The following is a 142,682-nucleotide window of genomic DNA, read 5'->3' on the forward strand; positions in this document are numbered from 1 at the left end:
CACACATTGCTCTGTTGTTTCATCAGACGCGCCGCTCTGGTGTGTATCATATGATATGGCAGCCATTCAGCCAGGCGGGGAGCAGCGCAGGCTATAATTTCCTGGTCATATGTAACTGGGTGGGGAAGCGCCTGAGCCTTGGGGTGAGTAATGCTGGAATCGCACCATGTGGCACCCTGCTCTCTGCAGTTCAAGGCATTGGAGGTGTTGCTCTTGCTCTTCAGGCAGACACTGCCCAAGGCACCCCAATGCTCTTACGCTCTCTTACACTCAAAACACCCTCCTGTAACCTGCTTCGCTGCGCACCCAGATCCCTCTCCCACATTCCCAGCGTTTTGCGGGGGTTCGCCGCCCCGAAGACTGCGGCTCTGAGCGAGGCACAGTCGCTTCCCTCTGGCAGGCGGCCACGGCCGCGCCATGACGCTGAGCTTGCAGCGCGGCAGCCCCCCGCCGCCGCCGCCGCCGGGCGGGATGGCTCCCCGCCTCCCTCGCCCCCGGCCTGAAGCGACGCGCGGGGCCGCGCGGCACGTCTTTTGGAAACGCTCCGCGCTATTTACCGGCAGGGGGGAGGACAGCCTCGGCCGGGCGGCTCGGCTCGCCACCGCGGGGGAACCGCCGCGCTCCTCCCCGCCGGGTCCCTCCTCCGGCCGGGCCCCCCGCGGCCGCCAGCCCCGCCCGGTCGGTGCGGGGGCGGCCGCCAGGCTCCCCGCCGGGCCGGCCCGCACCAGCCGGCTCCGGCCCTCCCGCAAACCACGCCGGGCGAGGGTTGGTTTGGGTTTGGTGGTTTGGGTTTTTTGTTGTTTTTTGTTTTTTTTTTTTTTCTCCTGCCCCGAGACATTTTCCTACGTGTATTTTTCCTCTACCGAGCTGATTTACGAGCTGGGTTTGGCGAGGGCTGGGGCTGCCGGCCCCAGCTCGGGGGCGGGCGCGCGGGGGAGAGGGGCTCCCGCTGGGCTCCCCAGCCGGGGAAACGCACGTCTCCCCCCGCCCGCCATGAGCTGTAATTTCCGGCAGACATTTGAGGTCCCCGACATCTGCATAAGGCGCGGCAGCCTCCCAGCAACCCCCGCCGCTGCACGGCGAGGAGAGGCGGCCATCGCCGGGGAGCGGGGCGGCCCCTCCTGCCTCCTCCCAAGCCATTTATGTTTTACTCATTTCCTGCTCCCGGTAACGAGGCCAGCGATGCCGGGGTGGCGGCGGTGCTGCTGAGAAGGCAGATTGTTACACGCGCACACATGGATGTTTTTGTGTCGGGGTGAATTTTTAGTGCTCGTGAAAGGGAGGGACTAAGCGGAGCTCGCTAGAGCCTGGCACAGGACCAGCAAGCTTCCCGGCAGCCCTTTGCCAAAAAAATCCAGACATACAGCCCCCCCCCCCCCCCCCGTCCCGTCCCGGTTCCTGCGGCCCCTCCTCGCCCGCTCTTTCCCCCCTCGGCTCTTCGGGGGCCTCACTCCGGCGGCAGCACTGCCCTTGTACCCTGCAGCCCCTCTGCCCACCCGTGCCACAGACCCTTCGCTGTCCCTGGTTCCTTGCCGCGCACAGACACGCCGCAGTCCTGACCCGTGACTCTTTAATCCCAATCTCTCTTCTCGCTTGTCTGTGGAATTACTGCAGCAGGGTGGGGAGACTTTGTGATATAAACATATTATCCTCGGAGGCGAAAACAACTCGAGGCCAAACAGACTCATTGCGCTAGTGACTTAAACTAGGTGAAATGTCGACAGAATTACTCAACATCACATTCCCAAACTCTTGTTACATAAAATAAACAAACCTTCTAGTGATGTTTTGTATAGTCTCCAGCCCAGCCCCAACCCCACCGATCTGCTTCATTCCCCAAGGGATGTCAGGGATGTGGGTCTCCTGGCTTGCAACCGTCAACTTGCACGTCCACCGCGGATGAACTCTGCCATTTGTCTCCTCTGTTACAAAGTACTAACAGGATTCTGCGGGTTTTGTTCAGTTTTGTTTTGTTTTTTAGAATTTCTCGTTAAAGGAAAAAGAGACCAAAAAGTTTTTTTGGCTGCAGCTATCAGCTCATTTTTGGTTGCTTTCTAATGCCAAGGCCAGCAGGATCCAGGAATTCGTCTACTGGTGCCAGCAAGAAAGCACTGACCCAAACAAGGGAGCCAGAACTTGGACTGCAGTCCTTGCCAGGGATCAGCAAGAGGCCAGAGAGACCATGCTGCTGAGTCATCACCGCTCCAGCTGCTACAAGCCTTTTCTGGGGACGCGGCTGTTGCTAAGATTCCTGGGAGCTGACTGATTGCTCCTTCTATAGTCATGTAACACACACACATACACGTCAAAGGAGCAAGGAACAGCAGCTGGGGCCAGCTCAGAGCGAGAACACAGCCTGCTGGCCATGAGCAGCCAGGCTTTGTGGCTGCGTGGATATGCAGGCGGGGCAGACTGTGCACTGGGCTCATTTTGCCGGCCTAAAGGTACCTCATGCCCAGGGAGCTTCTCCTGTCACCCACTCATGGAGGTGTTTCGAAAGGTGAACAGTCCAGGCAGTGGTTCTGTGCAAAGTTTTCTTTCTGTTTGTACTTGCACGTTCCGTCACGTTTGCTTTAGATCAGAGAGCCAGAGACATTAAGAGGTAGGAACATGCTTAAAATCCATGCAGTGCATACCCTGCAGGGCCAGTCTTGGGTCATTCCCTTCATACAGCAAAGTTTGAGAGTATTCTGCAGCCTCACACATTGCATTTTCCTTCACCCAATTTAATCTTTTTATTCACCTGCCTTTTATCTGTCTCAGGTACTCACCTCCCTCAGATGCTGCAGTTATCCTTGTTTCCTGCTCCACATTGACACTCAACAAACTAGATGTACTCGGGCTTTTAGATCTCTCCACTCACATCTAGGTTGTTAGAGCCTTAGGGCCTGTCTTCTCTCTCTGATGTTAGGCACATCGCTGATTCCAAAGGAATAACTAATCATACTAACATTTAATAATAAAACTAATAATTCCAGAGCCCAGTCTCTCTGCTCCTCTTTATCTAGTGTCTGTTGAGGTGCCAAGCTCAGAATTATAAATTGCCAAATGAGGTTTCAGAGCACTTGAGTTTTGCAGTCACTTTTTTCCAGTAGCACCTCAGAGTCCTAACTGTGGACCAAGACCACTGTATAACGTTATACTGAAAAAGGGTCTCTGCCCCAAAGTGTTCACAATCTCACTATAAGAGAAGAGACAAGCAATGGGCAGAGATAGACAGGGGAGGCCCAGCAGGCAGTGAACTGGTTTGGCCAGCGTGGCGGGAGGTGGTCTTTACAAACAAGCAGACCAGCTGAATTTTAGGGCAGATTCAGGTCAGGAAGGAGAATCCCTCTGAGATACTCAAGAAGACAGTTTTCAACTCAATAGCTCCTTTTTGCAGGAGAGAATAGGCACCTGTGGCCATTTCGCAGAAGGAGCTTTAAGTATTGCATAAGGTCAGTAGCACATTTAAATCCACTTCTGGCCAAATCAGCACAGAAATAGTCTCTCAGCGTATGAAATCTGTTTATATAGACTAATGTAGGTATAGCCACTGCAGATATGGGTAAACTTACCTGTTCAGTGTTTTGAGAAAACTGGTAAGAAATCCTGTACATACCAGTATAGAAATAAGTAAATTCTAAATTGCGCGAAGTGGATGTGGGTAATCTCCATCACACCAAATGTAAGAAAAGCCTGAGGGGCACAGCAAAAGCGCTAGTGAAAAAGTGCTCGGGGACTTCACTGGAAGAAGCCACTCTGCTGACCGTAAAGGGACAGATTAAATGAGATCAGATACAATTTTTCTAACTTTAATTTATACAATGTTTTAGGTATTGTAGAAAACAGAGGAGAAAAAAACACTACACACATGAAGTTTCTAATTACTTGCATACGCAGATTTGGAAGCTGCATTTGGCTTGTAGTAAGGCCTTATAGTGCTCTGACAGTGGGCCTGCATGGGTGGTGAAAGCCATGTGTGATGGGGCTCATCCCCTCCACTCCATGCAGCTACAGGCATGCTGTCCTTAAAGAATTCTGCAGTTACAGCATCTGAATCGTGCTTTTTTTGTTAACCAGGAGTGTTTTTATGCCTCTAGAGTGACTTGCTCTTCATAGTACAGGATCTTTGTTGGGTATTGCTTGCACAAGCTCACCATCAACAAAACTATAAAGAAAGTACACCCTGAACTAAAGGTGCTACACAACATCCCCCATTCTCCAATTTAGGGCATTTTGGTATCATGAGACCCCCAGATGAGTTGTAAAGCATCAGTCACCACTTGTATTTCAGACCCATGTCTGCTATAGCTGGGATGGCTGGTAAAAGATGCCTGGGAGCAGCTTAGGCTGCAGCTGACAGGAAATGTTAACACTGCCTTTGAAGAAGAGGTCAAGCTCTGCTGTGCTCTGAGCCATGCTGTTGTTCAGCCAGTCATACTGATAGCATCTCTGGAGCAATCAGATCTTCCAGGCTACTACTTGGTGTCAAACCTGCTATATTCAAACAAGAGAGTAGAGTGGCCCATGAAGACTTGCTGCCCCTGCACCTATCCATCACTGAAATCTTGGACAGTCTTCAGCAGAGGTTCAGGCTTGGTGGTGGTATGGAGGGTGCTGGCAGCACAGACAAACGACCTCCTTCAAACCCACAGATAGGGAGAGGTCTTCTGTATTCATTCTTCTGGGTCTGCCTGCAGTGCTTGCTACAGCTAGCCTCAGCAAAACTTTCTTAACCCAGACACTAGTGATATTTAGAGAGCCTGTGAAATGAATCCTTTCTGTTTCTAAGAATGTTTGTTCACATGAGATGGTCATAGATAGCTGCTTCCTCTGCCTTCAAAGAAGTCATGTGAAGAGCCCCAGAAGGCTTCAGCCCTCCCCCCAGTACTTTCTACATAAATTCTAGGTCTTGATATTTATTTTCAAGGCCTTCTGTGAAACTATCCAAGAGTATCTTAGAAAAGCCTATTTCTTTGCCTGTTGGTAGCACTGTTCCTCAGAACCCTGGGATAATGAAAGACAAGGTGTTCTCTACAGCAAGGTCATGGCTTTACAGATCACTCTGCTTGAAGATATAAATCTCCTTTCTCTGGCTTTACTAAAGACAGATCTGAAAACAGCAAAGAAAAAAGAAGAAGGTGAAAGAAAAAGAAAGAGATAAAAAGAAAGCATGAGTGAAAAGAGCTAAAGCAGTGAGAGAGAGGGAGTGAGGAAAGAAACAGCTTGAAAATTACAATTAAATCAGTTATAATGAAGAAAAAGATTTTACCTTTCCTGAGACATGGGAAGGAAAATCAGCCCAATGGGATGCCATGCATTGCTCTGCTCTCAGCTACTCTAGAGGGAGAGTTTAGGAGCACACGGAGAAAGGAATTCCGTGCACTACAGAGATGCTTATATAGGTGATGTCCCTGCTTATACAGCTTAGGCCAGTCTAGCTCTGTGCAGACTTTCAGTCCAATATATAAACAAAATAAAGTCCTGTGCCACAGGGTTCCCAGCTGTTTTCCATACGGCATCGTACCCCAAATCCAAGACTTTTATGTCATGTAATTTTTAGCCCATGTTTCCATCCTGCAGCTTTAAAATTGTGTTTTCTCCAGTGCACTGTAGCAATACACTCTTTCCAAGGACGTGCCACAGCTCTTAATGTACCGGTACTAAACAGCTCCAATATCTACAGATACTGAGCGGATCACAGGGCCACTGTGAGAATATACTAATGGCAGTGTAAGGGGTCTGGCATGGAGAGAGATACCTCCACTCCCATGCGCATCCTTTTGAAGGCCCACAAACCTTTAGTCCAAGAGACTTAATAAGATTGTAATGGGATTGTAATTCTTGGAAGTGTCATGGCACTGCTTTAGTGCCAGTGTCATAAAGGTTTTAAAAAGGGTAGTTAATCATTAATTGGTTCGTGATAGTAGAACACACTATCGATTAAAATTGAAATATAAAAATCTAAATAAAACACACATATCCACCAGCATTTTACAGTGCTGATCATTAAATTAACGTAGCTCAGTGGCTGCTACATTCCCTTGTCCAGCTTTCTTCTGACACTGTGCAAGTCTGACAGTGCTGTTTGTAGTACTTTAGCCTTACCAACGGACAAAATAATTTTCCAGATTTTCTTTGCATAAACGAATAGCAGTTTTTATTTCACCTATGGTAGGACCATCTGTTTTTATTTTTGCTGTACTATATCATAATACACCTAAAACTTCTTTCCCTCTTCCATATATAAAGTAGTCCACTTACTTACAAAATCATGGTGCATCCCCATTCCTCAGCAAGGATTCAATTGCAAAACGCTTTGGTGGATTTTAATGTTAGGAAGATCTAGTTTTACAGACCATATTGCCCTACATTTAGAGAGAAATTTGAAACTAAACCTTAACTGTTGTTCTGAAACAAATGAGCAAAAGATGTTTCTGAAGGCATAACAACTCACAGGGTTCAGTAATACACAACGGGGCTTTAAGTCAGGAATGTATTAACAAGTGATGCCTCACAGTGGAGTGTGAGATACTGGTTGATCGCAGCATCACTGTTGAGCAGAGTACTTAATCACTTGCTCAGCATTAATACATGTATGGAGAGGTTAAAGAGAATTAATAAAGGGCAGGGAAGCACCCAGCTTAAAAAGGGGCAAAAGCAGACTTTGACATTATAAGCAAGTCAGCTAGCTTCAATATCTGAAAGAACACCAGAATAAATTATCAAATAATCAATTCATAAGCACCTAGAGGATATCAAGGTAATCTAGGACAACCTGGGTTCATTTGTTAAGAACAAATAATGTCAAAGCAATCTAAATCCCTTTTTGACAGTGTAACTGCCTAACAGTGAATGGCAAAATAAGAGGTATTTATGTCTGGCTTTCAGTAAGGATTTCAACAATGTCTCATCTGACTTTCATCTAAGCATACGGCAGAAATGTGATGTAAATTAAATTATCATGAAATAGGAGCACAATTTGTGGAGATACATTTTTAAGGAAGAGTTCTCAGTAAGTAGTTTGCTCTCAAATGGGCAGCTAGCATTTAAAGAGGAGCCTCCATACAGGGCTATGCTGGTCCTAGACAAAGATCAGAATTTGTAAGGTTCTGGTTAATGGAGAAATGGCCAAAACCTGATTCAGTAAAGGCAAGTGGAATCCCTTTCTTTGTGTCAGCATAGATTACAAAGAGCTCTGTGAGCACTTAAGATACACTGCCTTAGAACAAGAGTGATCTTTCAGAGCCCTTCCAGTCCTACATGTCTTTACTTTCTATTTACTTACCTATTTGGCTGAAATGAGACTTTCCTGCTTGATGTTTTTATTAAACAGCAATTTTGTAAGGCTATTTTCAATAGCCCTATACAACTTTTCTTACGACCTCAGAGTAGGGGCACATGAACAGGTTAAGCTGAGGTTGTTGGTTTGTCTCTCAAAATGATGTAGCTCCTGTCCTGGTTTGACCAGAGGGTAACTCATGCTTTTGTATGCATGTGGGCCAGGATGGAGCCTGTTCAGGCTTCCAAACTCTTGAGCTGCCTGCTTCTGTGCAGCTACTATGGCGAGTTTTATGCCTCAAGCTTTGCCTTTCTGACTCTGTGTCTCTGGCCCAAGAAAATGTTTAATAAATTGTATATGTGAACTGATTTTGGTATGCAAATATCTCTGGAAGAGGGAATATATTTTTGTCTATGGCACTTGATTTTTAATCTTATCTTTGTGTATAGCACAAGCATAAGACAGGAGTTTGGGCAGCTGAAGGGAAGATGGGTCAAGAAAGTTTTCAGGGGTAAAGGGATTAAGTACACGTGAACCAGCAGCTATCAAGTTTTCTGCCACAGCCAGTCTTAGGGATGAAAGACTGATTCTTGCCTTGATGTGTGTCCCTGATTCTCATTGGCAAAACCTGTAGCCACACACTTGTCATTTTGAGTGTCATGTGTCACACAGAGAGTGGAGACTAAACTGAAGTGTGTGTGCTGGAGCTTGTGACAGCAACAGCAATAACAACTAAAAAACCCCAGCCCAGATCAAATCCAGAATCAGAATGATGCAAAGATTAATTTATTTCAAAGGGCTGTGCCGTGTCTGTCTTGGGGTCATTTCAAATCAGCAGTCACAGCTGTCATAGTCAGGTTCTATAAAACATAAAAGGAGCAGAAGAAATCCCTGCATGTACACACACTTCATGTCACACACTCATCAGGTATTCAGAGAGGAAACAGTTACATGAGTATATGCATAAAGAACTGCTAACACCCTTAACCACCCCCTCTTGCCCCCCCATACAGAGTTACTTTCAAATGTTTGATGCATTTCCATATAGGAATTTTATTATTTTCCCTCCTCAGTGGTCTCCCTGTGACTCCATGGCTGCAGCTCTCACTGTGTCATCCTTCCAGTGAATAAGGGCACAAGTCCTGGCTGTGGAAAAGCCACAAGTCAGAGGCATTACAGTTCTGCCACCTTCTTCCCCAGCCAAATCGTACAGTCGTGGGCATGCAGGGCCTGGTTCTAGCACAGATGCTTCAAGTAGATGGGAGCTGTACCTTCTGCTACTGAAATAGCTGTTGATTTATTAAAGAATGAAAAATCCATATCTTAGATAACTATGGTCAATATTTGTGATCTAACATGAGGTTCCTAAATTCACGTTTACACCTCTTGACAAAGATGTTGTCTTTGGCATGGGACAGGGAGGGCTAAAAGAGGTTAATGTACTGCCCAAAGATAAGGGTCATTATTCACTTACTCCAGAGACTCCTATTAAAAGGTTCAGAAAAAATTACTTTGTAAAAATTCTCTCTTGCTACTGAACACAGAGTTGTTCTGAGTGACTTTACTGATGGACATAATTGCCTACTCTGATAAGCCAGTGTAGGTAAGGGAGTGAACTGGGTGTTGCTCTGCTTTGCATCTCCATCACATCCATGGCAGCTGGGTTGTGACGGTGGTTCAGGACAGGCAGGGCTTAATCAGGCTAGACAGGGGCTGTGCAGTGAAGCCCAAGGAAGGAGAGGGCATCAGTCTGTTTTCTGACCACGTTGTGTTCTCCTGAATTCGGTACTACTCTATTCTGAATCCTTGTTCAACTTAAGTGAACTGGTGGTGTGAGGATACCTAGCTCCCACCACTCTCCCCATGTCTTTTAACACTAACTGTCCCACAAGTGACCAGCTGAACAACATAAAGATTGTAAAGGTCATTTTGTGCTGGGTGTAGCACAAACCATAGATGCTCACCAGGTGTTTCTGGATCAGTCTTGTAAGGGGTGATCCAGCGCTGAGTGGGAGCCTGTTTTTAAGCTCTCTCTTGAGTTAAAGAACTCAAACAGCAGAAATTCTCCTGCATTCTAGATGAGATAATTGACCTCGTTGTTAAACTTTTTTTGTGTTTATCTAAATCTGCATTGTGCCTGATTCAAACCACCAAATATTGATAGGCCTTTTTTCTTAAAAACAATACAGTCAAGTACTGTCAGAACTCTTTCCTATATATCCACTTAGAGACTGTAAACAAACTACCTTAAATAAGCAGATTAAGCATCCCAGTCTGTCATGGAGGGATGTGTTTTATGGTTCTCATATTATTCCTCTATCTTTCTTCAGAACCCTTTCTAACTGATCAGCATCCTTTCTTCAGATGTGTGTATTTGGTTTCCTCTCATCATCTCTAAATATTTTTCCAGGTCCCTGCAGTCCTGGAGACTCTCCCATTTTGGAAGCTCTTGTGCTAGATATATGACTTTGCACTTGACTGTGGTCAGACACGTGTTGTTCAGATAAGCCCACCTTACAAAGCTCTCCAGATGGATCTTTATAACTACCATGTCCCATCATTATTTATTTCTCTGCCAATTCTTCTGTCACACAAATGAATTCTCTATTTTTCTTTTACTTAACTGATAGAGATATTGAGTAATTCTGTGCCCAAAACAGATTTCGCAGGTGCTCAGTAGAATAACTCACGTATAATGATGATTGCTGACACGTGTCCAGAGAAGGACAACCAAGTTGGTGAGGGGCCTAGAGCACAAGTCTTATGAGGAGCGGCTGAGGGAGCTGGGGCTGTTTAGTCTGGAGAAAAGGAGGCCGAGGGGAGACCTTATTGCTCCCTACAACTACCTGAAAGGAGGTTGTAGTGAGGTGGGTGCTGGTCTCTTCTGTCAGGTGGCTGGTGATAGGACTAGAGAAAATGGCCTCAAGTTGCGGCAAGGGAGGTTTAGGTTGGATATTAGGAAAAATTTCTTTACTGAGAGGGTTGTCAGACATTGGAATAGGCTGCCCAGGGAAGTGGTTGAGTCACCATCCCTGGAGGTATTCAAAAAGCGCATAGACAAGGTACTCCAGAACATGGTTTAGTGGGCATGGATGATGGTTGGACTCGATGATCTTGAAGGTCTTTTCCAACCTAAATGATTCTATGATTGCCCATTTACAATTACTTTTTTATGATATATCAGTTGACTGGGAATTGAATTTGTTTAATAAGGGCAACATTGATTTGTGTAGTGCTGTTTTTTATCAAATGCCAGAAAAGACAAAGTCAGCTGCCTTACAGAAACCTAAATATATTATATCAGTACCAGTTACTTTATCAACGAAATTTATAAATGCATCAAAAACAACATTAAGGTTTTTGGTGGGACAAGATATTCCATATTGTCACATTGTTTGGTATCAATCACGTCACCTTCTTTTTATACTTCACTGACTGCTTCCCAGTTTCACAGAACTAATGCCAGGCTAAGCAGCCCAGACGCCACACAGCATGCTATTTAGCTTTGTAAATATTTGCACACATCAGGTTATTTTCTCTGGTGTGCTAGAATTGTCTTGGTATTCTGAAGTTTATTAAACAGAAATCAAAATTAAAGATTCAGGGTGGCATACACCTTGCCTAACATTAGCTTTCTAAGCCCTAGGACCTCATGTAAATTAGTCACGTAAGCATCTTCCATAGTGTGTGCTAAGAGGGCAGTTTACCTGTTTCTAAGGTATATTTCTGAGTAGGTGAGATGAAATGCCAGAGTATGAAATGTCCTTTGGGGTGCCGTTCTGTTTCTTTGACTATGAAATGCATGAGGTGAACAGTTTATTTCACCTTTTGGATAGCTGGTCAGTTGAGATGCTTGCCAGCCTCAGGAAGTTCCTCATTCCTTCTTTTGATAGTCTTGTTCCTAGACATGCATAATCATTTTTACTCATATGACCACACCATATGGGTTCTAAATAATTCCTTAGCTAGGCATCCAGCTTCTCATTTTTATCCCATAAACTAACACAGATACACTGATACATCTTTATTACATACCTTTGCTGAGATAATTTGGTGTCCAGACAAGGCAATTGATCACTTAGGGACAGAGCCTGCAGCCTTTGACTGAAGGAAGGAGAGTAAATGGCCCTTCATTTGGGACTATTCATACAAAGAATGGGTGCAGACCTGTGGTCTGTACACATCGCATGGCATAGGCCAATGTGCAGTTCCTACATTGTTACCAGTGGCATCATCAGGAAGTTAAAGGAGACATAGTGAAAATTAATCCAGTACAGTATAAAGCAAAAGGTAAAGGGATAAAGAATGGTGACAAAAAAGTTGAGGTTTCATGGATTGCTATTTCAAAAAAAGACATGTCCTTTTATCTGGACTTAAATTTCCCTGTGTTAACCAAATCCACTAGCAATGGATTTAGTAAATATAAAGGTATAAAGTTTTTTTTACAGTTTTCCAGACCTATATAAGAAATGTCCTACCGGGTCAGACTGATGGTCCACCTAACTTAGTTTTCTGCACCCAGCAGTGCCAACTGGAGACTATTTAGGGAAAGCACATGAGTAGTTGATAAAAAGAGGTATTATACATAATCAGCATTGCCCTTATTAACCGAATCTGGTTCCTTGTGGGCCACCTTGGGGAGGAAACTGCTAAGGCAGTTGCCCTCTTACTTGCTCTTGGGATATCTCCTTGTGGACATTTTGGAATGCACAGGACAGTCTCTTTTGGGGCTTCGTTCTTCAGGCTGTTGTTCCTGGAGTCATGAGACTGTGTTTTCAGGATTCCTTACATGAGGATGGACACATCCTCATGACAGCAGATTAAAGATGGAAGAATTGACCCCTTAACAATTTCAGAAATCAGACTTAGAAAATGAACAGCAGCGTTAGTATTTGAAAATGTTTCGTTATTTTCGTCCTTGACTTTTGGCGTATGAATACTTAGCACTGGCTAGTGGCTATGGGTAGTCCCTCTGTGCCTCTGCTTCCTAACTTTAAAACGCAGAGAGTAATATCTGCCTCCTTCATGGGATATTGTCATTATAAATATTTTAAAGATTATGAGATATTCAGATATTGAGGAATAGGCTCTATCCAACAATCTGACCTAGAGGTATATAAAATAAAGAGATTTCCAAGAAGTGGCTGGAATCTCTTCTTAAAGGAGAAGAAAAATCACCATCTGGAGGTGGTTGCTAGAGCACTGGGAAAATGAGCAAAATGTGAGCGTGACCATTACAAAATAAGAATGTGGAGACATCAGAAGAAAGCTTAAAAGGAAGCTTTAAGCAGGACGTTTTTACAGATGTGGTTATAAGGGAATCACATGGGAGTGGGAGAATTCTGCCCAGAGCTGGAAGACCCAGTGTGGACAGTCATACCTTTTCTACTTTCAAATTCCAATGTCACCATTGACTGGCTGTGGGCTCTGAGTAAGTCATACCATGCATGAGGCACCATCCTCTCTGTTGGTGACACAGGGGTACAAGGGCCCTGACAGGGAAATGTGAGATTAGAGATGGGGACATTACATTAATTGAAGTCTGAAACATTGTAAGCTCTTCACAGGGATATACTAGAGGAAGATCAAAAATACCACCATTTGTTAGTCATAACATTGACTAGAAAAAATTGGAAGAACATGGACTCTCTGTTGTTATTTTAAAAATAAAATGGATGTTGTCATTGATGGAAGACAAACTGACACAGGGACAGTTGTTCTGATGCAGGGGCATATCACCTGTCTGATCCCTCCACAGTTTAGTATCAGTGAGAGGTATCTGGTATCCTTTTCCATAAAGCAGGGACAGAAATGACTGTCATCTCCAGCTGTGCCTCAGACCAGTCCTGGAGCCACCTGAGGATGAACAGCTTATTCAGCCTTGGACCGCTCCTTTGAGAGGAAGAAGTGCCAGGTGTGATGTGGCTTTTGGAAGGTGGGAACCATGGGAACTACACTGAGAACAGATAGTGCATTTCCCTGGGTCAGCAGGGAGACATTGCCCCTGGTCTTTGCCCTCCTGGGCAGTGTTAGAACAGGCAACATGTGCTGCTGGAAAGCGTGGCGAGGACATTGCAGAGCACCTGCACAGTCCAGAGTTCAGCCAGCCTTTTTCCAGGTGCAGATCCATTCTCCCCTCCCTACTTTGAATAACCTAAACATGCCTTCAGCTGCTGTGTTTCAAGAGACAAACCATGGATATCTGGCACCTGTATGAACCACCTCATTGAATTAAAAGAACCAGAGTGCATTGTAAAGACCTTTAAGCAAACATGCTTGTTGCCAGATAATTCAGAGGCTGCCCTGGTGGTAGCCAGCAGTGGTTGGTCTGGATCCCTAGCAGCTTTCCTCTGCCTGTGACACTATTGCTTCCTTTGTCCCCTCCATTCCCATTGTAGCTGTCTCATGTTTAATATTTAAACTCTGCGTTCCTTGGGCAGGGCCCATTCTTTTCTTCTCTGTTTGCACACTGGCTAACACAGTGGGGTACTGGTCCATGACCAGGACTACTGGGTACTATCCTAATGATTCTAATGGCAGTAATTAATAATGCTTTGATCTCTGGGCTTGCTGAGGCAGTCAGCTGCTGCAATTGTTCTCTGCCCTAGGGCTGAGTGTGTAGTCACGTTGCTTTTTTGGCTATCTGGTGGTTTGATCTCAGTGCCCTCTTCTATATGCTGACCCTGCCTTCAGACTGGCAGACTGGAGTCTCCTAAAATGGTTTTGAGGGCAGTTGGCCAGGCTGCCTTTGGATCTGCTCCTTCCATTGGGAATAGCTCGCATTCCCTTGTATGCTCTACTGCTAGTGATACCTTTCTCAGTGCTCACACCAGCTCCCAAATAAGGTGTTCAAATTTCTTTGCTGTGCTGCTGCCTTGTCATGATACAGCAGTGTTTTTTACACTGATAAATATATGGATTTTTCATGGGTCACTTGTTACTTCCAAGTCCTTATATCCATATACAACTTCTGTTGGTTGACTGAGGATTTCAAGGGGAGAAATCAGAAGCAATAAATATCTCTGAATGACTAGCCTAAACATCTCAGGTGATCCGAGGAGAAAATCTGAGAGGATAAAATGTGTTTCTTGTCACAAATCATACATGCTTGTGCATTTTTGGGGGGAATGTACTACCAGGGAAAGTTGTATGTGCAGTCCTGGAAACATCAGTGAAGATTGCTGAGTTCCCTGTGCAGCCTTGAGGAACAGAGGGAGATTCCCCAGACCCTGAGCAAACGGCTTCTCCAGAGCAAATTGATCTCTCCACTGAGTGCTTAAATTCCCCTAATAACAGAAGTGAAAATACTAACCACAATGAGAATGGGCGGATTATTTGCCTTTCTCTCCCCCCTTTTTTACCTTTTTAAAAATCATTCTAAGGCCATTGCTGGTCCCTCAACAATTGAAGAGGCTTCCACCTAAGAATCCCTCTAGGTAGCTGAACTGTATCCTGCTGATAACAGCTGTGCTGCCAGGGTCTGAGTGGAGTCACCGGGACAAGCCAGATAAAAATATTAGCTAAAAATATTATGGATATCTGAGGTCCTAAAGAGAGGCTAGAGATAGGTGTGGCCTCTTCTCCCCAGCAAGACCTCTAACACTTTCTCCAGAAGTGGAGTGCTGCCATCAGCTTGGAAGGTTTCTGCAGCTATGATACCATTTAGATGCCCATATACCAGCGTGCCATCAGGAGGCAGAGTGTGAGGAGGAAAGAGTCTGGAAAAATGGGAACTGAAACCCTCTTGACTTTATTCCAGACTCTGTCAAAATCATTTCCAAGCCACCCGGAACAGCCTGAATACTGCATGGGTCTAATGTCTAAAGAGGAAACTAAACTAGCCCTCCAGGAGGGCTGGACTAAGGCAGCAAAGTTGGAAACTTCATGCCTTCATCAAAGCCACAGGAGACCAGGGAAAGGCCTGGGCTGGCAGGATTAGAAATACAAGGGTGTTAGAGAACATGGCAAGAGACCTAATCCAGCTTTTGGTGACCTGCCTGAACAAACAGCTATGACAGAGAGCTGAGAAATATGATATTTGTGCTTGTGTGAGAACCAGCCCAGTGGAATGGTTATTATCATCTGCTGAATTGGACAGAGCATGGTGGAAAGTCAGGATGGCTCTCTTCTAGCTGGAGAATGTGACCTATCTAAAAATGATTACCTGTTTCTCAGGACTTGCTAAGTTTTCCAGGTTATTCAACACCACTTCAGCTGCAGTAGTGGAGAGGACAAAAACACTCTTGCAACAAACCTGTCTGTTCACTTTGGAGTTCCAGAGCAGGTCATATCTGACACAATGCTCCAATTTTCTTGTGAGGTCTTTCGAGGCATTTACAAGCACGTTGTTACATCCAGGTCCCATTTCGCTTGGGGAAAATGGTTCCTGCAGTGAAGACAATCAAAGATTTCCTTCCTGAATTCTCATACTCCCATCCCCTCCTCTTGGCAAAGCAATCAATACCTCTAGCAATGGATTCAGCCTTACAGATGAACTGTGGGAAGAAAGTTGAGGCCCAAACATCTCACCCTGTCAGATCCTTGCTGGCTGGACTCCTTAAATGTACAAAAGAAGGAAGATCAACATAAAACATCTGAAAAGCAGAACTTGGAACAGTCAGCTTCTTCTGAATACTAAAGTCCCAAGAGTTTCTTTTCCAAACAAGATGGGGCAGTGCAGGGAAGAGCCAGAAACCTTCAGTTCCATTTTATTAGTGCATTAGCAAGAATCACCCATTAGCTCATTCTCATCTTGCTGCTTCACTTAATGGATTTCAGGTACACTCTGATGTCTACCCTGAGACTAACACAACCCCTTCTGATCCCTAGCCTGTCCTCCAGATCCTCTCCTTGCACCTAGGAAAAGAGATGTCTTCCTGCAATCTTGGAAGAATTGAAGGATCCAAGTGCATTTAAATGCTGGTAGGCAAATGTTGTTAAAGGACAGAATAAACCCTGATGCAGGGTTACACCACTGTGTGTAGAGCTGTTCATTCTTTTACTGTATTGATGTTTCATTCCCATTTTCTTTTGTTTAATGAAAGATTCACATTCCTTCCCTTTTCATAAAGGGACTGCGGTATTTATTATGAACATTCAGACTCCCTGCCTAGGGGACAGTTAATGAGCACGTAGTAAACAAGTAAGAGCCTGTGCAAACAAAAAATACAGATAATTCTTTATTCACCTCAAGCACAGAGTCCTGAGTCTCTGAAATCTTGGCAACCCTCAAACTCAAGAGTTCCTCCCTCCACTGGGATGAGACATTAGCTAGTGTATCAAGCAATTACATAGGGTATTTTTTTCTGCAGAGCTGTGACATCATGCCTGGCAGCTCCCCAAGGCACCAGATCCAATTACCTGAGTCACCAGCAAAGGGAAATTGCCAAGGGGCTGTCACTGAATTCAGCTCTGGTGAATGCAAGAGCAGAAAAAGCCAAGTGAAATGGCTGACAGCAGACAGGGGGAGGGAGAGGGGAGAAAAGGAGCAGCAGCAGCAGTTCCTCATCAGAGGGATGGAAGGAGAAATGGATAAGGAAAGGATGAAAGAAATGCAGGGAGAAGCAGCTAAGAAAGAGCCGTAGGGGAAACGCTGTATGGGGAATTTCCAAGTATTCCCTCTGTCCCACATGAGGGATGAATGGAGCCACTAGATTGACACAGGTCAAATGCTTTTGGAGGGTTTTTTTGGTATGTAATTTAAAAATTAATCTTCACTGTCAATGGAACCGATGCCCTTTTCTTTTGTGATCCCATCTGGAACCTCATTTTCTAATTTGCTGCGTTTTCCATCTTTCTGCTAAAGCTGTTTTCAAGGACTGAGAAACGGACCTCCTCGGTGCTCGCTGTTCCCTGCCCTGGGTTATGTTCCCTTTGCAGCTGCAATATCTTCCTTGCCTGGAGGAGTTTGCGAGGAGTACAAGGTTCCTCTGAAGCTGGCACGTGGAGCCTTGTTTTCATAACCAGGCCTCTGGAGGCTTCTGTTAATTACTTCACCAGAATTCTTATATATAGCAGCAAAATGAAATTCCCCCAACACAGGGAAGAAATACAGGCCTCTGTTGCCTAAGGAGCTGGCACTGAAGTGGTAGCTTTAACATGCGCAAAATTATACCAACTGATATCAAAACCCTGGCATAAATAGGTTCCCTGTACATACCACATTTGCAAAACGGGAGGTACTCGCAGGGAGAATTTCACCTGTGTGTGGCATAACCAGCTGCAGTCACAGAAGGAGGTTTTATGTGCTGGGCAGAGGCAGAGAATTAGATAGAAATGCAAGCACACGCAGATATACCAGGTAAGATGAAGAAAGAGAGTCCATAAACCACAAAAATATAAACTGCTCACAAGCGCAGATTGAAGTACTGTGCATACACAAAAGCTATTAAGATGTAGATGCAGCCTCATTAATCTGGGCTGTTTTACAAACCTTATTCCCTAGCTTTCATAGGGGATTTAGGTGATAAATGAGGCCATTTTGAAATCTGGCAAAATGCCGCCTTCCTCAGAGCATACTACAGAATAAAATTCTTATATAATGTGTAAAGCACAAGGGGGAGGGGGCGTCTCCAGGAAGGAACACATGTCTGGGCATGTGTTTGCATGTAAACTATTAGCTTTATCTCCACTGCAGTGCATTTGTGCAAGTATTCTGTGTGGCTGTGCTGCGTGTGTGGGTATGGATGTACTGCTGAGGCTATGTGAACTGATTTGTGCATCAGATAGAAAGAGAAGGGACCTTTGAACGTGGATCTCCTACCTGCCCCTGTCCCCAGGTTGGAAAATTTGCAATGGCTGACCTTCAGGGTCTACTACAAAGGTTATGGGTTAAGCAGGAATAAGTGCCTTAATTTATCATGGGTGGGTTGGGGACTTGTCTAGCAATAAGGATATCTTGTCAGCATTGTGACCTTTGCTTTGTGTTTGTGAACTACTGCTACCAGTACCCTAGGGGCTTAGGAGAAATGAAGGATATGAGCAGATATATGGGTACATGTATGATATGACTATCTTGTTCATTAATTGTGGAGCCACGTGCTAAAAATATTTACATACATCTTTTCCTTTCCTCTCCTGCATTAATTTCAGAGTTAGGGACACTCAGGAACTTAGCAATTAGTCTTTAACAAGATTGCCTCTGGCAGTGCAGACCCTCAAGCAGCTTTGAACAGGTGCCACTGAAAGAATCCTCTGTAAGCAAGTGGTGCTTCGTCTCCTGTAGACTCACGCTCTTGTTCCTAAATTGTACAGTAGCCCATGTCATCTCTACATCTTTACAACACCCCATTTGGGTAGGAAACTGCACATATGCAAGTTGCCTGTGTGCTGACTGGGCACCAGTAGAGGCAGGCTGACTGGTCAGCTGGCTGCTACCAGAGTGTGCCATAGTTAGATTCTGCCCCCTTCCCCTCTGTGGAGACAGTAATTTGGGTTGCAATGCTTTATCCAGCCATTCATTTTCATGAAACTTATTGCATGAGATTTTTCCTGGGATTTAATTGCCTGAGAATTCTGAGAATTGGACTGCAACTCATCACAGTGTTAAAAAGGTAACAAAGGAGAGAGGTGTGTAGGCAGCACACTCCCATAAGCTTGCTTTCCTTGGGAAGGTAGTCTAAGGAAGAATATTTACTTCTCTCACCAAGCAGAATTTACCTGGCCTAAGACTGAAGTTAGGCAAGATTCAGACCTGTAACACCAGCATTCTTCGAGTCTGATAGCTCCCTGCAGGGGAAAAAAAAAGACAGCTTTATCCTATTGGAAAGCTCTCGCCAAGGAATTATGGTGGGGGGAGGAGTTGATTTATTTCTTTAAGATTACCTCCCCCCACCCCAGTTTCAGATAATAATTTCCATGTCTGAAATAACTGACCTATATAATACCATAGTCTGTCTTTCACCAGTTTTTGCTGGGCATACTCTCCTAACTGGATTTGTGGAATGTATTTGCAGAACAGAGAGGCACACCCAAGCTAGCTTTCCCTGGGTTAATTCAGGTTAACCCACTGCTGCTGGAGAAATGTGATCCATAGGTAGCTGCCTCAACAATTACCCCATTCCCAGGAATTCCCGCTGCTTCTGCAGCAACCCGTCCTGCTGCGCTTCCCTTGTCCTCCTCCTGATGTGCGCTAGGTTAAAATCAGGCCTGTTGCGTTTCTCTCAGGCAGCAACATGTTTGCCTGCAACTGCAGTTCCAGTTCTGCAGCTGCCAGGGCAGAAGGCAGAGTGCTGCGGCGGGGCGAGCGTGTCAGCCATGTGGGGCACGCGGAGGCCGGCAGCCCGGCGGGGCACACGCCATCTTCCACGCACAGAGCGATTGCACGAGGCCTGCGCTCGCCGTCTGTGCGTGCACAGAGCGATGGCTCAGGACACATACTCTCCATCTGTGCGTGCCTGGAGTGAGCGCACGGGCACGTGCCTTCCACCTGCCTGCGGGTAAAGTGGCCGCTTGCTTGGGACCGCCTGGCATCAGGCACGTTGTCAGAGCTGCGGTGGGAAGGGGGCTGCCCCCAGACAAGTGGCCTCATTCCTCTCTTTGCACTTGTGCAACATTTCTGGGTGAAAAAGAGGAGGAACATGTTGAGGAGCAGCCCCAAAGGTAGTTCAAGTACACAGATCTGTGGTATGTTTATACATGCTGCTTTCAGGATGGACGTAGTCCCTGGGTATATCAACAGCCTGGTTCCAGGAGGGACCGCAATACAGTGCAGAGATCCTACAGCCCCTCTAACGGCCTGCCCTGGGTGCTGGGAGCTGGCTGGCTGCAGCGGCACCGAGCTCGACTCTCAAGGATTTGCTGTGCTTGCTTTGTCATGTATAGGTTTGGTTTTGTTTTGAATCAGACTGTTCATCACATGTCTCTTCATTTGAATTCAGTGTCCCCAGTGCAATGGCATCTGGATCCTGAATAGGTCCTTGAGGTGTCGCTACTGCGACAATAATGCCAATAATGATAATAACAGCAAGGGAAGGATTGTAAGTGCAGCACAAAGTACTTCCTTCTAGCCTTCAGATGGATCAATACTCTGACCTTCAAAGTCAAGACATATTTATCTACTGAAGATCTTTTTAATACTTATTTGGAATCTTAATGTGTTTTTTTTTTACTGCCCCTCTGCAAATTCAGCAGTTCGGTTTGTCGTACCAGGGTATCTGTGTGGCTCGGCAAGTAGAGGCATTCAAAATAGCCTCCGTAAAGGTTTGAGAAAGCTTCACACTCCTAAAATGGCTGCTCTGTAGCACACATATCTTAGAAAGAATAAATGGCGATAGGTGGTTAGAGATTTGTCTGCAGTGACCTGAATGATTCATTGACAACAGGGGTGTGTGTGAGCGGGTGCAGAGAAAGCCATGCAGCTCAGCCTGCCTGGGAGCCTGCTGTCGACCAGGGAGTGCTGTGCTGTCTCCCTGTGCCCAAACCCCGCTTGCAAAAGCCCCGGAGCGTGGCTGTTTGAGCCTGCTTTATCATCCCCGGCCCAGGTGTCAACCAGGCTGGCGGGTGTCACGTAAGCAGGACCTCATCTGGGATGCATCTTGGGCAGCGGGGCTGAGCTTCAGCTGGCCGTGACGGCGTATCGTGATCTGTGTCCCCCGGATGCCTGATCTGCAGAGGACGCTGGTCTCTGTCTGCTACTTCAGCTCAAGCAGCTTTACAGACTCGCACTTTACATTTTGGAGACAGGCACTGTAGTCCCGAGGGGGAGACAAAATGGCTGTCGTGCCTATTTGCATATATCCCTATTTATATGTGGCATTTTAGGCATGGGTAATGTACAGTGCAATGCAACCTGTACATGCATAAACGGAGCCTGCTTTCAGCTTCAGTGCACACAGCAGCACACACTCAGCGTTTTCTTTACAATAGTGCTGGTCCCTGGCTCTGGCCGGTGTGCAGCGCATTCCAGCGAGGAGTGAGATTTCACAGCTGAACCCCCTGAGGTGGCCTTATTCTCCTGCCTCCTGTTGTTGCACAATAAGGGATGGGGCGTCTAACTGAGACTTCGGCTCTCATGTTGCTGGCAGGGGAGTGGAAACAGCAGCAGCGTGATTTCTAATGAAATGTACCCCATGACCTGTTCTGTCCAAAGCAGAAAGCCATTCCCCAGGGGCCTCCTCCCACCCCCATGTCCCTGGGCTAGCAGGGGGGCTCTTTGTGGTAGGCTTGGGACCCCCAAAGTGGATGGGTTTTCCATGTTGCGTACACAGCCTGCTTCCTCCTTTTAGAGGATGCAAAACATGTGCCAGGGGCTGGGTCTGCAGCGTTCCCAGGAAGACGGCGTACATGGCTGCATGTGTGGTGGTGGGGTGGGGGGTGAGGGGATGGGGAGGGAGCAGAGGATAGAAAAGAATGGCCTTTCTGCCATGCAAAATCTGTCCTACCTCTTCCTCCCTCCCTGTCCTCCCCCCTTCCCTCATATTTTGGTATCTCCACATCTGTGCAGAATTTCAGGCACTTGTGGCTCCCAGGAGATAGCGTCATTTTTGTGTTAAAGATGCTTATTGAATTTGACAAACGATGATTTATGACAGGGCAACCCGCATGGGGCGCGGTGAGGAGTCTCAGCGCCTCGTCACGGACCGGGAATCTGTTTCATTCCCATCTCAGCTCCTCGCCTGCCTCTCATTGGAGCTCAGAGCAGATCAGACTCGACAGATGCTGGGAATGTATTGCCTAGCTGAGAGAGTGTGAGAGAGACCATGACAGAAACAAAGAGCAGAGCGAGGAGCTGATCTCCCAGTGTCTCTCCCTCTAACCCATGACCACACCTCCAAGACCTTGTAGGACACTCAATAAATAAACTAGCTTTAACTGCCCTAGTAGCCTGGGTTTGAATCCAACTTCAGTGAATTTTCTGCATGTCATGACAGTCTAAATTCAGTTTTCAGGCCCCATTTGCTGTCCTCTGGGCCAGCTGAGGGCTGGATCTTCCGGATGCAGCTTACCCAGATCTGCAGCAGTCCCTCCTTGCTACTGTATCCTCTGGCCATTCCACTTCCACTGTGCACCTTTGTCCTTCAGCATCCTCACTGTTCTGGTCCTGGGGCCCACACAGAGCTCTGCCTCTGCACTTCAGTCGTCGCTGCAGATGCAGAGAAAGTTGAGCCAGGCCAGGTCCGGCAGGACTCAGAAACCGAGGCTTTGTGCTGCACCGTGTGACTGTGGCCACGCTCCTTCCAGAACTGGTTCAGATCTCTGAGCGGCTTTGCCACTTCTGCAAAATGCAGAGCTCAACCTGATAAACCTGCCCCAGGCAGAACCAGTGGGGTTGTTTCAAGACCACACTGCTGGAGCTGCAAGAGCTGGGAACTATGGTGCAAAGACACCTGAGAGATTTCACACAAATCCTGCTGGATCCAGTAGGGCCTGTTAAGCCTGGCTTAGCACCAACCTGGCCAGCCCTGGGCTCCCTTAGAGTCAGGCAGGTGTCTTTCCACTGTGCTCTGAGCATGGTGAAGCTCTCTTAGTTCAAGGACTATAGATGCAGAAAGGCAGCTCATGTCTGGCATTGGGCCCAAGCTAATAAACCCTCCCGAACCCAGAGTGCTGGGAAGGGCAGTGTGGAGACACTTGAGTGGTCCTTTTGGGAAGCAGCCCAGGACCAGCAGGGTTGATGCTGAGCCAGAGCTAATAATCCCTGCTGCACTCAGGCTGAGCTTGTGCAGAACGACTGGGTGTCCCTGCATCGCATTTCCAGCACATCCTGTGGGCCCCACATTAACGGGGCTTTCCGCTGTCTGAGGTATATCCCAGCCCTCTTATCTTGGGTCACAGAAACTTGACAGTAATGTCTTGGGGAGAGACGGCGCATGCACCAATCCTGTCAGTGACAGCAGCGTGTGAGAGGCAGGAGGGTGGGAAGGTCTGGTGGGAGACACTCCTCTGCTGGCAGGGACCTCAGCGTGGTGAGGGGGAGGCTGGGCAGCAAATGGCTGCTCCAGATGGAAGCCATTAACCGGGAATGTCTGTGATGTGGTCTGGAGCAGTGTAAACAAGAGCCATGAATTATCCAGCACCTTGTAAGCAGGGCTGGAAAGGATCCCCTGCCATCCTCTCCTTCCCTCCCTCTTTTCCTATCTCCCTCCTTCCTTTCACCTCCTCTCCCTTGATTCCCCATATTGCTGTAGATGTTTCTTTATTTCCATGTGTGGTTAAATAAGGCTGTGCTTTCTTCAGTCCTTCTGCTTTTAACCCGTGCCACTATTCCTGAGAGAAGGGGGAAGGCTAGAGCTGGAGAGGAGCCAAGGTCTCACTTACCCCCACTGATCTAAACCAGCCCTTGGGTGAGTGAACACAGCTCACTGGCTTGCTGGGTACATTCACCTCCCCAGACACTCCTGCCAGCAGGAATGCCCTCCCAGTAGCCCTGGCAGCAACTATGACTGGTCCCTTTGCCTCCGTTATTGTCCAGTGGGCTGAATCCTGCGGAAGGGGAACATCATCAGCCTGGTGAATGTCTAAACCAACTCAATATTCTGTCACAGAGTCTAAAACACAGCTTACAACAGCACTAGTGAAGTATCCTGTCGTCTTCAGGCTCCAGAGTAGCATCTTTCAGGCTGTCTGAATACAAAGATCAGTGGAAAGGGTTGAGGAAAGAGTGGCTGGGCAGAAATGTCCATTACCTGGCAGGTTCTGGTGGAGTGGCTAAGCTGACCATACTGGATGCTCCTCCCTATTAACTGCTTCTTCTCCAGACAGCAAAATCAAACCATAGATTTATGTTATACATCTCAGTGATCCCAACTAGAAGTTCTAGAAACTATAAATAATAGGATCTCTTCACTCACTATTGAAATGTAGCCATTTCTGGCAAGGAAGAAGGAAGTTATTTAACAGAGCATAGCAACGCTATGCAACATTTTGAAGTAGCAGGATGCTGCATCCAACCACCTATGATACGGAAAATTTAGGAAGCAAAATGAAATTGGTCAAATTGGAATACCAATTAACACCACGGTTCTCCAGCAGAGCCATGCATTATTTCAGGGCCAGGAAAGGAATTTCAGTTTTGAAAATGGGATGAGTCTTCTAGCTATACCATGTGCCCAACACAGCACTGGTTTGTGGGATCCCTCCTCACCGCCTGCTGAACTTTCAGTGCCTCCTGTAGCACCTATTTACCTTGGACTCCTCTGAAAAGGTGTCATCCAGTCAGACACCTCTGCGTCTGAGCCCCCATGGGAATACTCTCCTGAATTAGCGTCAGAGCAAACATCACGATTGTCTGCATTTCTAATTCTGCAATAGCAAATGATGAATTTGTTCTATTTTAGCCAGCCAAATGCAGAGTATCTCCATGGGGTGAAGATCTCCAGTGCTTCTGAATAAAGGCATTGTAACCCCCCCCAGCCTCTGCTGTTGGGGTGGATGTCATCTCTCCAGGACAATGGATGGGGCATGGTGGGCCCCCTGCAGCGACACACGTCCCAGGAAGCTACTCAGCTTGGTGGCAAAATGGCTTTTGACGGAATCTAATATGGATGGCAGTACCTCAGAAAGCAGATGTCAGGAAGAATAAGCCCTGGCCAGCTGGACTGCTGCATGATTTAGACAGCAGCCTAATGTCTGTTCCTTACCACCTCCAGGAGGGTGTCTCTGCTAATAGGGCTTCTTCCTGTCAACAGCCGTTCTCAGTTTCTTGAACAGTAATGAAGCAAAACTGCTTTGGGGAGAAAAATGTAGACGAGAGTGGGCAATACTCCAGACCCTTCCCAGGCTTCTTGTGAGAACATCCAGAAGGTCACATGTACATCTACACTGTGGGGCAACCCACAACACGATTCTTCTAGCAATCCCATGGCCTAATCTTTATTAGTGGGGTTACTCTGTACACTTTGTGGATCGCTGTCCTACTGCCCAAGGGCAGAGCCAAAGAGTCAGAGTAATGTTGTTACAATTGAAGTGATTTCTGTAAGTTCAATTAGGATGCACCATTTTATGCCAGGAATGAAAGTGGCCCATTTATTAGATCTGGGCTGTAAAATGGTCTGGATAATTTCTGATCACTAGCAGTATCTGCCTGGGAAAAGAATAGCAGCCAGATATGGTAAATACAGTATACACTTAAAACAGAAGTTTCAGGTTTTACGGATCACTCCCCTGGTTCAAGGAAATTTCTTTCACTGTATACCGCAATATACTCATGGCCAGATGGATTACCTGCTATTCTCACTGCCCTCTGAGGCTTCATCAAGTGTTAAGACTGGCCTTCATAAACAGATATTCCTGGTCAATCTGGTAACCCTGTGCTCATGTTTTCAGAGATTTTAAGGACAGAACAGATCATCTACTCTGGCTTTTTACATAATGAAAGCCCTGATTTTAATTCAGCTGGGGCACACCCTATTCATTTTCACTTTCAAAGATAATAAGGATAAAGTATGTCTTTGCACAGTCCTCATATTTAGAGCTGGAGAAGCCCTAATTGGTCTCATTTCATGTGTCTCCTGGGGACCAACAGAGGATCATTTCCTTTACCAAGTGCAGATATAAGTTCTAAATGATTCAAAAGATGGAGTTTCCACTGCTTTCCTGGAAAAAAAAATCTCCTTCTGCAAAAAGATCTTGCTTAGTTTCTTCACTGTTCCTAGTATTATCTCTATAAATACAATAGTTCAAAGCTCTGAAAGTGTTTTCATCTCAAAAGAGGCTACTGGCTTTCTTTGTGCACTGCCTCTTGGGGGTTTATACAGCTTTTGCCTGCCTCCAAATTCACCTTAGTCTCACTTTGACATTCCTTTTGGGGTGTAAAATCCCCAGATCCTTGGATCTACCACTTTCTAATTTTCCTGGCCACCTCGAGAAAACCCTGCCTGTCATCCAATCTGAACCCTCTGTTTCAGAGCACGCCTAGCAGTGAGGAGCTCGCACAAGTACCAGGCCTTGGGCGTCTCCGCAGCCAGGAGGCTGCTGCCGCCCACTGGGTACATCAGTGCCAGAGATACTGTCTCCATAGCAACGCAGGACTTTTTGTTTTTCTGATGAACAGTTCCAAAGAATAGAAAAAGCACATCTGCAGTTGCCGTATCAGCTGCGCCCCCCCCCCCCTCCTCCCCACCCAGCCTGCCAGAGTCAACAAGAGACAATACCCTCGGTTTTAGCAGGCTTAGGGCTGAACATCCCAGGAGACAGAACGAGAGCGAGTGAGGTGTACAAGAGAGAGGAGAAGTGTAACGGGGTGTATTATTGATTTAAGGGTGGGTTTGGGTTGGTTACCTTATTACTGTCATAAGAGGGGCTTTACATGGGAATCGCTCAACCACACCAGCCTGCTCTGTATTCTCTACCTGCTACATGTGTTGCTGAACATTTGAGTAGGACTTCTTTTTGTATCCCTCATTTGTAATGCCAGAATTTCTAAGTGCCCCTAGTTCAACGGCACATGTCTTAGAGGGTAGGAAATGATCATAATTTTTTGGTCAATGCTCTAAAAAGGTTCTTTAGATGTGTCACTATTTTCATTTTCTTAGTCTAGTGCTAGCAGCAAGTGCATCGCTGCTGTTGTCCGCTGTGCAAGAAAGTCTCTTTTTGCAGCACTTAACGGCTTATGGGGTATCGGCAGGAAAGCTGTTGCTGCCATGGGAGCATACATAGCCCATTCCGGACTGTACGTGGTTTCTTTAACTTCTTTGACTCCTTATGGATTGTGCTTCAGGTAATTTTTTGCTCTGTTCTCAGAAGGGAGAGCAGATGATCCTGTTCCTTCCCTGCCCCACCCCAGCTTCTGTTGCATGCAGCAGTTTTAGCAGACAATTTAAAAAAGAGGTGATGCTGGCTGGCTGTGTCCAGCACAGGAAGAGGCAGAGGAATCAGGCTCCCTGCCATCAACCTCTAACTTCAGCAGGCGGGATGTGGGAAAAAGCAAAGCCCAGCCCCAGCCAAATAAAGCTGGCCTGCAAAAGACCTTCATTCCTGAGGAATTTTTGAATTAAATACTGGCTACAGCCAGCCAGATTCCACTGAAAATGACTATGTCAACTGGTTTTAAATAACAGTCTTTCATGTATATGTTTTTTATGTTGCTTCCCATTGTCTGTTGATTTCCCTGTAGACACTGGGAAATTAAATCTTTTGCTCAACACATTTTTGCTCCTTCTTACTTGGCAAACATGGATTTTTGAGTCTGACTGGAAACAAGATGGCTGGCTATGCATCGCTTGCTGTCTGCTCCCTGAATGGCCGGCGGGAGGAGGTGACAGCTGCCTTTGTGCAGCCGACAAAATCAGTCCCTCCTTTGGGTTTTCTGGACACCTACGACTCATTCCTGTAGCAGTCCCTGTTACTCTTCTTACTATTTTAGTAGTACGGTGGGACTCCTGCTGTACTCCTTATGGAACAAGCCAGTCCTGACTACACTAGGGTTCCTTTGGAAATAGGCAATTCATTTCTAAACCTTCTCCTAAGTGCCAGCTCCAGTGTGCAACAGTAGCCACAGATTGCAGAATTATTTTTGTAATTTACCTACCTCCAGCGTTGGGCCAGGAAATGAGAATTAGTCCCTCCTGGGGACACAGTGCCCTTATTACACCATATTAGAAGAAGTCTGATTTCTTTGGAAAAAAAAAAGGAACAAGTAAAACCACCTGAATCCCTCTGTCTGGAAGAAAGTCTGACAGAGACTTGGAAAAGGCAGCTACAGTATTCCTTGAAATTACTGAAAGCAAATGGTAATGAGGAGCAGCTGGAAAGAATGAAATCTTCCACATGGCTATATGTGCCATCCATAGTGGCCCAGATTGTATGGCTATGGCCTGAAAATAAAGACACATCCCTTACAAGCACCCTTGTGTTCCATACCATTGCTACGGTATGGATTTATTTTTAATGGCACCCAGAAGTGCCACGAGAAAGCACACAAGGCTGCCTCCCCACAGGACAAGACTGTTGCTGTTGATGTTACTGCAGCACTTAAGAGTTAGTGGCTCTTCTGCTGCCAGAGTAGACTTCTCCTTCTCAGGGTCAGTAGCACATGATGCGGTTATTCAAACATTTCTGTAATACTGTAGGTCTTGAATATGGTTGGTTGTCTTCCATCTGTGTCACTGCTTTGATATATAAGCATAATGTCCCTCTGGCTTTTGACTGGCAAAGATAAAGTAATCTTCTACAGCACAGCATTGTATGGAAAGACCTTCAGGGCAAATCTGAAGTCTCCCCTTAAACCTCATCAATACAGCTTCTGCCTTGGCCTGGGCCTCCTTTGCCTGGAGAAAGCGCCTCGGTCGTGATCTGCCATTTGATCTGCTGATTCATTTCAGCATCTTGGATTTAAGTGAGCAGGTAAGGGAGGGTTGACTGCATGACTGCATGATCTCTAGTGCCATAATCTGGCAGCAGTGGGCTTTTCTAATGGTTTCTAATCTCCGAACTTCTGGGTTTTTTTCCCAAAACTGCTTGATACCTGAACTGTCCCCTAGGGTGTGGAGTAAAGTCATTCATAGCTACCATGTCATACTTGGAGGGAGACACAAACCTAGGAATGTCATTTGTTTGAGTTTGTCTCACTTGCTATGCCAAGTATTTGTAAATACATAGGAAATAAACCAAAACATAGTGGGTTCACTATCTTTAAATCATTGGGGTTGGTACCTAATTCATGGAGACACCACAGCAAAAGGTGAGGTGAGAAACAGTTTGAAGGAAGATAGGTTCATGGTATCCTCTTCATAGCAAGAAAGCAGCATATTGATACTTCCCAGAAGGACACAAACAGGAGAGCCAGTCAGAGGAGTGAATGGACAATACAATAAAACCAAACTTGCTTATATTCAATTACACCTTTGAGTACATAGTCTGGGCTCTGAGGAGGAGGAGGGAGACCATAGTTGTGATCCTTACATTGTTTTTGCTTTACAGTGTAGTAGGGATGGCATTAGCTGGTCATCTCTGGAGTTTGTCCTTTCTTCTTAACATCCTGACCTGCAGGAACGAGCCAGGCAGCAGCTACTGAGCATAGAGGAGTTGGTGCCGGGGGACAGCAAGGACTGGTGGCTCCCTGGGGGTGGGCTGCAGGGAGCCCTGCGGGGCAGCAGGGCAGGGCCTGCCAGCCCAGGCTCATCCCACCACCCCAGCCAGGGGCACTGGGGCAGCCCCAGCCCTGGGCATCGGGCACCTCCCTGGGGATGGGAACAGGCCAAGGCTGGGCTGTGCTGTCAGCTCCCTGATGGGGGGTTGGAGACCAGCAGCCTGTGGTGTAGCTGATGCAGGGACTGGTGGCCCTGCAGGGACTGAAATGGGGTCCTGGGCCATGGGCAGCATGGGGGGAGACCCAGGTGAGGGTATCAGGGCCCTGGCAGTCAGGATTAAAACACCGTGAGCTGTTTAAAAACAGCATCGGAAACCTCATGCCGTTTTCCTGGTTTGGGGTCACCAAGTGGCTGGGGCCGGATCTGGGCTCCCTGAGCGTGCTCCCACTCTTCCTTTAGTCTGAGTGAGCTTGGTCTGAGTTAGTTAACTACATTTAAGTCTTTTATGCACCAGTTTTGTGCTACTTCATTGTCAATCTAGAAGGAATTTGGCCTCTTCTAAGTGATTCCCATCTGTAAATAAAATGTGCTCCTGGCACCCTTCCAGCAGAGAGAGCTACTGGTGATGCCTGTGTAGCACCAAGCAGTATCATACAGAGATGCTCAAAATTAGATTGGAGAGCTAATTTGGGTCAGGAAAGAAATGTAGCTGTGTTACGTGCACACATTTAAAAGAGAGGGTAAGGAGCCCAGTGAGAGCGCTATGTTAATGCGACTGCCTTGCTTTGGGTACTAGGGTTGAATTGGATATCTCTTAACTGCACTATATGGCAGACACCCCTTAGAGGCTTCAGTTTACATTTCTAGCTGCTTACACCCCTCAGGTGCTTTAAAGTGCTTCTGACGCAGAAGAAATATTTCCTACTGAGTCACCCCTTTCACTTCCACAGCACCACAGCTCTGGCCCTTTGTGGGGACACTGGGGACTGACACAGACTCTTTAGCAGCAGCACCCCAGTGAATCAGTCTTATGGAAACAGCCGGAAATTCTGTGTGTGACATTTGCAGAGCTTCCAAAGATGTAGCTCGAACTATATTCAGCCCAGGCCGCGCACATATCTGTGAGGTTTCCACTGTCTTCTGCCCAGGGTGCCATGTGTGTGAAATTGTTCAGACTCTTGTTTTGACTAGAAGAGGCCTAGCCAGTTGCAAACTAAGAATAGCCAAAATATAACTGTCAGCATTAAAATATATATATATACATAAAAAAATTAACTGCTAGGAAAAGAATGTAAAAAATGGAGCGTGTCAGTAAAATATTTTGGCATTTCATTGGTATAAATACCCAGACTCCCTAAGCACTTTCAATGCATAATCTAGATTTACTGCCTTTTCAAGATGGCTGAAGTGGTAGATTCTTTAAAGCTTGACATGACTGACCATAAGCATGAATTGTACAAATCCAGAGTTACAATTTTATGGCCTCTGTGAACACTTTTAACTGTGTGCTTTAGAGATTTATTGAGGTTCTCTATGTTTGAAGTGTTTTTGTGAAGAAAATTAGAATGTCAGTTAAAAATGCGAAAATGACCAATAAATACTCTTCGGTTTTGGGAGGTCGAAGGCAAAAATCTGTTGGTTTGCATCTCAAATAAAAGCCCCCCTCTAAGGAAAATAAATTTTTTCCCTCATCTTCTCTCCTATTTTTTAAAGTTGATTCAACTTGGTGAAGGTTACCAGGCCAAGAACTTTAGACCTGGAGGATGAAAAGTGTCTAAGCTTCACACAGCCAGGAAAATGCAAGTAGCGACAGGACAAGTTCCCCTTTGTGCTGTTCCCCAGCCAACATGTTGGTGCTTTCATTCATGCAGTTCTCAGGTTCCTAGACTACTGCACAAGGCTAGCTAGTAATTGGATGGAAACCCTGTACCTCATTTCAAGAAAGCGTGTAACAGCTGTCACCTTTCAGCATCAAGACGACCTGAACTGGTGACTTGAACACAAGCCACATCTACATCCTTCTAGTGCAAGGAACCATATTTCAGACTTGACTCAGCTCATCACCTCCCATCCTCATTGCCTCAGATTCCTGCTGAGACTGACTGCAGAATGATGAAAATAGCAAGACAAGGCATTTCGTGTTATATTTCTGATCTGTAAGGAAAAGCAAAGAATGAGAAATGTCAGGAGTAAAGCCAGCCTTAGGAGATATCCTCTTCCCAGACAAAAGAGACTTGGAAGCACAACCAGCTTTATTTTAATGCCTTTCTGAATAAAACCTCTGGATCTCTTGATGCATGGGCCACTGCTAATGTGATCAAATCATACTTAGACTGTCTGTGGATTTCTAAAGCACCTACCACTGCCGCAGTTGGTGACAGATTACAAGAATTAGAAGAGACATCACTGCAGTTCCATTTATACCATATTCTCTGTCCCCCTAAGGCATTTAAAGATGGATTCTCTGGTCTCTGCTAAATTTGCTTTACACTGGTTATGGAGCATAGAGAGAACTCAAACAGGCAGGAGATTCCCACAGGAAAATTCCCTCAATACAAGGGAGGACTGTGCCAGTTGTATAGCTGTCTCTTCTCTGCTCGCTGTCCCTCATCCCTCTACTCTCAGCAGGAACAGGATGAAACAAAGTGCTATATTACAACAGATCTTTCTCTGGTATAAGGTCCATTATCTTGTTTGTGCTGGTAGTGTAAACTGGAGTATGTGATTTATTGTTATATATTCCAGTTGGATAAGGCGGCTAAGATTTGGACATCTGCCTCTCCAGCATGCCTTAGTCAAAGGTCAAGGCCTCTCTTATTCTAACTGTTTTGCAGGATAGCCACAGGGAAAGACACCCACTGTCTGTTTGGCAAATGACTTCGTAGAGAAGGATTGCTGTGTGCAGGGGCACCATGTATTGGTCTTGGCCTGAGGTCAGACTGAGCTGTTACTCCGCTGGAGAACATGACATTTTCTGGATCATGAGATCTTTTTGCCTCTGAGGATGACAAAACAGAACTATGGGCTTCCCAACCTCAACCTGCTCACAGGAAAACCAGTCGTTGTTTCTTTTCTTTTCTCTTGCCTATGTTTTCACACAAACTAATCACAGACTCTTTTTACTGACTGTTGTTGATAATCTCCTCCTGGCCCCACAAATCTCTCTAAACCGAGCCAGCCAGCCTAGTCATTGGAAAGGGGTTAGTTTCAGGTGACAGTTTTACCTGGATTGATAATCTGCCCATTATGCAATGAAGGTGCAGTTTAAATTTCTCAGGTTTTATTAGTGTTCCGGTTCTTTCCCAATTTGCTCCTACTGGGCCCTGCAGCTGGTTAGCCAAAACTCATCCTGTACTTACTGCAGCCCAGAGAACCTCAGGACATTCCTTCTGGGCTTGTCAAGTCTAGCTCCTTGCTTGCACAGCCAGCCATTTCATGCAATCAGTTGAGTAAATGTATCTAACTGCCTCTTAAAACCAGCTTGGTTTTTGGCCTTACTAAACCCATTGGGAGGCCTTCACACAGCGTCAGTGCTCTCAGCATTAGAAACCTGACAATCCCTAGCCTAAATGTATGCATGGCTAGTTTATACCCATTTGTTCTTGTGCCAGCATTGTCCTTTATCTTTAAATAGCTCTTTCCTCCTCCCCATGTGTTCACCCCCTGAAGTATTTATTTATAGATTGCAATTATATCCCCCTTTGCTAGGCTAAACAAGCCAGGCTCCTTAGTTAATTAAGCTCTGGTGAATGATGCAAGGCCAAGCATCGCGGATGCCCAAAATCTGCCTCAGTCAGGGCTACATTAACAGATTGTCAGGAGCCAAAAAGGACACACCTAATTTTTACCGGAGCCGATTCTAACTGCCCTCCTACTTAATGGGAAGCTTCTTAGTTCAAGCTGTGATCAAGTCTTCACTAGCCAGTCCTCCATTTTATCTTTAAGGTAAGGCAGATGTGGGCTGCCTTTGATGCACCCTGTTCCATCCTGCTTGACATATCCAAGCGGCTGGGTAATCCATCCTACATTAATCATGTCGGGGTTTATTTTTAAAGTAGAATTAAGAAGTGAAAAATACGTGAACCTCAGTTGCTTGCTTGTTCAAAACATGTCCAGACAGAAACAGGAAATGTGTGAGAGGCAACAGTCCTGCATCAGCTCTGGGAGATGGGCCGGAGGAGTTAACAGGGCTTTTCCATCTCTAGCCTGTAGGACTGTTGTAATTCATCATTTCTATAGCACCATAAATTAGATGGCACTTTGCAAGCACAGACGCAGTTCTTGCTTCCCTGAAGTCTATAGCAGGACTCTCAGGATGGGGTGCCTGGCTGAGGCACTCTCTTCCCCAGAAAGGCTTCCACTGTGAATACCATGCCTACAGGACTATGTGACAATACTGCCCCATTGTCCCATTTGGAGTGGGAGTAAAAGAGCCGGGGAAGGCAGAGGGCTTTTTTCCCAACTCCCCAGTATCACAGCTGGACTTCTCATCTCTCCACGGCCTGTTTTAGCATTGCCCGGATGGAGAATAGGCTTCTTGGGGCTTTGATGCAGTCTGGCTGTCCTCCAGCAATATCCACAGTACTCCCTCCCCTCCCATATGCTCTCCATTAACATCCTCCTGTCTGCTGAATAAGGAAAGAATAACTCTCCCAGCCCCAGCCAGAGCCCCTGAGCCAGGGGAGTTCATCAGTCAGACTGGTTTCTCCTGAACCCAGAATAGGCCTCGTTAATGGGCCAGGAGGGGATTTTATTTTGCCTTCCAGCTAGTGGCTGCCCTGAGCCAGGAGTAGAGTCAAGTTACTGTGTCCGGGAATCTCAGCTATTCCAAGAGTAGGAGCAAGTGAGCTGCTGACTCAGGAGGTTTCCTAGTATTTTCAAGCAGGGCTCGGTCCTGTCAGAGCAAACTGAACCGTTGGTCTTGCTTTCTTCTACTTGCTTTCTTCTAGCCCCAGGACAGGGATTAACAAAAGTCACAGCCGACTGGAACAAGCTGGGGAATGGAACTGGAGCAGGACTGTGGATCACACCCTTTCCTGGCATGGACACAGGTCCTTGCAAAGACTCATATTAGTCCTTTACCCTTTTTAACTCCCCTCCTTGGAGGGCTGTTTGGTATAGTACAGACATCCACAAGCTATGAGGCAGCTCAGCTTTATTTGCACCATTTTCTAAAAGGGAAGATAAAACCAGAGGGAGAAACAGACTTATAAGGCAAAATGTTTCATTGCAAATCAGTGTCAAAAGGGAGACTGATGTTCAGGAATCCCTGCCTTCCTGCACCCTGTCACCCAGAGACCACCTTGCTTCTGTTTTGTGCAGGGATCTGGGAGGATCCCTCCTGTGTAGCTAAATCTTCCTTTGGGCTTCCCAGACCCTGGAATGGAGTCCCAGCCTGTGTCTGGGACAAGCGGTTAGAAGTCACGCTGAGGTCAGGATTCTTGTCCTCATTTCAAGTCTGCCTACATGCTTTTACCTCCTCAAAAGCGACCAATTTCTAGAGGTTAGCAGAGAAGATGAGGCTACTAAAGCAGTCCCCCGCACTCACCCCTCGCGAAGCAGCACATACTCCTTTGCACACAGACTGAAGTCATTGGAGAGCGTATGTTTGTACGTTTGCACCCCTCCATCTCCCAGCACCACTGTGACTCCAGCCGGCCCATTACGACATGTCTCCTCTAAGCCCCTGCAAGGTTCTGTCAGCAGAGAGAGCCTCAGCTCCCTTCTTCCAGGTCATGTTAGTCCTTTCGTCTTTGCTGCCTCTCTCCCTGGGCTGTTTTCTCTTGCTGTCTTATTCTCTTCCTCAAACTCACTTCAGCAATGAATAACCAGCCTAGTATGTAAAGGGCAGTTGGGTACAAGCTTGTATTTATAAAAGAGAAGGTTTCTATCTGCCTGCAGCTATTGGCATGTCTATCCCAGCCACATGCCCTAAGACTAGGATCTGATATAGGAGCAAAGACCAGTGAGAGCTTCTCTTAGTTTCCTTCAGTCTTGAAGATACAAAGGTCCCCAGTTTGAACAGCTAAGGAGCTCTTGGCTCAGGGCCCAAATGCCACCTGTCTCTGCAGTATGGCCAGATGGGTAGGATGCCTCTCTTAGCTAGCATCTGACAGAGATTTCCCTACGTAAGGACAGTTTTCAGCTACCTTTTTGAAGGACTCAATATCCCTTTAGAGGTGCCCAACATTACAACGGTGACAAGCTGCAGACTAAGGCTCTGGCCCACTTACCTTTGGCATGCTGCTTGCTTTAGATCATGAGCTCTGTAGAGGTCCACAGATGGTGCCCAGGAGTTGTGATAGGTACAGGGAAGCAGCCAGGGAAGAAGAGTGTGCTCTGGGACATTTTCTCTTCTGGAAAACTGACAAGTGCTGATTTTTCTCCATTACTTCTTAATGCACCATTTGAATTAGGATGGAAGTCCCATCTACAGAGTTTGTCCATTGAACAATGGCCCACAGAAATCTAGGTGTCTTCCTCCAAAATTCTTTGAATCAGAGGGGACTGAACTGTTTTGTTTCAGCTAGCCAGGACATGAATTAAGTATGTGGGACTGGAATAGAGTAAAAACAAACTGCAGAGAGCAGTGCCTGTAGGAATAGATTTCATTTGGCCTGCTTGCTACCCGTGGGACAGGAGTCCCTGTAAAAAAGGCAGGACAAACCTGCTCTGATAAATATGACTGGGTGAAATAAGTTATTACTCAGTCATCTAGTTCAGCAAGTCACATGTGGTATCTCTAGAAAGTTGGTAACACCCCAGAAGTCACTAACTTAATACATGTGTAACTGAGGTCTTGTCTCATATTTAATAGCAACTCCAACTGGGCTTGCATGACAATCTAGAGAAGGGTGGGGAATGCCAACATGGGCCTGAATAGAGCACTAATAACCCCTTAGTATCTAAGATGCCTAAGAAAAAGTCAGCAGAGCATTTGTATTTGTAGCCAAGGCTTATTTGCAAAAAGTGATAGAAATGTGATGAACAAGACACCATGCTACAGTTGTACTGGCTAAAAAGCAAGAGTAGGCTGAGGGCAAAGGATGGACACAGAGGGATGGTGGGGATGCCCTGAGCAGGATCGCTCCCATCTGAGGGCAATGTTCAGAAGATGCTGTGAGCATCAAATGTCCAGCTTCAGAGACAAAGACTGTCTCGAGGGTGTCTGGATAAACACAGCTAAGCTATCAGGATGCTTTATCTCCTCAGAGGGAGGGAGCCCAAATGCTACAGTGTTGCAAGGCAGCCAGAATAGCATGTGCTGTGTGACGTGAAATATTTAAGCGCACATGGGCTTTGTGGTGTTCCCTGCCAATCTGCGAAGTATCAGTGTGGTGACTTGTAGTGCCAGGAGCTGGGTTAAGGAGAGGAGTTCCCCGATGGGCATAACGTAGCTGCTGTCCTACATGGGGCACATGGCTGAAAGGCATATCTCGGCTACGGCGAAACCCTGAAATGTCACACTGTCCCTTCCAAAAAAAAAAAAAAAAAAGTATCCACCCCATCTCTGCCTTGCAGAGAGTCCTGCTCCTCCTCCTCCTCTAGCTATGTACCCGAGGAAACAGAAATACTCTTCAAGTTCCCCAGCTTGCCCCAGCTTTGCAGAGCAGTGGCTGTGACAGGGGAGGAGTACAGCATGTAAGGGCTATATCGTATGCCCAAGGACTGCCCTTCCCTCTGGATGACTTCTCCCCCATGTGCAGAGGTGACTCCTGGTGAGGCAGTCATCATCCAGCTGCTTCAGGTGATGCACATGTGCCCACTTGACTCTCTCCTGGGAAACCTCACGCCTTCTTTAAGGGTTGCTCCCACCCATCCATATTCATATACATGTAAACAGCATGATACCACATTAACACAGTTGAGACCTATGATAATGGCAACAAAACATGAAAGCTTCTCCCCTCATCCATGTTTTTCTGGTTTGAAAGAGCAGGGTGTGAGTCCTTGAGTGGATGGGAGAGGGGTAGGTTCTCTTTCTAACAACTTAACAGCCCTGCTCCAGCAATGTCTGGCGCAGCACTGGCAAGGCAGCTGCATTGCAACTGCTTATATGCAACTCAAGAGCTTTGGGTCACTTCTGACCCGAGGTGGTGTTTAGTGTCGCTGGTAATTGTTACTTCCTTACACAAAGCAAACAAAAATTGCTGCTGCACCAGCGTAGTCACCTGCTGTGGTTTACCCAGGGTGAAAGGAGCGGGCAGTGATGACCTGGCTGATGCAAAAGAGTGCTCCACGCTGCTCCGTGCCTTTTGGGGAGATCAGGGACATTCAAAGTCATTAGCCGGTTTTCCTCTCCCATATGTTTACACCCCACACTAAACATGGGAACTGTCTACCTGACAGTCTTGTGGAAGGAGGTAAATTGGAGTGCTTATAGGTGTGTGACTTGAAGTGCACAGGAGAGGGACATGCAGATGTCCCTTCCCTCCCAGGCCAACTGGGAGGGTGGGTGGAAGGGGCTGGGCATTGGGAGGGCGAATTACCCACTGAAGATGACCAGGATCTGTAAGGGCACAAACCAGCGCCCCAAGCTTTTTGCAAATGGCTTCCTCTGCTCTGAATGCCAAGGGCTTGCGAAGCGAAAGGAGGTAAATGCCATTTGCAGAAGAGACGGGATTTTTTCACCTTGTTGCAGGCAGGACCAGCTGCGTTCCAAACCCGTGACTGCAGCAGCCGTGACCCCTCTGAAGGGAAATCTGAGCCCGCAAGCAGTTGCGCTGGGGAAGGCTATGCTCTCACGTTTCTGTTTTGTTTTGGAGCCTCTGATAAGTAGTGGGCTTGCTTTTTTCCTTCCTTTCTTTTCTTTCGTTCTTTCTCTCTTTCTCTCTCTCTCCCCCTTCTTTCTGTCTTTCTCTCTCTCTTTCTCTCCCCTTTCTTTCTTTCTCTCTCTCTCCCCCTTCTTTCTTTTTTCCTTCTTTCTGTCTTTCTCTCTCTCTTTCTCTCCCCTTTCTTTCTTTCTTTCTTTCTTTCTTTCTTTTCTTTCTTTCTTTCTTTCTTTCTTTCTTTCTTCTTTCTTTCTTTTCTCCCCCCCCCCCCCCCCCCCCCCCCCCCCCCAACGTATTTCCACAGCCTCAAGGAAGGAATTAAAAAAAAAAAAAAGGTTCTGGAATGGGAACAAGTATGTTTCAAATTACAGAAAGGATGTGAAAGGTTCAAGAATTTGAGCCCTGACTCCGCCTGTGTCTGTCTCCACCCCCCCAGAGAGCAGCTCGCATTGTGGCTTTTCCACCGCGCTGCACAATAATGTGGCAGCGGGACCAGACCGCCCAGCGCTCCCGGGGAGGCCGGGGAGGGAGAGGGTGCTCTTTGCGAGGGAACAGCCTTGCCGAGTTCAAGCCTGCCAGTTTGTGCTGCTGTGCCTGGCCGGCCGGCCGGGGGCCTCCCGCACCCTCGCTGGCTCACAAGCCTGTTGCTGGCTGGATTTTCAAGGGTTTCAACAACCCTTTTCTCAGCGGGCAGTTTGTTTTGAGCTTGGGGTTTTTTTTTGTCTCTCTGTGTGTGTGTGTGTGTGTGTGTGTGTGTGTGTGTGCGCGGGACCCAGTGGTTAAGCTCCATCCCAGGAATGTGCTGAGGAGCCACTTCTGAGAGCGGAGCGCCCTCTGCTAGGTGGAAAGGGAGGAAAAGCAGGCAAGGGTGCAGCTCTAGGGTGGAGAAGCAAGTTTCTTGCTGCTGCTGAGGCATAGGTCCTCCTTAGACGCTTGCACACTGAGAGAAGGCAGCGCATGGTGCATGGACACATCGGTGCCCTCACGGTACCGGCAGGTAGCTATGGTGCGAGTTATACAACAGCGGTAAGCCTCTGATTCTAACTGCCCTGCTTGGATTTCTCAGCACGTGTACCTGATGTAACTGGCTCCCATACCAGCTCCACAAAGATGGGGTAGGGAGAAACCACTGGCAAAGAAAGAGAGCTGTTGAAATGGCTTGATCTTCCTTTACTGGGGAAGATCACGGGTGGATCTGGTCTCAGTCCCTCATGGAGGACCATATCCTGGAGACCTTCTCCATCATATGACCACTTTATCCTGTGCATCCCAAATGCAAACATAGACCATCAGGGAATGCACAGACTCAATTTCCTGGAAGGAGGATCCTGTGAGTAAGATTATATGGCAGGACATTATTTCCTTGTCCTCCTGTGACATGATTAGATACCCCCTTCCCATGAGGCTGTGGAAGCTAGCATATTTGTCCCTTGAAAGATGCATAGCTAACAGCATGTCAGTGGAGGAACTAAGTCCTCATGAAGTGTCTGGAACAGAGAAGGCTACCAGAGCAAGCTGTCCAGCCTGTGGCGTGTGTCTGGCTGCCATTTCAGCAGTCTGCAAGAAAGAGGGTAGCAAGGAATGACCTATGGATTGATTGCATTCTTCTGGTGGGCCAAATTCACAATACAATCCTTTGGCTGGGCTCTCTGGATTAAGAGACAATGAAATAGCTTCAGTATTGTTGATAGATCCCATAGCTAGATAGAAAAGAACAACTATAACATATGTTTTCAAGAACTGAGATGTCCATTATTTAGGATGAGAGGAAATGGCCTCAAGTTGTGCCAGGGACAGTTTAGATTGGATATTAGAAAAAATTTCTTTACTGAAAGGGTTGTCAGGCATTGGATCAGGCTGCCTGGGGAAGTGGTGGTGTCATCATCCCTGGAGGTGTTCAAAAAACGTGTAGATGAGGCTCTTCAGGACATAGTTTAGTGGGCATGGTGGTGTTGGGTTGATGGTTGGACTCAACGATCTTAAATGTCTTGTCCAACCTAAACAATTCTATGATTCTATGATTCCGATCTTAACCTTTTCCAGTGTCTTGTAAAAACCATTAGCATCAGTCAATTGACCCAAATCCACTGGCTCATGCTGAGAAAATTAAATTTTGTCCTTGCAAACTTCTACTTCGTCATCTGTTTAGATTCTATAACATTACTGTGACAGATCCAGGTGAGGTTTTACTTGGTGGATGAATGGACAGGGACTTAAGCATCTCAGTTGCACTGACCAGTACATTGTGCATGGCATGCTCCCAGTCCCATAAGGCTTGATTTTGTGCATGGCTGCAGGATGGCCTTTTGCTTAAGCCATATGTCCACTGACATACGCTGAACACCTTTTGATATACTCATTATATGGATGGGAGGCCACTGGAACAAAGAACCATTGATGCAAGTTTAAAAGATGAAGACTAGTATCAGTGTACCCACTTTTGCAGCCCATGAGATTTCTCCTTTGAAAGTAAAGCCAAAAACCTTTAGGCCAGTTCAGCTAGACAGATCAAAGATCTTCAACATGAACAAGCTGAGATAGTTTGGCATGTAATGTTAGTCTTTATACTTTGAGATTTCCAGAGATTCTGATTAGTGATGTCTTTTTTAATGCAATGATATGTTGTCCTAAGCATTGCGGTGGCACCTAGGAAATCAGTCTGAACTGGGTCTCATTCTGCTGGATAAGATCGACAACAAAAATATGATTTCCCCTGCAAGACATCTAAAGGTTCATCTAAACTAGCTAACACATTAAATACTCTGGTGCATGCTGTGTTTTCAAACCCTGTTACTTAAACAGTGTTCTTTTCTTTCTAATATTGAAGAGATCTGACAATGTCACTCATCTGTGTCACTCTCACAAGCCATGGAAGATACAGAGATTATGTTTAGCCAGCTTTCTGCACTGTCTAATTTTGTGCTGGCAGGCTGAACTCCTGAGGTATGTTAGATGAGTCTCAGAGCTGCCTTAATTTATGCTGGCCAAACCATTTCCTTCTGCGCCATTTCACAGGTGCAGGATCAGCAGAGCAATTCATGTTCCACTCCCTGATCGCCCCTGCTCAGTTATCTACCACAGTTTATCCCTGAATTCCCAGCAAGGGGACAAATGCTGCCACCAAGCTGAAAAAAGCTTTATTGATCTGAGAGTGCTCAGACAGACTCTGCAACAATACAAACTGCAACTACATCCCTCCACCATGCTGCTTGCATGTGAATTTGGAGAACTAAAATTTTCACTAGCACTCCCATTTTTTTGCTAGTATTTTAGTTGCATCAGGCCACATAGTAGGACAGAAGGTTGCATCCAGTTCCTTCCCAGAGATCCAATCTCTTTTGATTTTGTGTTTGGCAAAGTAGATAGTTTTTATTTATCAAGCCTTTCTGGAATGGAAATTTGGGCTCAAACTCTTCAGCTGAAAGAAACCATCCAATCACCCTGTAGGCTTTTCCTGGTGTAAAGGTACAATCTAGCTGCCACATCATTGTTGAGTCTGGAGTTTAAGTGGATGCTCAAATAAATAAAATCCACACCTGCTGCAGGCCAGTACCCATCTCTATTTGATTATGTTGTTTTCTTAGAGAAGATTTTTGATGGCTGTAGCTTATCTAGAATCTTAAGGGTGATAATTGGACAAATCAGTTTAGTTGGGCAGCCGATTCTGTGCAAACCTAAGTGGAATAGTAATGCGTGACTAATACACAACAGCAGTCTGCATGAGATAAAGACGCATGTGTATTATATGCCACACAAACCCAAGACACTGTGGGAAGAAAAGACAAAGATATTTAACACTATATATGTGCTACTCCTCCTCTCCAAAGTGCACCCTCTTCTGCAGAACAAACACAGTGCTGTAGGGACAGTGAAGCATGACCTTCACTCTCTGCCATCGGATACCCTGAGACCCCATTGTTCTCTCTTCCAGTCTGGAAACAAGGGAGAAACTTCTCACCCCTGATCCAGCTTAACTGACCATAGAGCATCTGCCTGCTGATAAGCCAAGAGGCTCATTTCTGAGGAAAATCTGGGGTGCTGTAAATCTCGTTCTCTGTCAGATAACAATAGTTGCTGGTCATGCCAAAACTCCCCCACTCTTTTTTTTGTGCAGATATAAAACCATTAGGTGTTCCCAGCTGCCCGGCCTTATTCTCAGCCTGCATGTGTTGGTATTTACATTGTATGCCTCTTAAGCTTAAAAAAAGACTCAAAAAAGGATTTCTTGGGGCTGAGGGAGAAAGAGGCATAGATAATTTACACTGGCATAGCCGGTGAACTCTTGGTCAACAGGCGTGGAGCCGCCGAAGAACATCCTAGAAGATGACCTGTTTTAAACAAGAGCCCCCTCCAGAAGTGAGGAATAACTACACTGATGTGCACTAACTTCAGTGGATCCAAGAGGTACTAAAACTGCTCTGCAGCAGTGAAACCTCTCAGTACACACGGCAAGCGTGGGCCAACAAGCGATGTCAGAGTTGCCACACGGGTCGGGACCAACTGTCAGGTATCTCCGGTCCCTCAACCACCGATGCAGCGAGTCCCGCGTGGCTGCTCGCCAAGCCACAGCCTCCGGAGCGGGGCGGTGGAGGAACGTCTTACAACAGTTGAAATGATGCTCCTGCCGGTAGTCCTTCTCAGGAAAGAAGCAACGAAGTCGTTTTCAGAAGAGGAGCTGAAAGCAGGCTCCGGGCAAAGCCGGTGGGTCCCGGGGGTTCGGTCCCCGCAGGGAGGGGAGGGGGCGGGCGGCAGCGCGTCCCCCGCCGCGGGCAGCCGGCGGCGCAGCCCCTCTGGCCGGGCACCGCCGGGGCCGCCCCGACACCTCGGGGCCCTCCCGGGCGCTGCCGCCCAGCCGCGGCCGCGGGAGCCACCAGGGCGTCGGCCGAGCCCTGTGCGGCAGGAGCCCCGTTCCGCTCCCGGGAGCAGCGCGCTACTAGGGCTGTCTTAGGAGTAAGCGAGCTCGAACTGCTCCATGAGGGGCACGGGCCGCTCCCCGCGCTCCCCTGGCGTTCAGGAGTAAGATCCTGCAGGTTTGGTGTACGCTTCCCTGGAAACATACCCCAGTGCTTAGGAACGGTCAAGAAAGGCTAATTACGTTCTAGGAATGATTGGAACAGAAAACCCCAGTGTTACGCCCCTGCGCGTGCAAACTACCCAACCTCTCGGATGCTCTCTGCTGCTCTGATTCTTCATCTCAAACCCCGCATATTGCCTGTGCGAAGAGGGCACTGACTGCAATCGCAAGGAGATTCTGGAAGAATCACAGGCATCGGAGGACACAGACCTGCTGGGGTAATGAGGTAAAGCCTACTGAAGATGACTACCGAGCAGTCATACCGATGCCATCCATGTCAACAGTCATGTGGACCTCTGATGAGGCACTGGAGCCACCTGAACTCTAATTCAAAGATTTTTTTTTTCCATGTGGGAATTCTGCTGGGAAAGAGAGACTTACCAGGTGGTAACCGGCTGCTTCTTTTCCTTTCCACTGAAGGCTGGTATTCCCAAAGTCGCCAACATTTCCCAGTTCTCCAAGGTTCTTGGTGAAGTCTACGTTGGCAGTTGCTCACATGGTAAAATGTACTTCCTGTAGATCTGCACATCTGTACGTGCTTACATTTTCTAAATTCTGTTTATTTATAAATATCGATATATGCAAGGCCTTCATTCCTTCTTAAGAGTTGTTGAATTTTTTTTTTTTTTTTTTTTAATCTTGGTTTTAAAAAAGCAGTTCAGTATCTAAGCCATTTAAAATCTGTTATGGCTTCCATCCTTCTAACATGTTTTTTCCCATGAAGAAAAGAAATAAAATTCCTGTTACCCATAACTTTTTAAGCAACATGAGTTGTAGTTTCTTGTGAAATTTATTTTTCTCCTCTTGCAAAGGTCCCTGTGTCAGAACTGCTAAGTCTGGTAGGGGGTGTCCACAGGGCACTTGCTTCAGTCTGTCCATGTGCTCTCCCTCAAAAGGGGATAACAACAATATATGAGTGCCTTAGTTTCCTAATTCCCACTTTTTGTCTCTGTCTTTGCAAATAAGTTCAGCATTGTCAGCATACAGAGTAAGACAGATTTGGTAACCAGGTCCAAAGGACCAATCTTTCCCTAACCAAAAGGACCAGACTATATAGACACCTACTGCGTAGTAGAATATCAACTTTATTTCAACATTCAACAACTTAAGACTATCAGAGCTCCCCAGTGTTGGGCCTTCCCAAGCCCAAGGCCACTCTGAGCTTTCTTCCAGTGTTTTTCATACAATCTTTCATTGTCTGACCTGCCTCCTTGCTTCATTTTTATGGCTCTTCCTTCTCTTCCTCCTTGATTTCCCCTTCCATAGCTTTCTGTGCTGGCTTCTGTTCTTTTAAGTCACTGATTCAAAAGAAGGAGGTGAACAACTATTATTCTACTAAAGTGAACCTTCCCTGTCAGGCATCTTAAAGCTGCTGAGAGGACCTTGAGGAAACAGCCCGAGGTGGGAATGATAAGGACAGAAAAGGTCACAACTCTTCTGACTCTTGTCTACTAGGAGAATATTACCACTACCACACATGCTACAGTGCATGCATTAGGAAGCTAGATAAGGAGTAGATATCTCCATTTATTTTTCCCCACATACCAACTCAGTCACATTAATGGCACCAAATGAAGTCTTTGCTGGCTGTTGTGTTTCAACAGTTCCTAATCTGCTTGCTACTTAACCACAGTTCCGTAATTTGTGCCTAAAGTACTTGGGAACCCCATGTAACCTCTGATTCAAGATTAACCAGGCTAAGGCCCAGCTAGCATCTGAGTGTGGATGCTTTTAGTACAGCACCGATGTATGCGAAGGAATAAAGACCAGACCTAACAAAGCAATTAGCTTCTCTTTGAAAACATTAGGAGGCTAAGAGGGGAAGAGATTTGCAAAACTGACCCATTGCTTCTAGCATTAAACCTGGACTACAGCATCTATTTAAACCCTTCAGTATGTGCTGAGGGATGGGACTATTTGGGCATGATTAGTAGGGCTTTCAGCTGATGAGTCACATGTCAGAACTGACTGAAAATCTAGGGGGAATTTTGGGTCCAATGACAAGCGGTTTAGCCTGCAGCGACTGGCAACCTCCGAGGAGTTTGCTGCTGACTGCTGAGGCTCTCAGAACTTGGACATGATTGCTACAGGCACTAAGGAAGAGGCATTTTCAAGAGAATGAAAAGTTCTGTAGTTTGAAGGCGGGTTTCCAGGGAAAACTAGGTCTCCTAAGAAGAAGGATCAGAGAGAAGGAAAAAAACTGAGAGTCCCTGAGGATGGAGGAAAAGGTCTGAAGGCACAGATACTGTGTCTTTGCAAATCTTACCCTGACTTCAGGGGGAGGACAGCATTGAGCTGATGCTTCTCACACAGGCTTACAAGAATGAATGAAAATGCCATTCAGATCTGAGATCCCTGCACTCTCACAGCAAGTTTATCAAACAGAAGAATAAGACTGAATTCTAGTTTGACTCAACAGAGCTTCTAAGAATATAAGGTGTTCTTTTGTCTACCTTTTACTTTGGTAACTAATAGACTGGCCAAAAACGTATGTCCCTTCATCTCTAAAGCTGAATAAGGTTATGTTTATTTGGTGTTGAGCCAAATTAAAAAACAGAAAGACGACCCAGGACAGTAAGTGGAGTCATTCACTCACCTATAGTCCACAATCCCTGTCCGATTCCAGTCTAGCTTGTGCACCAGTTCCCCAATTTGGACTTGATCCAGTGGGATGCTTGGTTGCTAAGAGGAGAAGAGAAATGCTAGAAAACCTGGGTATTTTTAAGCAGAAAAATCCTCCATATCAGACTGGGGCCTGGCCATCTTTTAATAGATGAACAGATGGCCTGGTGCACGGAGAAAGGGATGGAAAAAATCCAGACTGGTGGTGGGGAGCCAAGTCCACTCTTTTAGGATTAAAATAAGACTTTTTTTTTTTAAATTTTTTGTAAAAGAGCATCATGGCTGGCTGACCATTGCTACTGATCCCAAGCACCATGGTGGTTTTGGCAGGAAGAGAACTGTCTACTCAGTGTGTAGAGGCAAGGGTTTAAATGCTTCTTTTTCACTTTCCCATAGCAGTAAGACCAAAGTATCTATCAAGATCCTGTATGTCCTATACAACAGCGGACCTCTGTGATATTCTAAAGTTGATCCTTTATCACTGATGCCATCTGCAGTACTTACTGGATATCCTAGCATTTCTGTTGGTCTCATTCAGGGCTCAATTTTTGTGATGGGTGAATTTAGCCTTTTAGCCTGAATGACATCACCAGCAAGGCTGGCTGGTGGCTGTGCTGCAGCAGAGAGGTTTCCCTGGAGCAGTACCCTGCCAGAAGAGCACCCTGGCCATGCTTTCAGAGGCATACCTGCATCATGGCTCTCCGGAAGGCTGCCACAGGGATCTTCATATTTCCATCTTTGTCAATATTCCTAAAAAAGTCCCAGAGTCGTAGGTTGTGCTCTTTCAAATACTTCTAAAAGAAGCAGAGATAAAACATGGGCATAACCGTGAAACAGCCACTGATACCTGCCTCCAGCTCTCCCCTTATTCTTCCGTCACCCTGCCTTTACTAAGCTCATCACTGTGATATATGAGTCCTTAACTCCTTCTGCAGCCACCCTATTGTCAGAATAAAATCCTTTTGTTCAGGTTAATCCCATTCTTCTCAGTTATACCTCCTTCTCCCCCTACCTTGAAATGAGACTCAGTAGTAAACCTGTTTCTTCTGATAATTGCATGTGGTTATTTAGTCCTCATCCCAGCAGCCACTGCTTGGCTAGGCTGTCAGATCCAGAGACAGTCCTCTCCCCCAGATCTCTGATCACTTTAGTTGCTCTTCTCTGAATTCCCGTCTGTTTGAAGGAGGACACATCTGAGTACCATAGCTGTTAAAAACTGCAAAGCACGCTAGTGTGAGCGTCACTTGCTGTGAAGCACAGCAGCACTGTTTGATGTGAGCTAACAGCCCAAGCTTTTGCTTAAGTTCATCTGAATCCATATCTACAGCAAAGTGTCACCCAATTAGCTGAAAACCTACACAGCAGCTAAGAAACACAGTGAAGCTGCTAGTGCAAAAGTGTTACTTAACTCAGCAATGCTCAAGTGCTTGTGTTGCCTTCCAGCAAGGAGGACAGCACCATCTGCTGCTATCCATAGAAATTACAGACCTTGAAAAGCTAAGTAATTTATATTTAGGACAATATTTGCTTGTAATATCATATACTACTTTTATGAAGCACAATTGTCAGTGAAGCGTTCTATGAAAGTCAGCTATCGCAGTGGGCTTGTGATAAGGATGGACACTCATTTGGATCAGACCTGAAATCAATCAGTTTGTTTTACACAGCGAGCAACATCTATTCAGATTCTTTTTTTCCCCAGTACTCTCAGACCCTACGGCATTAGCTTCTTAAAATCAAAGGATTTGCTTAGTCAGTCTGCATGGACTGAGTATGTGAACATTGTGACAGTCTTTTGAATATACTTTTCTGAAGGAACTTGGCTGAATTTCCCACTTGGAAGAAAGCTTACCCCTTCTAACTGCCATCCTTCCAAGTGCTTGAGGCATGTGTACCATGTACAGTGGAGCTATGGACCCAGATTCAGTAGCTCACCTGGATCACTTTCATTGGATTTGGATGCTGCTTGGGGATCTTGGTGATATAGCCTTCGACCTCACCATAGATGACATCTAGTTCAGGACGCATTCGACACACCAAATCCAGCAACTTCATGAAAGTTTCATTCACCAACACATTCTGGTACATGGGAGGAAGGAAAGTGCAGCCAGTGTGGATACCCAAAGAACAAGAAAGACTTGTTTGTATTCACAAATCCATCTAAAGTCAACATTAACCATTCTCTCCTAAGGGTGGTGCTTTTTCCTATCCCTGCTCTTCTCTTTCAGGAATTCTGTGGAGGCCTGACCCTAAATAAGTGTTCTTCTTTCTCTTTTCCCATGTCTGAGACAGAAAAGGGTGTATGAATTTATGTAGAAATTAGCTTAATGCAAGGTAGATATTCATCAGGTAAATGTCTACACCAAAGACCTCTTATGTTAGGTGATTCAAGTGATTCATGTTCATCCCTGAGACAGTTCTAGATGGGTCTCCTCTCCATTCAGTGAAGGTGCAGACTGCAAGTTGAACAGTTAATGGCCAAAATGTGCCATAGAGTTCTGCAAAAATGAAAAAAAAAAAAAGAAAAAAAAAAAAAGAAAAAAAAATCATCCAAGGCCTAAAAGGATTAGTATCTCCAGCAATGTAGCTTTATAGCCCAGACAAGAAAGATGCACCTATCTGGGAAAGGTCTGGGTGTCTCCAGGTGAAGAGAACTTTTGGTAAAGCTCTGTTTCATTGTGTAATGCTAATAGGATGCTCCAGTCAGCAGTTCAAGACCTGACATTTGTGTTTTCCTAAGAATTTCAAACCAGGTAGTGACAGCTCAGGATTTCAGAGCTCACACTGTGAGTTTTCTGTTTTAGCACTTACAGAATGGGCAGCAGCACAGCATCCTGATTTAGGGTTTTGGGATATTAGAAAGTAAGCTATCAATGCAAATATTATTGATGTCACTGTAATTTATTCTTCTAAATTTAAGTTATGACAGATTTGCCTTTGCCTTGACTGATCTTTTAAAAACATGATTATGGTTTTGTTCATACCCATGATGACAGGGGAATTGTTCATGTATTATGTTAGTTTATAGTATACTTAATTGCTGGAAATTTCAAGGCACTTCAGGAAATTCATGAAAGCTTCTGTTTTCTGTCATTGCGGGAAGTTCCCAAGGCATCAAGCACCATATTTTTTCTCAAAGTTTATTTACAAAGTCTCCCAATGCATTCTTATAGCTTCTTTTATAGAAGCTTAAGATCCACCGTTCATTCTTTGAAAGTCAAGATAAGCATTTACCACTGGCAAAAGGGGCAGAAGAGGCTTTCGTTTATGTCTTCCCTTTAGTTTCCTGTAAAAGATTAAAACCTCTACTAATTTTTAAAGGTTTAAGACAGTGTAAGATCTTTGGAGCTATATATTTGCAAATACTCTGAATTGAAATGCAAGACTCCCTACATTACATGTGGAATGAAGTCTGTCAGACAGATTACATGTTTGCCTACAACCATTTGATTGGGATACCAAAATGTCATTGTAAATTTATGCCATTGACCATTTATCTTGTGAAATGCCAGGTAATTTAGGCTTTTTGAAGGGTGAGGTGAAGAGAGCATCTGTTAACCCTAAAAAGCAGAAATTCATAGTGAGATTTAGGTTGCATTGAAGATTCTTAAAGTTAGTTAACTCCTTGCCTCAGAATTTCTTGAGTGCCTCCTTTTAAATAAATGCATTTCAATAATTTCTTTAATTTCTCAGAATTTAGCTAAAATACATTACTCTTTCCAAGTTTATGAATTGTTTAGATTATTAGTAATAAAACTAGCAGAACCACATATACTGTAATGAAGTCCTTTACTCCCACATGGCCCATTTTAGTTTTCCTTTGCAGAATGAGGCCTGACTCCTTGCAGACTGGGCAAATAATTCTCTTTGATCTTAATTTATGCAGGAAAAATTGTCTGCCCTAGAGGAACGCCTGTTCTTTAGATGATCTCTGTTGAAAGCCCTCGATACTCTCAGGAAAGACTATAGATGAATATTATTTATTCTGCTTTGTTTTAGTTTCTTTCTTTAATACAGTAACCAAAGGACAAAGACACACATGCAGATGTAACTTAGATACAACCCATTACGCTGAGTCTCCAAAACTGCCCATGAACTTTTTTTTTAGCTTGTTTCAAGTGTGAACGTATTACTTATGTTCCAAGTCCCAAACCTAATCTTTGTGAAAATGCTCTTTACTTTAATCATGGTGCTCCCAAAGGTGGATGGAGGGCCCTGAGGCCACTGACACCTTCTGTAACTGCTCCCATGAAGCACCAGTGCATTGATTGGAGGGCCAGGAGTGGACCGATGCGTGCCCAGGTCTCTCCCCAGTGTTGGTCTGCAACGCAATCCCTGCCCTCATGCAGGAGCTCAGAAGCATTTCTGCGTCTCCCATTTTAGAAGCAGCACATGAGGTCACAACAATATGTGTTGTGCTCCTGGCATACTAAGATTTGGCCTCTTTGATTTTTTTTTCCTTCCACACCAGCCTTTTAATGTTGGGGTTTTGGGTTTTTTTGTTTGTTTGTTTGGTTGGTTTTTTTGTTTTTTTTTTTAAATAACATTGCTTTGCTTTCAATGTCTTGAAGCATCCATCTTTTTCTGCTCCTCATACATACTGACAGGGTATCAAAGCACTTCACAGTATCTAGCATCTTAGGCTACCCTGGAGGGAGACAGCTCTGGGGATGAAGAGAATTTATCCTCCAGTGGGAATTCACTCCTTGTTCTTGTTCTGCTGTTGCAAAATGGAAGGGAGTGACATGTGATGATACTACAGGCACCTCTCAAGAGCTAAACCAAAGCGCTATAATTTCCATGTGGCTCCTAGAAGGGCTGTCAAATAGTAGCCTCTTTTTATTAATGGCTGTGCATAAATGAAACAAACAGCAAGTCTCAAAACAGTTTTGGAAGGGGGCAGCTCTGTGATCCACCCAGTTCCTAAAAATGTATAGTATATGGTCCTGGAGGCTTTCCAGCACATAAGCTCTTACTGAAATGTTGATTTCTTCCATCATGGATTTGGGGTTCTTTCTGACAGATGTGAGTAGCGCAGTGGCACCTTCCATGGTCAGGGGGTTACTGGCCATCTGTGGAAGAAGAGACATAGATCCAGACTTGGTGAGAATGAGGATTTCATGCCTGGCAGAAGGCATGCTGTAACCTCAAGGATGACCGTTTCTTCCCATTCTTCAGCAGGGCTGTAGAGTAACTGTGGTCCCTTTCTATGGGTTTGTCTGTTATCTCACCATCTCTTGTCTCTGTCCCACTAAACTCTGCAATGCAACTTCCCAGTGGAGTTGCCTTCTCAGCTTCTGTGTGAAATTCTACATATCAGGTCCCTTACATCTGTCATGCAGGAGTATGTGGTGTGGATCATGTTCAGTCATGTGATGGGGAGAGGCTGAGGCAATGGGCTGCATTTGAATGTGTGCTGGCTCGTAGGATCCCTCTGGATGGGGGTATGCCCCTTGGGACATTTCCCATACCCTTGACTCTTCTTGGCAGCACAGCAGATCAGAGCTCAGGCTGATAGGCTGCCTCTGGCCTACAAGGTCCAGGTATCTGGCGTTATGGGTTTGGCATTGCCATGTGCATCTGTTAGTGTGTGAACATCACCTCTCCCCCACCTTGGACTTCATGTGCAGTCCCCACTCCCACTATTTGAAAGAAAACTTTCTTGGTTAACGCTGGCCAGCAGAAGACATGTCCTCCTTTAAGTCCTTTATGTTATCAACTCCTAATACAATCTGTGCAGCTACAGAGAGAGGAATGCCTTGGTGTTAGCTAGTGACCTTACCTCAAGCCAGGTTAAGAGCAAGGCAGACAGACACATTTATTTACATAATCTAAAGCAGCAGTCATAAAGACTTGTGTGGTTGCAGTGATTTACAAGGACAGAGATGTCCAAAGATAGGCCTACATGAACAGCTTTAAAGATGCCCCTCAACCACCGTGCTGCCATTTGCAGGCTCTCAGGATGGTTATGTTAGATCTAGCTGAGAATGCAGCTCGTAAGCAAGCTGACTTTTCTGAGCTGAATTCCTAGAGAATGATCGTGGATTGAGAAGACATGCTAGCTCTCAACCCTAACCTCTGAAGCCAGCTTGGCTGGTCATTCAGTTTTCCCCTTTCCAGGATTATTGATCCCTAGCTTACTAGAAGGCAGTTTTGGCTTTCTTTTTCTAGTGCTTGATTATACTCCTCTCCTTTAGGTAGTGCTGTGGCATTGCCCTGATGTGGCAATGACAGTTTATCCCATGTTTGAATAAATTTTTAGCAAATTATTAACACACTGAGAAAGGCACACTCTTGCCCACCTGCAACTTCAGTGTGAACCTCTGCCTTAGGTTGAAATGCATATTACATGTACCTGTGTACCTTCACAACTACATTTTACGTATATATGCAGACCTGTTGAATGCCTAGGCTCTCTGCTAGACATGTTGAATGCCTAGGTTCTCACTTGACTGAGACTAGACATGACAACAATCAACCACTTTGGGGTGATAATGGGTGTGAAGTTATGCCAAGCCAGCCCCCTGGGGGATTTTTGGGGGGAACAGTGCAATTTAGTTGCCCTGGAAGGAATTAATGGGATAGAATTTCCTTCTGCTCTGCTCACCTTCAACCCACAGCAATACTAATTTCCTCCAGTTCTAGCTCAGACAGTTCACCTCTGTCTTCTGCCCCTCCTGACTCAGATTTTTCTACTCCCTCCATTTATTCCTCCAGCCCTGCCTTGGCTTTATTTTACCTTTAGGATTTTGAGTTTTCCATTGACTTCAAGGCCCCTGCAGAGCTTCTTGGCTCCCTCGTCGTTGATCTGGTTGTTGCTGATGTCCAGGTGAACCAGCACGTTATTGACTTTGAGAGCTTCTCCTAGGGCCAGTGCTCCCTCGTTGCCAATGCCATTCCAAGAAAGGTTGAGTATTTTCAGTGCACCATTGCCCTCCAGGGAGAGAAGAGGGATCTTAGCTACTGCATGCCCATCTTCTGTACCACTCTGCCCTTTCTTGCGTGGCTGAGACAGGAGCATCTCTCAAGTCACACTCAGGAGCCCCAATGAATCCAATATCTCTGCAATGTCACCAGGGTCTCTCCATCCACGTAAGTCACCAGACCTACTCACTGCTTTAGTCTTTCTCCTGGCACTGACTGCCACTGTCAGTAGAATGAACCTTGCTAGAGCTACTGAATCCTGCTCAGACCTCAGGGATGTGAGTTCCCAATCAGTGTTTCAACGAGCGCCTGGTAATAATCACTGTGAAGGGTATCACAAAACAGGGGCGTTCCTACCCTGAGACCTGTGCCCAGTGCTACTGTCCCCTTCCTCCTCAGGTGGTTCCAGCTCAGGTCTAGAATCTCCAGTGCTGTGTTGCTGGCTAGGAGAGAGAAACTGAGATGTGAGCTCATGAAGAGTGGTCTGGACACAGCTGCTGACCCACTTAGGGACTAAGGGAAAGTTTGCTGGGGGTTCAGCAACAGCCTTCATTGATTGCAGTAGGAGGAACCTGTACCTACAGAGTCTTTGCTGTCCAGAGCACCCAAAGAACAGAGAATGGGCTGTTGATCACAAGCAGAAAGGGAGCACAGGTTTTTTTCTGGCTTAATCAAAGAATAAGTTGTGAAGGAGGAAGATAGAGAGAGGGAGGATTTCTTATATTAATAGACACTGTTTTTCTCACTGTGAAAAATGGCTGGCTTCTCCTTGCCACATCTAAAATATCAAGATTCACTCTGCCTATGTTTGATTAGCAGAAGAGAGGAATGTGCCCAGCTGTATATGTGCCAGTGCCAATTCACATGCATAGCACACCTCACGGTATAAGTTCTACTTAGAGCAGGGTATGTGCGAATTCATCTGTGTCTACTGTGACACTGGGAGGTGTAGGACTTGCTGCCAACACTTGCTTCTCATTCTCAGAAAGAATTTCTCATCCAGATTTGTCATGGATGGAGGTTGGATGGAGGCAGATGGTGAGTTTAGCTGACTTAAAAATATTCCTTTAAGAAACAAAACAGAAAAGTAACAGATTCTGCAGTAATCTCTGTTGCTCCTGCCTCAAGTGAGCTGGAAGGACAGAAGAGCTGTAAGACCTTTGATTTTGGAGAGGCTTTTTTCTGGGCTAGGAAAGTCACAAGTTTTAGTACTGAACTCTGTGTTGCCTGCAGGCTTGTCCAAGGCAGGGGCACAGTGCCTTGTCCTCACTGCAGTTTTAATTGATCCATCTTTTAAAGACATGGACTGTAATTAGAAAGAGAAACATATCAGTGGAAATAGTCAACCAGGAGAATGAAAGAGTTAATTAAACTGAAGGCATTGTGTTACTGAAAGTGCTCAAGGAACACTGGATGCTCATAGCACATGCTTGTGGCCATTATGGTAGCAGGCATGTTGGACATACTGAGGGAAGAAGAGCTGTCAGATATTCATGCAAGTCTTTCCCAGTGCACTAATAGCACCTGAGATTACTGAAAGACTGTAACTGTTTTGTTTGCTTTCTCTCTCCTAGCACACGCTGGATCTCACTTTGTCTGAACAGATAAATTAGGCAGCCGAATTTTATTTCTTCCTAATCTGTTTCCCTCACTGCTTGCTGTGCAATGGCTCAAACCATTAAGAAAAATTGAAATTACTCCTGAACTTTGTAATCAAAAGCTTAAAACAAACAACAGTTCTGATCCTATTAGATTTTAGTAAAATGCAATTTTCTGCTTTATACTCCCGGAGGGACTTCTCTTTCAGCTCCCTTCCCTCTGACATGGACTGCTCTGTTACTGTGGTTTCTCATCCTGCATTTGTGTTCTGATACATTAGTCATAGTTGCCAGAGCCACCTGTGGTGATGAGGGTTAGCCTGTGGACCATACAGGAAGCTCTAAATCTGGGTGCCCTGTCTTTTGTACTACCCACCAGGTCATAGGGCATATTTGCTGGAGAAGGAAATACGTGTTCAATGTGCTGACACCATCCTGGCTTTGCGGGAGTAATAAATTAAGTTACCAAGCATCTGTCCCAGGAGCTGTCCTCCCTTCTCAGAGAACTCATTGTGGCTGAGGTCCAGCTCCTTCACTTGGTAATTGCCCTGCAGAGAGACAAATGTGCAGAGACAATGAGATCTTCCAGCCAGCTGCAACCAGATGCCATGCCAAGGCCCCCACATGAGGATGAAACAGAGGGATATCAGACACACTGAAATCTTCAGTGCATGGGAGATCATCAGCACGGAGACTGCGGCACTGCGTGTCCCAAAACAAAGCTTTGTCAGGCATATAACTTCACAGTGATTATTCTAAACCAGCAAAAGCAATGGGACTTTGGGTTGTGCAAAATTCCCTCACACAGTTCATGTCTGGCCTGCAACACATCCTGCAATTCTGTTCCTGCCCCTGTTTCACTCCCACCATTGTACCCTGAGGAAGAGCACTTTCTGATATCAGGTCAAGGCCTTGTTTCAGGGCAGCTTCTGGTGGTGCCAGATGATGCAGAGGCTTTGAGACAGGAACTAATGAGAGAAGTCAAGTGTCTTATTTTTACTGGAGATTTGAAAAATGATATCAAGTTGGATTACTTATGCTTCCTGAAAATTTTTTGTCACCCAGATGTTGTTCTGTTGTTCTGTTACACACTCCTGAAGGTTTGTTTCTCAGCCAGACTCACATAGCTGTCCTGAGAAAATGTTAACGCAGTCCATCCTGCTCTGCGTCCTCCCAGCCTCTGTTGTTTCTGAAGTAAGCAAGAGGCAATTGGCAGAATTATGCCAGGAAATCATATGGGCATTGCCAAGTGAAATCATGCCAAGTGAGTAGCAGCTTCAAGATGAGGAGAGTCTGTTACACAGCCAGGGCTGCAAATGACCTTGGATTTCAGGTAACTCACCATTAATGCCTCAGCAAAGTATGCTGCAGTCTCCTCTCCAAAGTTGTTTCCTGGGGAAGAAAAGTGTATTAACAGCGTGCTGATCTCTCCCTTGGTGCTGTGCTGGGGTCTGCAGGAAGCTGTGCTTTTAGGTGGAACCTCCAGTTAATCATGGCCCATATCTGGCTGTAAAGAAGTTAGTCACTATTCCACTTTGCTCCATAGAGTAGAATTACTCCAAGATGTGGGAGACACTCCAGCAATTATCTAAGTTTCTCATAAAGGACTGTTTTTCAGAGGTGCTGGAGGTTGAGCAGGCCAAATATTTAATCACATCACTATAAATCTAGATTTCCACTGTTACTCTGGGTTCCTGTCAGAGACATAGCTGAGAGATTGATTTTGCCCACAGTCTGACTAATATTCTCAGGATGAGAGACCGGAATGAAACACATGTTATTTCACTTCCACTGCCATTGTTGTTTGGGTGCATACAGCCCACCTGAGAGCCGAAGAATGTGGAGGTAGGACATGTTATCCAAAAGCAAACTGGCAATGGCTTCAGCTCCTGCTGTGTCTAGGTGGTTATTGGACATGTTCTGGAAGGAGAGAAGGGAGGTTAAGAAGGATAAGTGCAAAGAATGAACCAGCTCTATTGTCGTCTTAATGCCCAAGATATCAAGGGAATAATGCAAGACGAGCAATATGAGAAATGTCAGCCAGACAGTAATTAACATGTGATTTATAGGTGTGTTTAACCCTGTATCCTTCCTAACAGGAATAAAGCCCTAGAGCCATCAGTTTCACATGGGTCTTTGTCTTCAGTGAACCAAGAGGCATTTGGCCAAGAATCTTTTATTCCAGTGTAACACAGATTCCATGGCCTATCAAAATGCATTTTGTATACCCCAGTTTCAGATGAAGGAACCAGTTCATATCTGAAGATTTTGCATTATTCCCTTATGCTCTTTAGAAAAGTTTCCCCATGTCGTATCGGAGAATGAAAGTTCCTGACCAAAACATTTTTTCCATTGGCTAAGCATGAACTGGAAAGACTTAGTTATGGTAATTATTGTCACATCTGCTAATGAAGAGAACAGTTCCAGACTCACCAGACTGCCATCACATGCACACTTCTGCTTTTCAGAAGCTTGTACTTTTTAAAAGTAGAGCAGCATAAAATATCATGACTTTCAGAATGTGAATGATTTTGCATGGGAACAATGATTATTTGGTTAAAATCATAACAGAATGAATTGTTTTTCTTTCAGATGATTGAACCTGGTGAGCAATAATTTTGGCTACAAACTACGCCAGATTGGGTACCAGTTCTTGAAGGGAGGAATTCTCTCGTAGCATCTCTGTTATGCATATGGCTCCTTCTGCCAGAATGCAGTTGTCTTCCAACTCTAGATGGGTGACGGTTGCGTTGGACTGGGAAGACACAAAGGTAAACAAAGACACACAAAAAAGTGCTGCAAAGTTAATGAAGGGGATAGTTTCCTCAGTTCAACAGACACTGGTCACAGACACTGGGAATCGGCATACAAAGGGATGGTTTTTTGGAGATGTTTTGAGCCGGTAGGACTTTCTGTTGCTTTCTGCCAGCCTGGAGACCCAGGTTCAGATCCAAGCTCCAATTCAGGCATCTTCAGCCTATCCATTGCTGAGTGTAGCACATCCCTATGCAGAACCCAGAGTAGGGGATACCAATCCCTCCAGCCCTACTTCTGGCCCTGTAGGGATTAGGAGCACTGAGGACTTGTGTCCCATGGAAGACCATCAGTTTGCTCTTGGGGATAACTCCAGCAAAGGCCAGCAGTTGCTACACAAGACTTTCCTGTGCAGGGGATTAGAAACATTAGGGATGCTCAGAGCTCCTGTGGGGAAGATACATGACTTTTTCTCCCACACTGTGTATTCAGTGATGGCTTCCAGACCTGAGAGAGGCCTAAAATGTCTATTGTTCTTGAGAACAGTGGCCCCACTCCTACTGGCTACTCACCACCAAAGCAATAGCAATGGCTTTGACACCTTTGGGTCCTAGACCATGGTGGTTCAGGTTTATGTAAGGCTTGGCCAAGTTCTGAATAAAGTGTGAGACAGGCACCACCTCCATCAGCCTGCATGCTTCCAAGTACAGCTCTGCGCCTGTGATGCCCACAAAGGCCTTCTCAGGATCTACAGAGAAAAAGAATATTGATGAGTGGTGCATTCAGTGTCCTCCCTCCTCTTTTAAATAAATTAAGTAACTTAATAAAATTAAGTAACACTATGCAATGACAGTAGGGTTTTACTATTAAAGGGTTATCGTCCCTTGGTTCTCCCCATCCCTTTATCCCAGACATCCAAGGGTTAATGTATCCTCCTTGCTTCTCCATCTGGCATCCAGTGACTTGCTGCAGCTCTCACCAGTCTGCAATGTGACTAAACCTTTCTTGGTGTAATTGAGAATTCTTGACATCAGGCAAAAACATTTTCATCCTTTTTTTTCTCTTTTAATTTTAATTGAAGCACACAGCTGATATTGCCAGCAGAGCTAGGGCAGCTCAGAACATTTTGGCTTACAACCAGCAGAAAGAATCCCAGCATTCTCATCTTGGCCATTGGGTGTTGTTGACACAGCTGCAGTGAGACATACCAGTGCAGCTGGCGGCTGTATTTCCACAAAAACCTGTCATTTGGAATTCCTTCATCAAACCCCATACTTAGAGCTCATATTTCTCCATGTTCTTATATGCATTCAATGGTCTGACCTCAAGACAAATTCCCCTCTCATCAAAGCCATTTTCCAGTTCAATCTGAGGCCTCTAACAAAACAGTCTTTTGTTATTGCATTCTTATGGCTTTTGATTTTCCTTCCATTTATAACAAGTTAAAAAGTTCTCATCCTAAATTATGGACGAATCCTACTCTTACAAAAATGAGTGCGAGACTTATTTAGCCAGAGGACTGACTTCATCAGGCAGAAGATGGTAGGAGAGCCACCAGAAAAGTCTAGGACAGTTGTGGCAAACCTATGGTACACAGACTGCAATTGCTATGCAGTGTTTCGTCAGGAGCACACAAACAGGGCCTCAGTCCCATCCCTGGTTTCTGCTAGCTGCTCCTGCTGCCTAAGCGGTGGGCTCCTCCAGTGGTGTTGGTTATTAAGGACTAGAGGAGAGAAGAAGGAACAAAGGAATAGCCATGGTGGTTAGAAAGCGGTTGAAGGAAATGCTTGACATCAAAGGGAGAGCTCTTAGAGGGAAATTCAGCCCCCCCCCCCCCCCCCGCCTTTATCAATCGCCAGATTACATGTGGTTGTCAGGACCCTGGCAGGGTTGTGTCCTTGGTCTCTATTTCGGATTCATACCAGTTGGTAGGTACAGTTCTGTAAGGGGAAAGGCTAGTGAGGGCATATGGTCAGAAAACACTCACCTTCAACCTCTAGGTCAGTGTCAGAGCCTTGTGTGGCCTTCTCTGCTGAGGTGTCAGCCAGCGACACTGACTCTGGAGACCCACTGATTTTGGACGTCTCTTCATTCTGGTCTGCCGTGAAACCAAACAGATTCATTTTGTCAATGCAAGCCCAGCAGAGATGTGACTCCTTGGATGTGATAGACCTCCCACTGTTCTCACTGAAGCCTGTGCCCCTCTTCAACATGCTGTGGATGTACTCCCTCCCCAGCCCCGCTTCGTGCCCACCGCTCCCTGTGCATTGTACGCATGCAGTGCTGGTGCTGGTGTGGAGATAAGCTCACTCTGGGGCTGCAGATCTACAGACCAGCCGTGGCTTGGCAGCTTTTGCAAAGAGTCCTCCCCAAATTCTGCAGCCCATGTGCGGGGGACTCACAGTTCTCCCGCATTAGGTCTTCGTTCCCTCATGAGCTGCCTTTCTCCCCTTTCTCAATTTCTGAGCCCACCAGGCAAAGTGAATTTCCCCCTCTTCATCCCATTTCCCCACAAACCTACAAGCCAAACACAGGCCGGTTCTTCCTAGCTCTCCTGAACTGACTCACACTTCCCCAGGCACAGGCAGGACACTGTTGACTGACTTTGCGATCAGACTGGGAATGCTTGGTAGTACTCTTCAAGCATGGCAGAAAAGAAAGCATTTGAATGCTATTGTATATTGGGACTGAGTGTAACTAGACCCACTGGAAGTGAAACAGCTTCTCTTGCCCACAATTTATAATTTATTTCATAGTTAGAGAGAAAGAGAGTTTGGAAAATTCCTTTTTAAGAGGAATAAATGCATAAAAAAAATAAAGAGTAATTTTGCCAAAATAATTTCTGGCTAATAATATAATACATATTTTTTTCCTACTCTGAATCTTCCTTTGCATTCCCTGTCACTGCTTTTACTACCTTCTTCCCTTACTCCTTATTTCCCTTTAAAGCTCCAGGCTATTGACCTGTAATTTTATACCTTTCTTGGGTGTCACTTAGCATCGATGTGTGACGTGGAGCTTGCAGTTTGCCTGTTCATTCAGACCTATGTGAGGGAAAGACTGGCCAGCTGGCACCCACATCACTGCATTTCAACCAGCCCTGCAGCTGCAGCTCCTTCATTAAGACCTTTTCCTTCTGCCAGACTTTATTTGTTCAAGTGATGGGTTTACTTGCATCACTTTAGTGCAAGAAAGACAAAGGAAAGGGTAAAAATAGGTCTAAATTCCACATAAAGAACTCACGAGACAAGTAGAACCAAAGATTTGGGACATTATGACAGTACCCACTGATCCTCTTTGCTTAATGGCCCTACAATGCTGGACATTCTGATAAAAATAAACTTCCCACTCTGTGGAACAGACTGCCTATGTTATACAAAACCCATCCAGACTGCATCATCCCCCGATAACATGGCTGTCATGTACCCATTACATCAGCCAGTCCTGCAGTGTGTGGACTGAGCCTTCTGAGGTAGATCCAGAAGTGGTCCCTGCATCCCTGTGGAGCTGTAGAAGTTAGCACTGATACAGATGATAATACTGTTATTCAAGCAGAAATTTGAAAACCATTGAATCCTGATTATTGGTGTTAAACCCAATGCAATGGAAAGTGATGGGTCTGGGCACTCCTTTATCACCTTTCCCCAGGTGTTGGGGCTGCAGACACAGCTTTCTGGTCAGCCTGCCTCATGCACGGCTGATACCAGTCACAAACCAGGAGCTAAGAGGGGAGTTGACTCCATGGTTTGCTGTATGACTTGTGAGGGAATGCATCCAGATAACCGCAAATCCCTTCTCTCATGCTAGGTTAACAATGCCTATTCTCTGGGGACGTTGCTTTATATTGTCCCCTTATTTTTGTTGTACAAATATTCGATAAATCACACTAGCAATTTATACTTAAATAGGTCTCTGGAGCAGAGAAAATGTTTATTTTTTCCCTAGCATTGCAACAAGGTCCTAGTTCATGCCGCTAAACTAATGAAGTGGTCTCTCTTAGAATCACTAGTGATGGATGTAAAGGTCAGATGAAGATTTTAATAAATTGTTCTCCTTCTCTGCCAGGATAAAATCTAATTGATATATACTAAGGAATTTCAGCTGTGAAAGGAAGCTACCAAGGTTGTCCTCACTTCTTTCATTCTGAATGTCTGACATAAGAAATACATCAGAATAACAGCTCAACTGGGGCAACTCATAAAATGGAACATAGAATTTTGCAGTATGGAGGCAAAATGATACTAATGTAAACATTCAGATATAAGCATTTTTTTTACATTCTGTAAGGAATTAGTTAATTTGGTGATGTGTCAAACTATATGATTATACTAACTTGGGAGTATTAAGTGTTGAAGGAATTTATGAGGAAACAGCTACGAGACACGTGATTCTGTACCTAAGCAAAGTCTAAGCAAAGTATTTAGGAATTAATATTCTAAATGTTGTCATTTATTGAAAAATTGAGAAATTAATTTTATTGTGGTTTGGAAAAAAAAGTGTGTGCCTTAGCTTGGTCATCTAGTCAATGGTATCAAATCTTTATCTCCTATTTTAAGTCATGCCACTGTGGATATCAAAAGACTTCTAGAGAAATGATAAAAAAATATAAATAAAAATATATAAATAAAATAGAGATTTTTTTTTCTCCATCCTAATATAAATAATTTAGACCAAGAAAAAAGCAAAACAACCAGACATTTTGACAACATTTTGCCTCTGAAATAGGGTAGGATTGACAATTATACCGTTCTCCTTGCTGCTACTGTCAGTCAAATTCAACCAGCATTTTACCCACAATTATTTAAGCCAATATGTAAAGAAAAATGGCAACCAACTATTAACTGACCAGGTATTTCCTAGTGATAATATTTTTTAAGTTAATACTGTCAAAAACTCATGAGAAATACTACTTTTAATATAATTGTTTGGGCTTGATAGCAGGTAATTAATTTTTTTCAGATCCCACTTAAGGAGTGAAAGTTTCAAGAGTTCATAGCTGAGAACAGCAACCTTGTTTACAGAGAAGCTAGCTAAAAGGGACTAATCCCAAATAGGCAATATATTATTACTGCTGGATCAGAAAATCCCCCAGAGCTACCTTTACAGAAAAATAAGAAAGGATATTTAGACAAATGTCATTTTGAAGCAATGGAAAATATTTGATAAAGGATCTCATCTATTAGAGCAACCATTAGGGGAAATTATTATGTAACACTTCATAAATTGCATTATACTCTACTTAAATACAGAAAAACAAGAACCAAGGAGAGAAGTTGTCCCACATATCTGACCCTTACAGTAATTGCAGTATGAAGGAAAATAAGAAATTAATTTCTAATGACTAAGTGACAGGCCAAAGTAGTCTTTGAACTTTGAGAGGAACCGTTACGCTAAGCTAGCAAGTCAGGCCAAAATGCTGTGAGCAGACCCGGTGCCTGACTCTGCTGTGTACAAGCACAGCGTGACAGCAGCAGGTTCAGAAAACTCTTCTGCCCTTCACGTCCTGCCTGTCCTTCTGGGCGATGGAGGGCTCAAACAGGATCTGGTCTCACAAGGTGCTGAGCTCCGACATCTCCTGCGGGCATTAGGGGCAGCCGGGTGGAGCTGCCTGGAAGCTGGTACTGGCAAGCCCTCTTCTGATGCATTTTGTTTTTTCCAAGCTGCTCCTGGGTGGCAGTTCCTGTCTCTGGGCACTGGCACCCTGGATCCCCATTCACCACCCTTCTCCTTATTGCTGCCTGGCCTTGGGAAGGGAAGCCTTCCCACCTGGTGATCAGCCTGCTGCGACAGTAGTCCCTCTTGGGTGCTGGCAATTTTCCTTTGGCCATTTCTGACTATTTTTGAAGCGAGTTTGCTATTAGCTAAACACTGCACCTGCATCCTTCTCAGACTCGTTCTCCATGTCACCACCAGCAAGCAGTGGGTTCATTTGCTTTTTCTCTTCTGTAAATGAGAAGTTCACGGCCACCTCCGAGACCCTGTAAGTTCCTCAAGCCTACACAGAAAAAGCGCAGCTGCTTGGCTACGATTGAAACATCTCCAGGAGGAATGGTGCCACTTGTAAGATCTGTGTTCTTGATTTATACTGCTTATGAACGGGAGAATCCCTTTTCCCGTTTGCAGGGGCTGGCCAGATGTCATGAAAAAGCCCTGTGGAGCCTGCGGCCACCCCGTCCCCCCAGCCTACCAGCACTACCCTTCTGTGACCTCACCTGCACCTTCCGACTCCAAGGGGTGACATTCAGTGCTGGAAACCCTGTTGCTGTGGGATCCCATTGGGTCCTGATAACTGAGAAGAGAACAGCTGCAGTTTTGGCTGTGAAACCCTCCCCCCCACGTATCAGAGAGCCGTGCCAGGCTGCTGGTAAGAGTTCTCCTCTCCTCTGAGTTTGTATTCCAGTTTGTAAAATTTCATGAGAAAGCCAGACTGTGGCAGTTGTAGTCTTAAAGGAGACAAGGATAGAAAGAGTGTATTCGCCTTACTAGTGCTGAACAGATTCAGACTTCCCTACTGCCAAATTCCCGATATGTTTGGTAATAAAGTGTGGCTTGTAAACATGTCAGCACTTAATGGGGCCTCAAATCAAGTACTTATTCATCCCACCAATTACTGATGGTGGTGCCAAAATTGGTTCAGTGCTTACTATTTTACATAATTTATACCAAGGACTTTGTGACCTTTCTGAAGGGGAGGGGGTTTTAACCAAAACTGTAACAGAAGAAGCTTTCTGATAAAGGTTGAGCAGAACTAATATATACACTTAGAAATCTTACCATTATGGGTGATGCTCAGTGAACATAATCACTTGTACAGATTTTGAAGTTTAGGTAGCCTACACAGTGTAATATGGGCTATACAGACAGGAAGAAAAAGTCCATTTCCCCAAGGATAGGGTACTTTTAGTGGTTTTGTTCCTCTAGGTTCTACAAAAATCTCTCAAGTAGTCCAGTCATTCGAGACCATGGTAGGGTTATATTTGGATACAGAACAAAATGCCGCAAAAGCCAGTGGAAGGTTTGACCCTGAAGCAGATGACCATTGTCAGCTTTGATTTTATTGCCAAAGTTTGTAAATATTTTTTCTAGTGTAGGCCAAACAACTGTGGCTGTCCGGATACTTGCTTGTTTGTGGCACCAGCTAACATTCTTCTCTGATTTCAGTCTGATTATCCTGATGTGGGTTGGGTCTGAAGATACTTTCTTAGATCTTTCCTTTTAAAGAACAGCCTTATTTTAAATGCCCCAGTCATCAGCCCTTAATGTTGCAGATCCTTACTCTGGAGAACACCCTCCATTTTCTGACTAGAAACCAAAGATGGTTTCCGGAGTTTGCTTACTGCAGCAGGATATGGGAGACCACAGTTCAGTTCTGTGCTTTGCCAGAGACATCTGTGGGATTTGAGACAAGTCACTGCATCTGTGGTCTGTGATGTTTTATAACTGGGGATTTGAAAACGAGACTGTTGGGATTATTATTTATATACATTATAACATCAGCTCAGATCCTAGCCATGGACACCCATTGTGATAATCACCATACACAAAAAGGGTAAGAGGCAGGTTGTCCCTCAAAAAGTGTTTTGTCTAAGTATAACCCATGAGACAGCAGCTGGTCACCATCAAGGGAGCAGTTTGGCAGCACTCGTCAGCGCAAAAGGCAGGCATGACCTGAGTCTTGACTTCATTGCAAGTGCCCATCTTAAAGAGAGTTTGGAAGAAGGCTACACACATTAGAAGTGTGCATTTGATAGCAGTGCTCAGTTCGATTGTTTGCATTTAAGAGGTTGTACACATTCGAATGTGGAATGAAGGAAAACGTTGAAAGCGTGGACTTCAACCAGGACTTCTCTTTTCCTATGAGACTGTCTGGTTTCAACATGTGATGGGTCTCAACTTGCAGAGGCCACAGTGTGCTCACAGCCAGGTGAGAGGGAGTGATTTTGCAGAGCTGTGGTGACCCGTGAGCAGCACACGGAGGGAGGGCACACTCCCGCACCGGTATTTCACCCACCCCCGATGGCATTTGTACACGTAAAGGTTGCGCTCTGCAAAACATTGACTATTGTCAACTGTGTTTGCAAAGCCTGTGTCATTATTAACTCCTCTGAGCAAATGGGACTTTATTTGCTTGGTGGCTTTCCAGGGGAAAAAAATTCCTGGGAATTTTCCTTTCTGTTTGGATTTCCAGAGCATGGGGGGCGAAAACTTCTGTCTGAAAACACAAATTTTGGGCTGGCGGGGCCAGAAAGCTGCCGTCAGCCAGCTTAAGGTCACAACTCCTGACCCCCCGGGCACAGCAGTGCTACCGGCCCCCGCCGCAGGGACCGGCCGGCTGCGGGCTCCCCGCGGGGCCGGGCCTGGGCCCTGGCCCCCGGCCCCGGCTGCGCTCCTGCCCCACAGCGGGGCCGGCGCGGCCCCACCCCGGCCGGGGCCGCGCAGCTGAGGCCGTCCCGCCCGCCGGCCGCGGCCTGCCGGGGGCGGGCGGCCCGGGAGCGGCGCGGGAGGAGGGCCAGGCCCGATCCGGCCTCCAGCCCAGCGCGGTGCCGGCCCGGCGCGGTGAGTGCCTGCGCGGCGCCGGGGCTCGGGCCGAGGCCGCGCCGTAAGGTCGTTGCTGAGGCGGGGCCGGCGCGGCGCGTCGCGTCGCCTCGCTGGGGCCGGGCCGGAGCCGGGGGCGGTGGAGGCCTGGCCGCGCCGGGCGGTATGATCGGCACCGTGCTCTGCTACGTGCTGCTGCCGGCGGCGCGGCTCCTCCGGGCGCTGCGAGGTAACCCGGCCCCGGGCGGGCGGCGGCGGGGGCCAGCAGGGGCGGGGTGCGGGAGCCCCTCGCTTCCCCCCGCCCCGGCCCGAGGCGGGTGCGGCCGGAGGGGCCTCGGCGGCGGGGAGCCAGGGTCGTGCCGGCTGCCCCGTAGCCCCCCGAGTCCCTCGCCCTGGGCGGCGGCGGAGGCGGGCTGGTGGGGGGCCTGGGGCTGCTGCCCGAGGTGGCGTGGGCGCTTGTGCCGGGCCGGGGCTGCTCACCCCCGGGGCAGCGCGGGGGGCTGGGTTTTTGGAGGGAACAGTCGCCGACTGTTGTGCGGCAGTGGCAGATTGCAACCTGCGTGGAGGCCCGAGCCTCCTGCCCCGGGGCTGCGCTGCAGGTCTAGGGAGGTCTTTGGAGATGGGCTGCTCTTAGGCCTGTTGCTCCCCGAGGACCTGCGGGTGACTCGTGGGTGGACGCTTGCTTTGGGTGCATCACTGTTTCACCTAGTTTCCTAGATGCTGCTGCTGCTGCTGCTTCGCGGTCCCTGGTGACTGCGCTGATGTAGAGCCACCCTCCTGCCTGAACCTGTCCCCAGGCCTGTAGCAGCTGCTGGCACGCTGTGGTCGTAGTGAGCAGCTAGCTGACTCCTCTCAAATTCAGCTCCTATCCTGTAGGAACAGGCTCTTGTAACAGCCGTGCCTGGCTAGTGGTGTGTGAAAATATTACCTTGGTGCATTGGTGTTTCTGATGTTTATGAACTTAATTACAAAACTACAGAGAGGAGTATGGTTCTTAAAGCTCCATTTCTGACATGTACAGAACGCTTTGATGTGAAAGGTACAGTAAAAGCATACACGGATGTTGCTGACTCCTGTATGTTACTGCTTTGGCTGACTGACTGTCACAGGGATACAGTGGAGAAAAAGTGATTTGTAGACAACAGAAATTGCTGGTCAACAGTAGGGACTAGCGTCTGTGCAGAATTCATAGCAAAACGTAAATGCTGTCATCTCTTATATAGATACAAGTGAAAAGAGTCCCCGTCTTTTTCTACTTTACCCCACCAATATTAGTATATTCAACTGTTACATTAACAGCAGGGTTTTTTTAATTTTTTACCGCAGATGTCAGTCATCAGGTGATCTGTAATTCTTACCAGGACTACTTCTGTGCATATATTCTCTCTGATAAGGCTGTTAACTGCACATGTTGGTCCCTCTGTGTCTTTATTTTTCATCTCTTAATAACAGAACAGTTTTTCTTCTACAACACATTCTTGTGATACGTTTGATCCTCTTAGCTGAGCACTACTTTCTTACTCAATCCCTGAAAAAAAACTTGCTCCAAGTGGTGATCTACAAGAGCTTGGCTTCTCAGCCCACGCATCCCATCAGCTAACTTCTACAGACTGTGCCTCTACATGTGTTGCTGAGAGCTTATAGTTTCCACAAGGCCTTTTGGCTTGGCTGACTGGCTGTGGCGCTGCATAAGTTAGAATTGCATTCCCTAGAGTTGGTGAAGCCATTGCCATCCCGTACAGTTTCAGTGACTTTGACTAACGTAACTAGAATTGGACTGTGGCCTAGCATTCAGGAGGAGGCAGGGTAGGTTATTCAGACTGTAACTGTTTTTCTTCAGAGAAGTAATTCGTTTGGGTTGCTATACTGAATGGTTGTATTGTACAGAGTTACAGCAAATGCATAGGAAAAAGAAAAGAGTGAGTGAGAAAGGATTTCTATCTGTCTTATGTTGGTTTTGTTTGTTTTTAAATGGCAGATGCTTTCTTTACCTGTCGAAAGAATGTGCTTCTGGCGAAGAGCACGTCCACCCAGATAGAAGGCATCTTTGCTGCGACCAGAGGAAAGTCGGTCCCAGAAGAGCAAGAAGCCCTTCTCCAACAGTGGCTGGAGGAAGGAGCAGGGAGTTTGTCAGCCAGTGAGAGTGCTCCAGCAGTGGGGAAAGCATCAGTTACACTCACTAGTGACTGGTTAGAAGGTTCAGAGCTATTGATGACTAGCCTCAGCGACCTGAATTCTGCTCCAGAAGTCACCTGGTGTGCTGGTCAGCAGCTCACAGAGCTACACACCTTGGCTTCTTCAGAACCGCAAGATCATGAAGTGACTGATCTGGCAAAATTACCAGCAGAAGAAACAGTGGCTGTAGCAGGCAGTGCCCCTTGGGCAGCTGTGGTGCCGCAGACGGATCATCAGATAGCTGGCTGTTCCACTATCGATGTAGAAGTGCAGAATGAAGACCCAGCTGTGCTGGCCTGGAGCTTAGCGCGTGGTGAAGAGACAGTGCCAATGGAGCCCCCAGCCTGGCCCATTCAGGATACGGTACAATTTTGTCCGCTCCCAGCAGAGGTACCCTACCATGGTCAGTAGTAACAGCTCTGAATCTAATATTTGGTTTGGGACTTGCATTTGTAGTGAATGTGGTCAGGTTTTTGTGTCTGGGCTTGCTGTCAGTAAGACATTGATTGCATGTGTCCATGCAGAATTGGCAGGATCTGCTAGTGAAGACTATAAAGTGAGTTTTTGCTGAGGGAGGGCTGGTCACAGCTAGTAGTCTCTGTGCTGTTAGACTGTCTGGTCTGAGCATCAGTACGTGTTCATTTCCCAGGAACTGTTCCCAGGTGCTGGCTTTATAATATAAAAAGCACCCAAAGGCTGGTTGAGTGTTTCAGTATGCTTGACATCCCCATTGACAACTATCCAAAGGCATCCAAAAAGACCACCTGAAAACCACAGTGGGTGAGGGTTTGCTCAGAGGCAAGAACATCCTAGCTTAGAGAATGAGAATGGCTATTTTCTGGGTCCTGGGGGAACAAAAGCATCAGCAGGATAGCCAGCATGGCTGTAACTTGGCTTTTTGTCTCTTGCATATAGAGATTTTATGGAGAGACTGGGAGGATCTTTCTGTCCAACCCTGTGTGCTAGAGCATGTCTCGAGAAACACTCCTCTCTTTGAATTTCGAGTCATGTCTTACAACATCCTTGCCCAGGACCTGGTGGAACAGGGCCTTGATCTGTATCTACACTGCCATCCAGACATCCTGAACTGGAACTACCGCCTTCCAAACCTTTTGCAGGAGATCCAGCACTGGGATCCTGATGTGAGTATGACTGAGCCACGTCAGTGTCAACAGAATTTGAATTCCTTGTTTGATCTAACAGCATTAAAACAAAACAAAACAAAAAAATAGAGGGGAAGTCCTAGGAAGATACTACCTGCTTCATAACTGAACACTGATTCCTCACTGAGGCCTTGTGCATACGTTTTTTTGGTGTCTGTCTTGCTTTGGTTGTGTTACTGTAGAAACTAGTCATACTTTGATAGCAGGACTTAACTTCTTTAAACAGCAGTAGAAGAGGAAGAAGAGATAATGTGTATTTGGGGAGGAAAGGACCAGGTTTGTAAGGCAGCACAAGAGGGGAAGCCTGCATAGAAGACTTTCGCTATTCCTTGAGTCCTCTTTGTGTGATAAAGGATCTTCTGTCTCGGCACTGGAAAACTGAATGATAAGCTAATGTGACCCAGAAGGTTATTGCTCTCTATCTGGAAAGTACAGGACAGAGTTGCAGTGATGACCTTTCTGGTTGTAGGGTTGGTATGTGAGTGCACTTTTCCGCTTTCTTTCTTCCCCCAAACAAGGTAACTAGCAAATACTGGTGGAGCAAGTGAGGTCTCTGCCTTCCTTCCAGGTTCTGTGTCTCCAGGAGGTGCAAGAGAACCATTACTGGGAGCAGCTGGAACCGACATTCAAGGAGATGGGTATGTCCTGCTTTTGTGCATCTATACCTCCAGCTCATGGGACTGGCCTAGCAGTGCTTCCTGCTTAATGTCCTCAAGGCACTCGGCCTTGAGAGAGCTGTTCCTGTTTGTCAGGTGGCTGCTGGCCCTGCTTCTGAACTGTCTGCCTAGACCTTTACCCTTTCTTCTGTAATTGATCTTTCAGAGAGTTGACAGATCAGAGTAACAAAACTGAGAGGGTCCTAGAAGGACAAGAAGAGAGAAAATGGCCTCAATGATAAATGATAAACTGATTATTGGAACAGAATTGGGTATAATGCTGTACCCAAGTGTAGTAGGAACCTCTTCTGCTACACAGACTTGCTGAACTCCCCAGCTGATGGGGGGAGACTGAAGTAGTGACTGGATAAACCTTTTAATAGGTGATGGTTTCTTTTCAGGCTTTGCATGCTTCTATAAACGGAGAACTGGGACGAAGACGGATGGCTGTGCAGTGTGCTATAAGCACAGCAGGTTCCAGCTGATCAGCCTCAGCCCCATAGAATACTTCCGGCCTGGCCTGGACATCCTCAATCGGGATAATGTGGGCTTGGTGCTGCTGCTACAGCCTCTGCTCCCAGAGGGCCTAGATCTGAAGGCAGTCAGTCCGTTGTGTGTGGCCAACACTCATGTATTGTTCAATCCCCGGCGGGGAGATATCAAACTGGCCCAGATGGCCTTGCTCTTAGCAGAGATTGACAAGATTGCAAAAACTACTGAAGGCAGCTACTATCCTGTCATCTTGTGTGGAGACCTGAACTCTGTACCTGATTCTCCACTCTACAAATTCATCCGGAACGGTGAACTTTCCTACCATGGGATGCCAGCCTGGAAGGTAGGTGCCAGCCAGAACTGGCATTGGGCAACTCTTTATTGCATGCTGCTAGAGAAATGCATGGCTGCATTCTTTCTCTCGTGAGGAAATAGTCCAAATATCGAATTCAGTTATTCAGGAGTCTTCCCCAATGCCTCCAGCGCTGCTGGGGAAAGAAGCAGATGAATGTGTGCGTGTTGTTTCCACCACTGCTCTTTTGGTTTCTCTTGAGGCAGACCAGTGATAATAGACCACTTAATTTCAGGTCCTGGTTCTCCCTTGCTATGGGATTTTTGTGCCTGGGTGACTGGAAGTGTAGGGGAGTACAATTCCATCAAGACTTACTGAAATTTTATGTGGATGTTTGATCTGAAAACAGGTTGAAACAGGTACCTGTACTAGAGTCTGTTGTGGTTACCTGTTACTGTGTATCCATGATCAAATATGTCATTGGCTTTCAAGCTAAATCATCAGTTCAATAATAGATGCCTGCAAAGTATCTTGTCAGGTGACTTTTAGCTAACTGTATCCGTCACCCACAGTTGAAGGTTTATTATATCTGCGCCATATTCTGAATAGCTTAGTTCATGTCTTTCTGTGAGGGCATTCTCCTGTCTTGCTCTTGGCAAGTGTGTATATGTACATTGTCTATAGCTTGCAAAAGTTCTGCTCTGTGTTGCTGATGTTTCCTCTCCTGTTTCTGGCCTCCTTGCAGGTGTCTGGTCAGGAAGAATTTTCCCAGCAGTTGTATTCACGGAAACTGCTGGCCCCACTGTGGCCAAGCTTGCTGGGTATAACGGACAACTGCCAATATGTCACTCTGTGCCAGCCAAAGAAATCAGGTGAGTTCCAGTGTCCGCTGAGAACATGAGTCTGCTGAGGATGGACAGTTTGTGGGCCTTGCTGTCTCTCTCAGTAGCTTGGGCATGTGTTGCATGAGGCACTCAGCAAAGATTCTCTTCTTCTATCCATTTCCTTGGTACATGAATTAAATTTAATTTTTCTAGAGTCCATTGCTGTAGCCCAATTTCTGCTGTTTTCTTTCTCTAGTCAGGAGCGGAATGGTCCCCTACCAGTAACCGTTGCTTTACATATCTAATATTCCCAGACTTACAGTTTTGTGCAGTTGTAAACCATGTTCAGCAGCCACAGCTTTCAGCTGCAGGTGTTTGTGGGAGTGGTTTTGGGCAGTTTTTGCACACCACTGTTAGGAAATCATTCCTAAGAGCCCAGTTACAATCATGACTGTACTCTACTGTCCTTAGAGAGAATTAAAAAAAAAGAAGGAGCCCACACTAAGTAGCTTTTGTTGGAATCTTGGATGTGGAACTTGTATTCAACCCGATCTCCAGAACTGTTTTTTCTTTTTCAGCAGATGTTTCCTTGAGTTGCACACTAACTGATGTGCTTAAAAGTCCCTTGAACTTATGGTGTCTCAGAGGGGACATTCCTTAATTTGTTTCATCAAGATGCTGACCACGGCTGTTGCATTAGTTAAAGGGATAGAAATAACTGTCCTCTGTTCTTCTACATTTACACGTTTGTTCTGTTCTACTTTTAGGTTATTAAGTGATCCCCATTCTCGTGGTATCAGAGTGCTTGGGCACAAAAACCTCTCTCAAACTAAAAAGGTCTAAGAGGTCTAAAGATCTAAAGAGTTTGCAGATGTTCCCTGTAGATGTGACTTTGCTGCAGTTATTTTCTTCTTTTAACTTGTATTTTTCTCTGCAGGCAGACGTAAGTACAGCCGGGACTTCCTGCTCCAGTTTCATTTTTGCGATGTTGCCTGTGAACGACCACCGCAGCTGGTCTTCTTGGAAGGTGTGACAGATGCTAAACCAGGTATTGATGGGCGATTTTTCAGCTTGTGACTCTCCTAGCTCGATTTTGATGAAAACATCATGTGGAGGTAATGCCTGGTGAGAAAAGGGGAAGGCAGAAGGGTGCCTTCTGTGGCTGTGTGATTACTAATGGGTTCCATGAGACGTCAGAGGAGTACAGTCTTACCACACTCATACACACTGTATTCCTTGAGATGCACTGAGATTCAGCCTCTTTTGGAGGCTGTTTCTTATAAAGTGAAATATATTTATATTTCTTTTTTTCTGCTTCAAGATTTTTGGTAGGGGGAGAACAAACCTGAAGACTGTGATGTCGCAATGGCCACAACATACATGTTTCTGGATGCTGGTACCCAGCAGACACTGCCTCACCTCTGTGCCTTGTGGCATGGCTGATTCTGCTCTCTCCATTTCTGTTCTGCCTTTCTAGACACCCTCTGAGTAAGCTGTAGGCTAAGGCAAATGAACTTTCTTTGAGAGCAAAGGTTGAAGTATGCTGAGCTTTGATAATAATGAATGCTTTAAGGACATGTCCTTAGCAGGACAGAATATGACTTCTTAGTTGTTTGCACTGATCTGCTCTCAGGATGTTCCTGTTAGTCTTAGAGCTGGGGTTTCCTCTGAATATTTTTCTTTAAGGTGCCTGTGACTGGACGCTATCTGCTCTTCTTGGGCAAAAAGTTTCGTTTGGTCTCAGGAGAAGCTTCTCAGACTTGGGATGAGCAGCCTGTGCCAGGATCTATGTAGGTCTGGCTGGAATCTCTTTGCTCCTTTGCAGACCGCCCTGCACACTGGCCCAAGCCTGCTGCCATGGTGAAAGACCCTGATCCCCAGCCATTTGTCCCAAGGTAATTTGGTGCATCTTCAATGGCCCCACTCTTCAAGCCTGGTCTCGTTTTCCTGAGCACTGTAAATCTGGCTGCAGTAAAGACAGAAATAGAGGTGAGGGTGGAAGAGAGTAAGGAGGGCTGTCTGGAAGAGCCAGATCCACACAGGGTTGTCCCAGCAGCTGGGTGCTGTTCTGTCAGCATTGTGTTGATGAGGTTGGGAGTGAAGGGTATAGACAGGACTGGGTATTGGAGACAAAGGAAGTTCGTAGTCCACTTTGTCTTTGGTGTAAGTGGAGTGAATAACTCTGAAAGACTGTCTTTTATGTGTTCCCAAAGTAGAAATAGTTTGGACAGTTACATCACCAAGGGAACATCCAACTTCAGCTCTGACCGCAGTATGGAACACTGCATCATTCTCTTTCCTTCCTTGGTAAATGGTGGCTGTTCATGTGCAGGTCTTCAGGCATTATCCAGCATGGCCTCAACCTGACCTCTGTCTACAGCCACTTCCTGCCACAGAGGGGACGCCCGGAGGTCACAACGATGCCCATGGGGCTTGGAGCCACTGTTGATTATATCTTCTACTCAGCAGAACCCGTGGAGAATGGGAGCAGGGGCGGTGAGTGTGGCAGTGTGGGGCTTACCCCTGTGATGTTGGGAGAGGGCTGTGAGGCATGCTAGAATGCAGCTCGGTGTTGGGCGGTGCATTTCGTTGAGCTGGGGTGGATCTACAGGGTGTGACTTTGACTGAAATGATGCACAAAGTGGAAGCAACATTTGCTCAGATATGAGAAGACGCTGTTTATCTTTGCTGTGGAAAAACTGAAGCTGCTTAGCTTAGGTTCATGTAGACTTTTGAGGAAGCTAGAACAAAATAGATTCTGTTCTTTTGTATAAGCATCTTATTTGTGCTCCTGATAACAGGCAGTGCTGGGTCCTAAGTTCAAGGCTTGGACTTCTGGTCTGACTGAGACCACACACTGGCCTTAGAAGGCGGTGACTCTGGTTACCTTACAATGGTACCATCTCTCTGCTACCTGAAACAGGAGTTATGTTGATGAAAGACAGCATGTAAACGCATCCAGGAACTGTCTCTGAGCTGGTTTGGATCATGTCAAAATCAACTCTGGGGAGTGTCCTAGAGATAGAGTTAACTGGGATAGAGTTAACTGTCTTTGTAGTAGCTGGTACAGTGCTATGTTTTGAGTTCAGTATGCGAAGAATGTTGATAACACTGATGTTTTCAGTTGTTGCTAAGTAGTGTTTAGACTAAAGTCAAGGATTTTTCAGCTTCTCAAGCCCAGCCAGCGAGAAAGTTGGAGGGGCACAAGAAGTTGGCACAGGACACAGCCAGGGCACCTGACCCAAACTGGCCAACAGGGTATTCCATACCATGTGATGTCCCATCTAGTATAGGAACTGGGAAGTGGGGGCGGGGAATCGCCGCTTAGGGACTAGCTGGGTGCCAGTCGGCGCGTGGTGAGCAATTGCACTGCGCATCATTTGTACATTCCAATCCTTTAATTATTGCTGTTGTCATTTTATTAGTGTTATCATTATCATTATTAGTTTCTTCTTTTCTGTTCTATTAAACTGTTCTTATCTCAACCCGTGGGTTTTGCTTCTTTGTCCCGATTTTCTCCCCCATCCCACTGGGTGGGGGGGAGTGAGTGAGCGGCTGCGTGGTGCTTAGTTGCTGGCTGGGGTTAAACCACGACAGGGAGGAAGTTAGGAATGAAGAGGTGAATTCCTCCTCAAGGGAGAATCTGAAGCTATTGCTAGGACTTAGTACCATGAAAGGAACTTCCCAAGAAAGCAGCTGCTTGGTGAATTTAGTATATACTTGATTACTGTGCCTGCAAGTATATGAAACCATTGAACAGTGGTATTCATTAAACAGGATGCTCACTGCTTTCACATCTAGTCTCAAAGGTGCATGCAGTGTTTGTGCAGGCTCTCTGTGTTCATCAGGGAAAGAATAGGAAAGCATTGACAAGCATCCCTTTGTGAGTGTATGGAGTTAATCTACAGCACCAGTCTCTGGCTGATGTTTCTTTCCATTTTCTTTGTCAGGTCGCAGGCTGTACCGGGATGGAGCTTTGAAGCTGCTTGGCCGCCTTTCCCTTCTCTCTGAAGATGTGCTGTTGCTGGCAAATGGCTTACCAAATCCTTTTTGTTCATCTGATCATCTCTGCCTGCTGGCTAGCTTTGGCTTGGAGATCTCCAGCCTCAAGGAGGGTTAGTGTTGGTTCCCTTTCCCTGAAGAAAAGCCGTTCTGAACACAGCAGTTGAGGCTCTGGGTTGCAAAACCTGCTTGCAAGAAAACTCTTTTCTTTGTCATGCCCTAAAAGTCCCTTTCTTCCCTCATATGCTCACAAAAAGCAGGGGTGGGAGAGTTGGAGCACTTTTTGCATTGGTATTTTGTGGGTCTCTGCAAACCTGAGCTGTGTTCCCAGTGGGCTTCCAGTTGTATTCAGGCATTACCATCTCTAAAAGGGGTCCTCGTTCCACTGCTTTGTTTAGCAGATGTTTTAGTGCTGCGGGAATCAATATAACTCACATATTTATTTGTCCCTGTGTGAGATCTTCAAGGAGGTGGGAAAGAGGGGCAACACTGCCTACTTCTGGTTAGTTAATTGCTACCAAGGAGCAGGGGATGTATACATCAATATTCTTTCACACCAAAACAATGGTTCTTTTAATTTCTCAGTGATAGTTTATGAAGTATGGTCCTTCCAGGACTAGTCGCCATGTTGCCTTTGAGAGTGTTGGCTCTGCTAACTGCTTGGAAATGGCTTTCACTTAATAATGTGTAAGGACTGTCTTCCTGGCAGAAGGTTTTGTGCAGTTGAACAGTTTCTACAAAAAGCTGCCTGCTGTGACTAATGGACCAGGGAATGGAATTGCTAGGAATGGAGCCAGGGGTTCTACAGAGCTACCCGCAGGAGCGCTAGAACTGCAGCAAAAGCCTAGAGGCCTTGGGGAAGGCTCCCTTCCTTTCTACCAGTCTCAGAATGGTACCTAGTTTGGCACTTGTAGGAAAAAGATTTATGATCCTCGCAGTGAATATCAGGTGGAAAAAATCGTCCTGCTAGGCATGACAACCCCAGGAGGCTATAGCTCTGGGAGGTCCCAAAAGAGTGATGAAAATGGAAGGCATGTAAGAGACAGCAGAGCCATCAGATGGAAGAGCTGGTATTTGTCACTTGCCGTACTCTTTGTCTGTGCCCTCCCTATTCCATTCAGCCTGCCAGGGGTCAGATAGCCAACCTGTAGCATCCTCCTGTGCCAGACTGAAGTTCGTGCTGCTGCCTTCTTCTGGAGCCAGCCATGTTTAGGTAGGTAGAACCTGTAGGACTGACTCCTGTCTCTTGACGGGTGTTGGGAGGGAGGGGAAGGCTCTGTAACTTGGAGCCAGATTGTCAATCGCTTGGATGCCAGTGTACCTTTGGTGTCCTATCAGTGTACTTTTGTCAGCAGTGGCTTGGCCAGTACAAAAACAGTAGAACTGTACCTGTTCCTAGAGCAGATTCCCCAGTTCAGCCTGACATTTGGTGCTCAGTTTTTCCATGAGAGATGAGAGCAATATTGGCAGAAACAGTATCAATCTTCTCTTCACAAATGAGGCAGGGAAATCTGGTCCCACCTCAGGTTTTTGTGGGAAGTTACGAGACTTGAAATACTGTTCTCTCTTCTTGGGTTATATTGGGGGGCTTTCATATTTTAAATGTTCCTTTCTTTATTGAAAAATAAAATTTTTTTAATCTAAGAAAAAAACACAAAGTAACTGCAGCACCTTGTGCTCCTGGCAGCTGAACCCTCTGAGGACTTGTTCAACAAGGCTTTGCTGGCTGGGATGTGAAAGAGGAGAGGACAAATTAGCTACACAGGGTACTAGTAGTGAGGGTTGAAGGGAGGGAAGAAGTGGGCCTAGCTGTTGTATCCCAGCACATCCCCAAATCCCAGAGGTGGTTTATTTGGCATCGGGCTTGTCTTAGAAAACGGTTTGCATTCAGGAACCCTTCCTCTCCTCCCAAAGAAAGCAAGTACTGGTGATCTTTTACAGCTCACTTGTGTAAACTGTACAGAAATGAGGGGTGTGTGTGGGGATTGTGTTCTGTGCCCATATGATCGTGTAAGGACTGCGTATTCCCTTCTTGTCCCTACCAGATGGTGTGGTATTTGCCTGGTGATGTGTGGATGGCTTTTGCTACCCCAGTTGGGATAACATGTAGGAGTCTGTATAAGTGAACAGGAATCTGCAGGTGAATAAGTTCGCAGCTTTGTTTGCCTGTAGTTTCACAGGTAATGGTTCTGGCATGGCACTGGCATTTGTATGTGGGGAGGGATGCAGAGCTGTGTATTTCTATGGCTCCGTTTATCTGACAGTTGCACTAATTTCTGCAAGTACTCTTATTCTGATTTTTTAGTTGGTTGTTTTTGTAAAGGGAGGGGAGGAAAGGGAAATCAGTGAACCGAGAGCTTTATTTTCTGCCAGGCTTGAAAAGAGGTTGCCAGAAAGCAGCCTGGTTGCAGATAACTCCCACCAGCTGGTAACATTGTAATAGGAAACTTGGAAGACACTGAAGATTTAAAAACAACCAACCAAAAGCAAACCATAGAACACTGTGACACATAGTGTTGGCACTTAGAACTTTGGCTATCTGCTTCAGTTGTAATTGCTGGCTAGGTCTGATGGTCAACTGATGAGGGGTGTGTGTGTGTTTGTGTGAAAGCAGCCCTCCTGCCCCACCTATTGAGACCCATAAGGTGTGCACAGTACACCATCAGATGAACTGGTTGCCCCTGCACTGGCCGAAGCACCCTGCTAGTCCTGTGATGTAACTGAGGCGTAGGAGCTGTGCTTCAACATCACAAGTGCTTCTTCCATTTTATTTAAACCAAAGACTTGACTTTTCTTTTGGGTAACTTGCATCTCTCAGAGAGGTTTTAAGGTTCCAGCTGCATTTTGTTGGAAAATCTCATGTTCTGCAGGTCAAGCTACTGCTTTCCCTTTTGATACATGAAATAGTACGGTATGAACTTGAAATGGTTAAGTTGGAGAACACTGGATATGGAGTCATGTGCTGAAAAACCCCAGGACAATGCCTGCAAGTCTTCTGATTCTTCTTTCTGAAGTTTAGAAAGCTCCTTCAGAGGGACCTGCAGCTCCCAAAGCTGTGGCTCACACACGCTTCCTTGGGCATTCATAGGTGAAACTATTGCAGAAATGCAGGACCATTGCTAGTGGCTGTGTACAGATTCACAGAGGCAGAGTTGAAGAGTTGATCGCTGTGGTTGTTTTGACCACTGTCCCTGAAGCTCTGGTATAGACCCCTACAGAGTTGGCCTGTTTCAGGAAAGAAAACCTGTGTTCTAGAGCAATTTGGAGTTAACATCAAATGGAACTGGAGATGTGTGAATGCCTCTGGCTGTGGGGGACTATAGCAGAAGTTTGGAGGCGGGGTGGATGGAAGGAGTCCCTACCTGTAAAATAGTAACTAGTATGTAGTTGTAGGGAGAAAATAATGTGTTCTGTGATGCTTTAAGAATAGCACACAGTAATATAATAAGAGGCAGTGGTAATAAGCAAGTCTTGGTAGGATGCAGAACTAAGATTGCAGATGTAGCTCTTAACACTGTTTCCTGACCTAAACGCATGACTAGTTGTCATTAGCACAGCTTTCTGATGAATTACAGAGGGGTCTGTAAATGGTTATGGCAGTGGAACACAGGAATATCTGCTATACTCAGAAAGGAGAGGTAGGATTATAGAGGTAGGATCATCTACATCATCTTAGTAGTGATATAGAGCTCAGGAAGACTGGTGCTTAGGGAAGGAGATGGCAGAGACCACTGGCAGTGTGTATACATACCCTGTTACCATTATCCTAAGCAGCAGGAGCATGTAGCTGTAGAGGCAAACACGTATTTGATGAAGTATTTTTGCTAGACAACAGCTTAGATTGCACCACAGCTGCTAGGCTGTATTTCGTTACACTATTTAGACAGCAGTTGGACTTCCTTCACTTTCTCAGAGTTTTAAGTTCATCACTTCAGGAAGATGCCCTTTATAATCAGTTTTCCCAATTACATGGGATGGGAGGAGTGGTAAACAATATAATTGCTCTAGTTTCTTTCCTTTTCTAAATAAATGAAACTTGGCTGCTGCTTGAGGTCTTCTTTCTCCATGCCTTTTCCTTACGAGGTATGTCTGCAGCAGCTGTTTTCCCACGACTGCAATATCCAGTTATCTTTCTGAGTTACTGATGTTTATTTTTTATTGCAGCTGTATTTCTTCAGTTAAAAGCTATGGGTGGAATTCTTTAGGACTAAGTCTTATTACAAACTTAACATTTAAATAGTGTCAAGCCATAAGATAGTGGGTTCCCTCACCCCTGAAGAGTTAAGTGGGAGGGGTGGGAGCTCTGAAACAAACACTTAGATGGGAATAACTCTTGTTATATAAAACAAAAAAAAAAGGTTAAGATTTATCATTAGTGCCATGTATACCACCTGCTTTGTGAAGCACAGAACTCTGAAATATACTTGACCTTAGTTCCTCTTCTCTGAGCAGTCTCTTAGAGGCTCTAAGAACAGTTCAGCATCTCAGAGGGAATCTCTTTTAAGAGCTGATCAAGGTTTGTGTCCTGCCTCTAATGGTATTTGAGAGTGGTGTTGGCAAACGGTCTGCAAAGCAGGGTGTTGCTACACTGCAGTTTCTCCTGCAGACATATCCATGGTTCATACAAATGCAGATGAAGCCTTTGGTGGCTCATCTAAAGGAGGAGCACACAAGCCTTAGTGGGATACCATCTCCTTTCAGTAGGTTTCCTGTTGTGCAAATTAATTGAATTGCTGGCTATGACCTGTTCCTTACCAGACTGTAGCTGCCTGGCCTGTAGTGCTTTCCTTAGTGCTGTCACACTGAAATGTGCAAGCTGCATGATCACTGCCATTGAATGTACTGCATCGTGTTTCAAAGTATGATACTGAGTTTCTGTAGAGAACTCACCTGCTATAATGATAATCAAGATGACTGATTTAAGAGCTGGCATGCCTCAAGCTCCTTCCTTTTGTCAGGTGTTCAAGTTTGGCTTCCCCTGTCAAGGCAAGTTATCCTCTAACTTCCACTGAAAATGTCATTCTAGTCTTGAAGCTCTTTTTCCTTTTATTTATTTTTAAATTTATTTTATTTCAGATCTAGACCGCACATTCTTGTGCTCTAAGGGAACAGGAATGCTGTATAGTAGAGCTGGAAAATTTTTCGTAACTTTGGTTAGACAAACACAGCAGCTTTCAAGGTGCTGAGGTGGCAAATGGGGAGAAGGACTAGGCTAGATGCTGGCATGTGCTACAACAAAAGATGCGTTTGTTCCATCCAATCTTTCCTTTTATACACCAAAAAGACTTGGCTTCAAGCCTTAGCAATGTTACTTAGTTTTTTAGCCTTTTCTTTCTGGATGGAAAGCCTTCTACAGCAGTCTTAAGTTTATTCAGTTATTGGCCACTTTTAGGAGCCATTTCTGAACTGGGGGCAGATGAATGCAGTAGTTATGCTAATGCTATTCCTCTCCTTTCCTCCCCCAGAATGAGGTTGGAGATAGGATGGCAGTCACTCTTTGCCAAAATAAAAATATAATCCAGGAAAGCCAACTCAGCTGAGTTAACTGAAGTCTGTAATGGCCTGCTCTCCACAGCATGTCATACGCCTTTGCCTTCCATAATCCTGCAGTCTCCATGAATGGTGCTCTTAAGGCTCAGTCTCGGTCTTATGAATGGATTTCTGTATGCTTTTAGGCATGTGAGAGCCTTAAGTTTTGCAGTCTTGGGCTTCTCAGCGTAGTAGCTGTCTGGGTTTCTTTTTTGTAATTTTTTTTTTCTTTTTTAATTACTGCTTCATTGAGTTGTGTATCCTTTCCACAATAAAGGTTTTTCACTAAGGTCCAAGTAGCATAATGTCTAACTGACTTAAAAACCTAAAACTGCACGAACTATCAGTAGCAGGAAAGCCTGATCTAAGAGGGAGCAGGAAGTCTTGTTTTTAATCTCAGCAGTGGCCAAGTCACTGATTTGCCCTTCTCGCTCCATTGTCTAGCAATCACCCTGACCTATATACATCTATAGGGTGTTTATGAGTTACCTGATTTTTAGCAAAATCTGTAAGACATGAGGCAGAGGGTATTTTCAAGCAAGCATCTGAAGTAGAGGTTTATAGATGTCACAGCATTTTAGTCTTTTTTTGCTAATATTATTAATCTTTTTAAGTATTTAATAGGGGAGCAAGAAGCCTTCGACTGCTGCTGAAGTCTGTTGTCAACTCCTGGGCTTGAGCACAGGCCATGCAGACTTACGAAATGGCTACTTTCTTCTTTTGTGTCTTCATACCATATAGCAGGTGCTGTGCAATTACTTCCCCTCAGGACAGAAGTTGTTCTTATGATTAACTTAGCTACGAGGGACTATTGCATGTGCCATTCTCTTTGGAGTAACAGGTTAGGGGATGCTTATTCCTCTCCTCTGCACACTGTAGGCTTGCCTACATCCTGGCCCTGGTCCCAGCTATTACTCATTTCCCTAGAGAGAAGGGGTCTGAATAAAGTTGGATCCCCCTTGCTGGGGAAATGCACTGAATCTTGCAGCTGACTGTCCTTTATTAACCCAGCATTTGTCTTGAGAAGTCAGAGTGAGGTCAGTAAGGCCACTAAACTACAGACCTTAAGGAGAATTGCTTTTCAGGCCGGGAAGGGAGACTGGATCATATGTTAAAGAGTAGAGCAGTGCAAGCAGAGGCTTGTGTTAACCCTTACAGTATTGTTTCAAGACTGAAATGTCTGTTGCTGCATCCACTGACTTTTTTTTTCCATCCAGCCTGACTGATGGCAGTTCAAGAGGAAAAGATGAGTTTTAGCCTTTGCTACACAACCACATACTTACTCTCTGGCAGCTGCCTTGGTCTGTACAGACATGCTCACCTGTTCAGATGATTGAAGGAGAATGAGGGTTCTTCCATGTCCATAGTGTTGCAAGTACAGGGCATCTATACATAATGTGTCTGATACCATCAGTCAAGGCTGTGCTTTTGACTTCTCAGCTGACTGACAACGGGAAAGTTGAAATTGGAAGGAAAGACAGTACAGACATCTTGTTTTCTCTGCACAAGCTGAGAGCAGTACAGAGGTAATTTTATTGTCTAAGTGTCAAAGGAAGCAGGAAGAAGTATCAACATGAGGGCTATGGGAAGTGCAGTAAGAACTAAATCTAAATACAAGTTCTGTGCTGGCTACATAAGAACGCAGAACCACACTGATTAATTACAAAAAGACACACATGATATTTTTCTTAAAGAAAGAAACCTTCCATTTCTTAGTTCTGAGCTGTACCAGTGATAAAGATGTAAATGGTTTTGGAGCACCCTATCAGTGCTAGAGTAGAATACTGATGTGCATGGAAGGGGACCATTCTGGTCCCACTAGCACCATCTCAGCCCTGACCTGGAGGGAAACTCTGCTCTGCAGAGATTACGGGGGATTCAGTAGCCTTCTGGGCCTAAGTTGAGTTGCTCTTGAGCAGACAGGGCCAGGGCACCACTGAAGGAGAGTGGTTGTGATATAAGTAAACACCTGCTCAGAAAACAGACAAAAATACTAAATTCCCCTAAGGAGTTCAGCTTGGCTGTAGAGGGACCACCTCCACCTTGCTCTGGGAGAGCAAACACCAAGCCAGAATAGCACTTGCTTTCTTAGGTTAAGTTATAAATCCATAATGCATGTCTTAATCTTGACAGGACAACAGTGCAAGACCACTGGAATATGCGGTGTTATTTCAGCCAGACTTGCACACACAGTACGCATGGGACACAGGGGCATCTCCTGCTTATATCTAGTGCCTGATCATCAGGACCACTTGAAATATTTCACTTACTTAGAAGGAGCAAGTGGCTAAAGCAACCACCTGAAATGATTAGCCAGAGCCCCTGGAGCAAGGTCAAGCCCATCTAATCCAGACTCTTGCCCTTTGGCAACAGGTGCATTCTTCTGTTCATTATGGTTTCTTAAACTCCGCAATTCTAAGGACAGTCATGTTTCAGTCTATACACCACCATATGTGAGCCTACCTTAAGGGGCAGGCACCTGATTAAGGCTTTCACCTGAAATACTAAAAAAAAATTTCTTCATGTTAAGCAGATCTGATAACAGCAATACAGCCACTGCATGAACAGAAACTATGTCTCAACCACAGTTCTGGAGTAATTTATTCTGCTAGATCCAAGCATACTATGTACTGACCCATACAGTGCCGCACAGGTAAAATAGTCAACTGAAAAAAGCACTCCACTCCCAGCTAAAACACTTGCTAACATACCTTAAGTTCTTAAAGGCTCATTTAGCTTATCATCTTAGAGTTAAAAAAAAGGCTAGTGTGTCACAGACTGATGGATACCCAACCCTGCTCTTCAGTATATGAAGTTTCTGTCAGAGTGACACTGTAGCAGAAAGTTTTGCTCACTAATCCATTCACCCATTAAAAAACCTGCAGTTTGCCAGGTATCAAGGGACTTGTCTACATAGAAGTATAAAGAGGAACTCTCATTTCATTACATCTAAAATAGTTTTGCTACTAGTAGGTCAGCATTTGCTCAAGTCTTTCAAAGCTCACCTAGACTTCCCATACAACATAGGCAGTGTCTATCCATTCCTAGTGTATGGACACAGTTCCCTTCCACAGAGTTCAGAAGGACTTGTACTGCAGAACAGACATCAGATGAGACCTACTGAACAATGAAATTTACACCCCAGAGCTACATGAGCAATCATATTAATATTTAACATTAAATAATTAACAGGACTCCTCAAGATCCATCTTTTTTGTTCTGCAGGCACCAGGGAGTATGAGTTACCATCTAGTTCCTTATTTTCATCCCTTCTCTGTAGCTCTAAAGACTGCAGAAGTGAAAAAGACTCATCCCCAGCCTTTTTTTTCCTTATAGTTAAAGGCAGACAAACCAGAAGCCAGAGCAGGTGGATGAGGGAGGAAAGAAGTGGAAGTGCAAAAGTTCGTCTTTCATTGTACCCTCAGGTTTCACCCGGCATGAAACTGGTTGCACTAATCCTCTCTGTCACAGGGGGATGCTGTCTTGTTTGTTAGCAAGGAAGCTAAGCTTTGTATTTAAGTGATTCATCTTATTACTAAGGTGGGGGAGCAAGAAGGGGAGAATTGTTTGGTCATTTTCCAGTTTCTTGCACCATCTGCTAAACTGGAGATACAGAAATAGTAAGGGGCAGGAATTCTGCCACACAGAGAAACATAGTAGAAGGCTTGGAATAGTAACCCTAGCAGAGGGCTCATGTCTGCTCCTGTGTCCATCTTGGGAAGTCATCAACATTAGATATATAAGAAGAATTAAATGCCTCCTGATGTACATAATTGTGCAACTAAATCTTGAAAGAGCATATTCTTGTCTGGCTACAGCTGAGGATTAAGAGACCTTGAACTCTACCTGTCATTCATTCCTTAAACATCCACTTCCTTTGGTTTTCTAAGCTATTGGCCTTGGTTACATCCTGCAGGAAAACACTTAATTACCAGGTCAAACAAAGCATTTTGTTTTAAGCCATTCTGCCCTGGTGATCTAACACTGCTGAGCATCCCTTTTGCCCTGCTCTCAAGAATGCATCATTAGCTTGCAGCTGACCCCTCACTTGCCCCATCTGTTTTGAAGTCTTCCTCCCTCCAACACACTTCCCCTCCTTTCCACCTAAGAAGGCTCAAGTCTGTCCAGCTATTGAATGTGCTCTGTATGAAGCTACTAATTATTCTCAAGAGCTTCCCAGTTACTCTCAATTAACTAACCAACCAAGCAACCAAAGTCATGGTGAGGATGCATCCTAGTTTTGTCTAAGGGGCTTTTATAATTTGTTTTCTGGATTTCATCCACTTTAATAAAACCTGACATTCAGTCTCCCTTGCTGACTGCTGCTTGTATTTATCATATGATTCACAGTGGCACCTGAACTGTCAGTCCGCTGCATAGCAAACATTATGCAAAGGCAGTTTGTGGCTTCCAAGTGACCCATATTATTTACAGGTAACCCTGGTACCTTTACAGCTAACATCACCGTTAGCATCCAGACACTAAATATGTTAATTTGCAGCTACACAAAACTGACCAGAGGACACATTCAAATGGGTGCTTGGCTTGCTACTGCTGTCTAATTTCAAAGTGTTGCCTGTAGCTGGAGTGCAAGGGAGGGGACAGGTGTCCAACTGCCTGTGGAAACTGGCATCCTGTTCTGGATTAACCTTATCTTGGATCAGCAGCAAGTTCTGCTACCTCCCTATGGATTGTCCTCCTGGTCATACAGCATAGCAGAAAAGTACAGAGAGCTTGGAAGGACAGACTGCAGTGGTATAGATATAGCGCCTTGCAAGTTACATCACAGTTAAGGATGTACAATTAGGAACCTGTAAGGCTTGAGTTAAATCGCTTGTGGGTGGTGCTTCAAGGATTAACACTGCTTTAACTGGACAGAAGAGCTGATTTGTTTGGGGATAAGAACCCATTCTCTGCCACCAAAATAGCACTGCTTATATGAGGGTGTGGCAAAGCAATACTGCAACAAAAAACCTGGTAGAGCTAAGCTCCATCATCTTTCTAACAAGTTCACAGGAAAGAATAAGCCCACTTCTAACAAAATTAAATGTAGTATTTCAGAAAGTTTAGCTCTTTGTCAGTGCTGTGATAAAACAAGACTCAGTTTCTCTTAAGGATACTCCCGCTCCCAAGCTGTTTTTGCATCCTCTAAATCCACCCATCCAGATCACTTGAAGGCTGTGCTGTTCTGACTTCTGGCAACCCCACTGCTTCCAGGCCCTAGGCCTCAAAGAGATGTCTGACAACACTCCAGATTTCTGACAAGCATTACACTGCTTAATCAGTAGTACAACACTCCCCTGAAAAGAAGTGTAGGAAGAGTCACGGCTGTAAGCGGGCAGAAAGGCCCAACCCAGCCCTTTGGGGAAGGCTAGCATAAGTGGTGCTGTTAAATACTGCAGCTATCTGAAGAGCCAAAACACAAGCACAGCTCTGGGACTGGGGTGGGGAACTACTTTCAGGAGGCTCCAGGCTGAGCTGTCAGGAAAGCAGCTGCAATCTCTTCGAGCAGGGCTTCCCAGCAACAGGTGTCTGTAACCCTAGCACTAACACTACAGTGAGGAAGGAGCAAGACCCTTGCGGAAAGGAAAAATGCTTGTAAAACCTGTTCACATCATTAAATCCTCCTTTAACTTTTACTCTTAAAAGTCGTACCTCAGCAACTGAAGTGCCTTCCGCAAGCTTTCACAGTAGCAGTCACTAGAAGTTAAGAGAGAAGGCTGATGAAGAGGTCACTCAAAGTTCAGGCTTCCCACCAGCTGCTGCCTGCCCCTGCGTCCACTGCTGGGACGATTGAGGTCTCTGTGCCTGTTTTCATATGGCAATGGCATAGGCACATCCTGACCCGCTCAACCACAAAAGGACTTACAGCAACAGCTCACCAGCATCGCAGTGGGTAAAGAGGATCATCATCCCACTGTCTACCCCCTCAGAGACAATGAAATGCTTTGAAATAGGCAGGACTAAACACACAAGATGTGGTTTCTCTGGATGAGAGGCCCTCGTATGATCAATTTATCAGGCTGAGCAAATTCAGCCCTGTCTCTCACAAGAGCAATGCTAAACAAAGTGTTCATAATGACAAAACCAGGAGTTTTTGCACAAGATGCGGGGTCCATCCCATTCCAGCATCACTTCTCCCTCAGCCCTGCAGGCCTTGCATAGGTTGAAGACTTCTCTGCAGACAGGGAAGAAGTACAGTCGACAAGATGCTTCATCTACTTGCTGTCAACACAAAAAAATTGATAGCAAGTCTGCTGGCCCCACTCACTTCATATTCTTTCTGCAGCAAACTCGCACAAATGTACAGATCTTTTTTTTTTTTTTTTTTTTTTTAAAAATACTTGTTTCAGTGAATTAAGATGGACACCTCTCCCAGAAACAGGCAGGTGAATCCTCTGGGACCCATGGGATCCAGCTCTGGGACTAGCCCACTAGCAAGTACCTGGGAAGATCAGCACTCTCTTCCGCTCCTGCTCCTGCTCCCCTGTCCCCTTTGTCAGAATCACTGCAGGCGGATCCAGGTCCCAACTGTGGCCAGCAAGAAGTCTGTGGAGCCAGGCACACAAGGCACAGCTCTCTTCACACCCGGATCTGGTACCCATTGAGGTCTGGCATGGCTTTGGAATCAGCAGGCTTCTTCTCACCAGATGGCCTGTGAGCAAAGAGGGTAAGAACTATTCAGAAACTGTTTTTTTTTCAGTTGGGAGGTGCTGCACATAGAGATGGCAGCACACGAAAAGGTACAGGAAAGCTTCAGACTTATCCTATGCTACTGAGAGCAGGATTATTCTACAACCTCCAGTAACTCTCCCAATGATCTCCACAGAAGAGAATGCAGGTTAGGAGGAGTAGGAAGTCCACTCTGATACCCCAGATCTGTTTCAGGAAAACAATCTCACTGACAGCAGTAATTTTTGGAATGTCTTTGGGGCACAGGTCTGTGAGACACCAGAGCTCAGAGCCCTGCGTAAGGTTAAATATCAGCTACCAAGATCACTGCCTATTTGAGCTGCCTTCCTCCTCCCTGCCAAAACAAAAAACCCCCAGCTGTCCCCACACTCCCCAAGCAATGATAAACTCACAAAGGCACAGACTAGGGAAGAATGCTACTGCAGGTCAGAGAAGTAACCCCTATTATAAAGAACCTCAGTAAGACATCAGAAGGATCCAAAACCAGACAGCAAGGTGGAGTCTATGAGTAAAACAGAGATGCTCTAGATAGGTCTCCTGCCCAGCAGCCCCACTCACCGTCGGTCCCCACGGCTGTTGCGCCGATGGGGGCTGGCCTGACCTCTTTGTGGGGAGGAGACATCTTTCTTTCTGTCCTTGGTGGGAGATGGTGGCCCAGTTCCTTTGCCAATCTGCCAGATTAAAGTAAGATCAACATGAGCAGAAACCCAATACAAGTAGTAACCAGAAAACACAAAGCCTAACAACGATTAATTATATGGGAATAAAAGACAAAAAAGCAAGGCAAGTGCATCGAAAATGCAAAAGCCAGAAAAAACCAGCTACAGTGACAGCTATGGCTCCAAGGACTGTATACAGTCCAAGCTAATTACAACTGCAGTACTGCACCAGCGTCCATTAGGGGACCAAAGGAAAAGAGTCCCCGGCCTCCAATTCACCCTCTACTGCACCATCTAGGAGAGTGTCCTGCCACTTCATTCCCCCAGCACACCATCAGACAGGCAAGACAGCAGACGCAGCAGCAAACAACTTCTCCAACCTTGCTGCTTACCTTCAGCCTCATATCACGGGCATGTCTCTCAAGCTCTTTGCGGAAGTCTTCCCGGGTTAGCTTGTCTAGATCCAGGATGGAGTGCTTCCACTCAATCTGCTCCACACTGTGTGGGTCATGGGACACACAGTGGCCCAGCTTCACCTTTTTGAGAGTGTGCCAGCAGCGGCGATATGCCTCCTCGAAGTCAAAGATGAGTTCGCTCAGTGTGCGGAAGACGGGTGCTTTGTACATGAGCTCTTCACGTCGGCTGATGCCCAGTGCCCCATAGCGGCCTCCAAAGTTCACCCCCAGCACAATGTGTCGGAAGTAGTTCCCTGAGAAGTGGGTTTTGAAGCTGATGGGGAAACGGTCCAGCGTGGTCATGTTGTTGGTGAGGTAACTGACAGGAGCCACTATTCAGGAAACAACCAGTGATACCATTTTCTTGACAACATACTTTCTTCTTGCTTCAAACCCTCTCAGCCTGCTCAGCAGCACTAATTCAGGCATCATATAGGCAGGATTTGTTGTCCAGATCAAGAGTGCAGCTCATTGCAAGCTGCCCTACTTTCATGTGGGTCGTGGGGAAACCAGATTTGCCCTCATCAACAAGACCATCAACAAAGGGAAGTTAATTTCAAGGCAGTTTGGTGATGCAGAAGTTGCAATGCTAACACCTCAAGTGTACTGTATTCCATAGCTCTCAAACTGTTAACACAGTAGCATTATTCCTCAGTTTGTTTTAATCTGTTTTACTAACTACTACTTCACACACAAACCGAGGAACCTTCAGGACAAAATACTCATCAGACTACCCTTCTGAACCATTCACTTGCCATCTCTGCCTCCAGGTGGCTTTGCCAACGTGCATCAAGAATCTATAGCCCGAGTGACATAGACTAAGCCTGGAAGATAGCTAGGAAAGATGTGTACTTAAAGATGACACGTCTAGAATTAATAAAGGTATTGCCTAAGCTGGCAGGCAGTGTTAGACATAATAGTAAAGTGACATACACCATAATTAGAAGTTGGGGAGGATCCCTAACTTATTTTAACGTAGAACACACGCAGGCAACATTGCAGTAGGGGGACAATGTTATCCACAAAGTACTTCCTGACCTAACTCTAGCTAATATTTTTGCCCTCTTTAGATGTTCCTTAGATCCTTTATCTTTTACTCACTTGTAAAGTTGTCCAGAGCAGCACCACCCTTCTTGGGTAAGGAGGAGCAACTCCGAATAACTTGTTCTGATATTTCAGAGAATTGCTTGGATTTGGATTTTAATGGTGGGTTTTTTGGGAGAACTGGGGAGGGAAAACAGAGGGATGTGAGGTTTGGTGACAATATTATCAGCAGCCTCAAAGCATGAGAAAGCAGAGGAAAAAACACAAGGATGGGCAGACATGCACAATTCCAAGAGGAAAGGATACATTCCCAGGATCACAGCTTCCAGGCATTTTATTGGCAGGGCCTCTTTGGTCATTTCTTTGGCCAGGTCCATCAGCCTGCAGAGTGGGACAAGGGAAAGACGAGGACAGTTAGAGGGCTTGTGCTATGCAAGTACAGCCAGTTCAGCCCTTTTGCACCATATACATAAGGTAGGTTTCCAGGAGAGCAGGTGGCCCACTGTGGACAGGGAACAGAAGAAAATATCTTCTTTAGGAACATACTAAATCCAATCGAGGTCTCTATCACATGCTCTCTATCGCTGCTTACAAAGAACTCCCTTCAGTGAGTTACAGCAAAGCTTCCTACTAGGCCAACCTCTGTTCTCAGGGAAACCACAGCACTTGGCTCAGTGAGTTCTGGATGCACACCAATGTGACCACAAGCAGAAGCCTCAAAGGACCAAGAGCCAGCAATGTTTGCCTCACAAGGTTCAAGGACAGTGAAGCCCTCTGTCATCAACCCTACTCTCTGTTCAACAAATACTGTGGAGGACACATTGCACTGATTACAACACAAGACATTTGGGGTCACGTGAGTCTATGGACTAGACCAATAGTAAGAAGCCAATCTTGGAAGACTCTCAATATGCTGGCCAAGAAAGTCAATGAACATCAGGTGCTTATCTCCAGGAACTTATGGGGCACAGCTCTTCCCCAAATCTGCAGTTAGGAGAATCCCCCTTTTCCTTCAAAGTATGAGACACCAAAAGCTTAGTGAGCCTGGATTCTGCAAAGGCACTCACAGGAGCTATGAAGTTAGACCTGTAAAGATACTTACTTGGCTTTTACAGAGCTTGTTTAGGGCAGGACCTAATTTCAGAATCCATCAGAAGTTCATAGAGTTATATTCCAATTAGAAGCAGGCAGAATCTGCACATCTTTGAAATACATTTATGTTATTTTAGTGGATTTACTGATTCATGACAAGAAAACCTACTCTTGTCCTTGAGAAAGGCCAGACACAGCTCTGCCCAGCTGTGCCCCAGGCAACAGACAATAAAGTCACCTAAAGTAGGATGGAGCTGCAGTACTGAAAGCTCTGAGTGCCACCTAGACCTTGGCCAGGGGGTGGAAAAAAAAGCAGCGGGTATAGCAAGGCCCCAACATCTTAAAGCAAGGATTAAATGCTGTAGGGGCTGCCAGCACTTACCCAGTCAGAGGTCTGCTCTTCTTAATTTCAAAGAATTGTGTCCCAGTGTGATTGTACCTGGAGGCAAGAAGTTAAGGGCTTGCCAGCTTGGAAAGCAGAGTTTGAAGAAAACCTGTCCGAAGAACTTCCATGTTACTATTCTCAAAGCAAAGTCATGATCCCACAAATATAAGAGCAATGCAAGAAAGACCCCACCTATCCCATTTATAGTCCCTCACTTCCACTGTATTTCCTTCTTGTCAATTCTTCTCTTTCTCCTCCCCACACACAGGTTTCCACTCCATTTCCCAAATGTCCATGCTGACAGCACATGCTCTGCTCAGCTTTCCAGTTACCAGAGCAGAACAAAGTTTGATAGATGTCTGCCTGCTCCGGTCTGCACAGAACGCATGGAGCATTGAAACATTCATGGTACCTTATTCTAAGACTGACTGGGACCCAATCCCGAGCACAACCACCTTAGATGGATGAGAGGTGCCAAAAGGTCTGCCTTCGTACCTTGTTTTAGGGCTGAAGCCAGAGCTGGCTCTGTATCTCATCAGTGAGATTAGACTGTGCTTGCATGGCACATACCTGCTGTCCAGCACAACAGGGATGGAGAAATCTCATTCCCAGGACAGAGTCACACAGGCAGCTCTGCATATAAAGGGGCAGGATACCACAGATGCACAAAAGCAGGGTGGCTGACTCTCCTCAGCTACAGAGAAGAGTGTTGGAGTAGGATGACCTGAGAGGCAGTTTTCTCACCACCACAGCTCACCCATGCCTTAACAGTGAGGTGACACAGTTTGTAGTCCAGCTGAGACCCAGCTGTCAGGGTCTCAAATATGCATAATTTTAACAAAATGGCACTGTAAAGCCACTGACCTAGAAGGGTGGGTAGTGGGGAAAGGGCCTTGACAGCACGCTCATTTGTTACATGGAGGGAACAGGATCAGAAGGTAGCTCTAGCAGAAGAGAAACACAGCTGCAAAACAAACCATCATCCCAAGTCCAGCTTCCTGTTTTCAGGGAGCAAGTTTCAGTTCCCCTCCAGCTACAACAGAATGAGCTTTTCTGTTCTTCACAGGGAAAGAAAGTCCCCTTTCTCCCTCCTGCTGGGTTATCACACCAGTGGCTAAGGTAACGGTAAAGGATACTGAAGCTCCCTGATGTAGCGCTGTACAGCTTCCAGGCGCTCAGGGATGGGGGTGGATGGCTGGAACGCAGGCACACTTGGTATGGGAATCTGAAATGGGGAGCAGAATGTAAATCACTGCTTCCAAACCTCTCCAGCTTCTTGCTGAACTCAGTGGCATATAGCTACAGGGAGCATGTTCCTCTGAAACAAGCCCCTTCTTGCTGCCCGAAGTGACCACACCAGGAACATTCCTCTGTTCCCACACTGATAACTGGGAAGGGATTCAGAATGAAGCACTACAACAGAGCTGCAAGAGAAACTGTGTGAAAGGGTCTTGCATTTAGGCAACGTTACATTGGAAGAATTAGATAAAATTAACTGATGAGGCAAGGTGCGAGATAGGAAAGCTATCGCCTGAGGGAGCTTGGCCTAATTTGAGTATGGAAACTGGAAGACACAAAACAAAAATAAGAAGAGAGAGGCAAAAACAGAGAATGACTTTCCCCAAGGCCACCGGAGCATGGAACAGTCCTGTAAGCAAGGGTATAAAGGTCCCTTAGTGCCTCCTAGCATCTCAGGTGAGTTGGCACTGACTAGGACACAGGCTTGACAGCATCATGACTCCCCCCTCTGCAGTGTCTGTTCTTTTGAATTACGTGGTCACAGAATGACGTCTGAAAGTTCACCATTCGGACTGCTGTCCCATTCTGAGGCCTCAGCCTTATGGTTCCAGTCAGATTTTTCTCACCATTTGTTCTACAGGGGATAACTCCAAATGGTCAGTAGCTGAGCAAATGTGTCTAAGGAAAGAAAAGGGTCCTGTCCACAGGACAAATATAATGGAGAAGACACAAATTTGGTGTGACTGACAGGCTTGGAGAAACAGCCTAGCATTTCCCTCTAAAGGATAGCTCATGCCTTGCACACACCCCTCTGATACCAGACTGCAGCTTTTCACAGCAGTTTGGTTTTTAGCATTTCAGTTCCTCCTCAGACTTCCCCCAGAGCTGGGCTATCCCCAGCTAAGAAAGAGTGAGTCAGAACCAGATCTTCCCTTGGGCCTTCCACTCTGCTGTGCACAACTGCCTCTGCTGGCCATGGTTTTGTAGCCAGCAGTACTGCTTAGCCACTCATCACTCTCCACGTGTATTTCTGTGGCCCCTCATTTCCATACCTCCTTCTTCTGCCCTGGGTTGGCACAAATGACTGGTGAACCAGGTCAGGCACCTGAAACAGCTGAAAGCCGAGCCAGCAAGCATGGGTAGTTTTCAGTCAGATCAGTTCCCTGTCCTGGTTTGCCACATGGTTGCACTCTGCTTGTGCCCACACAGCACAGGGGCCAGAGACTGCTTAGCCTTCAGAGATGGGCTGTTGCTGCCTCTGGAAACCATAAGCTGTGTTTTTCAGCCTAGCTCCAAACACCATCAGCAAGTAAACACTGAGCTAAACTCAGTTTCTATCCATTTTCTCTCCTGTTTTGATCTTTCTTTTCTTTTTTTTGGAAAACTAAGAAGCACCATTTGGCCACTGGTACCCATTTTCCTAGTGCCTCTCGGAGGTGCCAATTGCCACCTCCAGTGCCTTATTTCCGTACCCTGTGTGGAGCAAGCAGAGGCACCGGCTGGCTCATTTGCAGGAGACAGCACAGGAGTGGCAGGAGCAGATGTGAAACTGGGTTTGTTTAGCCGCAGCAGGAGCAGGGAAGGCTCCAGAGAGCGGCACAGAGATGGAGCCATCTCTGGAACCGCACAAGCTGAGTCAGTTTGGATGTTGTGAGCTGACACACTGAGTCACAGGAAATCATTTCCAGGCAGAAACAATGAAAAGAGGTAACAACCAGGACAGTCTGACTATTTAACTTTGTTTCATGCCTTCAGCAAGGAGACTTTCATGCTTTTTAAGTGTAGACAGATTAAGTGCATGTTGACAGCACAGATGAATGATTCTGGGTAGTTACTCCTCCCTTTACTAGTACAGACCCCCAGATCCCCTTTTTCTCAAAGGACTGTGCAACTCTGAGACAGCATAATGGCAGCCAGTTCAGCAGGGGACTAGTTAATGCAGAAGAGCCTCCTGCACCTCAAGTAATTAAACTGATGAAAGTACAGCTTGCTCTCTCTCTCAGATCTGGGCCTGCAGCCCAGACTGGGCTACAGTTTCTTTTGCATCAGGTCTATAGTGTTTTAATGGGGCAATAGAAGCGGGAGGAGACGAATAAGGTCTCCATTCCTCAATCACACACTGACAGCACAGGAGACCCTAATGCTTCCTTCTTACCCAGCATCATCCACTGCACATCTCAGAAGGGCTACAAATATTAGGCAGTGTTCACAATCCTCCCGAAAGCAGAGAAGAATTTATTTGAAACAGAAAAGATAGGAAATCAGATCTATTTTGCTTTCCTTTTAGTTATTCTGAAAGCTGGATAGAGAGCCAGGAAGAGAGCCCAGATTTCCCAGCACACATACCTCTGCCAGGCTTAGCAGACTAACTGAACACGTCCTTGGTCCCTCACCACTTGTATGGAGGGGTTGCATCACCCCACTCCTAGATTCATGCACCCCGCAGGCTGGCTATATGTGTGGGATTGGGATTCTGCTTTTGGAAAGGGGATTCTGAGAACAACAGAGATCTTAATGTACAGTGGGCCATGCTGTACATGAGACAAGGCAGATGGGAGAGAGGCACAGACAAAGCTCCACCCTTGTCCATATCACAGAGGTGCTTTTTTGGCCAGCCTAGTTTAGCAACAGTTTCTTTTATGGTGCTTAGATGTATCCAAGCTCCTCCCTAATCTTCCTTTTGCAAGCAACATGGGAGCAATACCAATCCCAGTTATTAGCCTGACTAAAGAAACTATTTTTTTCCCACCTCTTCTTGAGCTCATTAGATGCAACTCTTCCTGTCTTTGCCCTGATAATGACCTCATTTAAAATCCATAATTTCTTAATGAGGCAACCACACATCACTTTGTATTTCCAGTGTGCACCCATTTGATGGTCCCGGCAGCTCCAAGCAAAGCAACACCCCACCCTGTTTCTAGAAAGGAAACAACCTACAGGAGGGTGGCACTCTCAAGCCTAGCATGCGTGCCCAATCAACTATATCCTGCCATAGTGGCACAGCCCACTCGATGCCCACTCACCCCAAATCTACTGGAAGGAAATGGAGACTAGAGGTCTCACACCCCAGTGAAAAGACACAGCCCCTGCAGCTGATCTGAAGAGTACACTCATTGCCCTAATTCCCACCTGTTGCATCAGCCATTCAAAGAAACCTGATGGCACGGAGACAGGTGGTGATATAAGCAGCCCTCAAAAATAAAAACACATCCCTAGAGGGAAAAGGGAAATAGGGAAACAGAGCCCATTCATCCTTGCTGCTTCCTGCATCCCAGCATCCTCTCAGCTGTATGGCTGGTAAGCTTGGGAATGGGATCTCGGATTGCGGAGTGCTGTATAGAGTTTATAGATCTGGTTCCCAAGGGTGCTAGCAGATGCCAAAGAATTGGATAGCCCAATTTCACCTGTTATTGCAAGAGCTCATACCACTTGTGTCCCCTAACCATCACCCTTTGGCACCAAGACTGTAAAGTGAGAACAGCGGAAGTACTTCACATTAAGACCAAAACCAGAGACTGAACACTGTATTTCCCTCCCCTCATGCACCGGACTCTTGTCTGTGAACTTCTTTCTTCCATTTCCCTCACCTCTCCTGGCCAAATCGGCCCTTTTGGTCAGGAAATTAAGTAGTGTGTGTCCTGATTGATCTGAAACATGTTTTCAGCCTTCACCCAGGCTCAGGACAAAGTCAGAGGAGAGGAAGCAAATCTGATAAGGAAGGAAAAGTCTAGTAGGGTTAGAATAGGGACTGTAATCAGGATTCAAGGTTTGTTCTGGTTGCTGCCACAGATGCCTATAACTCTTCACTGCACAAAGGCTATTACATCACACACTTCTCCAGAGTTCCTCACAGAAAGCATTATGGATTGCCTGTGCACTATATAATAGCATATTCTTGCATACTTCAAATTACCTTCCCAAGGAGCTAAGTCCTTGCTAAAAAAGCCCGGGCAGGAAAAAATTCATCTTTTTGTGTTTGAATTTCCTCTGTTTGCATGATGGGAATACTCTGATAACTCGCCAATGGAGTGACACACCAAATGTTTGCGGTGTCTTTTGTTCACAGGATGCCAATGAAAGGGGGAGATCTTTCTCCAGCTGAGGTGCAACACAGATATAGCAACAATCACAGGAGTTCACATGCAAATGTTTCAGTATGGCACAAGGTTAAGTGAAATGATCACCGGTTCCTCTTTACTTCGTAGAGTTCTCTGCAGCAAGGCCAGGAACGGGCTTGGAAATCACAACATCTGACCCTACAGCAGCAACAAGCTCTGCAGTCGTTTGCTAACTCCTCTTAAAACTCTTTAGCATGAGGAGTCTCTTTTCTGACGGACACCGTTCTGTGCGAGAACGCCTTTCGGTGTGGGAGACTGTACCCAAATCTAATTCCTTCTGGTTCAAAGACTCGCCTCTGCCTGTCTCACCCTCCCACCTCAAGTATTCGGACTCTTCTAATTTAACTCCCCTCACCTTTTCATCATTCATCCAGTCTTCCTCCTTAGGGCAATCCCTCCATTAGCCATCTGAAGTCTTGTTTTCCAGCAAGGCCTCAGAAGAAGAGGGTGCTGCTGGCGCGGCAGGGCAGAGCAGAGCCCCGCAGACACCCTCCCGCACTCTGAGTTAGAAAGTGGCTTTGCTTCCTGCAAGAGCACCCCCGGGGGCCCTTTTCCCGAGGGATCGCTCCCGAGCCGGGGAGCCCAGCCTCCACGGGGGGCAGGCGAGGGACCCCTCCCAGCGGGATGCCACCGTTTCCCCTCTTCCCGCCCCGCGCCCTGCCGGGAACGGCCCGGCCCGGCCCGGGCGCTCCCGCCGGGACGCCGCGCCGCAGCAGCCCCGGGGGGCGGTGGTGGGGTGTGTGTGTGGGTGCTTGCGTGTGGGTGTCTCACCTTGGGCAGGTCGGCGGCGCCCCGGATCCTCTGCGCCACCCGCTCCCCCTCGGGGTGGATCCTGCCCACATGCCGCCACATCCGCTCCCAGGTGGGCTCGTCCACGGGCAGCCCGCCGCGGTTGACGAAGAAGGGGACGCCGCCGTCGCGGAGGTCCTCCTCGCCCTCCTCCTCCTGCTGCTCCTCGTCCCGCGCCGCCGCCGCCGCCGCCGCCGCCTCGCCGGAGGGGGGGTGCCTGCCGGCGGCCGCGGCCCCGCCGCCCCCCGGCATCGGCATCGGTATCGCCGCCGCCCGCGCTCAGCGCCCGCCGCCCGCCGCCGGGCCGCCGGCGGCCGCGCCCCGCATGGCCGGCGCACCGGGCACGGGGCGTCACCGCCCCCGCCTCGCCCCCGCAGATATCAAGGCGGAGGGTTTTCGGGGAAAAGGGGAGAAAAAGCCAGGCGGGGCGGCGCCGGGTGCCGCATCAGGCCGCCGCGGCGGGGGAGGCGCCGGCGGCCCAACCGCCCGCGGCAGTGACGGCGGGCACCGCGCGGGGCGGGGCGGGCCTGCCGCCGGGGCGCCCCCGCCGCGCCGCCTCCCGAGCGCTCGGGGGCGCGGGCGGGGACGGCCGCCTCCCCGGCGGATGCTGCATGCGGGGTAACAAAGCCCCCGCGCGGGGCGGGGCGGGGCGGGGCCGGGCGCCGCTCCGCTCCGCTCCGCTCCCCTCCCCTCCGGGCCGGGCGGCCTCGCAGGCCCCGGGTCGCGGCGGGCGCCCACCGCCGTGCCCGGAGCCGGCCTGCCGCTGGCGGGGCCGGGGGTGCCGCTGCCCGCGGGCGATAAGGCCGGGAGGCGGCTGCGGCCGGGTGATAAGGGGGCGGGGCGGGAGAGAGCCGCGGGGGGGGGGGGATGCTGGGGGCGGGGCCACGAGGGGCGGGCCCACGAAGCGACCGTTTAACGGTCGCTGAGAGGGGCAGCTCGCGGCCGGGCGCGGGGCCGTTAGCACGCGGCTGCGAGCGGTCTTCGCTGGGGGTTTAGGTGGGTGAGCAGGGCTGGGGTTGGGCGGCTGGAGGGTCTGGGGAGGTGGCCCCGCTGGAAGTGGGGGCAGGTTTCCAAGCAGAGGTAGCTTTGAGAGACAGAGGAGCTGGGGTAAAATTCCCAGGTAAAAAGCAGTGAGTCACAGAGAAGGTAACTGGGGTGCTCCTGTTTTGACTTTCGAAGTGGTACAAAGTGGTCATGAAGGATGGACTTGCCCCAGGTGGGAACTGCATGGCTGATCCGGGGTGTGCCACATGTAGTGTGTCCCTCATGGGAGGGGCTCAGTGGGGCTCTTCTGCCTGGAAAGAGACAAAATGCACCTTTATATAAGGTCTGGAGATGCACCACAAGTGAAAGGCTGAGAACTTTGCTCTGGTTTTGTCGTCTGGTTCTCCATTTCAGCCCTCCTGTAGTACTGTGAAGTGTGCAGCAGTGGTGGGAGGTTCTCCAAGCAATGCAGGAGATGTGGAAGCCTATTCTCCAGTGTGTTACTGGCACAACAGTTGTGTCCTCATCTGTAAGAACCAGGCTATATCCTGCTGTGGACAAGCCTGCTGACTGTGTTTTCTCACCACCGTGTAATATTAATCCATTTTGAAAGCTCTAGTATAAGAAAAAAAGTGTTCTGTAACAAGCACCAGGTAAAGAACTGTGTACAATTTAACACGTCACCTGTTGAGGAACCTTCTGAAGGGCATCTTGAAATGCTTGCGTTTAGCACTCCAAACAAAGGGCTGTTGTTCAGCACCAGTGAGGGGAATGAGCAAAACGCATCCTGGCTCTGGTTGCCATGGGATTTGATGTGTCCTGAGAACTGGGTATAACCTTTACCGAGTCTGGGAGAAGATTTAAGTGAGAAATGCCACTGTTTCCTGTAATTCTCTGTGGGCAGATGTTCACATAAGATCATTTCTGAGGGCAAAATACTTGAACACAACATCTCTGTTGAACTCAACGTTGCCCAAATTGTTGAAAGGTTGATTTCCTTTCAGGAAAATTAGGCTGAATGCATATCCCTGCTTCTTCCTTCTGCCTTCCAAACAAATCACCAGCACTGCTTCATGCAGCCTACATGGACTTCTGTAATACTTAAACATATACTTCTTCACTGAATAAGGATTTTTCTCTTGAATGGGGACCTTGAGCAGTGCTGATTTATCACTTCAGTAAGGTTTTTAGTGTTCTTATGGTTGTCTTTGCCTTTTACATGTGAGCAAGTGGAAACTGGCAGAGGTTGACTCCTTATATCTAAAGAGGTGGCAAAGCCTGTGGCAGGAATTTGTCTACGGCCCCTGAGTGGACGCATTTTGTAAGAATAGTTCATACCTTCCCATGTCCTTGGTCCTTTCTTCCCCAGTGGTCCCCAGTTCCTCTACGGACACAGGCCTGGAAGTGTGCCAGTCATGTGATGGCAGTGCACAGGCATATTGTGGGATATCATCTGCATTTTGGTCGAGTGTCAGCTATATTTGCAGTAACAGCACTGGGGAAAGGACAGGGCGCAAAGGCTTTAAATGCTTCTTTTAGAGCTGTATTGCCTCCCCTAGCTGAAACTGAGCACAGCTGTCCATAGAAGCAAGGATCCTGGTTTTGATTTTGAGCTCCAGCACTAATTCACGGCTGATAATTCACATTGCCTTCTATCCCTCAGCTTTTCCATCTGTAAGAGGGAAATGCTAATAATCCTGACCTGCAGCCAGAGATTCTGTAAAGATTATTATTTCCTAAAAATGAAAATAATGTGTTGTAGCAGAAGTGAAATACAATCCTTGTAACTTTAATGCCTTAAAATATATTCTGAAATCTCGGTTGGAGGAAACGTAGCTGATAATCATCAGTAGGCCTCAAAATAAGGCTTGTCAGGGGATTTTTGCTTCAGTTTCTATTAGTTAATTATTAGGCAGTGTCCCTCCCTTCAGGCCATCACTTTAAATAATTTGGCAGCAGTAGGGGATCAGTATTTTAAGGTAATAACATGGTACTACACTTTGTTTAGGTGGAAAGAGTAAAGCACAGCCATGCTGAGTGAGTCCCTGCAGTGGGGACTGAACGTAACTAAGGTGACAACAGAGGACAGAGACTTCCCTGCCTCTTCCGCACAGCTAGTGTTTCCTCATCCACAAATGTTGTTACCTGTGGCACAAGCTGTGTAATGGACATTAAACACTGCCTCTAATTTCTGGCAGCAGATTCTTGTGGCTAGGATGATGAGGGACCAGAAGACCATTCAAGTTTTTTTAATAACGCTATAAATCTTTCATTTACCTATGCTCTGTAGAGGAAGACTGTGCAGACACTCTGTGTGAATCACACCTGAGAATGGTTTAAAGGGGTGAAGTTTTGTTAAGACAGAGTTAAGATTTGCTGGTAGTGAAAGAATAAATAACATTGATAAAGGATTGAAATCAAGTCAGAACTTCTTTGAATAAAGAAGTTATTTCATAAGATATAAAATATTTGATAAAAGTATTCAAGTGGTATAGAGAGCACTTGAAAAAGAAATTATCTCCTCTGCTTTTCTGGGTGAATTGGGAGTTTTGTCTCTGTTGGAGGGGATCCAAAATTTGTTTTTGTAAACATGGATATTAAGTGATAGTGGTGACTTTCTGTTTTTTAATGTCTTTTACATTTTGATTAATATTTAATTTTTTAATTTGTGCCAATCATTTATTATTATTCTGTCATTTTGTTTTTAAAAAAATCTTCAAAAGCACCGGGCTGTTCTTTAAGCAATGTCTTAATGTGTCAAATGTGAACTTGCATAGGAGCAATTAAAACACTCACCAGAGATTTCTAGTTCTCGATGGCAATTCTCGGCCCCTATTTCCATAGTTTAGTTAGCATACATTTTCTTAGTGTGAACTGGAACCCTGCATTTAAGATCTCAATGGTCTTAAAGTTCTTTTCCAACCTAAGTGATTCTATGATTCTATATAACACTAAATGTTGCTTAGAGCATGAGCAGGGATTGTGCTGTCTTTATCTGTCTTGGCCTAACTCTTTGTGACCTAAGCTTCTCTATGCCACTAACTTCCTTTTTTTGTAACTGTATCGGAGTGGGTTCCCTTTTCTGTATTCCTGAAAGAGCTCAGTGAAAAGCCTCATGTGACAAATCAGCATCTTTCTGAATCTATTTCCCAGAGTTTATTTAGCTCTGAAGCTATTATCAAAACCCACTGAATTTCCATCAGTGTTTTTTACATATTAATTCTATTTAATTTTGTGTGTGTTTGGAATGCTTCTTTCAAAGGTGCCTGTACTTTGTTTAAACTGATTTTCAGAACTTTGCAATCGAGTCACCCAGTGCCTTTGTATCATGCTGGATAGCTTGCAACATACTCTGTGAGGGCTCTTCTCCTGAGAGCTGTATTCCTATGTATCACAGATTCCTCTGCACCTGTAGGAAACTTCCTGCGGATTCACATATTTTCAGCCAGGCTTGAGTCTACTGGTGGTAGTTATGAGAAGAGGTGAGGAGCTGAAGGGCAGGAAGCGAAGTCTGCAGCTGCCTGACTGTGCTTGGGCCCTACAGTGTCTAGCTGAGTCTCACTGCAGAGAGGAATGGGCTGGGAGGGATGTCATGGTGGAGTCCAGGATGGCCTTGACCTGACAGGTTAGCAGAGCTGCTGTGGTCACTGAAGGGATGGGGACGAAACCTGTATAGTTTTTTAGTTGCAAATTCTCTATGCAAAAGCATTACATGAGATATGGTGTTAATTTGGATTCACAGTACTTATGTTCTATGAATGTATTTACATGAACCTTGGCTTTTTTTGTGGAATAAGTGGCGGAGCTGAATTTGTTAAGTCTAGGGGAAGAGAACCCTGAGAGGGTACAGTCTTTAGATGTATAAAAGGTCCCTGAAAAAAGCCATGTCTTACGCTTCTAGGGTATATAGGACGAGAACTAATACATGTTTGAAATGTAATGAGAAAGATTCAGGTTATACATTAGAAAAAACTTTCCATAAGGACCGTGAAAGACTGGAAGGAATGGCCTCAGCAAAATATGGAGTTGATATAATTGAAAAGTTTCAGGTATTGTTCATCAGCCATCAGTCAGGAATTATTACAGTTGGACTCGATAATCTTAAGGGTCTTTTCCAAACTAAATAATTCTATGATTTAATTAGAGTTGATCCTGCCTTTGGGAGGTGGGGAGAGAACCTATATGACCTGTTAAAATCCCTTATGGCCCTTTCTTCTGTGCGTGAAAATCAGTAGCCTAATGTATTGACCACTGAAGGTGGGGTGAGTTTTTGCCAATTTGAAGGGCTCTCTTGATGGTGAAGTAAGGTTGACTTGCTTCCATGAATGACCCTTGCTCGTACAAACAGCCTCTTGGATTCCAGTTACTGCACTTAAATGAGTGAAATAGTGTGTATCAGGATGGAACAGCAGAGCAGAGTGGCTTAATGGAAGTTTTCTTTGTAATATCTTTTTTACACATTATGTGAACTACCTTTTTTAAGTGTTTGGCTTGTTGGTTTTTGTTTTTGTTTTGTTTTTTAAAGCTGCTTTCAGTTAAAGATAGAGGGTTGAAACTCATGTTTTAAGTGGTGTTTTTTTTGTGTGGTGTTTCCTTTATCTGTGTTTAGTTTTCTCCAGCTCACAACTGTGTGCCTTTAGCCTGTTCATACAAATGTCTTTATGTGCAATGAAATCCTCTGCTGTGCAGAAAACCCTGATGAGATCAGTATACTGCTGAGCAGTATGCGTATGCTGCAGTAGATCTTTGCCCAGAGCAGGAATTCTACCTTTGCCCCTAATTCTGCTCTTGCCTTGGCTCTAATCGGGAGTATCTCTGAAGATAACAGCAAAGCTTCTGTTATTTGATTGCAAAGCTGACGTAACCTTTAGTCTGCCTGGAAGATTGACTGGCATAGCAGTGCCAGAATAACCCTATTCTGTGGGCAGCTAAGAATGACTTCATCAGAGACTGATATAATGACTCCACACATTTTCCTATTCAGGTGCAGTCATAATGATTACTTTTCCTGTGAAGGTCAGACCTAAGAGAGAGGAGACTTAGATGCAATCAAGTTATCAAATGTCTGCAAATATTTGTGAAACATCTGCATTTATCTTCCTTTATCATTGGCCTGTTGAGCTGTCACATAACCCAGCACATTGTGGCATGGCATTCTCCGTCCTGTCTGTCACACGGTCAATACACCAGCCATGCATCATCCAACACATGGAGATTCACACACTGGGACTCAAGAAGGCTGAAAGGTTAGGACTTGCTGGAACGAGGAGAGGAATATAGATGGTGATCAGAACTTTACAATTGGACTGTTTTGTTTGGAGTTTCTAATTTGTTCTTAATAATAACTCTGCTTGATGACAGGGACTTGGAGAGGGCTTGGGTGTGGAGTTTCAGGGTTGGTAAAGGAAGCAAACAGCCTATCATCTTGCATGCTCTGTGCCACCCCAGCTTAGAGGCAGGGTGTGAGACCAAAAGCTAGAGTTTGGGGTTGTGTGCAGAACTGGTATCTGAAGATTTGTTCATCCAAATAGGGAACAGAAAAAGCACCGTGATACCTGGGTGTTAAGTGAAAGAACTGTAAGTAGAAATGCTTTCTGAAGTTCAGCTATCTCCTTCAGAGGAAGACCATAGGCTGATACAGTTTCACATCAAACTTCAGTGAACGGAAGTTGAATAGCTAACAGGTATAAAGTATTCTACTTAGCTGGGAAGGAAAAGGGGCTTTGTTTTCTGAAGAGAGTGGAAAACTCCAGTTTTAGGAGTCACAAAAGAGTTAAGAGAACTTTCTTCTATATGAGTGCTAAACAGATATAGCTCAGTTAAAACCTGAAATTACACTAGCAAAAAAATGGTGGAACATAAATTGAAAATAAGTGTACCTGATTTTAAAGTTAATTATCTTCTCCAATGAGCTTTTGGATAAAGCTAGAAGGTTCTTTTATCATCAAATTCTTAATTTCCTTTCTGTTCATCTGATATTTTTTCTAGAGGTGGAGAGGAAACAGGCTTCTATCCCATAAAACCTTTTTCCTGTTCTACACTGGTACAGAACAGACACTTCTGAAAGATTTAACTGGAACCAGAATAACGAATACAACAACAAGCAGGGTATTTGTTTAGGTTTTTGGAAGAACTGCTTTCAAATCCTGGCAATGCTTTGTGTGAAATAGAAATTTAAACATAGATTTCTTGCATCCAAACGGGCATGCTGACCTTGGGCTATAATGTGAGTCTTTTTTTATATGGGTTGGAGTGAGCATTCAATTATACATACAAAAGTCACTACTCCCAAACTAGCCACATCAGGAACTTACATGGAGCCTTAGGTTCAATTCCCCGTGCCAAGTCTCATGTATGTGATCTGAACTTAAGTCTGTCTTACCATTGACTCTGCAGATAGTCAGTATGTTATGGAATTGACACCTCTCCCTTTTGGTTTGATCAGAAAATCCTTCCTGAACCTGAGTAACCTTTCTTAGCAGAAATTTATTTTTCTTCAAGAAATTTCAATACACTGGCATTTTCCAAGAGCAAAGGTATTTCCTCAAGAAATTTTTTATTATTTTCTCAGTCAAATTGGTCCTGAACATTTTTTTGTTCACAGCTTGGTCCTTAGTGTTTCCAGTTTTAACTTTGTCACTTAGTGGTAATAGATTTTTTATTTTTTTTTCCCTGAAGCCTGGGATAAAGTTATTGCAGCAAAGCAACTTTCAAGTGCTGCATGGCTTTTAGAGATCTGTGCCGCCTTACTTCCTCTCTGGTAATCTGTTCTGTCCAGTTCTACTCTTCCCATTCTGCAAAAGGAGAAATGAGACAACTTAAGCATGTGCTTTTAGTGTAGGTGAAAAGACTGTGTGATCACTGACCTCGAGCAGTATGCTCAGTGGAGTGAGCCAGGTAACTGGTTTAGAACCACCTCCACGCAATGACACCTGAATGTACCACCGTTGACTCTGGTTCATACTGGTGCAGCACTGCTGTGCCACATGTGGTTCCTGGCTTGGAACCCGCAGCTCAGAGAGCTCTGCATCATTCTCTGCTGTGAGGTGTAAACTTGTCCTGAATGACTTGTCCAAGATCACACGGGAAGACACTGGCAGAGCAGGGACTTAATGTGAATTTTCTCCTAAGCAGCAAGCCAACCTTCTTTAATTTGTTTCTAGGCTACATAAATAGTGAGTAAAAGTTCTGTGCATCTGGAAAGACTTCTTCAATATTTTTTGGAAAGTGGGTTAATTCCTATAACAAGATAGGTTTGGGGGACTGGAGAGAATTGGTTGGAATGGGATTAATTATGCTAAGGAAACGCTTAGTTTGTTTTTCACTGTTGGAAATGCAAGTAAGATTTTGATGCATCAAACTTCCATCTTGCTTTTCTTTATTGAAGTTAGAGTAGGAATGCATCGATTTGCCCTATTTTGTCATAGACTGAGAGGAATTGTTATACATTGAGGAATGTATTAGAAGAATATTAATAAAATGTTTCATTAAAAAAATGGGTTTATCTCTACTAAGGAAATGGTACATTCTTTTTGTCAGTGTTAATCTCCTGGTTCTTGATTCTGTCTCCGCCTCTCCCCTGCTTACTAATTCATAGTCCTATTGTGCCCAACTTAATAGCTGACAACAATGTGAAGATGGTGGTATTTTTTTGTGCTCTCTGCAGTGTGGAACCATTTTCTTGTTTGCACAATGCATTAGTCTGTAGTGTTCTATGCCATCTTTGAAAGCATGGCAAGTGTGAGGAAACTGGAGTGTTAGTGGGTGCAGCTGCAGTGTGTTCCTGATGCCAAATCCCACCCTTTGCCTTAGCAGTAATATCAACACTAAATGTAGAGAATGGCCGAAAACCTCCAAATGCAATTTTTAGAATTATGTTCCATTAAAATTCACATGAGAGGGGAGCAATTCTCTGACTGAAAAGTGGAAAAGCTTGTGGAGAGAATAATACTTTTTGAAAAGTATTGTAGTAGTTGGCATCATTTCCTTCTCCAAACTAAGCCTCTGAAAACTTTTGAGTTATACGTTGCATAAGAAAAGGACCAGAGAGGCTGCACTAGTGTCCTAGTTTGCACTTCGCTTGAGTTCAAGAGTGTTTGTGCACTTCCTGTTTGTTAAAAAATACTGAGTTTTGAAGACCTAAATTTAACCAGGTTGACGCAGAGCCACAGAATTGACTGTTCAAGCTGGAGATGCTCGGACAAGGTGATTTGTGAGTGAGACCTTTATTCTTGGCTTCTTTCTCCAGTGTATTTCCCAGAAATAAAACATATAGGCCTTTAAGAAAAGAAAATGCTCATTCCAATATGAAAGTGGTCTAGAATACAGCTCTGCTTTTATTTTACCAATGTCTCAGTCTGTCTTCTCTGCTTCCTTCCTGTATAGGTCTCCTTGCTTAGAGGAAAGCTGGCACATTAGGATGCCAAACAAGGACCAGAAAACAATGCACAGGAAGTATTCTGGAGAGAATCCCAGCCAAATCATGACAAATACAGCCCTATCCTTAAAGAATTTTACAGTGCAGTTCTTCACTATCACCCTGGTTTGCTGAAACTTGCTAATCTCCTAGTAATGATACTTTTGCATTCACTAATGCATTACTTTTTTTTTTTTTTTTTGTAGGTATCATATTGAATGTGCTTGATGCCACACAGCGCCATCTATTCATACAGAGGAGAGAATTTGTTACTGCAGATTTTGGAGGTAAGGTTGGGTTTACATGGAAGTTAAGGTGTAGTACAAAGAGCTGATTTTTTTTTAGCTGGCTGTGGACTAAAAAGATGAGTTTTCCAAGGGAATATCATATAAGGCATATACTGCAGGGCTCAAGGCTCACACTCTGGGAGTATAATGGACTCTGCAGAGGCTCAAGAGGTGTTGCTTTCCACCCCAAATTGTTCACTTTGTTAGTGTTTGAATTGGAAATTAGTTGGACAGTTAATAAGTCTGTACTTAGAACTATGGAGATTATATTTTTCGCCCTCTCCAACTGAAGTGGTGCTGAATCTAAGTCTCAGCTTGACCTGTGAGTATTTGAAAGCTAGATTTTTTTTTTTTTTACTTCAGGCTTACAAAGAGGCTGTGTTTGTGAAAGCTTTGTGCCATATTTAATAATTTGTCTATTTCTCCGTACAGTGATTATTTAGGTTTTTTCCCGGGTAAAAACTTTACGGGGGTCGTAGGCATGAGAACAAAATGGGAGGAGTGACATCTAGTGGTTAGTAATGAAAATGTGCATAATTAAATTTTTTTCCCTCAGGACAGTGAAAAGTAAAGCAATTCCTAATAAATGGCCTGGGATTCACTTAGAATTTATAAAACTTGAAATTTAGACATAATTTCTGATCAGTGCAACTTCTGTGTGCTGTCAGCCTCTGGTAAGCAGTAACTTTCTTGCTTGGTGACTGATACCAATGGGTGAGTTTAATGTCTGGTGCCAAGGCCTGGTTACTCTCAACATGCTCTAATGTCTTCTTGTTTCTATTTTCCATTTCATTGTTTGTTTGTTTTTAGGAATATTTTTACATGGCTATCCATTTCCCGCAACCAGAATGACTTTAGGATCATGTGGTTTTATGATTTATTTCTTTTTAGGGTATTGGAGGGAGGTCATCTCATGAATAGCTCAGTTATAAGGAAAAATTATTTGAAAAGAAACTGACCTTGGCAAAGATCAACTGTTTTCTTGTGTTGAGAATGTAACTTTCTCATTTATTGCTCTCAGTGTTAGAAGAGTTGACAGGCACTGTTTGCTGTTTACTTCCACTGGGACGGATTCTAGTCCTGGACTGGACTTCCATCATCCAGCCCAGGTCTCTGCTAGCTCAGGCAAACTTGTTGGATGGATTCTAAGAGTACAGAGTGTATTACACCTGTAAGATGCCTGGTGGAGGAAATGGGTGGTTTTAATAGGTTCTTTTCTGTTGTAATTTCCAAGGACTCATTTTCTAGGCTACTGGATCAGTGTTAACTAATCTTGCTATCAAATACTTATGAACAAATTCCATCTGTCCAGTTCCCATTGAAGCAGGAGCTAGATAAAATCTCTGTCACTCCACGGCAGTGCTTGGCTTCTTGTGTTATACAACACTATGATTTCAGGTTTAATTTGGAACGCCCAAGAAATGAGCTAGTGTATGGTCATATTTTTTAGATCTCACTAAGAAAAAATGTTGTGTCTTCCCAGTGGCCTGGCAGGCTTCGGAGAGAATGGAAGCAGACATTTCCTCAGACTTGAGAAAGGAGCGGGATCCACTGAAATTAGATCAGTCTCTCTTATCTGGCTTCCTGGGAAGTCACAAGCATATTCAGAAATCCCCCCGCCCATTCATTGTAGTATGAAGTTGGGTAAGTTTTTGGGTCAACTTAGATTAGTGGCCACTGCAGTTGAGCCAGTACTTAAAGTAATACGGAAAATTCTGTGCTCCAGAAGGCTTTTGGGATGTATAGTATATAAATACATATGTAGCTATGGAAAATTCTGGGAAAAGAGGTGGCATTTAATACCAGGGAGGAGCAGTAGCTGTGTCAATCTGTCAGGTCTCATGAGTCTTTGATTGGGCCTTGGATACATCCAGATGATTCTGCCCAGCTTTGTTTCCTTTCAGTTCTTCAGGGGTACAGAAATGGAAAGAGGAAGATAAAGGGATGTGTGGCACATGTGCTGTGTGTGTTAGTAACATATCCGTCACAGCTGCAGGGTCTGAAAGAAGAAGGAAGGAAACAGGTGAAATCTCTTGTGCTCACAGGAAGTCAGGATGTGTTTGAATGGTAGCAAGTGACAGATTTTTCCTTTAAAACTCTGTGCTCTCATACTGTGAGAAAAGGACAGGTTTGTCATTGCTAGCTACCTCCTTTATGAAGCTATAAGGTGAGCTTGTTTGGACGGATGTTTTGTGGAGAAGTCCATACTACAACAGGGACAAAGCCCAGTGCCATCACTGAGTTCTTCAGGAGCAGGGAGTGTTATGGACAGGAGCTCTATGTAGGGGAAAACAGCAAAGGAATTTTTCTCAAACTTCAGTGGTTACAGCTACTGGGATATGACAGAAACCATTCTGAATTTAGCTTCCATGCTCTAACATGTAGAAGAACTTCTTCAAAATGTATGCCTATTGCATTATAACTTCTGCACATATTTTTCAAGTATGGTATGTGATATGACAGCAATTACAGATGAAGCCTCACCAGCTTCTTTTCCTGCAGTGAGTCAGGCCTCCTTTCTCCAGCCACAGCTTCATGCATAAAAGTGTAAGAAATGCCTTATTGTGTCAAACCTGTGGCCCACCTAGACTAGTATTTCTGCCCTGGACAGTAACAGCAGACAATACTACATGGGGCTAGGACACAATCCTGACCCCTTCATGTTGTGCATTCCCCTCATTCTTTCCCAGCATCCACAGTCATTGGATTAGGATTGTTAGGAGGTACACTTGTGCCCATTCCCTTACCTGTTTTGGAACTGCTGTCCATAAATTAATCCTGATTGTATAGCCTGCTCTTTTTGCCTGCCCTGCTGATATTATCGGTCTCCTCAGTCCCACATGACCAGAAATTCACTACTTGCTCTGTTTGTAAAGGAAAGTTATTGCTTTTGTCTGTTTTAAACCTATCTTGCACATAGTTTGAGTGAGTGCCCATAATCGTAATATTGCAAGTTTAGGTGAATAACAGTCCTGCTGTCACTTTCTCCATCACCTTCATGATGTAATTCTCAGTTGTATCCCACTCAGCCTGCATGTCTCCAAATTAAAGAGAGAAATCTCTGCTCATAATGCAGCTGCTCCATCCCTTAAATGCCTGTTGTACAATTCATGTGCATGAAACACAAATGCTTAAGTGTGGATACAAATCCGTCTCTCACTAGCTGCATTTCCCAGCTGTCTGCCACAAGGCAGAGTTGGCTGCCCAATTAAAGCAGCCAGAGTGATCACAGCATAACTATTTTTTTGAGCACCTTCTATTTGACCTTTTTAAAGCTGTAGCAAGCAGATTCCAAGAACACTTGTGGGTTGAATTGCAGCAGCTTTCTGACTTTGTGGATGGAGACTGGCCAATTCACAGCCATCCCTATGGACGTCTAGCTTTTACTTGGCCTGAAACCAGCTGTTACAAAGTGCCAGATCCTCACTACTTGCATGTGGAGTTTCTGGTCATTTGGGTTACAGTGCTGGCCAGTCATCCGTTTGTACTTTTTGTGGTGATTCTTGCCTGTCTCAATACTGAATGTGTAGAGTCATTTTTTACTTCTTGGTAGTTAGTACCCTTGCTGTATGTGACAGGATATCCATGGTGAGCATGTGGCCAGCTGCAGGGCAGATACAGGTAGCAGCCACACATGAAAGCACTTGCACTGGTTTTGGCCAGGATACTGATGTCCTCCATCTTAAGAAGTGGATCTTTGGAGTAAGTTGATGCTGCAGTCAACATCTATCAGCTCACTGGTCTCTAAAAAGGGTGGAGGTTACCTTCAGGTGGTGTGGTTATGATAAAACTGGTTCTTACATGTTACTTTTCTTGACTTCTGGCAGCTTATTACAGATTAAGTTGTCTTGGTTTATTGAAAATAATCCAGATGTTATTTTTAATCATAAATTGATGAGTTATTACTTTCATAGATGACTGAGTAGCTCTTTTTGGGACCCATGTTGAGCACAGACCCTTTTCTTAAGTCCTGTAACTGATTTGACTAGATAGTGAAGGGAAGGCTGAAATGTTTAATTTTATTATATTGGTAAGAATTAAAGGGTGTAAAAGAAAAGATACCTAAGACTAACACTTGGTCTACCTAAACATGTATGACCATATAGTCTGGTAAGCAGAAGACTGCAAACAGAAAATTTGCTATTTTTTTTCTCTTTTAGAAAAGTAAAGATTTAAAAAATGGAACGAAGGCAAGTGTTGCTTTCAGATATTAATAAAAATCATTGAATGTGTCCACCTACTCTCATCTTATTGCTGATTTTGCCATATTCATGTGGGAATAGTGTGAGCTACAACAGTTTTGTGTTGCAGTGACCCTCATTGCGTAAGGCATGGGGCACATTTTCTCTTGCAGGTTCTATACACACAGTGCTATGAAACCTGCAGCACCTTTTCTGGATACATTCTGTATCGGAGTGTCGTCCTGTCTCTTAGTAAGAATGATACTGCCCAGAGTCAATCTTTCACATCTCTAGCTGCTGCATTTTCAGTGCCAAGAATGTAACCTTGTCCATCCTTTGCACCAAATGGTGTCCTGGAAACTTCATAGGTCAAAATAAGCAATGACTACATACCAGAATAAACTCTCACAGATAACTAGTGAAGAACAAACACATACATGGTTGGTTCACCCCTGATGTCTCATCTCTTGTTCTCAAAACACTTTCTACAGACAGTCTTAGGAACTAAAATTGTCACCATAAACCGTGGACTCAGCGGAGATACTGTTTTTATAGTGAATGATAGGCTTCCTTCCCACAAACTCTTGCTGTTTCACATTAGCAATTCTCTCTCTCTTTTCCCTTAACAGAAGCACACAACGTTCCTCCTTCACAGCTACCAGCTGCTTTTTCTCTTGGATGCTTTACCAATGCCTATCTAAGTAAACACAGAGTTCTTGTTCTCAGTATGTGCTCAGCTGTACTCAGAAAGGATTTCTGTTCTTGAAGGCTGTTTTTCAACTATCATGTTTGGTCTAATAAAAACTACTACACTGATCTACAAACTCATCTTAGAATAATTTGCAGCTACAGCAATGCTAATGCTGGAAGGAAAAAAGTAACACAGGGCAACTGCTCCCTCTGCTGTGTAATCCTCCTGCCAGAAGCTCTGCACTTGCAGTATTCATTCAGCTTTGTTTTTCCTGTTATGTTGTTGGGTGTTGATTCCTTGTGTACAGTAGAAATTTTGAGGAAACCCCCAATCCTGGGCTTTTGACAACAAAACACTAATTTCTTAGACTGGTGAAAAAGAATCACATTTTAATATTTATAAATATTAGCATAAAAATAAAAATTTTGTAACAACAAAATAACTATAAAATATTTCAAATTCCATGAGGTGTCACATTTATGCATTTTTTAAATACAGTCTTTCTAGGATTTTGGTTTTATGAAGTGACACTACACAAGGAAATTTTTGATTGAAATGAAAATGGAAACATCCATTGCTTTGAGCAGTTTTTCATGTACAGTAAATACGCTGCTACTTGAGCACCTTCCATGTAGCATAGATAGTGTTAATAAAATTCCTCACTGGTATCTACGTAGCATAGACAGAGCTATTAGGCTAATAATTCCTTGGTGGTTGTGGGTTTTGGTTGTTTTTTTAGCTTTTACTGTTTTTATTTTGTTATTTTCCTTGTTGGAAAACTTGTTTTTTAAAGTATAGGCAAGTGTGTCAGTATTGTTAATGTGATTCCTGTGATAGACAAGGCATTTCGAAGGGCAACCACATTTCCTGGGAGGTCATGCAGCAATCGCCTGATCTCCTGAAGTCTGTTTTCCAGGCAGATGCCATAGGAAGAACACTGTGAACTCTCCAAGTTCCTTGTCCTCATATTTGTGAACTGGATTGTCCTAGGGGAGTACAGCTTCAGAATGCTTCAAAGATGGATATTCAGTCTTCACTCTCATTGAGACTTGATCCACAAATGATTGCAGAGATAGAGACAGTGGCCTTAAACAAACATTGACTGCATCTACTTTAGTGCTTTGTTTCTGAGCAGTAGTGTGCTTTTAAAGCAGATCTGGTTGCGCTCATTTACTGCATGCTGGTTCATCTTACGGGGTGATTCTGGTATGTGTGAACCATGTATGAAATCCTTTGGAAAAAATGGAACCAGAAGCTCTCGTTCCAGGTATGGACCAGATGCATCCAATGCAGAAGGAGCCACAAAAGTCTGAAGTGAAGATTCGTTCTCACTGCTGCAAAGCCCTCCAGTGTGTCCTGAACAATCCTGTACCACTAAAAGGCTCTCAAAGTATGGAGAACACTTGCAACGTAGAAGCATAGAATCATAGAATAGTTGGGTTGGAAGGGACCTTGAGAGGTCATCTAGTCCAACACCTCTGCAGTGAGCAGGGACATCTTCAACTAGATCAGGTTGCTCAGAGCCCCATCCAACCTGACCTTGAACGTTTCCAGGGATGGGGCACCTACCACCTCTCTGGGCAACCTGTTTGTGTTTCACCACCCTCATTGTAAAAAATTTCTTCCTTACTTTAGTCTAAATCTACCCTTTTTTAAAAACCTTTATCCCTTGTCCTATTGCAACAGGCCCTACTAAAAAGTCTGTCCCCATCTTTCTTTTAAACCCCCTTTAAATATTGAAAGGCCACAATAAGGTCTCCCTGAAACCTTGTCTTCTCCAGGCTGAACATTCCCAACTCTCTCAGCCTGTCCTCATAGGGGAGGTGTTCCATCCCTCTGATAATTTTTGTGGCCTTCCTCTGGACCCACTTCAACAGGTCCATGTCTTTCCTGTACTGAGGACTCCAGAGCTGGAGGCAGTACTCCAGGTGGGATCTCACCAGAGTGGAGTAGAGGGGCAGAATCACCTTCCTCAACCTGCTGGTCACACTTCTTTTTATGCAGCCCAGGATACCGTTGGCTTTCTGGGCTGCGAGCGCACATTGTCGGCTCATGTCCAGCTTTTCATCCACCAGTACCTTCAAGTCCTCCTTCTCGGCTGCTCTCAATCCCTTCATCCCCCAGCCTGTATTGATACTGGGGGTTGCCCCAACCCAGGTGCAGGACCTTGCGCTTGGCCTTGTTGAACCTTATGATGTTCACATGGGCCCAGTTCTCGAGCTTGTCCAGGTACCTCAGGCATGTCAACCACACCACTCAGCTTGGTGTCATCTGCAAACTTGCTGAGGGTGCACTTGACCCTGCTGTCTATGTCTTTGATGAAGATATCAAACAGTATTGGTCCCGATACAGACCCCTGAGGGACACCACTTGTCACTGATCTCCATCTGGACGTTGACCCATTGACCACTACCCTCTGGATGCAATCATCCAACCAATTCCTCATCCACCGAACAGTCCCATCCATGAAATCCATATGTCTCCTATTTAGGCAAGGATGTTGTGGGGGACCACGTCAAAGGCCTTATAGAAGTCCAGATAGATGACATCTGTAGCTCTTCCCTTGTCCACTGATGTAGCCACTCCATCACAGAAGGCCACTAGGTTGATCAGGCAAGACTTGCTCTTCATGAAGCCATGCTGTCTGTCTTGAATCACCTCCCTGTCCTCCATGTGCCTTAGCATAGCATCTAGGAGGATATTCCCAGGCACAGAGGTGAGAAGTGCTTCTTTGTATATGCTTTCATGTTTGCCATTAGCTGCCATCCCTCATCTCTCTGTATTTGCTGCTCCTTTCTCCATCATTCTCCTGGCTTGAAATATGTTATTTTCTTTAGCTGTCCTATTTCTGTTGCAATCTACCCTTGCTGAACCCCTCCTGTCTTCTAGCAGCCTCTCTTATTTAAGTGTTTGTCCTTTCTGCTGCAGTCTTTTGCAGTTGTGATAAACTCCTTCAGGCTCCCTGAAGATCCAGTGAGATAAAACCTGAGACTCTAAAAAAACAGTGCTTGTCATTGACCTGTGTAGTGAGAAGTCTGAAAGTTTCTCTGGTGAAAAGATAACCCCACAGCAAAATCAGGATTTCTATGCCTCACGCAGGCAGACCAACAAGTAGTGTTATATTACATTTAAGAAGATGAAGGCTCAATTCTTGAAAAAACTGGGAGAAGAATCATTTTTCATGAGCAGTATGCCCTGTTTCAGAGATCTGAAGAGATCTTTATGTCAGAACGCACTACCAACCCTACCACTGACTTTGGGGGTCATCTGGGGTAGAGTATGGAGGAAAGCATGTTCTCCAGTGGGCTCTGGGGTGTTTGCTCCAGGAGCTTTCCAAGATCTCTCTGGTTGCAAATTCAGGCTTACCTCTTGGGCCTGCTTCCCACCATGGTCTGGTGGGCCACACGGTTCAGATCTTGTTTCTCACAAAATTAGGACAGATGGGTATGTGTCAGTTCTCCAGTTACCCTACAGAGTACTCAGAGAATTGCATTGTATCCACAGACATATGTGGCTGGCCAGTTTGCTTTTCCCTGCCTTGCAGAGTCCTCTGATGGAAAGAGGAGTATGATGGCCATCTACCTCTCCCTCTCAAATAGAGGGGTTCTGTGGACCGCTGCTTAGTGGAGAGGAAATCCCACTTCAGGTGTGGTTCAACCTTCTTTCTTCTCCTCAGCTGGCTCCCCAGTCACTGCTCAAAAGCACTGCCTGTGCTGCTGCAGGCAGGGAGCAGTAAGTGTTCTGCATAGCCATTCTGCAGGGATGATGTGGCCCTCCCAAAGTCGAGGTGCCATCCATCAGGGGAGGAGACCATGCAGCCAGTCTTTGACAACATTATCCAGTACCAACTACAGTTGCACAAATTACTCAGGTTCATACTTCTTACTGAGGCTTTGGGATAGGTTTGGGCTCACTGTGTTCTTGTTGGCAGCTTTCCAGTTTTCACTGCAGGCTGGGAACTCCTTACAGGTGTATAAGCACAGCATGCTTGTCATTTGCTCTACTTGGCTTATGATCATAGTGGGATCTGGAATGGAAGAGGATATTGCAGCTGTTGGTTGATCTGTTTTAAATACATAAATGCCTGTCTTTGCAGTTAATGCCTTTAAAGTCACAGTGTATGTAATATAGCCTAGAATATCTTCCACAAGCCATAGCTCGTTACTTTGAAAGTTAGACCATGCACAGGATGTAGCACTACCTTATTCTTACACTTTTCCCTAGGTATCTGTCCTTGGTCTCTGTTTATAGCAGCACAGACTTCAAGAGAAATTGTTTAGATGTCTCTGTTCAGGCTAACCATTCCAGAGTTAAGTCTGTTCTGGGACTGCACATTCAGTAACTATTAGGCAGTGTAGGAGACAAGTTGTCAGGCTAGACTGACCTTTGGTCTGACCCAGTACAGTTCTTGTATCTTCCATCTCTGCTCTCTTCGTTGGGTGAATTTTGCAGAATTTTGCTTGTAGGTAAGCATATTTCTTCTGGTTTAGCCAAAGAAGGGAAATGTTTCATTTGAAGACCCATCTCAAAGAACCTTTTTCTTTGTAGTCACCAGACATTTGGCTTTTTTACTTCCACTAACATGGAGGTAGCCTTTCCATCTGGCTTTTCCAAGCATGAAAGGTCTACCCAGAGGGTAGATCATGTCTGTGATGACAAGTAAAGATCCACTGTCTGTTTTTATTCACCTCCCCCATTGTGTTACTGGGGCTTTTACATTCTATGGACTGAAAGAGAAACAAATACTGAATTGGGTCCATTGATAATAAAAACCAATCTCACAAAGGCAGGCACTGAGGAAATGTGTACTTGAATATGTGGTTAGCAAAAAGACCAGTGATAGCAGCCTAACGAGACACTTAGCTTGTAAGTGGCTCGAGTTTTCTGCATTTTGGCTTAGAATAGTACTGTGTTTGCTGGAAATGGGAAACATGAAAATGAAGAAAAAAGAAGAGATCAGTTAGTGAAAATACTAACCCATGTCCCTGCAGAATGTTGGTTTATTTAGATTTACAGTGGCAAAATAACATGTCAAAGTAGCTGAAGGGCTATTTCTACCCAATTTACAAACTACAGTCTGATTTAAATGTTCCTTTATTGTTGTATCTGCCTCTTTCTGTTTCTGAATAACCTCCAAGAGTGCAGTGAGATCAGAACTGACAAAAACTTAGCTAGATATCAACATTATATGGGTATTTAGTGTTCTGCTACTCGGCGAGTACGAGGTTGTGATGGCTTAACAAATCAAATCTGGAACACTGCTGAACGCTTACATGCATACAAAAATACATAGGGAGGCATCAGTCAGAATACACAAATACATGGAACAATACATAGCCATTGATTAAAGTTGTGATGAAATATTATGTTCTAAGTATCTCTTGTGTCTCTTCTCCTTAGGCCACATCATGGAGCTTACTACCTACAGAAAGCAATAGATTTTGAGGTAGGAGTCTAAAGTCCAGTGGAGATTCACAAGGTTGGAAGGGACCTCTGGAGGTCATCTAGACCAAGCTCCCTGCTTAGAACAGGGTCAGCTTGAGCAGGTTGTTCAGGACCATGTCCAGTCATGTTTGTGAATTATCTCCAAGGATGGACACTCCATAACCACTCTAAACAACTTGTTCCAGTGTTTGGCCACAGTCACACTAAACCTTTATTTTCTTATGTTTAAATGGCATTTCCTGTGTTTCAGTGTCCCATTGCCTCCTGTCCTGTCACTGGATACCACTGAGAAGAATCTGTTTCTGTCTTCTTTACTTCCTCCCATCAGGTATTTATACACATTAGTAAGATCCCCCCTGAGCCTTCTTTTCTCCAGGCTAAACAATTCTACCTCTCTCAACCTCTCCTTGTATGACAGGTGCTTCAATCTCTTAAACATCTTTGTGGCCCTTTTCTGAGCTTGCTCCACTATGTTCATGTCTCTTGTGCTGGAGACCCCAGTGCTGGACACAGCACACCAGGTAGGATCTCACCAGAGCTGAGCAGAATGGAAGGATCACCTTCCTCAACCTGCTGGCAATGCTCTCCCTCATCCAGTCCTGGAGGCCATTTGCCACCTTTTCCACAAGGGCACACTGCTGGCTCATGTTCAACCAGGATCCCTAGATCCCTTTCTTCAGAGTGGCTTTCCAGTTGGGTGGCCCCCAGCCTGTACTTGTGTATGGGGTTATTCCACCCTAGGTGCAGGATTTGGCATTTCACTCTGATGAATTTCATGAGGTACCTCTTGGTCCACTTCTTCAGACTGTCAGTGTCCCTTTGATGGCAGCACAACCAGCCGGCGTGCCAACCACTCCTCCCAATTTTGGACCGTCTGCAAAATTGCTGAGGGTGCACTTTGTCCCATTGTCCAGACCATTAATGAAGATGTTAAATACTATTGGCCCCAGTATCAACCCCTGGCATATGCCATTAGTGACAGGCCTCCAGCTGGACTTTGTGCCATTGATCACAACCCTTTGGGCCTGACGGTTCAGCAAGTTTTCAGTCCACCTCACAATCCATTTATCCAGCCCATGCTTCATCAGATTCTGAGGAATTTCAAAGACTTAGTAAACAAATGCCAAGTATGAATATGAAAGTGAATCCTTATTCTTGTAAGATCTATAATATATTTATTGGATGTGCTGTAACAAAATGTTTCTGCTGAATTAGTTTGATTTTCAGTTTACAGAGAAATTCACAATTCCTGCTTTGCAATTTCTGCATGGATGAGAGCAGTGTCAGGTTTATTTTGTTATGAGGAGAGAATTGATCAATATTCCCTGCATACGTGATTCAGTGAAAGTGTGGGTTCTACTGTCATATAAATTATTTGGTTATTTGTACTTCATGTAGCTAAGCCATCTCTAGAAAGCTGTGTAAACAATGTTGATAAAATCAACTATATAAGGATTTTCCCCTAACTTTTACAATTCTTTGGTTTTGAGCAATTTAATTGCCCTTTTTGCCAGGTCAGATTATGAGTGAGTTCATGTGACTGAACTTATATTGCTGTATCACACTGAGGGCAGAGAGTTTTGCATGAGATCTCCGTGCAGAATAAACAGCAGAAACTGAATTAGTGCAAGGTCCTGAATCTTTCTGAAAGTGATTGCTTGGTATCCTAATCTTCTGTCTGGGGGGAATTAAGAGCTGTTTCTATGACCCATCTAACTGAGCAACAGCTAGATCTCAAAGAGCCAGCTCCTCCAAAATGTGTGGGGACTGTCCACACACTTTGATGCTCTCCAAGTGAATTTTTCACTGTCTCCCCTGCCCAGTTGATGGAATTGTGCAGGTTGTCTCCAGAAGCATGTCACTGCTGTTTGTTAAGAGATCCTGAGGGTTAATTACAGTGAGTGGGGCTTTCTGTCTCTTTCGCAGGACTGGGCATGTGAAGTGTCTGGGCTTGAGGAATCAGCACCTCAGACCCACTAAATCCTTCTATGTACTCAGTAAAGTATTTGCCTTCCTTAGATGAGTGGTGCCCAACAAAACAAACACCAGAACTAGGAAGAGCATCCTTCTGCCTGTCTTAATGTGCATTTCTTTGTCTCCAGGCCCTCCTGGCTCCTTTTTACATACCAATCTTAATCCTGAGCATCTGACACCTCTCCAAGAGTTCCCGAGGTGCCAAACTCTCTCAGCTCTAGAAAACTTTGGTACATTTATCTTTAACACATCTTTACCCTTCTGAAGGATGTCCTCAAGGGAAGCTTTCTGTCATTCCTTTCTCTTTTTGTTTATGTAGCCCTAGGACAGCAGGGAGGAAGTTGTGACTCTTCTTCATCCAGAATTTATGTTTTTGTTGGAACATAAAATACATGAGTGAAGTTGTCTCAGTATCAAAAACAGAGGTAGAAAGGTAATTTCTCAGAGGACATCTCTTATATAATCTATGACCACTTTCTTGCAGATGCTGTTTTTATGGGGTAAGAAGGGCATATGGAGCTGGCACCTCCAAATTCCTTTGTGTGTCCATTTTAAACATACCCATTCAAACTCATCCCTGGTGTCTTTAACCTTGACAGAGCTTTCATGCAAATAAATTTGATCCACCATAACATTAATAATCATTGTGAGGGCACTTGTAATCAACCTACAGCAGGCCAACAGCAGAGACTTTCAGCACGAAGATGTTAAAAAAGAGCACTTGAGCTCAGGTTGGGTGTTAACTTCAGGCTTTTACATTTCCAGCAGTAGGACAACAGTGGGAGTCAGAAGCATATCTAGAGTCTCTCAGAGCACCGCCAAGGCAAAGACTTATCTTGTAATTTAAAATGTAAAGCTTTATGGACAAGTGAGTATTGTCTGTTGCTGATGTTGGCTATTCATTGGCAACTCATGTCATTTTGCCTTGTCTCAAAGACAGCTGCTTGCTATTTTAAAATTATACTTCTGGCTCTCAAACTTGGGAGTGGGAATCTGTTCATGTTTAGGTGTTGGATGATATGATTAAAACACTTTTGTCCCCAAATAGGAAAGAAAGGTCAAAAACCTTTGAAAACACTTCTTCCAGGAAGCCAATGCAATGCAGCTGGTTCTGAAACAAGCCTCATGTTAAGACATCCTGCTTTTGGAAAAAGACTGTGCTTATTGCAACTCTGGCTCATCTCTGTTCTCAAGACCAATGTGGCTTCAGGCATTAGTTCCTGTTAGACACAGTGAGAGAATACAACGGGCCTGATTTGTGAAAGCCTCCAGTGAGCAGCCAAATCATGAGCTCCTGCAGCCAGGCTGAGGCAGTACTCAAGCAGGAGGAATGCAGAAGCAGTGCTGCTGTTCCAGTTGCCAGAAGGTGCTGCTCTGCAGGTAGCCTCTCTTGCTCTCTTCTTCCTGGCACCCACACTGGGGTAGAGGACCCAGCAATTAGTAGCTAGTGCTTGCAGTATTCAAGGCCAGGCTTAGGCTTAGGCCAGGCTCCATGTCTTCTGAGTCAGCAGAACTGTTCTCAGGGATCATCACAAGCTGCCCACCAAGCAGAACTCAGATAGCTTTGTAACCCCACATATTTTACCTTTATCAATCCATCAAGCGCAGCAGGTATGGACGCAATTACATCTCTCCAGTTGACCTCCAGCTGTAACCCTCGTACCAAATAGCTATTTACTGCTGACTTGAACAGCTCTCATCACCCTCCAGTAAGCACTGACCTGAGCACCTCTAGTACACACTGGTTTAAGCACCTCTAACCAGCTTTCCTTCTACTATGTGTCTCAGCTTTCTCTATGCAGGGCCTGCCTATATACACAACCCTTGGTACTAATGGAGAAGACAATGAAAATGTTATTGGAAGTGCTTGAATGGATGCTGACCTATTCCTGTGACTGCTTCACCCCAGAAACCTGAGGCGACATATATTGGCCACACACTGAAGTTTATAGGTCATTTCTAAGATTAGAATTTTTTTTTTATAATGTTCTCAGCATGTCAGATGGAGCTGGTCCTAACTTGATAACTATGAAGAATGGCTGTTGACAAGCCAGTAGTGTACCTTCTGTGCAATGAGGAAGCCAGTCCCAAACAGCAGTTCTGATGTGGTGTTAACACACAGTTTTTAAGACACACAGCCATTTCCATTCCTCTTTGTTAACACCCATTGCCAACTTTTCTGCTGCAGTTCAGGAAGCAAGAAGCTAATTCTCTGCTTATTGGAGACTAGTGAGATGGAGCAGTGGGAGTAGGCCTGTTGAGTCTCTCTGGGGGGATGTAGGCAAGGAGCTGGCTGGAGCTTTGCAGGGCTGGTTCAGGTAGAAAAACATGGATGAAAATCTCACTTGGCAGAAGACTTTTGCTGCTGAATCGGTTAACCTACTTCCCCAGATCACAACTGAGCAGGACAGAAAACATTTTGAATTTAAGGGTAAGGTAATCTTCCTGAACACAAGCTCAGCTCAGTTGTGAGGCCAGAACACACTGTGCAAAGCTAGGGAGGGCAGTGATTAATGGGACATTATAATATAAAAAGATCTGGGTGGCTAGTCTTGGCTTACTTAAAGGTTGTAAAGTTGCTTCATGTCTTTCTGCTTCCATTAAAGTGAAATAAATGGTGGCCAGCTGGCAGAATGTCAAGCTTATGCATTTAAGTGCACAAATTCTTAAAATACATAGGGTAGAGTCGGGGGTGCAGGAGTTACGAGATCTTTGGGTATTTGCACAAACTTTGTGTCTGTATGCTGAATGTTTCGTGGAAATAACAATTTTAAACACAGAATTTCTTCCTTAGCCTGCATCATATGTTAAGTGTATGTCTAGGCCAGCACAGGTGGTCAGAGGGAAAGCAGGGAGCCTTAGCACAGCAGGTTGTACCTCTGACCAAAGAACTGATTTAATGACAGGCCATGGGAGCCCCCACAATCTGTGAAATGTAGCAGAAAGCATATTTCCTCCTCCCTGGGAAGCTGAGCTCCTGGCAAAGAAAGCACGAGGCAACTTCTGTTGACACGGGTCTCACTGTGTGGCTAGCAAAGCAGATGACTGCACTCACTTTGCTACAGTCCTATTTTGGCATCACAAAGTATTTTTCAGATTAGACTGAGAGCATCTTCTCCCTCCCCTCTTCCCAAATACAGTGCTCAATCTTTGTTAAATTGCGCATGTAAAACCTGGCTATCAGCACTTCACCTGTCCCTGGCCCAATTTCATTCTGCTTGTTGTGAGAGGCCCATCCATGATGTAATGGGGAGAAGGTAGGGAGAGACTGTCATGTTCAGTGCTTTCAAAGGCCCTCTCCGCTGTTTTCTACTGAGGTAAAATCAAAGATAGGGACACTCTCTGTTGTCTAGTGGCAAACCACTACCTTCATTGCCCAGTCTCAGTGTTCAACTGGGCTTAGCAGCACTGTTTCATCTTTTTTTGTGTCGGGTTTTTTTCCTGCGATCGTTAGAGGGATCCAGCTGATGTTGCCCCATAAAGGCAGGCAAATACTGAGGGTAGCTCAGGATTATTCAGACAAAATCTGAAATGCACTTGTCTCTTCAGTGTCCTTTTGTTGGTTTTGAAACTATGTTGTTGTGAACAAGTTGATTGAAAGATCTCATTGCAAATAGTGAGTTTAATGTGGAATGGTCCCACAAAGTGAACCTGGAGCTTCTTGGCAAGAAATTTATTCCAAAATTACATTATTTTTGGCTGGAGAATGGAAGTAAGATTATATGCATTACAAAATGCATGTAAGGAACTTACTGTACATAGGCTCCAGATCAAGATTATTCACATGAATTATTCAGTGGATTGTTTTACTTGAATAAAAGTTGATAACGAGGGACAGGGGTGAGCTATCAGATGTTTGGAGACAATTCACTAAGGTGAAATTTATCTTCATGTTTACTTGACTTTGCCCAATTTCTCTTCTGTGAGAAAATTTTAGTGTAGTCCTGTGAATTGGGGCCATGGGACTCCTAATAATTGACTTCCATAAGTTTTTATTCCTTTATGAACTTCATTATAAAACCACTTTATTTTCAAAATTATTTTTATTACAGTTGTGACTGTTTTCATTACGGAAAGCAGTGGACTAAAAGAAAATTGTGAGATTGTGACAGGTCTGAAGCCAGAGAGGGAACTTTTCATTGGAAAGATTAGTACTGAAGGTTTCTATCACTTTTGATCAAGAATTGGTTTGGAAAAAAGCTAGAGAGAGGGGGATACTGAAGAAAATAAGGGAATTTGGGAAGGATAAGTAGTTTTCTTCTCAAAGGAGAGCTGAGAAATATGTGGCCTCAACTTTCTAGTCCTCTATACATAGAAAAATATAAGCAGATGTATCCTGATTCTGCCACAAAATCAAACAACTTATCTTTGTGTTTCAGTTTCTTCTCTGCAAAATGATGATAAGGATATTGGGCAGTTTTGTAAGGTGGTTTGAGAGCTATAATTGTAAGTGCAAGCTAACACAGCAGCACTCTGATGCTGAATGCTCAGCATGATGCAGGACTAAGAAGTTGCTGGCTAAATGATGGTGGGTGGGATTTAGGAGCATATGACAGTCACAAATAATGACATTTGTGATTTTACACAAATTAATGTGATATTCTGTTTCCTTCTGTGTTTTTTTTCCCATGGAGGAAAATCAGGCAATTGTTTTTTCCAGTGCTGAGATATAAGCTACAAAGATGATTCTGATGAAAAATTAGCCTATGATCTCTTGATGAGTGATCAAAACAGGTACCAAAATTCAGGTTCTTTTCAAAGTTGTTTCTGTGGAATGATTTTTAAATGCTTGATTTTGAACTTGTTTTTAATTGATTATTTAAATAATATGCCAAATAAAAAAGCACTTGATCAACTTCACCTTTGTTTTACCTTTATAGTTCTTAGTTGTTTTCCATAAAAAAGATTCATATTCACTGTAAACAATTAAATTTGTAGCTTTTACTCTGATTTTTGCAGGTCTGTTGGCACCCCTTGTCTCCTTGAGCTACTGCACACAGCAGCACAGTTCACACAGTACTGCCTAATAGCTCTGCTTTTTCCCCAAAGCATCAGAGCTTCTGTGTGTGTGTTGTAAAGACCCCTTCTGTGTGAGTGTGAATGGATTCTGTAGGTATTTAAGGATGTGGGGGTAGAAATAGACACCAGAAGACAGCATGTCAAAGAGGGGAAAAGTGTGCACTGAGAAGTCATGTCTGAAAGTCTCCCAAAATCTGATAAGATCCAGAGGTTAGTAATGCTGTTGAATCCACAAGCGTGGATATATTAGCATGCGAGTCAGCCAAATCTGTTGAAGGCCACCAGCAAACACCAGGATCAACAGCGAGATGCATGACTCACACTGCATCTGAGACAGGGGTGGCTGCTATCTGCAGACAGGAGCTACATGTATATATATATACACCAGTTGAAACAAGGGACCACTTGAAGCACTTTCTGAACACCTGCCTGGAAGCCTTTGTTGTGTCAGTACAATCCTCTGCTTCTGATGAAATGGCTGGGGCTGGCCTCCCAGCTGTTGCTCCAATCTGGTAACTACAAGTTAGTGTGTTGGCGTGCATATGAGTGAGCTGTGTGAAGTGGATGTATTGTGTGTAGTTTTCTGCTATTAAAATTAACAGCTTGGGTTTATTATTAATAACAGCTTTATTAAGAAAAAACTGTTGTAATCTCTGTGATGTCTGTCTTCCTCCAACTTGATACTTTGTCAGGGAAAGGAAAATTTTCAACATATCCACTGAGTAATCCAGGCACACAGATAAATCTGTGTAAGTTCCTCAATGATTCCTGGCAGGTAATGAGGCCAGAACCAGCCTGGAGGACCAGCCAGAGAACTTCTGCTGGCACATATAGGGCCTGTATGTCATGGGCCTGCCTGTAGTTCTGTTCATATACATTCATAAAATTAATTGTTTAGGCTTATTTAGACTAGTTGGGTTATTTTAATGGGTGCCACATATCTTAGGTGCTAAGATGTGGGGTTTTTTTGGATTTGGCAAGCTGGATTTTGGATAAAAATTATAATTTCTTAAAAATTTACAATAAAGTATTAAGATTTTATTAAAGTACCTGAAATATGTTAGGCACAGGGTTTGCATTTTCAAACTTTTAAAAAATGTATTAAAATACAGGCATTTTATTAGTATTGGGAAATTTGATTACTGGATACCTAAATTGTGAAGACCAGAATCAAGAATGTTATACTGGAGGACAGAAAGTTTTATATGAAAGGAGGAAAGATATCAACAGGTGAAAATAGTGTTGGAATATATATGGGAATAGATTGGGATACCTAGGCCTAAGTTTGCCACATTTTGGCAGTGGTAGATATCATTCTCTTCTCTCTGGCTCATACATGTGACTGGAAACAGGAATATTAGTTTCCTTCTTTCTCAGCTCCCAGGTGAGTTTCAGCTGTCATTGAGTTAATGCATGTGAAGAAAATAATCTCTCTTCACTTTTTAGCTAGCAATAGCAAAACTAATTAAGGCATAATTTTTTGTACAACAAAAGCTGAAAATACTGAGACAATGGAAATACAAGTTTTTGTTCTGTTGTGAAGACTGGAAATATACTTGTCATGAATAATGATGTTGTATAGAAATGAAAGACTATTATGTAAATTTGTATCTGTCAGAGCTGCAAAATGGAGACTAAGTACCAACTATGTTGGCAGTGTTATGCAGAGCTTTGATTATAAAAGGCTGAATTCTGTAGAGCACACCAGTGCACAAGAGACAGGCTGGCTGGAGGAAAAACTCAAGACTTTTATTAGCTGCAAAGGCAGTTCATTCAAAGAGGTGTTCAGCCTGCTGGGAATATCTATTTCACCCTAGGCATGCTTTTACTGTGTGCTTCACATAGGGCATAGTTTTAGCAGTCCCCTGAAAATTTTAAATCTGCATGAAACATGGCACAAGCTTGCAATGACAGTAGGATGGCTTTCGGGAGATCATAGAGCAGCTTTTAATATTCAAGTGCTGTGACTGTGTATCCATCAAAAAAAAAAATTTGTGGTGAAATCATTAGTCCTAAATTTTAATGGAAAAAGTAAAACCTGTTAGTTCTCCAGACCTTTACAGCAAGATTTCCATTGACTTTGAGGCAAGGATTTTGCTCAGTAATAAAACTAGTAACTGATTCAGTCTTTACAGTTATTACGTGTTTGTGTTTTGCTGAAAGGTGATCTAGCAAAGTGGAACATGTGTCTCTACAATTCTCAGTATCATGCTTATAAAGAGCCATTTATGGGTTATCCTAAAATTTCAGAAAAAAAAAAAGCTATTTTATTAGCTAAAGATTTAATTTTCTTTTTATTATTACCAGCATAAATGCAAACACCTTACAATTAATGGAATGATTCATGATTTGCAAAGCTGTGTAAGACAGAGGAAAAGCTAACTTTCTTATTAGCTGTTTCTTGCTTATTCACTTCACCCTTGTGTTAATTAATCTAACACTAGACACCAAAGCATCAAATGTGATATTAACTGGTGGAGGATGTTATTTTCCTCATATTGGTCACCTACTGTAATCTTCAGTGAAAAAAACCTAATAGAATCCAGCTCTCAAGACAAAGCCCTTCATTGACAAAAAGTCAACGTTATTTCAGTATCTCCCTCCGACTGATCAAGCCACTGTAGGAGACTGAGCAGGGATAAAACTTGCTGCACACCTCACAGTGAGGAAATGCTTCCCTGGGTGAATAATTCCAGTGTTCATCAGCTCAAAGACATTTAACGTGTGGCAGAACTGTGAGGAGAGAGACAGTGGTGTCTAAGAAAACCAGCTTTGCTGATGCTCCTACCTATCAGCTTCTCATCTGTAAGTTTGTGGTCCCCAAAACAGATTAGGATATTGGTGCTGTGCATGTCCTTGTGCATCAAAAGACCTTCAGCGTTGTGGGGTTTAACCTTACTTTTACAATTGCATTGCTGCAATTGTATCTCAGGTTTCTCCCATATTTTTCCCACATGATTGTGCTTTGAGACTGGAGACAAGTCCATAATGAGCTATGGAGGGTGGGAATTTGGTGACTGATGACTTTGAATTTCTTCTGCTGTTGTGTGGGTCTGTAAAAAGAGGAAATCTCAGCAGAGCATGCTGGTCAGTAGCAAGGTGAAGTTTGGATAGGGTGATAGGGCCCTTCCAAGTCTTGTGGTACCTGTCTGTCTGAGTTAAATGACACCTAACCTTGGTCAGGCCTGGAAGGACACTTTTTGTTCAAAAAAAGAAAAAAATTACACGGTGATAAGACCATTTCCTTTCTCACAGCGTCTCCTTTAATGTCAGGCCTGAAATATGAAGTCATTAGGGGATATTAAAACAGTGCTGACAAACTAATTAACAAAAGACATTACGCCGGATGGGCTCAATTTATCCTTTTTAATGGTTCTTATAAATGGGTGCCGCCAATTAAAATTAATAAAGATTTACCAGCGATTGCCCAGCATACACTGTTAAGGAGCTCCACTGAAGGTCGCCTTAAAGTCAGCCTTGTCAAAGCTGCAAGTTCAGCTCCCAATACCAAGCCATGCTGAGTTACTCTCAGTTATGTTTTCCCAGGCAGTTTCTTGTTCTTTGTATTTGGCTGAAGTTTATACATTTCTGTCTCTGTCTCTCTAAAACCTCATCCATCTGTCCATTGACTCTATTAAAAAATATGCACTATTAGATTTTTCACAGTTTCACAAAGGAGAATCTCAACAGTCAATATAATGAGAACTTTGTTCTTTCCAAATCTGTCTGTTATGAAGAAAATCTTGACATACAGCTTTCTGTTTAAACCACTCTTTATTTTCTTGCTGTCAAATTAAGGCACAACAGCGTCACTGCTTAGGGGCCGAGTATGGCCCCCTTAGGGGCTGAGAATGCCCTGTGTGGCTGTAGCTTTGTTCAGCCTAGACCAGACTGAATTCTGCCAGACCATACTCTTATGGCTGCCAGCATTCCACCATGTTTGTTGCTTATGTTATGTGAACAAGGAAGTTTAGGAATTCATCCTTATACTTGAATGACAATGAGAGCCCTCATGTTGAAAGAGTTTCAGCCAGCTATGTGGGAAATTAAAACACTAGCTTGTGTAGGCGATTAGGCATTAAAAATATGAATCAGGAATGCATCAAGGGAGAAGTCTGCTGATATCCCAGTGACTAAAAATTGATGACAAACAGTAACTTCTTTGCAACTGGCCCACTAACAGGAAAACAGCTAGATAGACTAGCCATGCAACCACTAGCCTGACCAGCTCATCTTTGAGGTTCTGCCCTCCATTTCCATCTTGTAAGGCACCGCGGCAGGTAAACTGGCTGAATGCCATTCTTTTCTCCCTTACTTTCCTTAAAACAAATGCTCTCAGAAAGACTGCTGTGAGTGGCTAGACAGAAATGCAGCTGTAGCCTGTGCTGGGGTGTGTTGGCAGGTCTGTGCTGATCTCTGTGTCATGGGAATGTATTGACTGTAATGGGCAGGAGACAGACCCTGTGGGAGAGAATGGAAATGTCTGCTTAAGAATTGAATGATTTGGCGCAACCTTTTGTTGTTGCTGCTATTAAGGATTCCCCAGAAGGCAGCACTAAGGGGCACCTGCTGTTGTCTTCTCATGCACATTTAGAACTAGATCCCCAATGTGAGATGGCAAGAACATGCTAACACTTTTGGAGAGTAGCAAACAGTTCCAGATTCTATACTCTTCAGTGCCTGGTAAATGACTGCTGTATGCTGGGAAAAGGAGACAAGAAATGGTATCCTCTGTTTTGTTCTATCATTTCTTTGTAAAAATACTGATGAAGCACAGTAAATTAACAGTTAAAAAAAGGAAAGAGACCGATGGGAGCAATGGTAAAGGCAATGTTACATGAGCTAGAGAAACAACTCAACTGATTTTGTGGGAAACCACCTCAGATTGCCACAACCGGGGCAAAGTGACCCTGCTGGGTCAGCTGATGAAACTCCAGGGAAATGAGAAGGATTAAATCTGTGAGAACTTTAAGAGAGTTGTTGTATAGCTGTAACTACCTCACTGGAGCTAGTTTCTTACTTTCTCTTCTTTTGCCCCCTCACTCTCCCACTTTTGAGTATGCTAAGCACATAGAGGAGATCTATACAGTATATTCCAGGAGGTAACATGTCCTCCTTGTGAAGCTTAAAGGACAGGGTAACAGAAAATATTTTCAGATTTTCTGGAGAGGAAGAGAGGGAGAGGGTAGGAAAGAAAGGAAAGAGAAAGAGAAGGAATAAAAGCTAAGGAGGAACTCGAGAGAAAACTAAACTGAAACATTGTTACTGAGTAGAGTCTTTCAAAATGCTCTTAACCCTTGTGCAAAATTTTAGTAACTTCTCTAGATGGACATTGATTAATTTTTTTCCTCACTTAACAAGCAGTCTTTTTTGCAGAAAGGTACATTATTTTTTCCAATTAGAAGTATGATACATAGGGACTAGGGGGCAAACTTTGGATTTTGGAAGCAAGTTCTCTGCTCTATTGAAACAAGTCAACCGCAAGATTACAGGTTTAGGAATGTGAGTCCATCCAGGGTTTTTCAGGAATGACTTGTGGCTTCACCCTGTCTCAATTTCTGTGTTTATTTCTATTATATTTGCTGTGTGAAAAGACATCAGACATAGGTCTGGAGCACAGACAAGGTACAATGGTATGGCTGTTGATGGAATCTGTGAAGCCATGTATTCTGAGCAGAGAAAGGCTAAATATGTTGCCAGGCTTTCTGTAGAGTAAAGCTCTCATCTATGGCTAAAACTGATAATTTCAAAATACGTATCATTACAGAGCCCTCAGAATTCCTCTTGAGCTGTCTGAATACCTAAAAGCCCCAGTAACAGCAACACCTATGAGACCAGTTGCCCAAAGCAAATTCTCTGTTGGCTTGCCTAGTAAGTTGATATTTAAGTTGATAACAAGAAGGTATTTGCACACCACTTCAGCACTGATTTTAGTAGTATGCAGAGTGTGTACTCTTCCTATTCCACTTGGTTAGAGTCTCATTTTCTGTAGTGTTGAAAATATCGTTGAAATAAGTCTTTTGTTGAATCCAGTTCCTACCCTGTGTCCTATTACACTTAATGTCACAGGAGTATAAATTGTTTACTGTCCCATAGTAAAATTTTGGCACAGATATTTATGGCAGAGGTCTTAATCTTTGTAAATCTCCTTAAATGTCTTCTCCTGTGCCAGCCTGCTGGATGATAGAAAACCTTTATGTTTAATATAATGTGAATGGCTTTGTACTGTTCAAGGGTATTGCTCTTTCACCGACTTGTTAATTTTGTTAAAATGACTCTATTTCTGATGCAAATGTAAGAAAGATCTTTGTGGTGTCCCTGTATGCTGTTCCATGTTTGGTATTCAGTTTTCATATGACTCTGGAGAAAGGAAACTGAAGAAAGGAAAAAAAATCTTCTAATTTAAGAAATATTCAGCTAATGGCAAGATATATGTATTTTGGATGTTGAAACTTCTCTTACCTGATCCTCTAACTGCCCCGTAGTGGAGGATCAGCCTACCTGGGGCTTTGCGTTTTTTCTAGCTTTGTACTACTCAGTCTTCTTAAATTCCCTATTGCTTTGCAGGTTTGTTTGAGCTACACCCCCACTAAAATAACCAGGTAAATGGGCAGGAAAAACAACAGATGAGAACCAACAGTGAAAAGCAGCAGAGCACTGTGATTTCAAAAGGTATAAATAGCAGGAAAGAAAATACTCAGAATGTGAGAGATTTCACTTTGTCATCAAGTTTAGTTCATAAAACAGTATCACTTGGAGAGGCTATTCTGGAGCTTTCTTGGCTTCAGCTCCCAGTGTGCAGTGCTGAGGGGACGTAGTGATTAACAGTGGCAGTTCTCTCAGTGCTTCTCTGGACCTTTCCATCCTGATGGGCCATACCACCTAAACTCCTTGGCATCCTGGAATCTCCTCACACAATGAACTTACGAAAAACCCCTACTATTCAGGAACATCCATATATCACCTGCAGTCACCTCTGGCTAGAAAGTGGCAGCTGATCTGTAGCTCAAAGCAAGACCATTCAGAAAATAAGATCTGCAAATTATTTCACAGCATCCTGCAAAGCAGGAGGATGATTTTTAAGAGATAGGGTAGGTATGCACAATAAAAGCAAGAGGTGTTTGGTGTTACTCTGCTTTGTCTTTTAAAAAGGGACCACATGTCTCAAATTTTGGCTCATATATTCCCTGGTAAATAGTACCATGCCTGATGGAGTGGGTGGGTCCTGCTTGTGAGCTGGGATGTACCTTCAATATCTCTGCTGTTTTACTGCCTCCTGTTCTGCATGCCCACAGATTTTTTTTTTTTTTCAAATACTGCTGCCAATTGCCTTCCTTAACAGAAGATATCGGTAAGCTATTCGGTGCACCACTGAAGTTTGTTTGTGTAAGTTTGGGTATGAGCTCTGATACGCCTATATGCAGCGACTGCTGATCAGACTTATTCAGGATATGTTAAAGGGGAATATTGGGGTGTATGTGTTGCAACCTCGTTTCAGGCTACTAAGCTTTGCAGTTTCCTCAAACAACCCTGCGCTGAGGGATCACCAGCTTTTGCCTGCACTCTTGATGTACAGTACATTAATCGTGCCCTCCCTAATTCCTGCTTCAAGATAAATCTCTTGCGCTCCCATTATTTGGCTAATTGCTGTGGATTATATGGCAGTCAGGTGCTCTTTGGCAGGGAAAGATTAATGGAGGACATTTCCTTTGTTTTGATTTCATTTGCTAATTGCTGTGTGGAGAGGTGGTTATGTTAATTCATCCTCTCTCCCTGTTAGATAGCAGGGTTTTGTTTAGCATGTGCTGGGAAAGGAGTAGGTTGCCAGGAATCCTAAATGTTTCTTTGTCTTGCTCTGTGGATTTGGGAGGGGAGAGGTCTTCAGACTCTGTTTTATCACTGGGTAGATGGAGTGCTTATATTCTTATGTGCTTTTGTATGTTTCCATGCACAGGAAGTACTAATTATAGGTGCACAAAATGAGGAAGAATTTTCTGCATTTTTGCTGGAGGCTGATTCATCTGGTTGTTGGTCTCTTTGTACCTCTGTTAGACTTGTGGTAGAAAGACAGAACCCCACTGAAAAAACTGGGCCTTTTAACTGAGCATGTATGTCACCATTCTGGCCACTGGCAAGATGCAGGGTCAGAGCCTGTGAGCAGCTAAGCATCCTTGCTCTCCCACTGAACTTCATGGGAATTGAGTGCTGTTACTAGCTCTGCTTTTACTAGGTAATTTTAAAAACAACTGTCACCAAATGTGCAGTTCTCTCAGCTTTAGATAGACGCAGAAGTCTGAGGGAACTGGCCAGATAATTGAGCCATTCACACTTGTTAGCCAGAAAAGAGTCCAAGCCAGTCACTGGTGACTGAAAATTGCTGCCATGTGTTGCCTGTTCTCTGGCTTTTGCAAAGTGTCTTGGATGTCAGTCTTTCCCGCTGAGACAGATGTTCCCATTGCACATCTGCAATCAGGGATTTGTACTAATTGCCCCTTTCCATTGACAGGTTCATCCACAGCCATGGAAAAATCCACATTCACCGCACCAGAGATGCCTCAGAACAGAGATTTTATTGGAGTAACATCTGAAAGGCATAGTTGGGACGAATTTGCCGAGTGCCTTCTATAATTTAATTGTTCTGTGAATAAATGAGACACCTCAGTCTCCAGAGTTATCAGCTTGACAGTTTTTACTAGAACAAAATTCTTTTGGTTCAGTGGCTGCAGCTATTAATTTAGGGATCCAGACATAAAGTCTTTATTATGGAAGACTGCCAGTCTTTCTACCAAGAAGGCTGTCAGCCAGTCCTCTTAGTTTGGGGAAGATGAACAATCTAGCCATCTTTAGGTCTGGTTGTTTCAAAGAACTTTAAATTGAGAACAATAAAATCAAACCTGGATAGTGATAGAAATAATTGTGCTAAGCTTTTATGTTTCTAATCATTTGTAGCAAAATGGAGGGGCAAGGCTTAGTTGTCTTTGGATTTATGAACTCTGATTATTATTTATTTTTTAAATTCCTGTGGAAACCTTTCTGTTTTCACTTTATAAGAATATAGACAGGAGCACACTTACCTGCTCTAGACTGTTCATTATTTTTCTATTGCCATGAGAGCATCTTCTTGTCTCTTTGGTAAACTCCTCAGAAGGAAACATTTTCTTGCTCTGCTGTTACTGCTATTGTTTCAAGGTAGACTCCCTGCACTAAGGCACCATCTATTTCTGCTGTGTCTGCATATTTCCATTATTCTTTTTGCATCTTTTTTAATTTTCTTCCCACTGCTGTGAGCTTAGCTATAAGATGAGCTTAGCCATAAGATGAGCTTAGCCTACAGAAGATCTTGGCTGACCAGTAAAATTCCACCTTCTATAGGGTCCATACTTTAAATTAAATAACCATGCAATGTCATATCTGATCTTGGACATCACTGGATTATAAGCTAGGACTCTTCAGACATTTCCTTAATCTTCTTCAAGAAAACCAAAATTTAGTGTTCAGAGTGCGTGCTATATGCAAGCTGTCAAAGTTGCTTTGTGTAGGGCTTCAAACTGTATTTCCTGTCTTCCAGAAGGGGGCCAGGAGGTTTTAAGATGCTGCCCTCTTTCAGGTCTCCCAGAAGATGGCTGGGCAGGCTCAGCTCTGCTTTGTTGTAAGCGATTCCGTTTGGAGTACCTGGAACTCCTCTCATGTCAGGTTGGCAAACTTCGGCCTCAAGCAGGACTCTTGGTATAAGGTAGTCATTACCTGGAATGTGGAAAGTGGTTTTCAGAAATCTCTTCATAGCTGCTGAGAGCTTTATGAGTTATTGCTCATGGTCTAGCAGGGAAAACTGCTTTCTTTTGCCGTATGTGTCACTGCTAGAATGTTTCTGTAATTGTGGGTGAGGGTGGTGGAAACATGAAACATTACAGAATGTTTCTTGTTGGAAATTGTTTTGAGATAGGTTGTGACTAAGAGTGTTTTACAGTAGGTGTCTGAGAGAAGGCCCACTGTGAACTAAGTCATGTGGAAATGATTCCAAAACACTTGACTTATTTTGCAATTCATAGTACTTATTATCTATGGCTCTCAAAGCACTTTCAAGAAAGGTTAATGTTGTGAGAAGTCTTTAACACAGGGGCTATTGTTTTGCATAGAATAAGCTCACAAAATCACAGGGTAGGATGTTGAATTGGGCAAGGTGACTGGGAAATCCAGAGAGGAAAGTTGGTTAGGAAAAGGACAAGGCTCAGATCCTCAGATGATTAAACGGCCTATAAATGCATGGGCTACTCATTGCTCCAAGCAAACTGTCTGAACTTTGCCTCAGGAGTCCTAGCTCTTAATTCATGTATAAACCCTGGCTATTGCTCCCTACTATGATACCATAAATGAAACAATTGCAAGGCTAGATATGGGAGGCACTGTTTAGTATGAGGGAGCAATAGCATCAGCAGACCAGGACCTCTCCAATGCTAAGTGTTAAAACAATCAGAGGCCTATGAGGTCTCTTTTATGGTGCTAGGAACAGACAACATTGTCATCATGATACCGAAGCCATCAAGTCTAAACATATAGTAGCTACTGCTGCCTTGAAAAAGCAAAGAAAAAATGTGTCATGGGGTAACATGTTTCTGCCAAGCAGTGACCCAACACTTAGAAGTGGCCTTCATCATGCATGTGTATGTGCCTCTGAAGATTGAACTCAGATTATAAACTTTTTAGTGAGCATGAAGGTTGTTACTGGAAACACGGGCTTGCATACACCAATCATTTGGAAACCAGTTCTTGATGAAACATCATTAGCAGCAAATTCACCAGAAGAGTGGAAATTAATTTCATAGATCATAGAACTAAAAAGGATCATGCTCAGTATTGGGTCCAGTCCCTTGCAGTTTCTGATAAACTTGAAAGCTGTGTAAAGGGAAGGGGGTTAGGACATTTAGTCACATGTCTCTACTACTTTGCCAGCTGTTGTTAGTGCTAGTAATAACTGATTCCTCAGGGTGACTTTCCTGATCTCCTAATCTTTTAATTAGCAGGAACTGATAACAAGGAGGTGACCTCCATAGACAGGGCAATGGAAATTATATTGAATCCCAAACAGAGAGGAGACTCTTACACTATTTTAGAGTTGAATACTATTATTTAACAAATTTTCTATACTGCAACATTATTCAGGATGTGGCATTTCCCCTCTTAAAATAAATTAAACACAGGTGGAGCACACTGGAGTATGCAGCCTTGAAACCCACATAATGTATTATTAATGCACTTGCTACAGAAACAGAGAATGATAACCTCTGCATATGCACACTACACAGCCATTTTACTTCTGCCCTGAGCAGGAGAAATACCATCTGTAGCAATGGAGGGATGGAGTTGGCATGATCCATCAGGCTCTTGGCAAAGTCTGCTAATTGCATTGGATGTTTGGACTTTCTCTGCCTTCCTTCCTGATTCTGTGCTAAAATCTGCCTATTCATTTCATGTGGAGATGATTCCCAGTAGTTGCTGAAAAGTCACTGGCATCTAAGCTTATGCCTTTGATGAGGTTGATGCTGATTACCTAAAAATAAAAATCTGTCTCATCCATAATGCTCAGGACTGTCTTATCTTCCAAGCCTGCTTGGAAATAACTTGTCCGATAGAAATGGAAGACTCATTTTCCTGTTGCTTGGCGCTTCTGATTTTCAGATAGTCAGAAGATGTCTACAGAATTTGCATTGTCTTGTTTTAATTGTGATATCTCTTGAGTGTTTGTCTTCTTTCCAAGTGTGCATTCATTGTGATAAGCCTATATTAAATGGTCTGCCCTGCTGTTCCCCAGAAGTGTTAGTCTGCCTAAGACTGGGGGCTTCCTTCATTCCATGTGTGGCATGTAAGTCTGTGCGGTTTCTCTAGTGTGGCATCCTCAGCCTACTGACAGCACAGAGGCACTGAGCTCTTTCACAGGGAGTGAACTGGACATGCCCCTTCCTAAGTCAAAGAGGCCAGAGAGATTGGTACCTGCTGTCTGATGTGCAGGTCGCATCCTTGCAGATCCTTGTAAACTAGCAACCTTGTAAAGTAGGCACCAGCTGATATTCCCTCAGTAAGGAAGGTAGTCTATAGCTTTCTAACCAGTAGGAAATACTGCCATTTATCTATCGGTCCATGCTACTTCATCTGTAAGTGAACATAACAGAAAGAGATGTATTTTTCATACTTTTCTTTTCCCTCATTGAAAAGAAAAAGAAAAATCTGGGCAAGGAAATGCAGAAATAATCATCAGGAAGTGTTTCTAACTCTCAAATATGTGATGGGTGTTTCAGGCAATTTTTTCCTCACTGAGGAGAGACTTAAGGGCAGATATGGGGTCATGTGAAGTCATTCTACTTCCCTAGCAGTGCTGCTGTAGCTACAGCTTTGTCTTAACATGGCTATATATGGCTGTTTTACAGCGGTTTAGTACACACTACATCTCACCAGCTGCTGTCATGGGGTGAGATGATTCCTGAGACTCAGTAGTATCTGTGCTTTATAAGGCCAGAAGCAGAGAACGTATGGAAGGGTCCTTTATGTTATGGTACTATGCCTTCCAAGGAGAGTTGGCATCAAGCAGGCGGAAGGCAGACAGGGAGCTTGGTGGTGGGTCTTTCATGGCAGGATATAAAGGATGCCGGGTTGTCTTGCAGTCCTGAATTGGACCTGTGGAACCTTTGCTTTGCTGCCATTTCTATCAACCTGTGTTTTAAACATTTTTTAAAGCTGTGTTTCCTGCTTGTTTTTAGAAGAGGAAGTTAATTCCTCATCCTCCCTCCAGTTGTGTTATACACATCCAGTGAGGTGGAAACGTGTATGTGTTACTTATTCTTTTGATTTACTTACTCATGCAGAGGAGATGAAACTACAAGGATGAACCACAGAAGATACTGACCCTTACCCTGAAATCTATTATAGTTTCTATGTAACTGAGTTAATTTCTATGAGAAAAGGATGATTTGTCACATAGTTTTCAAAGCACTTGAAGATCCTTCCAGCTCTGTAAAAATATATGGAATTATCAATGGAGAATATGACGCCCAGCTGTGCAAAGCACTGGGTGACTAATAGAGCCTGACTGTGAGAAATGATTTAGAACATGGCAGCTCAGTCGGAGATTCCCAAGGGAGAATAAGCAAAGCAGTCCTATAATTCGCCATAGTCTCAGAAGGAATGCCATTAAAAAATTAACTTTATTGCAAAATCAAATTTAAAATGCAGAATGCAACCAGGCAGTGTCCTTAATAGAGGCCAGAAAGGTCGTATCCATTGATTTTTATTTTTCTCCATGGGGTGTTGCCATCTGAGAATATTGTCATGTCCCAGGTTGAATTCTGAAATAAGGAGTTTGCAAGTGCATTTAATCAATCTGTAATTATTGATTTGGTTTCAGAGAGGAAAGTATGGTCAGTGAAATGACAGGCTGGCTACACTTCCTATTCTCCTCCCAGGACCTAAGGAAAGGCCATGCTAACCCAAGATCATTGCCTGAATCTGTCCCAGGAAGGCTTTTTGCAATGACTGCCCTGTCTTTGATGATTCCTGCATTGTAATAAGGGACAAAAGTGATTTTTTTGTCGTCATACATGTTCTGTTCACTTGCTTGAACCCTCAGAGAGAAAATTCCTCCAATATAGCAGCTGGCAGGTGTTCAAAATGGATTATAGGTGGAATCACCACCCCAAGAGAGTATCTGTTCTTTCTGGGAAACAGCAAATACACATCAATCAGAAGAGCAGCCCATAAAATGTTAGTAGACCTGACCATAGCTGAAGCTTTCTGGCCTTTCAACAAATCTAATTATATCGTGTGTATTGGGTTTGTGTGGTGGGGTTTTGGTAGCGGGGGAGGGGCTGCAGGGGTGGCTTCTGTGAGAAGCTGCTCGAAGCTTCCCCGGCTCCAAGTCGGACCCACCTCTGGCCAAGGCCGAGCCCATCAGTGACGCTGGTAGCACCTCTGGGATAACATACTTAAGAAGGGAAACCTGCAGTGGGGGAGGAGATTGGAATGTGAGAGGACACCTATGGAGGTACCGAGGTCAGTGAAGAAGGAAGGGAGGAGGTGTGCCAGAGGAGGGGATGCCCCTGCAGCTCGTGGTGAGATGGCAGGCTGTCACCCCCAGCCCATGGAGGTGAGTGGGGGAGCAGATGCCCACCTGCAGCCCGTGGAGGACCCCACGCCGGGGATCCCCCCCAAGATGGCTGTGACTCCATGGGAAAGCCCACGTTGGAGCAGTCTGTGCCTCAAGGACCGTGGCCCATGGAAAGGACCCACACTGGAGCAGTTTTTGAAGAACTGCAGCCCGTGGAAGGACTCACGTTGGAGAAGTTTGTGGAGGACTGTCTCCCATGGGAGGGACCCCACACTGGAGCAGGGGAAGAGTGAGGAGTCCTCCTCCTGAGGAGGAAGGAGTGGCAGAGACAAGGTGTGATGAACTGACTCCAACCCCCATTCCCTGTCCCCCTGCACCACTGGAGGGGAGGAGGTAGAGAAAATTGGGAGTAGACTTGAGCCTGGAAAAGAGGGAGGGGTGGAGGAAAGGTGTTTTAGGATTTGGTTTTACCTCCCATTATCCTGTTCTCATTTGATTGGTAGTAAATTAAATTGATTTGTTTTTTTTCCCCAAGTTGAGTCTGTTTTTAGCCCGTGACCACAACTGGTGAGTGATCCTTCCCTGTCCTTGTGTCGACCCACGAGCCTTTTGTTATATTTTCTCCTCTCCATTCCACCGGGGGGAAGGAGTGAGCAAGCAGCCTCATGGTGCTCTGTTGGTGGCTGGGCTTAAGCCACAACATTATGCAAAATCAGTTCTTGAACTTCCAACTCATCATAACCAAGAAATTTCTCTTGGGTAGATGCTCCTCTTCCAGCTTGTACATCAGGACAAACCCTACTGTTCTTAGACTGTTTATGGGTCATTTCCTTGACAGATCAATGTTCCTGTCATCAGTCCCATGGAACAGGTTTACAGAAATCAAAATATGTGGACTGAAAAAAATTTAGTGATGACACAGTGGGAAGAAGTATTAAGTTATCTGTGAATTGGTCAAGAAAATCCTACAGACCTGACAAATTAAGACTGGGTGTATCCGTCACCCTGAAAGGAGAGAGTGCAAAGGAGCATAAAATGTCCAGCAGAAATTTGCTCATAGACTTTAAGCCTAAAATTAAGAAAGAGCTGCTGAAACATGTAGTGAAAAGATGAGGCTTGTAAACATACAGAACTGGGGTAAAGAGCAGGAGGAAAATAAACTCTCTTGTACTGTAAGAAGGTTGTAAGGGAAAGAAACAGTAGATTATTCAGTAGATTAGAAGGATTATATTAGCTGAGGATATCACTACATCTAGTCAGTATTTCAACTCAGACAAAACATCAAAGAAAGAAAATATGTCTTAAAGACTAACAACATGAGACCAGTCTTCAGAAAAGACAGGGAAGAGCTTGCAGCAATCACACTCTCAATGCAATTGCTAATAAGGTAGCACAAACAAATGTATTTAGGCTTTTGTTAAGTGTGTGCTTGTGTTTGCACATAGATAATATGGGCAAAGGGGTCCCTAGGTGAAGGATCTGGGGTCTGCAGTAAAGGTAAATGGCTCCAATGAGGGATACTGTGTGTCTGTTTTATAGAGCAGTCATCTCCAAACTGTTTTGATGGGGCATCCCTATCAAGAAAAAATTTTTGAGCATGCTCCTCAAGCCTAGGCCCTTGGAGTCAGTTCTTGAATCTGCTAGGCTCTGAAGAAGTTGCCTGATTTTCTGAGCTGATGTCCACCTGTTGTTTCAGCTGGGATGAAATCTAGGGTGGACCCCTTTCTGCTGGAGACACCATGAGGCCTGGCATGGACCAATGCAACTAAACACTTAATTTTCATGAACTCAGACAAAGAATGACATAAAATCCAATATGCCTAAAGAATAGCTACTGTATGATACTGTTTCTCTAGCACATTGATGCGCTTGTCTTAGAACTACCTCAAGGAGAGATTTCTGTTATTTCTGTGATTATGGCCTCATGCTGACACAGTGCTTGGCATCACACAAGGCAGTTTGTGTGCTCTGTCTTAAAGTGCGTAGGCTGCAGGCCCTGAAGAAGGTAATGGGACTTCTGCTTGCTGATTTCAACAGAGTCAAAACACAGCTTTTTCTCCAGACCAGATACAGCACACTAGGGAACGAGATGAGTAAAGCAGTGAGACGGATGCCTTCAGACAAAATCAAACGTTCTGTGCTTAGATGCCACTACTTGAATTGATTCTCAAAGTCCCCTGCCTTCGTTAGGGCAGATGTTTGCTAGGAAGTGTTTTCACTGTTGGAGTCTATGGAGAAATGAAAATTATTTCTGCTAACAGATAACTGTGTGGACACAAAAATAACAATTCTTTGAAAGTAATATTTCCATCCAGTTGTAAATGAGGTATTGAACCTGTCATTAGAACACTATCTATGATCTAAAATACTCAATCCTGAACTGAGCAAAAATACCCAGCACTCAGCCTGTTGACTAGTAAAGATTTGACAGTTTAGGGTTCAGAATAAAGAAATTTTTGGAAGCTGGAAGCTCTTCTCTCTATCCTGTTCTAGTCTGAGAAGTGTATAATTTATAAATTTTCAGTATGATTTGAAAAACGCAGTACCTCGTGGGGTTTTTCTTTGTTTAATCAAAACTATGTCTTTTTGAGGTGTATGGTGGTATTTTTAATGTTTAGCATTAACATGATTTCTTTTTAAATGCCAGCTATCTGAAAAGTGCATTTAACTGATTTCATGGAATCCTTTTTAGCTGTAGCAGTCTGGGAGATCAGCCCATCAGGTAGCAGAAGCTTAATTTCCATTGTGTTTATGTCCATAGAGCTAAGGCCAAAAAGTATTTCCTTGTCTTTCCTATGTGCCAGGGATCAGATAGAATGTTGGTACTTAGTATGATTTCTCAGTTGTCTGGAGTGAGGAAATGGCCTCTGTATTTGCTTTTCTAACTAAACTTCTGTTTTCCTGTGCAGGAGTTTGAAAAGCCATTGCAAATCAAGAATTTTCTCACTGTTGAGCACCATGTAACTCCAGGAAGATTAATGTAATCCATCAGATTCATTCTCTTGTCCTTTGGATTAACAAATTTAGCTAAAATCCAATTTCTTTGTCCAATTTTATTTCTACTTCACGAGTTTGCAAGGGTATATGGATTCAGATTGAGGACTTAAACTGAGAAGTAGGAAATGTGATCTTTAATCTATTTTAATCTTGTCATGCAATTTTATGTTTTAAATTGCTAAGGAAATACTAATTTTATTTTGGTGTTCACTATTGCCCTCTTTTTTGGCAAATACATACAGGCTGGTATGCTAAGTATGATACTACTCTTGACCAGAAGGATATACTATACGTGTACCAGTTTGAATCAAGCAATGGTGTAGTTTAATGTGCACACATTCAGGATCCTAACTTTTACATTTTATTTTACTAGAAAATCATGGGTTCGTTTTTATCAGAAGATTAATTTGTGTCAAGATCTAACTGGATTGAAATTGGAATTCAATTACAATGCACAAATAGCTTTAAATTTTTTTATTAGTTATCTATCCAGACTCTTGAAGACAGTTTTACTTAAAGCTTAAGAAAATATTTTTTACTGAAATCTGAGTCTAAAAAGTCCATCTATACTTAGGGAATTGAACAGATTGTTTCTGTTTGTTCATTTCTTTCAGTATTTTAAAATACCTTAATTTCTACTCTCACACCTTGTTTTTCTTAATGTTTTGTGAAAGAAAAATGAGCTTTCTTGGTTTTCAACTCCCAGTTGGTTTCTCAGCTCTCAGTGAACAAGTCTTTGAACTGAACTAGTTGAAAAAACCAAAACATCTCCCTGTATTAAGAAAAAAGGCTCCTGTTGTCACAATAAGATTCTTGTTTTAACAAGCCACGAATCAAGAAGTTTGGACAGTGGGTTATATGGATATAGTGGTTTGACTTAAAGTGCCAACTGAGAACCTGTACTGCTTGCTCTTTTCAAGATGAATATTAAACAAACTATTTTTAAAAAACTAAAGGGAATATGCTTCTGCACTTCAGCTGCTCTAGTTTACGGTCCAACATAAATTTAAACTGCTGATATTTGTAGCTTATTCTGCCTGTCCTGTGACAGCAGCAGTGGCTGTTGGCTGATGAAAGCGGCAAGTACTGAGTAGGTTACATGTATACATATTACTCTGAAAACAGTAAAAATGTAATCTCCATGTTGCTATTGCTGGAAGGTAGGTGTTCATAATTTCATTATATGCTTTCTGCCTGGAGGTGAGTGTGTTTTCTTCTAAGCTAATTCTGCTTTTTTTTTTCTCTCCTCTGCAGAGCATGAGAATAGATTTAGGAAGATCATTGCACATTAAAAGTCTTGGTTTGGCCAAAAATTAGATTAGAATTAGGGTGCAGGGATTCAGGTAATAATTGGTACAAATGCTGCAAAACCCTGGCTTATGAAACCAGCCCAGGACTGTTTTCTCCAGTGTCTCTTCATCTTCAGCTGTTCATAAAGAGCATTAAACTGATTCATACCAAGGGAGCGAGCCTATT

The 142,682-nt window shown here is 44.7% G+C and overlaps 3 protein-coding genes across 10 annotated transcripts; 1 reads left to right on the forward strand and 2 right to left on the reverse strand.

The window, feature by feature from the left end:
- Positions 1 to 44,210: 44,210 nt before the first annotated feature.
- LRRC74A (leucine rich repeat containing 74A) lies at positions 44,211 to 63,320 on the reverse strand. Its single transcript, XM_030007233.1, has 14 exons — positions 63,188 to 63,320; positions 58,963 to 59,073; positions 57,548 to 57,723; positions 56,869 to 56,976; positions 56,045 to 56,141; positions 55,564 to 55,613; positions 54,688 to 54,769; positions 52,981 to 53,066; positions 52,439 to 52,633; positions 50,676 to 50,771; positions 47,635 to 47,778; positions 46,386 to 46,493; positions 45,674 to 45,759; positions 44,211 to 44,375 (listed from the first exon to the last, which is right to left on the reverse strand). Exons 1-14 carry the CDS (start codon positions 63,249 to 63,251, stop codon positions 44,300 to 44,302), a joined length of 1,479 nt encoding a protein of 492 aa, XP_029863093.1. The 5' UTR covers positions 63,252 to 63,320; the 3' UTR covers positions 44,211 to 44,299.
- A 2,079-nt stretch (positions 63,321 to 65,399) lies between these two features.
- Positions 65,400 to 120,937, forward strand: ANGEL1 (angel homolog 1). 5 transcript variants are annotated; one of them, XM_041129041.1, is made up of 11 exons: positions 65,400 to 65,531; positions 67,489 to 68,088; positions 68,601 to 68,827; positions 69,417 to 69,486; positions 69,906 to 70,339; positions 71,034 to 71,160; positions 72,050 to 72,160; positions 72,938 to 73,007; positions 73,445 to 73,608; positions 75,063 to 75,227; positions 90,129 to 90,202. In XM_041129041.1, exons 2-11 carry the CDS (start codon positions 67,722 to 67,724, stop codon positions 90,170 to 90,172), a joined length of 1,779 nt encoding a protein of 592 aa, XP_040984975.1. In that variant the 5' UTR covers positions 65,400 to 65,531; positions 67,489 to 67,721; the 3' UTR covers positions 90,173 to 90,202. The 5 variants fall into 5 exon arrangements, with proteins under 5 accessions (XP_040984975.1, XP_029887213.1, XP_029887184.1 ...); XM_030031324.2 differs by lacking the exons at positions 65,400 to 65,531; positions 90,129 to 90,202 and adding exons at positions 65,582 to 65,739; positions 120,898 to 120,937; XM_041129034.1 differs by lacking the exon at positions 65,400 to 65,531 and adding an exon at positions 65,582 to 65,739.
- On the reverse strand, positions 82,135 to 97,700 carry VASH1 (vasohibin 1). 4 transcript variants are annotated; one of them, XR_005934104.1, is made up of 8 exons: positions 97,100 to 97,700; positions 92,108 to 92,196; positions 90,969 to 91,025; positions 89,801 to 89,875; positions 88,388 to 88,769; positions 87,895 to 88,007; positions 87,089 to 87,298; positions 82,135 to 86,821 (listed from the first exon to the last, which is right to left on the reverse strand). XR_005934104.1 is itself a non-coding variant. In XM_030031498.2 (8 exons), exons 2-8 carry the CDS (start codon positions 94,623 to 94,625, stop codon positions 87,226 to 87,228), a joined length of 858 nt encoding a protein of 285 aa, XP_029887358.1. In that variant the 5' UTR covers positions 94,626 to 94,703; positions 97,100 to 97,179; the 3' UTR covers positions 82,135 to 87,225. The 4 variants fall into 4 exon arrangements, 2 of the variants coding, with proteins under 2 accessions (XP_029887358.1, XP_029887343.1); XR_003925860.2 differs by having other exon boundaries at positions 82,135 to 86,868; XM_030031498.2 differs by adding an exon at positions 94,557 to 94,703 and having other exon boundaries at positions 82,135 to 87,298; positions 97,100 to 97,179.
- Positions 120,938 to 142,682: the final 21,745 nt, after the last annotated feature.

Source organism: Aquila chrysaetos, chromosome 2, assembly GCF_900496995.4.
Source record: "Aquila chrysaetos chrysaetos chromosome 2, bAquChr1.4, whole genome shotgun sequence".
Lineage (NCBI taxonomy): Eukaryota > Metazoa > Chordata > Aves > Accipitriformes > Accipitridae > Aquila > Aquila chrysaetos.

What these genes read in the sequence shown, in the direction of transcription:
- LRRC74A (XM_030007233.1), bottom strand. Translation starts at nt 63,251, where the DNA reads ATGGGATCCCACAGCAACAGGGTTTCCAGCACTGAATGTCACCCCTTG. An exon ending in CTTGGAGTCGGAAGGTGCAG is followed by an intron (nt 59,074 to 63,187) that starts GTGAGGTCACAG and finishes GTTTCACGGCAG; the next exon opens with ACCAGAATGAAGAGACGTCC. An exon ending in ACAGGGATTGTGGACTATAG is followed by an intron (nt 44,376 to 45,673) that starts GTGAGTGAATGA and finishes CTTTTGAATCAG; the next exon opens with TGACTTAAAAGAACAGAAGC.
- ANGEL1 (XM_041129034.1), top strand. Translation starts at nt 65,676, where the DNA reads ATGATCGGCACCGTGCTCTGCTACGTGCTGCTGCCGGCGGCGCGGCTC. An exon ending in TCCAGCACTGGGATCCTGAT is followed by an intron (nt 68,828 to 69,416) that starts GTGAGTATGACT and finishes CCTTCCTTCCAG; the next exon opens with GTTCTGTGTCTCCAGGAGGT. An exon ending in GATCTCCAGCCTCAAGGAGG is followed by an intron (nt 75,228 to 90,128) that starts GTTAGTGTTGGT and finishes GCTTCCTACTAG; the next exon opens with GCCAACCTCTGTTCTCAGGG.
- VASH1 (XM_030031483.1), bottom strand. Translation starts at nt 97,375, where the DNA reads ATGCCGATGCCGGGGGGCGGCGGGGCCGCGGCCGCCGGCAGGCACCCC. An exon ending in GCGCCGCCGACCTGCCCAAG is followed by an intron (nt 92,197 to 97,099) that starts GTGAGACACCCA and finishes TCCCCATTTCAG; the next exon opens with ATTCCCATACCAAGTGTGCC. An exon ending in AAGAGCAGACCTCTGACTGG is followed by an intron (nt 89,876 to 90,968) that starts GTAAGTGCTGGC and finishes CCCACTCTGCAG; the next exon opens with GCTGATGGACCTGGCCAAAG.